The following is a 144179-nucleotide window of genomic DNA, read 5'->3' on the forward strand; positions in this document are numbered from 1 at the left end:
TTTTGAATGATTTAAATTTATTAGACAAAAGACCCCACTCACTAGACAATTCTATCTAACCTTAAATGTTTGTCTTATACCCCCTAGGTAGCGAATGACATCAGACCTTCAACTTGCTATCTTGATTGCCAAACATGCCTCCTCAATCGCATCATTTTAGTAGTGCCCACTATTATCTCGCATTAGGTATAAAAGCTAGGTGAAAACAGTTTAAGTGTTGTTAAGTTTCATATTGTTCTCTAAAGAGAAACTTTGTATTAAACACCACATATATTCACTTATTTCAATATCAATGAAGTTGTCTCCATTCACACCTATTCGCATTCCGTGTTTAAATTTTATTATTGGTACTTATTTTTGCTTACTAGATGTTCAACATTTACCTCATGGGAGTTGCGCGTTGAGGGTCTAGGTGGCATACCTCTCTTTAGTCACAAAAAGTGGCTTAGGACGATCACTACGCGAGATAATTGGCTAAAGGACAAGAGTGGTAGTTGGAGCTGCTATGGTAAAACACAGCTATTTTCGACACTTTGCAGAGGATATGGTCAGTGTGCAAGAGAGAATTAAATTCTTGCCGCCTAAAATATGCCTATAAATACCTCCAACTTCACCATGAAAAGAATATACATAGGAGGTCATCCCTTAAAGAGGTTGGTAAAGGATGGGTTTTACAGTCCTTCACTATTTATAGTAGCAGTTCTTACTCCATCCATTCTCTGGTCAGCATTTGAGTGAGAATTTAGAGAGAGATTAGAGAGAGAGAAGTCTCTCACCATTTCCCCTAATTTGTTGATGTGTTTTATCTAGTTTAAGTTCATATTATGCACTTGATAAGGATTCTTTTGTTAAAGTCTCAGTTTAACTGAGCTGAACTTAATCGCTTAGCCAGCGTTAGTCACTAATTGCTCAAGAGAGTAAGTAGCAAGGACATAGCTAAACATGCGTAGAAGGGAGTTTGGCAAACTCTATTGTAGCGTTTAGACTCCAATCATTGGTGTCCCAAAAAGAGAACAAGTCTAGTGTTTAGGCGCTGAAAGGTTGCTTGCCTTAAATAAAGAGTCAAATATGATGCTTATGGATAATGAAGTCTAGATGTATACCCGTTGGTTTATCTTTACCATTTGTGTCTCAAAAGGAGAACAAGTGTGGTGTTCAAGCATCCAAAGGTTACTCATCTTAAATATAAGATGGTCAAGTGATCTATATCGCATCAAGGACATGCCACATAGCTTAGATCGCCTAGAATACGAAGACTTTCCTTCATCCCTCTTAACACAAGTTACTTTGCATGCCATCATCATCCCATTCCATTCCCCCATAGAATCCTCTATGTAAATAAGTAGATTAGTATAGATACTTTATAATGTAGAATTTAAACCGCTTGGTTGAGAAGTAAACGTTATAACTAAGCTTTGATAGAAAATCCTTGTGTTCGACCTGGCTTGTCCAGGAAACCTTTCACTTCCCTTACACTTGTGCAAGCGTGAGGAAAACTTGTACTAAATATTAATCATGCATAAAGCAATTCATAGGTAGGAAATGCATCTATTATTATATACTCCTACTTTAGACGCTTGTATTAGTTGTATAATTAAAGCATAACATGATAAATTTACGATTAGGTTTTGTATAAAACGAAACCATAATCAACAAGCATTTATCTTCCGTGAAGACCATCTTCTGTTACATGAGATGTTCGAACAACCAAAAGGTTCAATGTGTCGTATTCTTGTTCAGGGAGAGAGGTGTTATTTGGTGGGTAGTCAGCAGAAAGGATGCTCGGTGGAAATGTTAACTAGATTACATGGGACCAGTTCAAGGAAAGCTTTTACACTAAGTTCTTCTCTGCTAGTCTCAAGGATGCCAATCGTCAAGAGTTCCTATAACTGAAGCAAGGTCAATGACAGCTGAGGACTATGACCAGAAGTTTGATGTACTCGCTTTGCCCTTGACATGGTTGGGATCGAGCTTGCCAAAGCTGAGAGGTTTGTTAAGGGTTTGAGAAAGGATCTTTGAGTTTTATTCGAGCCTTTAAGTCAGCCCCAAAGTTGAAGCACTATGCCTGTCAGTGGACATGAGTGTCTAGGAAGATGATGACCTTCCGAAGGCGTCAGGGAACGGACCATCCTCAAGTCAGAAGAGAAAGGCTGAGCAAAAGTCTATGATGTTTAACAAAGAAATTTAAAATTAGGTAGGGCATTTCGTTGTTACTAGTAGGAGTTTGCTGAGGTAGGTGGAACTTTGAGAGATAAATCTTATAGTAATACTTGTGGAAAGTACCATTCAGATAGTTGTTTGTCTAGAACCAAGGCTTGCTTCAAGTGCAAACGAGACGGGAACACAACTGATAGTGCCTTAACATGTCCATCAGAACTGCTCAGAACTAGGGAAGTACATCCCAAGAGAGTTTTTGCCATCATCAGTGAGAGGTCGAGAAAGCTGGCACAGTGGTGACAGGTACGCTCTCAATCTAGAGACACTATGTATTGGTTCTATTCGACTCTGGGTCTTTTCATTTATTTATATCATCAGTGTTTGTAAAGCATGTTGTTTAGAAATAGAGCCTCTGAGTTATGTTTTATCAGTGTCTGATCGTCTTGAGAAATTATGCTATTAAATGAAAAGATAAAAGCATATTAGATAGAGATAGCAAACCATGTATTAGACGTAACCTTATTAGTTTTGTTCGTGCAAGACTTTGATGTAATATTAGACATGGATTGGCTAGTTGGTAATCATGCTAGTATAGATTGTTCCCACAAGAAGGTAGTTTTTAATACTCATACAAAGGTTAACATCAATTACAAAAGGATCGGGACTGTGGTCTTGCCCAAAGTGATCTCGACATGAAAGCCAACAAGCTGCTTGACCAGGGTACTTGGAGTATCTTGACTAGTGTAGTAGACACCAGGGAAGCTGAGATTTCTTTGACATCAAAACTTGTGGTATGAGAGATATTTTTCTAGAGGAACTTCCAGGTTTGCCGCCTCATAGGAAGATTCATTTCGTAATTGTATTGGAGCTAGACATTGTTCCCACACTAAAAGCTTCATACATAATGGCCCTAGTCGAATTGAAAGAGCTTAAGGTACAATTGCAAAAATTACTTAATGAAGGCTTTATTCAGTAGAGTGTGTCGACTTGGAGTGCACTCATGTTGTTTATCAAGAAGAAGGATAGGTCGATGTGTAATACCCGATATCTTCTACCCCATTTGCTTGTTAAGCTGAGGAAGGCTAAGAGTTTGTCCAAAGAGTCTTAAGCCAAGTCAAGAATCTCAAAACAACATCCCGAAGTTTATCAAAGTAAAACAAGTACCCGAAAGTGGAACCTTAGGAAAGAGATGCTGACACTGGATTCTGTTTGACCGAGAGAATAGACAAAAAGCTTTAAAGTAAGGAATCTCGGACAACATTGATAATCTCAGGTGAGATGAAATACAAAGAGTAAATCCCAGAGCCAAGGCATGAGCCTCTCACACTAGAAGAAATCTAGCCTTTAATGTCGGGTGGAAAAAATGAAAAATGAGCTTTAATGTGAGTTTTCAAAAGGCGGATGTTTAATGTCGGTTTTAAACCGACATTAAAGCTAATCCTTTTTATTTTATTTTTTAATTGAGTAAAAAATTCAAGCTTTTTTTCTCTTTACTCTTTTCTCAAACCCACGATTTTCCTTTCTAAAATTTCTTTAATCTTCTCAATCTATCACTTTCTTCCCTCTCATTTCCAACAGTTGCCGCCACCACCATAGCTGCCTTGTAAGTTTCTTCCATCCTCGTCGTCGTTCGATATTTTCTCCAGATTCGATGTTGATATAGGCTATATTTTATTTCATCTACATTTAACTCTTGGTCATAATATTTTCATGTTGTCGAGGCTGCATTGAAGGTGTAGGGTTTTGTTTTGTTTTGCCTTTTTGTTTTTTTTTCTTTGCTGCATGTAGATTCACACACCAACCAGTTCTTATGAGATGTGGCTTTTGCTTTGTACCTAACCTAAGAGCCTAAAAACATTTATTTTGATTTTTAAATGTCCTTATGCACACTTTAATGTGATGTTGGCTTCTATCAGTATTATTTTGGATGCTCACATTTGATTTCATGCGTCTTGCTGGTGTACTTTTATGGTTTTGTGGTAGTAATTGAGTTAATTTAGGGAGCTTTTACAAAAATAGTTTCTATAGAATATGGGTTACTTATTACATGAACTTAGAAGCTTAGTTATAGTAAATAGTCGAGAGTGGTAATACAAGGTTTTGTTGTTTGCTTTTTGTTTTCTTATTATATCTTTATTTATCTCTTGCTAGAGTTTGGGCTATGAAGTTTACATTTTGGAAGCTAAGCACAAGGACCCTGCAGTAAGTCCTTTTCTCCTCGTACTTGTTGTTATTCACTGGTGTTAGAGAGTGCAAAAGTATTAGAAAACCAAGGTCTAACATGTTTTTGAAAAACTGGAAATAAGAAACAAGAATGCTATGAAATGGGCCCTCAATGTCCTATTTATTTAATTGCTAGTTCTAATCCGAGTAAAAAGTTGAAATTATTTTGTATGACTCTGTGTTCTATGTTACTAGAATTGAGGCTTGTCAATTGAAAACTAAGAACAATTTTCCTTAAGATGTTTAATTCTATGTGGCATTAGGGCTGTGCAGCAAGGAATGTCCATGGGTTCACCCTCGATGATATCCAAAAGATGTTTTTTTTTACTCTATTACTTTTATTTGTAAATTTTTCCTTGTGATGTTGAGATTATGAATTTCAATTGTAGGTTTTAATTCACCAACAACCCTTCCTTTACTCAATTTAGAGCAAGTTGATCACTGTGAGTCAAAGGTATACTTCAATTATATTTATAAGATTAGTTTAAGTTTGAACCTTTTTGAATCACATAAAAGTGATGTTAATTAAAATAGCGACACCCTTTTGGAAATTTTGATCTAGTTGTTATTTGCTTTCATTCTTGTTTCCATATGCACTCCCATGTAGAGTTTGTTCTTTTTGAGTACTAGTCTCTTTTGTTTCATCAATTAAAAGTTTTGTTTCTTGTTTGAGCTATATCTTTGCCTTCTTTGTGAATCTAATTTATGGATTATGGATATGTGTGGAGCAGTGTTTTATTACAAGTAACTACAATCAAGAACAGAAAGAAAGAATAGAAAGCTAATTGTGATTATTTTGGTTCGCTTACTACAAGTCTTTGGTTGTGATTATCTTTGGTTCGCTTATTACGAGTCTTTGGTTTAATTTTCTTGTCTTCTTATTTACTCATGTTATTCTTATTGTCCTTGACTTCTTTGTTTACTCACGTTGTAGAATTCTTTTTTCTTTGCTCTACGCACATGATAATTTGAACTATTGGGCGGTTGTAATTTACTTTAGTTTATTTTTATGATTTGAGAATTAGTTGAGTTCAGTTTTAATTTGATAAGATGTTCTTTCATCATGTTATAAGACAAACTTGTTGATTAGAAGTCTTTATGCAAAGTTTTAGATTTGTATTGTTTATTAAGATTTATGAAAAGGCTAGTTAGGTGGCAACATAGCATATTCCATGTTTTTGGATAAATTTGGAGGGCCTTACATATTATCTACTTCTTCTTTGTTTCATATGCATCTTTGTTTATCAGTTTGTGATTGGAAATGTTGTCCCATGGCTGCAGAAACTGGATGGCATAGAAGATTCACCTATAAAACTGGCTTGTAAGATGTCTTGACTATTAGTTATATGTTTATTGTCGTAATAAAATGCTTTTATTTTCCATCTCCACGAAAAACTAACCTAAAACCACAGCAGCCACGGAAGTGACGAACGATGATGATAGCCATGGAAGCGACGAACGACGACTGCTTGTTCATATTTCATAATTTGAAGTTGAATTTTTGGTATTTTCTTTTTCCTCTACAAATCATTGATTCCATATTATTGTAGTTAGTTTCTAAATTATGAATATTTTTTTAAGCATAATTTTCAAATTTAGATACTGTGGTTCTTTTCTGGCAAAAGAGAGACGCCTGCCAACAAGATTTTGTCTCAAGTACCTTTAAGGTAATCTTTTGTATGAAATCTTATTTCTGATGAGTGGTTGAAAAAAATTAATTTGTGGTTGAATTGTTTTCCTGCTTGGGGGTAGGACGTTGTATAGGAGCTAATGTTCATTTTGGATTTTTGTAATGTTGTTTCATGTTTGCTACCTTCTCATCAAATACAAATATGTGTAGCATGTGCTATAGCACTAAATTTGATTATTTCAAATGTACCAAGTAAAAGTGTACCAACTTTGAGAGATTCTTAATAGGTCAGAAGTTGTTCTTCATTTGATTGGCATCATTAGAGACTTTTTTGGAGCTGCGAATCCAGTTGAATGTATTCGACCTATTTTTTCTCTTTTAAGTACAATACTCTATCGGTGGCCTCTGTCTAGATTTCCAGTTCGAAGTGATGCTAAATTGGCGGAAGTTTACCAGACTTTTCAGTTAGAGCTGAAGTTTTGAAGTTGTATTTGCAATAGGTAATGATTACAGTGGAACTTTCCTACTTTGAGTTTGCAGAATGGTAATTGAGAAAAATTTGTCAATTTCCTTTGCAACTCTATGTGGTATTGGGGCAAAGAAGCTTTTAGAGTGTGAAAAAGGAATTTTGCAGGAAATGGTGAAATGCATGGGCCGCTCATGCCCTTATCATGATAGGATTAAAGCATTTAGACTTGCACAATGTAGGATGTTTATTTGATGTAGTATTGAATGAATATTACGTTGGTGATACCATAAACTGAAAGCATGTTCGAAGACAATCTCTCTCACTATTTAATATTTATGCTAAATTTGCCTTTCTAATGTAGGAAGCTCGGATTTTATCTGCGATGGTTGCCTATTACCTTGGGCCCTATTGTAATTGTAATGATAAGATAGGCTAAGATTTACTTTTATATGAAGCATTTCTAAAAATATGATTGCACTACAACACATAGTATAATGAACTTTGTTCTGCATAGCAATCTTAAAGTATGTGTTTCACTGTTTGAAGATGTTGTAATCGTGTAATGTTTGTACAGATTTTAAGTTTTAAGGCTCATGTCAACTTTTATTGCAGTGTTCCAACATCTTTCTCACTAAGGATAAGGATGTCCATCTTGGTAAGTTGTACAACTTTCTTCAGTCCTAAATTCCTAATTACATTAGTACTTAGAATAAACTTTTGAATTGTCATGGTTACTTGGCTTGCTATTGCATAACCATAATGTAGGGAATTTTGGACTTGCCAAGACATTGAAAGTATACAATTTGGCTTCTTCAGTATAGCCCCTGCACTTGAATTGCATTGTCTTTTGATTCACAATTCTCCAAAATGGGAGGATTTTGTTGTTTGATACTCGTTCTTTCTTTTTTTTTTTTTTTAGCAGTTGGTTGATGTTATCATATAATTTTCTTGTTTCTGTTTGGATTTCTGTTTAAAAATTTGATGCTTATATGTATATTGAAGATTAAGGTTTTGATTTGTTAGATAGGAGTTGAAGTAATAAGGAGATGGTTGAACTATTCTTTTGATGCTTAAAGCAAATATAATTTAGCTTTTAACTTTAATATTTTGGGTTTCATATCAGATCGATACAATGACCTCCTACAATCCACTCGAGTTGAATGAAGTATGCGAATGGAGCTTGCAACAACCATACTGTATCTACCTCAAATCCTTTACTACTCAAAGGACCCATTGGTAATATTCAGGATCTTATGGTGTTATTTATGTTACATTTTTCAATGGTTCAATTTATTGTCTGCTCGTGGTATTCTATGTCTCTGTTAGTAAATGATCCCACCTACTTTATTTTATCATGAGCAAATTAATTAATTAATTGATTAGCAAATTAATTAACTAATTGGTTATGGAGTTGGTAAAAAATATGTTAAGATTTTCTTTTCAAGGATGGTTCCACATGTGGTTAGAATTTATTCCTTATATATTGGTAATATTCTCTTTTCAAGGATTGTCTCACGGGTGGTTAGGATTTATTCCTTATATATTGGTAATATCTTGTATGAGAAGTTATGTGAAAAAAAAGTATAAAAGATTTGTGACGGTGAGTTTCTTCTTCAAGTTCTTCATGAGAAATACTACAAAAGATCGATAGAAGAATCATCAAGTCGTTCTGGGCTTGAGTTGAATACATCATCTATAGATCTGAGATTAAGGGGAAGATATTATATCCTTCTTATGAGTTATGGCTATTATGTTCTTACATATTTAGTTCTGTTGCAACAGTTCTAGAACAGCACGGTGATAAATGTGCAGAGTGTTGTACGTCCAGTCATAACTATGTATTCAACAATTATTACATGCACAATATATAAAATCTTCTATCCTGGACAAACAGCCCCCTAGATGTAGATGCGTATTCATCGAGCTGGGTTAACAAATGTTGATGTGTTGCTTGTTCTTTTTCCATGTTACTTCAGCTTAGTACCCTTTCTACAACTGTGGTTATAATTATTACATATCACTAGAACCGTTCATACTACAGTCTCAATATCCCAAGTCTGTAATGTAGGGCTAGATCACCTTTACACTCCCTTAGGGGGGGGGGGACTGCAGGTCGTGATCTGTAATTGTAGTGTTGTAGCCTTTTAATCTCAGAAGTTTGTAATCTTTCAAGCCAAAGAGACATAACTGTATTCAATTCTATCTATTGTTGGTTCTGCACAATTGTATATATTTCAAATTTATCTGCTATTTTGCTCTCTCCTCTCTAATTACCATGATCTCTAGTTCTCTCCTCTCTAATCGTAGTTACCTTTACACTCTCTTGTTTTGTTGAATGTATGAGTAACTCTTTGCTAAGGGAGGGAGATACTTCTGTGGGTCAGTTTATTCTTTGTCAAAAAAAAAAAAATATACATATTTGTTTCTGTAATACTTTTGTAAATGAGAACAATTCCTTAAAAAGTGTTTGGTGTGAAATGCATATTTGTTTATGCAATTCTAAAGATTAAATGTTGCTTCAAATGGATTGTTGGTTGTTGATTGTGTATTTTGTATTGATAATTTTGTTATGAAATGCAATGATAGGAAAGGGGAAGGCCTTTAATAACACTAGAGTCAAGCGGTAGATTAAGGTGCTCGCGATTAGTAACAAGCTAGCAGATATGATGATTATTCATGGAGGAAACATAGTCAAAAGCCAATCAAGGGTTCTCCACACCCAAGGTATACAAATATGATTGTTTTACTTTTTAGCTTATTGTGTTGATGTTGCTTATTTCTTTATAGATTAATATTGGTTTTCATAATGTTATGCAAAAAATGTTGATTATTCATTTGGCTGGCAATACAATGAGTTAATCAATTACAAGAATTCATAGGTTGCCACATAAAATGTTTTTTTTTTTAATTTGGGAAAAGGATTGTATATGATTGCATCTTTGGAATATTTTTAATATTAGACTAAGGAGATTTAGGAAAGCCTGATGGATGGGGTAAACTAAAGAGAGTTATGTGGATTGGCATGAATATAAAATCTTGAGAACTTTTCATCCTTCTCTGCAGTTTTAGTGCTTCAAACAACTTTGTTATTCTAAATAAATGGTTTATTTGGATATTGTTTGTAGATAATCGAAGTCATATCGGGTTGAAAGCTAAGCGATTATGCAGATGGCCAGACAACCATTGAAAACTGAAGACTGAGAAGGCGTTTAGGATTTTTAATTATTTAATTCTTGTATTAGGATATTTTTTCATGTACTTTTGTAGAATGTATATATAAACACAATATTAAGATTTTATTTTGTGTATTCAAATGTAAAAGACAAATATTATAGTTTCTAAAATAATATGAATTTCATTGATTTGTTGGTGTGTGAAAAAAATATTAATCTACATGGACCCAATGTCGGTCTATAAAAAATGGACGATAATGCAACAATTAAATAAAAATAAATTTTTAAAAATGAACCCAAAAACTAAGATTTAATGTCGGTTTTAAACTAACATCAGAGTTCAACCAACATTAAGGGCTTCAATAACACTATCAAAGATATCGGTTGAAAACTGACATTAAAGGCCTTTAATGTTATTTTTAAACCAACATTAAAGCCCAACCGACATTAAATGACTTCAATAACACTATCAAAGATGTCGGTTGAAAACTGACATTAAAGAGGCCTTTAATGTCGTTTTTAAACCGACATTAAAGGCCTTTAATAACGCTCGCAAAGATGTCGGTTGCCAAGTGACATTAAAGCCCTTTAATGTCGATTTTAAACCGACCTTAAAGGTTAGATTTATTCTAGTACAGTGCTTGTTTGCTAAGATGAACGACAGAATTAAAGGTTTAGAGAGGTGTTCTCAGGCCATTTTGGGGCAGTTTTCTGTCGATAATGTAAGTTGAAAAGGAAAAATTAAGGGGTTCTCTAACAGATTTCAAGCTTATCTAGCTGAGAAAAGTGTAGATCGTAGAGGTTCTTGAGCCATTCTTGGTCAAGATCATTAAAGGATGCGTAATAGACAAAGTTTTCAGAAATTTCTATCGTATGAGGGTTAGCGTTGTTTAGATGCAAGGTATTTAAGTCCATTAGATCTTTATTTCTCTCGTTTTACACCATTCCACTTCAAAATCAAAGTAGAGAGAAGAGTTTAAGAGAAGTTGAGACTTCAGGAAAGTTGGAGCCAAAGTAAGAAGATTGCTCGGTCGAGCTCCAACATAGGGTTTCCTGTTAAGAAGCATCTGAAAAAGGGTTTTAGCAAGTTGAGCTACAAAGGAAAAGTTTGAACTTGAGGGTTGAATACAAGTACGTTTGACCTTCCTCTTCTTTATTTAAGAATCTTTAGGGAAAGTTTGTTAGATTTGGATGTTGATTTATACTCTAATCTTTCGAGAGCTCGTTGTGAGCTAGGAAAAGCTTGATAAAATAGTTTTGAGCAAGCTAAGGTTACCTAGACTCCAAAGAGATCAAGGTTAGTAGAAATGGGTTCTCTTAAGTAGAAAGAAGGAAGGAGAAAAAATTATATTTGTGCAAGCACCATAAATGTCCTAGGTTTTCTAGGTTAAAATTCTTGAGATAGCTATACTTATGCATAATTTCTCTTATTTTTTTTATAGAAATTAATGATCTAGAGAAGCCAAGGAATCCAATGAAATGAAAAAGACTTAATTCTAAGCAAAATCGAGCGAGAATGGATCAAATGAAGAATGAGTGACAAAATCATAAATAAAGGGACACTAGGGTCACGTCGCCGAGTCACGATACTGAAGACCTAAAAGCTTCCCAAGTATTGCAATGTTGGCTCAACATCGTGGCTCTATAAACATCAAGTACATTTTCGTCAAGCGTGCACCTTTTGCCCCTTATCCAACCTATTTGGCTATTAAAGTCATATTTTCCCTTGTATTTTGATATCAATTCATTAATCACTTCTCCATAATTCATTTTTTACACTTTAGTTAGGGCATACACTCTTGTAATTCTATCTCAAGATCATCAATAAAAAGTTTCTCTTGCAATCCAATAAGAATGTCTCTTTTGTTCCAAATTGTTCTTGAAGTTACTCCAAGATCCATGTAGAACTAAAGGTATTTTCTTTGAGAATGAATTTTGATATAAAACCCTTAAGCATCATATCCAACTATGTTGAAAAATAAGACTGAAATAACTCAAACCCCAAAACTAATTTTATATCAACCCCTCAGGTAGGCTAGATAGCAGACTACTTAGATGGTCTAATAAACCAATGATTAGACAAAAAATTGAAACTCCCATCAAGCCTTGATCTTCAAAGCACTCCACAAGCAAGAAACAGCAACATTCACTTTAATGCTCCAAATATTCATGCATTCTATTACAAAAACACACAAGAAACAAATCTTAAAAGTTTTTAAGATTTAAAGACCAAGATTATGCATTTCAATCTTTCTTTCTCCTTTTTGAAATGTGAGTAATACAACACTATATATACTAAATGAAAAGGCACTATGAAAGGACACACCATTTCACCTAATTGTCTAAATTCATCTAGCACTCTTTTAATTACTCTTATAAGTGTAAATACATGAAATTAAATAAATACATAATTTATAAATAATGTGAATGAATAAGGAATTGTATCTTTTAGATGAAACGGTAGCTCTTAAGTTGCAAGTCTTCACTTTGACTTGAAGACTTAATTTGAAAGTAGTCACTTAATGCCTTTAAGAAGACTTCTAGCTTTATTTCATCATCCGTCATTGTTGCAAAATGATTGATTTGACTTTTAAGCGGGCTTTCATTGAATTAATTCAACCTAGCTTCATTTAAGTTGATTTCATCTTGTAGATCTTCAATGCAATTCTTTCTTGAGAATCATGTCCAAATTTATTTCTAATTTCAATGCAATTCGTTGTATGAGTTCTTGTTTGATTGAATTGATCACACATAAAAGCATCGAATTTGTTTAATCTTTAACGACTCTAAGCATGAATAATTTTGAAGCAAGATTGACTGGAAATTGTTGATTTGATCTCAAGTATGTCTTTCCTTTTGATCTCTTTTTGAATTTCCAAATATTAGACTGCAATTTATTAATCATTTGTAAGATAGAGGCTTTCCAGGATGCTTTTGAATGTCACAACATTAAAACCTAGAATCTTGATGTAAATTTAAAGAATGCATGGAAACTGCTAAGATGAAAGTGTGTTCAATAATTTAAGTATGAATCTTGATGTATTTCTTGTTCATTAGTCAAAGTTAATTAGTTTCTTAAACTAATTAGTTGTGGATTGAAATTAATTGAAGTGTATTTGTTTGTTCTATGATGGAAAGATTGTTAGAAACAAGCATTCACACTTTATTTGATTGAGAGAAAATTTCCTTTATTTTATGCACTAAAAATCTTACCCAAAATATCTACTTACCTTCTTTTAGTTTTTTACACTGATCTCACTGCAAAACCTCCTTCTATATGTTAGAGTTCTTGATTCTCGATAAGAGATTTGTGTTACCTGAACAAGATTCTCTTGGGTTCGAATGCGAACTTACTCTTTGCTACGTTCTTATTAGTATCTTGAATACTTAAGTTTGGATTGTAAATTTATTTTGTTGGTTATGATTGGGGGGATAATTGACCCTATTAATTTCTTTTTTTCTAAGACACTCTTGATTGTCGACCATGAGGAACAAGAAAAAGTTAGAAACTAAAATTGAGAAGCTAGAAAGAGAAGCTAGAGTGAAAAAAATCAATAAAAAGATTATAGTGGTATCTCATGAGAAACAAGAAGAAAGAGAAGCTATAAGCTAGAATGATAAACTACAAAGAGAAAATAAGAATTTGTTTTAGCTCCAAGGCCCTCGTGCCCAATTCTAGAACAAGATGGTATTTTCATGCGTGATTGACGTAGGCAAAATGCAATTATTTGATCAAATTTTAATATTAGACTAAATTTCATTTGGATCCCTACAAAGGAGTCATTTGTACAAAACTTTTAAGTAATTTTGCTATAATTAAAAAGAATACTACTTTATTTAACCTTATGACATGAAGGTCTTGTTTTCTTACCAAGATAATATAAAATATTCTCTCAACTACTTTTTGTATGGATACGCAATTAGTTTGGTAAAATCTAACGGTAAAGTTCTGGTAGATTAATTGAATATTCTTTGAAGATAAAAGATGCAAAAAAGATGTATAAAACTTTCCCTTCTTTATGAGAAAAAAAAAAAAAAAAAAAAAAAAAGAGAGTATAAAGCTTGAAGTACATGAAATTATGTAAATGGGCCTATGTCTGTGGTCATGCTTGAGTCCACTTTTATTATTTAATAAAGGTGACATCAAAATCTTATCTTCTACTATTTTTAATACCTAAAATATAAAAAATAATTAGCATCCTTAGTTAACCATTTGATTATTTTGGCTCATAATTGTTGGAAGGATTACAATAATTCATACCCATATGGTATGATTGTTTTTTTTTTTTTTTTTGTATAATAATTTAATAGGGGCATTGTATGCAATGGATATCAAGATATGTAATAGTGGCAATGTAATAAAATTATTTCAATTTCTTTCTAGTTATTAGAATGTTTTCTTAATATTTATTTTTTTTATAAAAAAACAAAGAAAAAAATGATTACATGTACAAGAGAAAAGAATATTGGAAAAAATGAAAAGGAGAAAAGGGAAAGCAGAAAAAAAAAATGATTAAAAGGAAAAAAGAAAAAAGGACAAAAAATTCTAAGTATATAATAAATTTAAAACACGGAAAATTCTTTATATATACACATAAATTGAACTACAAATTTATTTTTTTAAAGAAGCATTATGTTTATTCTGTTTTGAAATTTAGAACAAAAGTGTACTTACTTTTTATGCATATATCATTGAATATTGGAGGAAGTTGGATATTTTTTAGGGTTAATTTTCATAAATATAACAAACCACTCAAGTATTTATGGTTCGATTCGTGTAACAAAGCTTATGAAGTTAGTCACTTTTTAAATATTTCAAGTTTCGTCACTTTTTAAATATTTCAGGTTTCGTCTTCCGTTTTTATTCTCCTATTCACTTGCGATTTCTTTCTATCGTCTTTTTTCTTCTTTTTTTCGCTGCGATTTCTTTCTATCGTCTTTATTCTTTTCCTCTTCTTTTTTTTTCTGCTTCAATTTTTTTCCATCGTTTTTCTTCTTTTCCTCTTCTTTTTTTTCTACTGTGCGATTTTTTTCCATCATCTTTCTTCTTGTCCTCTTCTTTTTTTACATCGTTTAAATTTAGGTAACAAAATCTTAATGATTGTGTACAAAAATAGCAAAATCTAAAAGATCGTATATAAATAATCTTGAAAAAAATCGCTTAGATTAGAGTAGCCAAATATAAACGATTGTTTAAAAAAAGTAAACAATCATGTAAAAAAAAAAACAATCAATCATGTAAACAAATATAAATGATCGTGTACCAAAAGAATTAAAAAAAATTGTTTAGTCAAGTCTAAACGATCGTGTACCAAATTTTGAAAAAAAAAATCGTTTAGATTTGGGTAGTCAAATCTAAACAATCGTGTAACTAAATTTAAATTATCGTGTAACCAAATTAAACGCTTGTGTAACCAAATTAAACGATAGAATTGAAAAAAAAATAAATCGTTTATATTTAGATAGCCAAATCTAAACGATCGTGTACCAAATAATGCACGTTGTTGATGACGTGGTTGACGGGCATTTTGGGTACTTTCCATTGTGGGTCTGTGGGCTTTTTCCATTTTCAAAATTGTTCTATTCAGTGTAAATATTTTACCGCTTTGTTCTATTTTTGAAAAGGCCCCTACTTTTAAATGTTTAATTTTAGTTTTTTTATATTTTTTTTAACAAAATTTGAATATATCTTCTATTATAATTTAGATGTTTTTTCAAAAATAGAATAAAACGCAAAAATATTTACACCGTATAGAAGAATTTTAGAAAAGAAAAAAGCCCACAAACCCACTACGTGAAATAACAAAAATACCCCCACAATTAATTAGTCACACACGAGTGATAAAATAATTTTGTACCCAGTTTAAGTGATCTCGTACCCAATCTAAATGATCTATTAGCAATGATCTCTTAGCAATGATCTCTTAGCAACGATCCCTTAGCAATGATCTCTTAGCAAAAATCTCTTAGCAACGATCTCGTAGCAAGTATAAACGATCTCGTAGCAAATCGAAACGATCATGTACCCTTGTACCAAATCTAAACGATCTTGTATCCTTCTACTTGATCTAAACGATCTCGTAGCAAGTCTAAACGATCTCGTAGTAAATCTAAACGATCTCGTAGCAAGTCTAAACGATCTTGTGTCCTTGTACCTAGTTTAAAAGATCTGATCTTGTACCAAGAAGAAAAAGAAAAGAAGATGAGAAATGATGAAGAAGAAAGAAATTTTGGAAGAGGGAATGGAGAAATTGGTAAATATTTACATGAATAACCATAATATTGTAAAATGAAGAAAAAGTAATAGTGCGAAGATAGTAATAATATGAAGAGGAGGCGAATAAATCATAAAGAAGAAGAAGAAAAAAAAAAAGAAGTGAAAAAATAATCAGCACTATTCAAGGGCAAACCTGAAATTTTTGAAAATATCATGGGCTTTTTGATTTTGTTGCACGGGCCTTAAATATTTTGGTGTTTTGTTATATTTATGAAAATTAACCGATAATTTATTGTTTTTTTATGATCTATTAGCAGACTATTACTATAAGTTTTAATAAGAGGCATTTTAAAAAATATAACAAAGCGACAAAACATTTACACTGTATAAAACAATTCTGAAAACGGTAAAAGCCCACAGGCCCCAATAGAAAATACCAAAAATGTCCCGTCAACAACGCGTGTAATATATTTGATACAGGATTGTTTAATTCAATCGTTTAATTTGGTTACACGATCGTTTAGATTTGGTTACCCAAATATAAACGTTTTTTTTTTTCGAAATTTGGTATACGATTGTTTAAATTTGGCTAAATAAATTTTTTCAAGATTCTTTTGGTATACGATCGTTTAGATTTGTTTACATGGTTGTTTATTTTTTCAAGATTCTTTGGTACACGATTGTTTAGATTTGGCTAAACAGTTTTTTTTTAATTCTTTTGGTACACGATCGTTTAGATTTGTCTACACGATTGTTTATTTCTTTTACGCGATCATTTAGATTTGACTACTCCAATCTAAACGATTTTTTTCAAGATTATTTATACACGATCTTTTAGATTTGGTTACAACGTAAAAAAAGAAGAGGAAAAAAAGAAAGACGATGGAAAGAAATCGTTGTGAAAAAAAAAGAGAAAAAGAACAAAGACGACAGAAAGAAATCAGATTTGGTTACCCAAATTTAAACGACGTAAAAAAGAAAAGGAAAAGAAGAAAGAAGATGAAAAGAAATTACAGTGAAAAAAAAAAAAGAAAAGGAAAGGAAGTAAGACGATAGAAAGAAATCATCGAGGAGGTAAAGAAAGAAAGAATGTCAAATCTGAAATATTTAAAAAATGGCTAACTTCATGCGTAAATATTTTAGTAGTTTGTTATGTATATTTATGGAAATTAACATTTTAATAACATAATTAAATATTTTCTTCCAAGAAAATTATTACTATTATTTAATGGTTTATTTTAAAAGACTATATTTAAGGTGGATTGTAAATTATATTCAAGAATGTTTGTGATGCATTGTTTTTATAGCTTTCAATTTTATATCTAAACATCCATTGAGTATGACTAATAAAACCTTTACTAAAAAAATAAATACATATAAATTGTAATTGAACTATATATACTCATAGAGTGTTTTTATGGCCTTGTCGATGATTCATAAATAAAATGAAAATCGATACTAAGATTTTATAGATATTTTGTATAAATACCAATAAAACATTTATTAAAATCATCAAATAAATAAGATCTTTAACCATTTTAGGAAGCGAACAAAGATTATTTATTAACTTAAATGATTTTTATAAATTACTCGATTTACATGAAATATTTGTCGATTCTATCATCTCTGATCCTTAAATTTTAAAAATGTTCAACTTTTTATCATTTCAAACACTCTTACTCCAAATATTGTTTGAAAAAAACAATACTTAGTTATTAAAGTACTGGTGGTTGTACTATTAGTTAATAACAATAAGATAACTACGGAGACATGCAAAACAACAAATAACACATCAGACTTTGATAATCGTGTTCGATGACTCAACATCTACCTTTTGGGGGTCTTAGACCCATGGTAGAAGATTATATATATTGATAATGCAGTAATTGATGAATACAATGTTATGACTGAAGATACAACACTCTACACATTTAATCAACGTGCTGCTCAAGAACTGACTCATCAGAATTCAAAGTGAATTAACACAATAATCATAACGAATAGAAGACTGTCTTCCCCTTAATCAAAGACTACTTGCAATATATTCAACACAAGTCCCTGAGGACCTATTTCTTCTTCTATATTTGTTGTAGAATATTGACTGACTTTTTCTTCACCAAATCAGAAAAACTTACTGTCAACTATATATGACTTCTTCACTTTCCTTTCTCGGTAAACACCCTCAATACAGAGAATCTTCATAACTTGCTAAAAGAGAGTGATTTTAATCTCAACAACATGAGATTACAATCTTGAAACCGAAAGCAAAACAAATCCTAAATGATTCTAAAAATCTTCATAACAACTAGAAATATTTAAATTATGTACTTCTTAATTGAAAATATTAAATAGCCAAAGTAAAGGAAGATGGACCATTTTCTAACATTGTTAAAAGAGTGCACTCTTATGCATCTAATGAATTATAAAATATACAATATAGCGTGGATAAGTTTGATTAAAAAATCATAGAAAAGCATCACCAAAATTTCCTAATCGTGTATTTGGATACTTTTGCTATGATAAACTTTGTATAATGCTATATTCATCTTTTGGAATAAAGTTCTTAATAATTGCTATGTGTTTGGAATAAGTGTGGTGGAAAAGTCAAGCTAAATTCTAAAGTCGTATTGTAGGAAGCAAGATACGCTATGCTAAGGACAGGAAGAGGACAAATTACTAGATTGTGGACAACTACTGAATCTACTATGAACCTAGAAGCTCACTCAATCAATCAGGATGCAAGGAGAAAAAGGGAAGAGGTGATGCATGAAAGAGTTACACAAACGTTAAGTAGATCAGGGAATCAATTTAGTATTGAAAGATTGAAGGCGTTAGAAGCTACGACCTTCAAAAGAACCACGAATCCAGCTGAGACAGAGAGGTGGTTGAGTTTGATATTTTTTTGGAGTAATGAAGTGTCCCGAAGAAAGAAAAGTAAAGTTAGCAACATTCTTGTTACAAAGAAGTGTCGAGGATTGGTGGATCTTGTATGTAACAAGAGCAAGAGGAGTAGATTTTGTTACTTGGAAAGGATTTTAGGAAATTTTTTACCCTCGTTCATTTGTTGATGCGAAGAGGAAAGAATTTTTGAACTTAGTACAAGGTGATATGACTATTGTAGAGTATGATGAAAAGAAGTTCATTGATCTCGCGAAGTAAGCGATATCCTTTATAATGGATGAAGAAGATAAGTGCAAGCGTTTTAAGGAAGGATCTGAGGATAACAATTCGAGTTCCAATAACAGCGAGTGCGAATTGGTCAAACTCCTCTAAGTTGGTGGCGGCAACTATGCATGTTGAGAATACGTTGGCTAGAGAAGGAAAGAGTTCGAAAGAAAATAGATCAAGTGCGGAGATAAGTGAAGGTAAGGAAATTGTTGAAAGATTTAGCAAGCAAACTAAATTTGGTTTTAGTAAAGGATCACATTGGGATAGCGATCGAGATCCTAAATGTTTAAAGTGTGGTAAGTGACACTCTGGAGTTTGCAGGTATAGAAAAGTTTGTTTTAAGTGCGGACGAGCAAAACATTATCAAAAGGATTGTCCAGATGTGACCAAAGTTGGTGAGAAACCGATGCAAACATGAGTGGCATCTCATTCTATTCATCAAGTTTCGTGAGGAGGTCTTGTGTTGGATAAGAAAAGAAAGCTATGGAGTAGAATTTTGAGGACGAAATTCTAAAAAGGAAGGAAGAGTTGTAAGACCCAAATCCAGAAAAGGGAGCTCTATTGAAGAAGAGTCTTATTCAAAAAAGGATTATTTGGCTAAGTATGGATGAAGGGCATTCTGTGAAGAAGGGCGTGATTGGGGAAAAGGTAATGCAAAAAAGAACACTTGTATCTAAGTACAATTGTGTTGGAGTTGGGCAATGCGATGAGATTGGCAGGTGGGGAAGAGGTACGTGTTGGCACAAAAGAACTAAGCACCTTATAGAGTAACGCGAGGAGAGGTGTTGCGCCTGAGTTTTATTGCGATGGAAAATGCGTTTTGGTTAGATGATCGTGTGAATGACTAAACGACCGTCTAAGGGATAGTAAATGTTATGTTGTTCCCAATGAGAAAGTCAGGTGATAAAGAGTTGAGCATTCCAAGAAGATAAGGTTAAGGAAAATTTCTAATCACAAGTGACAGCTGGCAACGTGTTGAACTTGGATTGGTTGCATGGTCTAATAACTTGTAGCTTAACACGTGTAAGGCATGGAGATGACTCACCGATATGAAAGATCACTATAAATAAAGTTGAAAAGGCCAGAAGAAAAGGGGGATGAGATGTTGAACATTCTAATAAATAGTTGAGAGCAAGTACTGAGTGTTGAAAGCTAGTTGAGGGAATCATTAGGAGAAGAGGAAGCTGAAGTCAAAAGGGGAAAGGAAGTTGAGGTTAAGTATTTCTATGAGTGATCCTTATAAATAAATGAATGTTTGTGAATGATCTCTTATGAATGAAGAAATGTTTTATGATCGTATTAAAAGTATTTCTTAGTAGTCTTGTGTTTGATGCTTATCCCATGAGATTGTTACTAATGTGATGTTGTGTATTGAAAGTAAATCTTTTGAGCTAACACTACTTATTTGATGATTGTGATGATTGTATGATGTGTGGTGTTATATAATTTATTGCAAGACACTGGTGGAATTCCCAGGTTTAATTCGAGACGCTAGTGAATGTAAATACCAGGTCTAGGTAGGTAAATGCTGGTGAAAATGAATCCCAAGTATGTGTAAGGAATGATTCAGGTTCTTGATGGAGAGACGCTGGTGAATGTGAATCCCAGGTTTAGGTAGGTAAATGCTAGTGAAAATGAATCCTAAGTCTGTGCAAGGAATGATTCAGGTTCTTGATGGCTAGATGGTGGTGAATGTGAATCCCAGGTCTAAGCAATTAGACATTGTGAAATGATCAGGTCTGAGTAAAGAATGATTTATTGCGAGACGCTGGTAGAAATCCCAAGTCTATCATGAGACTCTAGTAAAGTGAATCCTAGGTCCATATGATTAGATATGGATGGGAGAATCCTAGGTCCTGGCGATGAGTGGTGAACATCTTGATGAAACAAAATGAGACGTGTTGAATTTATTGTGATTGTGTGGTTCAATTAATGCAATGAGATTTTGTGTTTATGAAATTAAGATTGATATTATTAAAAATGTTGATTACCCCAAAAAGGTATTTTCAACTCATCACTCACTAAGTCTTTGACTAAGTTTCTCCTTCCCTAGGGAATTAGGTGTTGAAGCCAAGTAAAGAAAGGTTTTCAGGTATGGAAGTCAAGTAAAGGAGGGTAAGATGGGTTGTTCTTCTATTGTCTGTTTAAGGAGTTTGTCGGAATTTCTTATACTGCTAAACACCTTGACCGATGAGGGCTGCAACTCAATTTCGAAAAGATGCTGAGGACAACATCACAATTTTGTGAAGCCCAAGTTAGGCGATGAGTTGAAGGACTGAGCCAGGCATGAAGAGCCTAAAGTTATCATTTTAAGTCTTGTTGTAATTGTAAATTAAGTTGAATCTCATTTGTACTTTGTATAAAGTGTTGAGTTAATAAAGAGAAGAAGTTATATTTATTTCATTGTTTTATTATTTGTGCTTATTGTTTGGTAGTCAAATAATCAATTTGAGTTAAGTGTTGAAAACTAGGTGATGGAGCTAAGTCTAAAACGTTAAGTCTTTTCGCTGCGATGAATTGTGAAGGTCTTTGAAGTCCAAAGCTGAAGCTTAAAAGTTGTTCCGCTTACTAGTCATTCAGTGTGTCATATCACGATGAGATACGTGTTGAGTGTCTAGGCGACACGCCTCCATCTGATTGCATGAAGTGACATTTGGGACGAGACATGATAAAGCATATTATCCCAGATCACACAACAAGGAAAAGACATCCCACGCTAAAACACACAGCAGGTATAAGAAATCTCATCGCATATGGTGCAAGGATCATCTCATTTCATTATTTCATTCCACATCAAAACTTATACATTTATAAATCACATGCCTTTGAAAAATGTAATGGAAATCATGTTCCTCAAGGTTTCAATATAGAACATATTGAATGATCTGATCACGTTAGAAATCCCTTTTGATTTTTGAAAACATTTTAAAGAAGAACCACTCATAAATAAGTTGGTTTCTTTTGCCTAGTCATTAGCTCTTAACCCTCTAGCTTGCACTTCATTACATTGCTCATCGGATTCAAGTTTCTAAAAATCTCTGAAATTCGTAGAAATTTTCTCAACTCTTTTTTAGATGATCATAAGGTAAAATCAACTTCAAAATGGTTGGATTTCACCTATTTATAAACTTTTTTTGTGGCATTTTCTATATAGAAATGATGACTTCTGTCAGGCGGTGAGAGTTGATCGACCAATGCTAAAATGCCACATTTTATTGTCGTCTCCTTATCATGAATTCAACTATGCAGCAAGGTCAAGTCAGTTCACTAACCTTCTTATGTAAGGATGTCGTCACTACTTTATGGTGAAGCAATCTTATATATATCACGGCAAGGATCCTCGCGTAATCTCTTCTCATTGCATAGTAGTTCTTATCGCATAGATGGTCTTCGTCGCATGGGCTCCTATTGCATAAGGCCAGATCGCGCAATTAGGGTCTCACACATATATAACATATGGAGTTGATCATTTGTGCACAACGACTTTAGTTTATTGAAATTAATAATTAGTTCATGTAAATTTTGATATATTATTCTTTTGTGAAAATGAGTTAGGTAGTAAGTAAAAATTGAACTAAATACCTAATAGTATGAACTTCCTCTCAAAATCAGTTGTCAATAAGAGGAGTTCAACATGAATTTCAAAATGGTATCTTTTTGGATTCACTAATCTTGGTTAGATCTCCATTTCATTTTATTGGACCAAACACCCATTTGGACTTCACGAGCTTGGACGCTATATCTAATAGTGTGGGGTCCCATTTTAGAAGTAATCGGAAATGAGAAAGAGTGTGAGTCTTATTGGTTTTTTCGATGTGGGATTCTCAGTATTTCAATGTGCCCCTATCTTAAATCACCAGTTAACTTAAAAACTTAAACTAGTTGGTGAAATTTAATAAAATATCTAACACTAAAAGTTAAAAAATTGCAAACCCATATATCGAAGGTTACTTAGACGTGGAAAATAACCTTGACACCATTGAAATTACATGTAATTAGAAACAAATATCAATTGAAGAGTAAGTAATTTTGAATATGCACTTCGTATATTAACTTGAACATTATAGTGGTAGGCTCAACATAAAATTAATGTAAGGATTGAGTAAACAAAAAGAAAGAAAGGAAGTTTATGACATCAACGGATAGAAGTTAAAGAATGTAGGTTGAAAATGGATTGGGTTGCAATTAGAATGAATGGGTATGGTCGGTCAGGAATGTTGATGCATAGTTCATAGAAGTGCCTCGTTGGAATGGGAAGGTGTTTGCTTTGTTTGGGTGTTGATGTTTTTGGGAGTCACCGACAAGAACCAAAGAGAGAGAAATGTTTTGGATCACATGCTCCACACAAATATATTTATTTTATTCCCTTCTTCAACAATTAAACTCTCTATTCTATATTATATTATATTTTATATATATATATATATATATATATATATATTTATTGAAAGAGTATAAAAAATTAAACAATTAATATGCATCGTAATCATATTAGGTGACCTTTAGGTGCCGCCACCTATGCTTATGCATGTATGTATCCCTTCTTTTTCATCATAACCATATTCTCCAACATTACATTTTATTTCCTATATTCATTTCAAATTTTGTCAATTCATTCACAGTTAAGTTATCTTTTTTTCAACCACTTTTCAAATATATGATAGAATGTATACGGTCCAATTCCGGTACGAAAGACACAACGACCACCCTAAATTTATTTCATGAAATATATATATATATATATATATATATATATATATTCTTTTGAGGTACCCCTCAAATTTTGGTGATTACATGTATTCCCTCCCTAAAATATAAAAAACTATGCTTTCTTTTTTTAAACTCAAATGTATCCTTCTAGTTCTTAAATTTTTAAAAATAGATTTAGAAATAACTTTATACTATTATGATATTTTAAAATAGAAAAATAATTTTTAAAAATCATATTCACCTTAAAACTATTATTTTTAGAGATAGGTTGGGGTAGTGATTAAGTTAATTAGCCAGTACATGGACAACATATATGAGCGAGGCATTTTGGTAAGAAGCACTTTGATGTTGGGTTTAGGTCCAGCATTTTAAATTTAGACAAAGCTCCAAAGTTGGATTTCCTCTACATCATTTTATTATTCAATCTAAGACGTTATCATTATTAGTTGGGATGTTGGTATTTTCTTCATCATCTCACTTTTGTTCTTCTTTAATTACTAAAAAAAATATTAACGTCTCTTGCACGTGTAAAGATTATATTGTTGAATTTTTATATTTAAATATTACTAAACAAAACAATATGTCACTAATAGTACCTTTTTTTAGTATAATTGAGTAGGGAGATTCGAACTACAAACTTAATAGGTATTAATACACTTTGATGACAAATGAGCTATATTCTTTCTTTTACCAGTGAGAGTAATTTAAAATAAAATTAAACAAATTACTGTCGTTTTAATTTAGAAGTAAATATTAATATATAAAGAGTGATATATATATATATATATATATATATATATATATATATATATATATATATATATATATATATATATATACTAGTTGGTAACACGTGTTATGCACGCATTAATTTTTTATTTTATTTGATTAAATAAAAAGAGAGTAATTAATTACACAAACAGTATGAAACTATATTTATTTACCCATGATTTTTGGAAATACATTTTTTAGCTTCATTTCTTGAGATATCTCTTGATCAAGATTTGTTATATGTGTGTGTATAAATTGAATGAGCTAAATTATATAAAAAATTTGATAGTATGACTATGAAACAATCCATTCAATCAAATTTTAAATCGATAAGTAGTTTTTTTTATATGTATCAATTACATATCAAATGTTTAAATGGATTAGAATTTTAGACATCGACATCGACTTGATTATTATTTGCACATTTGTGCTAATTCTATGTATTTTATGTATTTCTATCCTATTCAAGAAGTATAATTATTTAACAAATTTTCCAAGAATTATATTTAATTATTGTTTTGAAATAATTAAATTTAAATGAAAATATATTATTCAAATAATACAAATAGAGAAGATAATTTTTTTTTCCTTCGATCCCTCAATTATAAGATCGATAGTATATTATTGTGGTAATTAAGCACATTCTACATCTTTACATCAAAAGTATACTTAATTACAAAACAATAATTAAAATTTGAAAAACCTAGTTCTTTGGCATTCTCATGCCACTTTGTTATTCTTTTTAAATGACGCTACTTATCGTTCTCTCTTTAGTCTCCCACTTTTACATTCTTCATCCTTGAATCCTCATCAATTTCTTTGCATCTTTTTTATTGGACCGATTGCTTGCTTCTGTACATTGCAAAAATCTGATGAAGGTTCATGGGTTTTGGTGGCCTTGGCTCATAAATCTTCATTTAAACTTGTTAGAAGATTAATTTCTTTACATCCTTAACTTTTTGTTGCGAGTTGTGAACATGAATAGAAAAGAAAAATAATTTGATATTTATACTCAAAGATTTGAAAAGGAAAAAGAATTTGAAATGTTAAAATAGATACAAAATAGTTAATAAGGGAGAGTCGACTGTGAATAGGTATGAGATAGAAGAATGTGAATGGTTTTAGAGAAATTTTAGTGATGTAATTAATTAGAGAGAAAAATTTAAATCATTAATTTGTTAATAATTAATTTTAAATTAAAAAAATAAATAAAAAGAAAATTACAGTAAAACCAAAATAAAAAAACAGATAAATCTGCTAAAAGGAGGGCAAAATTGAAAATGGAAAGTGTTTACTCATCTATACTTTTATATATGCTACAATTTACATTCACTTTAGTTTAATTTTATTCTCAAAAATTAAAATTAAATTGTATAGAAAACAACCATGCAAAGAGGGGGTGGGAATATATAATAGTTCACCTTTCCATTTCAATGCATGCGGTGGGGTATATGATATACACACGTTTAGGTTACATTTTAAATTTTTGATATTTTATTATATTTGTATTTTCTTTTTTTCATTTTATTATATATAAAAACAACCCCTAATTAATTTTAATTGAATTTTAGAGAAGAATAATTTTTAGTTGGATGGTTTTGAGTCTAATTTAAATGAAATAATCAAGTGAAACTACAATTTTAAATTACTAACTAACACTATTAAAGGTTTGGATTTGAACGATATAGTTATACAAAGTTCTAGAGATGATTTAAAATACAGGTTTTAAATAATATATAGATTCTCATACTCTTTTTTATCTAATAAATTTCTAGTATGACTTGTGTAATTTAATTTTGCATCACAAAAATGTTTGATTTTCTAAAAAATTGACTGAGTATAAGCTTTAAATTGTTAAATTGGTGAGGTAATGTCAGAGAATTACAATTAATTAGCATACAAGAGTAGTGAACATTCAGTGACTCATTACACATTTTTAAACTATATTTAATTTGATATATGAAGCTTTATGTAACGCCCTGAATTTTCGAGGTAAAACTTTTATCATTTTATGTAATCTTTCGGAAATTTAAAATTTTTGTAAAATGATAAAATAATAATATAATATTAATTATATTATTATTGTTAGGTATTATTATCAGTATAAAATAATATTAATACTTTTATCATTATTTAATATTATTATTATTATTATTTAATATTATTATAATCTTTTAATATTAATATTTTATTATAAATTATTATTGTTTTATTTAATATATATATATATATATAATATTTTTTAAAAAAAAAAGAAAAAAGAAAACCCTAAACGTGTCGCGCGCGCCCCTCCCTTCTCTTTCGAATTCCATCTTCCTCTTCTCCGTCCCCAGCCTTCACGCCGCCGCCCATCTCCAACATTCTCTTCTCCATCCGACAGCGCCACCACCATTCTCCTCAATCTTCTCCTTCTTTTCCGACAGCGCCAGCACCGCCTCCTTCGTCTTCGTCGTCGTTGCCTCGCAATGTGGTCCGCGCACGGCTAGCTGTCGACGGGTCCTCCCAGATCGGTCTGACGCTCTCTCTCCCTTCATCTCCGTCATCTCCGATGCTCTCTCTCTCTCTCTCTTCATCTCGTGCACTCGAACAAGCTGTCCTTCCATTTTCGTCGTGCTTTCCCCTTCCGACGGTCGTCGAGTGAAAACAGAGGGAGAACAGCCGTCGCGTGTGCGCCGACTGCAAACGATAGAGCCGAGCCGATCGAGCCGATGCGTGCAATAGCTGAACCGAACCGAGCCGAGAGCCACAAGCCGTGAGCCGAGCCGCGAGCCACAAGCCGAGCCGTAAGCCGAGTTGAGTCGAGCCGGGAGCCACAAGCCGAGCCGTAAGCCGAGTTGAGCCGAGCCGTAAGCCGAGTTGAGCCGAGCCGAGCCGAGCCGAGCCGAGGACCGATCCAAGCCGAGCCGAGCCGCAAGCTGGCCAACCCAAGCCACGAGCTGAGCCGAGCCGAGCCGGACACCTCCAAGCCAAGCCGAGCTCCCTGTTCACCGAGCCACCTAAGCCTTCCTTCCTCCACTCCGAGTCACGGTGAGTTTTCGGTAAGGATTGTTTTGATGATTTTCCATAAGGTTGCTATATCCGATTCGAGTTGAATATTGGAATAAGCTTTGGTCCTATCTTCCATCCCTTGAAGGTATTAAGGAGTTGACGTTTAAGTTCTCGGATTCTGCGGCAGGCTTGTTTGGAGATAGTCTCCTTTCTTTGGGTAAGTCAACGGATGTTGCTTAGGACCATTTAAATTGACTTCTACTAGTATCATCGATTAAAACCTTTGTGTTTTCGTTTAGGTGGATCCGTTGAGCGTGGACTCGATCGAGGGGCATAACCGAATTTCAGGTAAGGGTTTTCCTACTACCGGACCTCGGAGCGAGGCTGGAAACGTAGTGGTCCACAGGGGATTACACGTTAGTAACTGTACCGAATAAATATATGTGTGTTTGACTTTAAGCATTGTTATTATACTCTTGTCTGATGCAAAGGTAACGCGACCGCTAGTTGTAGCTGGTGTGCTATCGGGTATAAGGAGTTACTTGCTAGTAGACTCCGATGCTGGATGTTCGGTATAGTGTGGTTAGGTTAATGGGCTACGTTGTAGATTGGAGTTGTATGTCGATGGACCTTGAAGTTACGGTTAGGTACGTGGTAGTCATTGGTCTGGACATTGATCATGGAGAGTGGACGGGGAAGGACAGTGAGTCCGATTTTTGATTGATTAGTTGATTGGGTTTAGGGGTTACCATAATGGTGTGCAAATTGAAAACGCGTATAGCAACTGAGGGTGTAGTTGTTTAAACCTATACTATCTGACTGACAAAGCCTATGGCGAAATTGTATTATGAGTGTTGATGGGGTATGATTGTGGTAGACGGTTTAGTATGGAATGAGGGGTAACGGTTAGCTTCATCTATGGGGTAGTGTACCTTACGGATATGTGCATCCTTCGGGATCACTAGACTGATAGGTGTATCCTTCGGGATCACGAGACTAATATGTGCGTTCTACGGAACCACTAGACTGTTACGTAGGGTACCCCTGAATAGGAAGTTAACTGTTGTTCCCTAACGGGCCCGGTAGTGGGTCCCTTACTGGGTATGTTTATACTCACCCTTTTCTCTTCTTAAACTTTTCAGGTAAGGGCACAGCGAGGGGCAGACCGACGAGGGGCAGGAAGGATGCGTGAAAGCCATATGGACGCGTCTGATTTTCTTATTGCTTCCGCTGATGTATTTTGTTAGAATATTTACCTTTGTGATTTTGAGTTGATGACCTGAGTTTTTATTTGAAACTTTTGTGACTGTGATTTAAAATAGGGCCCGATACTGTTTTTGTAATACTTCTAACGTTTTTAAGAAATCGTAACCGGTCCGTTATAAATTTTGTTTTGTGTGGTCGAGTTTTAGTACTGAGTAGTGACCTTAGCTTAGTCCGGAAAGTTGGGTCGTTACACTTTAGAAGTTAAAAAAGTGTATTATAAGATGTATATTTCTACTAGGGGTATTAATCTATAACAAGTAATTTTCTTAAGTAAAAGTAAAGTTGTACTCTTCCTTTTAAAAAGGTTATATTCAATGAGCATTATCGCACGTCATAACAAAGCAAGATACATCGTCATTTTAATTTCAGGTGATGTACACGTTAAGAACACAAATTCTTTTTTATATATTGATCTTATAAAGTAATCGATAGGACACTATAAAAGATGATATATATATATATATATATATATATATATATATATATAACAAATCGTGTTCCATCTAATATAAATATAATTGAGAAAAACATAATTAGTTAGAAGAAACTTTGTTGAAATTAATTAATTGCAATAGCACCACCATTAATATTACTTTCAAGAAAATAGGTAGGCTAAATGGCCCAAGTAGACTCTAGAATTTTTGCCTAAGTCTAAACATAAAAAGAGCAAATTAATTAAAGTCTAACATGAAGGTGGCAGGAAGGAGACAATGAGTTTACAAAACATTAATTTTGGAATCTCATTTGTATATATTCCTTATATGTGTATTATATTGGATATTGATTAGTTTTAAATTCAAACCCTATATTTATTTATTTCCAAATTCCATATATGCCCTATATACTCATCTCAAAACTTATTCTTTCATCCTTACACATTAAAATAAATGTTGTTTTGAAGTTCAAAATTCTATAAAATTAAAATTGTTTTAGTCAAGAAAAATCATTTAATCTTCTCATTCAATTTCAACATCAATCTCTATTACCATCCCATCTATTTCAAAATTTAATATATCGAATCTAAAACACACAAACCAATTCCTACGCCTATAACTTTGTGTGTAATTTATCTTTATAACAAAAAAGAATAGTGGAAAACCTCACACGGAGACATAAATATGAATTTGGGTCTTAGATTGAAAATATTATATTTGAACTAGAAGAGACGGTATATGGATCTATATTATTTTTTTTAACAAAAATTATTAGCGACAACAAAATAGTATCTTTTCATATTTCATCCAACATCTTTTAGTTCTTATTGTTGTTCGTTTTAACAACAAAATAGTATGTCTTGTTTGTGTCTAGGTGGGGTGGAGAAATAATTTCTCAAAAAAAAAAAAAAAAATAAAGCATCCTTATTATATAAACTAGTAAATAAAAAAAGGAAATTGCATTAAATTGACAACAAAATTTAGAAAAAAAAAGAAGTTCATAGCACTCTTTTTTACGTATTGCATATATGAAAATTATGATAAGTAATTAGATATATCATAGGACTATACGCTTTTGAATTTGTTATTTTTATAATTTAGAAAATAGAATGGCATGAGTTGTATTATCATAAATTTTTTTACTATTTTTCTAAATGTCGGATAAAAAAAAGGTGAAAAACATTGGAAAGAGGAACAAAAATCAAAAGAAAGATAAAAAATTGGAGAAAAAAAGTGATTTTAATATTTTTTAAAAAAGAAAAAGGCATGTGGGGGTGACAAAAGAAGACAAGGTTGTTGGCGGTTGGAAAAATATTGAGTGGTCACCAACTTCATATGCCTTTTTTTCTTTTTTTTTTTTGCAGTTTTTCTGCTGTATATATAAACTATCAATTTATTTATTTTATTTTCTCGTTTGAATATTCACTATTACTGTTTTGTTCTTTCATCATCATCATAATAATAATAATAATAAAACTATAAAGCAAAAGTGTGCTCCGCCAAAGGACATAATAAGCTTCTCTCTCTCCCCTCTTTTTTCTTTAATTTTTGCACTCATTTGGAATCTCACTTCCTTTGGATTTTGGTCCATTGGTGGGTTAAAAGTAAAAGTCTATCATCATTGCTTATTAACTTGTTCCACTAATAAAAGTTTGTTCAAGTATCCAAAAAAAGATAAATCATCTTAGTCATTTTTAAGCTTTAGTTTTGTTGAAGCTAAAAGTTCCAACCAAAGTTCACTTAACTTGTTAACTTTATGGTCAGTATCTTTTGGTAAAATGAAAGGATTGATCAACTTAAAAGTAAGGTATTTTTGTTACATAATTTCTAGTCTTTTATAGTTACATTTATTTAGTCAAACACACCTTTATACTTATGAACTAGTGACAAGTTTTTAATATAAGAGATGCTTGTATGTATCGTTAACTTAAAATTTGAGTCTCAAACGTATTTTGTTCCATTTAGATCAAAGAGTGAGGTAGCAATGTGTGTGTAAATAGTTCATTTTGATTATTATACACTAATATGACTTAAGTAAAAGGTCAATAAACTTAAGTTTTAAAAAGCAAGGTAAAATTCATTTAAGACCCAAATTTTGAACTATGTATAAAATAAAAGGTTAATTTTCATAAATGTAACAAAATACAAAAATAGTTACGACTCATGTAATATAAGCGAAAAACCCATAAAGTTGATAAAATATTTTCATAAATTCCAAATTTGCTCTTGATATTGCGAATGGTTCGTTACTTCTCTTTCTTCTCTTCTTTGTGATTTATTCCTCTTTTCTTCCAAATTTTCTTTCTTCTATTTTTATTCATTTTCTTTCTTTCTTTCTTCCACGCTTTCTTTCTTCCAGCTCCTCTTCCAAAATATTAATATTGTATAAAATATTACTTTATATTGTTGATGAAATTATTTTTGAAGATGTCATTATTACAAAATATTCATCCAAATGTGATTTTGTAGAGGAGAGAAGATGAGCAAATAAATTGCGTAATGCCACCCTAGGTGAAATGGCTTGGCAATTAGATTCACTAATCTCCACACGCAATATGCCATCTTAAGCGAGATGACTACAAAATTTGCTATATTCTTCACGCACATACCACCATCCTAGGCAAGATGTTTAGGCGATATGATGTAATAATGATAATATATTTGTATCTTTAATATAATAACTTTGACCATTTCGAATTATAAAAAAATCAAATGTTTTAAGAATCAAATGTTTTGTTACCGTTTTACATTTAATTTCCAAAGTTATATTTCCTTAACTACAAACATTTCAACAATTAATTTTCCAATTAATAACCAACGACTATTTTGGTCTCCTCATTGTATAAACCATATTTCATATTTCATTTTGAAAGTGTGAAAAATAAGAAAAACTCTCTGTGTAAGATTTTCGAGGAAACAAAAAGTGTCTATTATTTGAGTGTTGAGATTCCGATTAGTTTAATTGAAGAACACGACTCTTTTATCTTGGGGATGATGAGGCAATCAAATCTGTTTGCACAAAGGAGCAGAATCGCAAAACGTCTTAAAGAAAACGAGATCCACGATACAACCATTTTCTAACTTCTTTCTGTTTTGCAGTACGCGTTTTGCCTAGGCGATTTGATTAGGCATTTTCATCATAAGGCGTTCTAACCAGGCGATAGACGAGGTGATCACTAGGCGTTTTGACCAGACAAGACACCAACACATTACACGTTCTGTCTAGGCGTCAAAGCTTCTCAACACATCACTCCTTCTAGGCGACTTGCAACAACAATTTTAAGATGATTCCACTATGTTGCAATGACCAGACCTTTCCAAAATGATTTGATGTCCTCTGACCTCAACCGTCCTTTTCGCTTTAATGGAGCATACTTTAAGAGATGGAAGCAAAAGATGTTCTTCCTCACTTTGAAGAAAGTTGCCACCGCATGTTCCACTGAAAAACCAAAGGTTTTAGAAACCAACCCAACGGAGGAGCAAATCAACATTCTTGATGTGTGGATAGAGACAAACTTCATCTGTAAGAATTTAATTATTAATGGTCTTACTGATGAGTTGTATAATTATTACATTATCATGTCTACCACGAAAGAAGTATGAGACGTGTTACAGAAAAAACATGACACTGAGGAAGCGAGATCCAAGAAGTATGCAGTAAACCGATACTTGCAATATCCAATGACTGATGATAGATCTGTGGAGGCTCAATCACATGAAATTCAAAAGATAGCGCGTGAAATTATTAGTGAAGGCATGCTATTTGATGATCAATTTCAAGTTGCGGTTATTATTGACAAGTTGCCTCCATTGTGGAAGGATTTCAAAAATACTCTAAGACACAAAATAAAGGAGTTCTCGCTAGAAAGCCTCATCACACGTTTAAGGATAGAGGAGGAGGCGAAAAGACATGATAAAAAAGAGGAGGTGGATGCGATTCCCAGAAAATAATCTACCACAGTTCTAAAATCGAATTTGAAGCTGAAAGGGAAAATAATGAAAAGAGGTTCAAACAAACAGAAGAATACTCAGAATCCCCAGTCTAGATGTACGATACAAATTGTTTGATATATATGTAATAAGCCTGGACATTTAGCTAGAAATTGTAGAAACGAGAATTGTCCTGCTGCACAGGTAAACCTGGTAGAAGAAGAATTAGTAGCTATAATCATAGAAGTTAATGTTTTTGGGGAGTTTGAAGGTGTGATGGCTAGACATTGATGCATCTCGCCACGTATAATGGAAGAGCAAAATTGTCTTCAATCACAAAATAAATAATTGAGCAAGTAGAAACTTTAATTGCAAAGCTGCAAACCATCGATAAGAAAAACATAACCCTAAATTAAAATATAGAGAAAATAGAAAATCTGGACAAAATTAAAATCAAAACCACAAATCAAGAGAAATTATAAATTGAGAATCAATCGAAATATGTAACTCGATTTTAGGTTAGTGGTAGAAAGTTGAACGTCGAAAGAAAATGGAAAATGCGGGAAGGAGAGAATATTTACAAGATTGTTGTTTCAGAATGAAAAAAATAAGATCGCTAGAAAACATGCGATTTCAACTATTTGAATATCTTTTTGCCATATTTAAAAAATGATGACATAGATGCTGAGGTATAATTTAAATTACCTGATGCAATTTCTCTAATAATTATCAGTGTCTTACTGATAAAATGGGTTATGGTGGAGTGAAGTAACCAACGCCAAATTAGTTGAATTGTGCATAACTTACTAAAATGATGAAATTAAGCAAAATTTGTTTGGAGATCCAACAAGCTTTGTGTTATAATTGGTTAGTTTTCGTATTAGTTATTCGTGTTAAATTAATCTTTCATTACTCAATTATGTCACTTTCAATATCTCTCTCTCTCTAAAAAACAAAGCATGAGCCAAAGAAACGAAACGAAGCGCCCTCTCTGATAATTATTATATATATATATTTAATGATAATTCCATTTTGAAAGGTAAAACAAGCGAGCTACCCCATTCATCATCCATGTCTGCATTACAAAATTTTCAAGGGAACCTTAACAATGGCTTTTCATCTTCTTCCCCCACCTGCCACCAATCTATTCTTCTATTTCTTTACTTAAATTCCATTATTCTTCTAAGTGCTTGTCTAGTTCACATCCTTCTCCCACATATTCTCCCCCCACCATTGAAGCAAAGCTAAAGCAGACTTCAATTCTTCTCTTCCCACTTTCTTTTTTCTTCCCTCTCTCTTTTTGCACTTTTTTCTTCCTGGGTATCTGTGCTTTGTGTTCTTTTTTGTTTTTTTTTTTTGGGTTTATAGATTTTTGTGCTTTTCTTTGAGATCTGCTTCAAAATGGGTTTCTCCCTTGGTACTTGTTCTATCCAAAGGGAGACCCCTCTTGAGTTAGATCACCACCATTGTCACTATAATGAGCTTAAGATTAAAACCCTTTTGAGAAAAATGATTTGGGAACTTGGGTTCGCGTGTGTTCTTCCTCCTGCTCGTTTTCGCCGCAAGAATCAGGGTATTCAAGATGAAGAACACCCAAATGTGGAGGGGCAAAACAAGAATCTAGAGCATAATAAAGCTTGGTTGCTTGCGGAGTCCGGTGCTGGTGGTGGGGAATTATTAAATGCAGATCCACAATCGGTTCATTCGTCTTTCCGGTTCAGTTTTTGCTCTCAGGTTGAACTTGAAACCATGAACATCGGCTCTTCAACCACTGCGGCGACTGTTTTGATGGTGAATTTGGATAATGGTATGATGGCTGAAGCTCTCACCAAAGAATTGAAATGGCGGAGGATTGAGTCGCTAGAAAAGAGCATTTCCCCTGTGGCTCATACTTTGATTAGATTCAGATATCGCGAAATTCTTTCAGCAACCCGTAATTTCTCAAAAGGTTATTCTCAAAGTCAAAGACCCTACTCGTTTTTTTTTTTAAAACCAAATTTCTGATATGTAATCTTGAACTGTTTTTCATTTTCTCCAAATGTGATTAGGCAGAGTTTTGGGAAGAGGGGCCTTAAGCTGTGTCTTCAGAGGAAGGGTTGGGTTTTTGAGAACCGCTGTGGCAATCAAACGTTTGGACAAGGAAGATAAAGAATCTGCAAAGGCATTCTGTAGAGAATTAATGATTGCTAGCTCTCTTCACAACCCAAATATAGTTCCTCTTGTTGGGTTTTGCATAGATCCAGAAGAGGGTCTGTTTTTGGTCTATAAATATGTTTCTGGTGGAAGTTTAGAAAGGCATTTGCACGGTATGACATGCTTTCATGATCTTGAGTTCAGAATTTACTTGAACTTTGGTTAATTTTTGAGTTTCTAACATAATAACAATTGCAGAAAAGAAGAGGGGAATGAAGGGTCGTTTGTCTCTTCCCTGGTCAGTAAGATTCAAGATTGCTCTTGGAATTGCTGAGGCTGTGGCTTATCTTCACAATGGGACTGAAAGATGTGTTGTTCATAGAGACATCAAGCCTTCAAATATCCTTCTTACATCCAAGAAAATGCCAAAGGTAAAAAGAATTTTGTCATTTTTGTGGATATTCCTTTGGTTGTTTGATGTGTAGGAAAGGAGAGAGACAGGATAATGAAATAGAGAGAAACCAACAAAGTCATCTAAGGACTAAGATATTCTAAATGATCACTTCAAATTAGTCTAATTAACAAATTCTACAACCTTCTATTGTTCTTATTCATCAATTGTGTTTCTGGTAATGGTTGCTTGCAGTTATGTGATTTCGGGTTAGCAACATGGACTGCTGCGCCATCTGTGCCTTTCCTTTGCAAAACTGTCAAAGGAACATTTGGGTATGAACACTCATTCTCAAGACATTCTAACGTAGGGGAAGGATGATGAGAATGGATCTCGCCTTCCACTTTTCTGTTCCTCTCGAATTTACAATTTTCAAAACTTATTTGTAGTTACCTAGCTCCTGAATATTTCCAACATGGGAAGGTATCAGATAAAACAGATGTCTATGCTCTAGGAGTTGTGTTATTGGAACTCATAACAGGCAGGAAGCCGATCGAAGCAAGGACACATGGAGAGGAGAACTTGATTTTATGGGTAGGTCACTATATCACTCTAATAATTTTGTTTTCTCTTGTTTCAAATTAATGGTTATGTAAAGCTTTAGAATGAAAATCAAATTTTTGCACCGGAGATGCTATAAATGATTATGCTTCTGAACAAAGTAAATATAATGAAATAGAACATGGCGATTCTCATGATTTTTATCCCTTTGTTTAACCCATGTTGATGGAATGTGATTCATACATAGAAATTTGTACTTCAATATATTAACGCGCACACATAATTCTTCTCGAAATAACCTTTGTTTTACAAGCACAAACAACTAGAAGTCCAGAACTTCATCTGATTCTGATGGAGACGATTTAAAGGCCCATTTTTTGTGTGTAGTAATGATTGGCTTCTATTTTGTTTCAACGTATAAACAAAATGTTAATGTCAGAATAGAGTTGTTTTCCTTCGACCATATTTCTTAAGCCGTTTTGCGTTAATTGGTGCAGCCCGTTTATAACAGACGAAAGTAGTTTTTGTTAACTATATAACAAACTCGATAATTTCCTACAGGCAAAGCCACTCTTGCAGAAAGGGAAAGGGGCAATTACGGAGCTGCTTGATCCACAGGTGACATGTACGACAAAGAATTCAAATCAAATAGTTCAAATGATCGAAGCTGCCGCTGCTTGCATTACTGGTGAAGAATCACGCAGGCCCGGGATATTAGAGATCATTGCTATATTGAAAGGTGAAGAAAAGCCTCTGCCCTCCAGATCAAAGAGGTACGGCTTCTTGGGACACGGATGTGTCACTGATTGTTATTCACAGTTTCAAAATACAAACAGCGAGATGACGAGTCATTTAGCGTTGGCCATGTCTGGACTTCCCGAATTTGAAGATGACGATTACCTTTTCTGTCGTTGAATGAAAAAGTTACAATACAAAAAACATGTCATGACCAACTGAAATAAGGAGAGATTTTTTTTTTCTCATTTTGCTTGCTTTTGTAGATCTCTTTAGCTGAATCATTGACGTTAGAGTATGCGAAGGAAAAAAAAAGAGAGTGGTGAAACTGTAAATAGGATCATTTTGTATAGATCTTCGGTGTACTTTTCCCCATATTCCATGGAGGAAATGTAATTAATTTTTCATTTGAAATTTTAGTGTCTTTTCATCTTATGATTTGGGAGACAAAAGGTATGCGTAAAGATTTCATATGTTTGGAACTTACCTTGTTGAAATGATTTTTCGAGTGTTTGAGTTTGGACTCTGAAAGTTAGACTATGTACACGATTTGAAATTGGCCTCGAAAAAAGTGAGCTACTCACGATTTGAATCTCAAATTTATGAATTCAAACATTATCTTAACAATGAATTATTGTTAGGAGGTGGTTGGTGTTGATACAGATTCGTGGAAGTTGCCGCTTAACGACCAAAAAAATGATTTCAATTATGAAAAAAATGTTTTAAAAACATGGAGCCCATTTGATTTGCTTTTTTTTCTCTCTCTCTCTCTCATGCAGATATCAAATCAACCACGACAAGATACATTTAAAAAATGGAAAAGCAAAAAACAGAGAACAAGAAATCAACCTCAAAAAAAAAAAAAAAAAAAAAAAACAATAAAACAAAAAACAAAAAAGAATTAAACCGTATACAAACATTTAGAATATCTTTGCAACATCCTTGACTAATCCACGGTTAGCACGAGCAAAATCTGTGAACTCTTCGTATGAAATGAACCCATCGCCATCGGTGTCGATCTCAGCCATCATCCGCTGTACTTCGTCAGCGGTGACGGAGCCGAGGGTCTTCAAGGCTTCCCCAAGCTCGGACGAAGAGATCTTACCGTCGCCATTGGCATCAAAGCGCTTGAAAATGCGTTCACGTTCAGCTTGGTCTTGAGGATCATCAGCCATTGAGATATTATATTAAAAAGGATTAGTGTGTGTATTGGGGGATTTGGTGATGGAGAGATTGAGAAGAATAGAAGTCTTGAAGAAAATGGTGAGTTTATATAAAAAGCAAAGTTCGTGGAAATTAAGGTTATCCTCCAATGTCGGGTCAGTGACTTTAGATGGCCAAAAGACTGTAAAACTAATTCCAAAGATTTTGCCTAAATTATGGTTTCTCATGAAAGAAATATTCTTTTCTATTGAAAATTTCTCTTTCATCTCTTAGGTTTTTCTAAGATTATTATTATGATTAATAATTAAATAAAAAGTATAATAATTTTTATGGTTGTAGAATGCACGTTGGTTAGTCATTAGTTTCTCTGTCTCGATCAAACACTTTTGTCAATTGTCAATTATGAAGTGATCATTATAATTTATATTCATATCTTCCTCAATGTCAAACAATATTTATTTATTGTGGATAATTTTGGATCAACTAACACAATTGTTCCATGAGACTTTTGTAGTTTGTGGGTACAAAATTAATCCAAGAAAGGAAAGCAATGGCCAAGACGACACAAAAAGACCAAGAGGAGGTTTAGGGAAACAGAACAAGAAAAGGGTTGGATCCCCTCGCAAATTACCTCCAAAATTTAATTTCCATCTGCTGTCCAATATAATGAATCCTAAAAAACTTCCTTAAAATTAGATTTAAAACATGATTCTAACAGGATTAGGACATTAGGTCTTACAAGTTAACTATTGAGATCCTTTGGAAAGGAAGTGAGTTCTTTGACTTGAAGTAAAGTTTATACCCTTCCCATTGATTCATTGACTGACTTTGCACTGGAATGAGCTTGGCATCCGCCACAACAGTATGTAAGCTCCCTCTTTTTATTTCTTTTCTTAGGCATCTTGATATTTCCATAAATAAATTTAGAGTTGGTGTGGAGTCCATATTTCAATTACATCAACAATATAAATCAACTAGTTTGAAGTATACTCTCAAACAAAAGGTTTGAAGCTTAAATTCTCTACCTAGATACATTTAATTAAAAAATGAATAAAAAAAAGTAAGGTAGGAATGCGATTAAAGTCCCACATTTGGTTAAATAAGTGAATAGTTGTGGGTTTATAAGGGAGGACGATTATTTTCACTGGTATGAGACCTTTTAGATAAAAAAAAAAAAAAAAAGAACTATGAGGCTCTTCTTGGGGTAAAGCCCTAAAGAAGCTTGAGCCTTTTAAAGAGCTTGGAAGGTTAGATTTTGAGTGAATATGGAGAAGTTGGGGTTGAAGTTGTGATGGGATGGGATGATGGAAGAAAAGTTAAGTATGCCTTGGCAAGGGAATCTCAGTATAGTTGAAGTTGTGATGGGATGATGAAAGATGTGATGCCTTGATTGTGTGCTACCGATGACATGGGAAAATTCACCGGAGAGACCTATAAATAGAAAAATGATATTGTGACTGTGAGTGATTCTTCTTATAAAAATATTTTTGAAATGAAAAGGATTCTTAAAATGTGTTTGAACCCTTAAATGTATTTCGATTGACGCCGTGAACTATATGATTTCTCTTATAGGATGCCTTCTTATGCTCTATTAACGTTGTGTGATCTTAAATAGGATGCCTCATACTTGCTCTATGATCTGGTATGAGATGCCCTTCTTGTTGTGTGATATGGCATTGGAAGATGCATTATGTGTAATGGAATTTATGAAACTTGCTAAATGCATTGATATTACTTTGTATATGTAAACCCCAAACCCTAAAGAAATTGAAGTTTTCGAAGAGGATAGTTTTGGGTGAAGTTAAGATGAGAAAGTAGACTTGACAAGTGTCATTGTAAGTGTGTCATGGTAGGTAGAAAGAAGGAAAGCTAAGAATGAATAGTTTGCGAGTTAAGGTGGTTAGATTGGAAAGTGAGAAATTTGGCTAAGTCCATGACTTAGGTGTTTTGGACATGATGGATAGCCAAAGTATGAGAAAATAACCTCTAAAGAGGTTGTTTGGGCGAGATGATGGTGAGCAAGGTAGCCAAGCTTGGGTTATGTGTGTGGCCGAGAAAGATGAGAAAGCTAGACATTTTAGACTAGAAGATAAGACATGTCTTTAGAGGTTAGTTGGGACATCTAGGTTTGGCAAGAAAGCTTGCTTGGAGGTTGGTGTGGCGTCAAGAGGTTAGGCATGGAGTCAGGAGGATGTGAGATGAGGTTAGCGGCCATGCCAAGTGAGGTTAGTAAGGTGTTTGGCTTGTGTTTGACACTTTGAAATTTTAGTTAGGTGAGATGATTGAGAGGTGGAGTCGGTGAAGTGCTTTTACAGGTGTCATGTGCATGCTTATGTTAAATTTTGGCAAACAGGAGGTGTCAAGAAATTTTCATGTCAGGCTCAGTATAAATATGTCACTTCAATAAAAAAATTCTCCCAAATTACTCGTGCGTTTTTACTTAAATTAGTGCCAAAAGATCGCAAATTAAGTCTGTTTTCTAATATGAGGCTTTTGATTAAAATTGAAAAGAGGAAGGTTGAGGTTTAGTTAAAAGAAGAGAGAAAGGTCATATTTGGAGAGATTCTGGGTAGTATTCATTTCAAGGAGCCTATAGAATGAAATTTAAGAAGAATGTGGCTGAAATTTTGAGGTAAGAAAGCTAAGACATTTTCTAGCAACTTTATAGAAGGAAATATTTTCATTTGAGTTATGGATTTTAAGATATTAATCTCTAAAGTAGAATTAAGGTTCTGGCCGAAAAGTTGAGTTTTGGACAGTGGAGGTGGTTGGTCAAGTGTCAAGGTTGCTCCACAAGATGAGCGTGGATTTTAAATTTAAAAAGGAGATCGGAAAAGTTTACAGGATGAGGGTTTAAGCTACCATCTGTGAGCGACAAAATGATTTGCAAATAAAGTTTCTGAATAAGTTTTACATGCTATTATTGAAGAATGTTTTGGAATGATTATTGAACTATACTGATTATAATATCTTGATTTGCAAGCATGTTTATAAAAAAGTATTTAAGTATGCTTGTTTAGAAAATGTTTCCAAAGCATGAGTTTAAAAATTGAAATATGAACGGTTTTAGTGATATGCAAAAGAAGTAACCTCAGTTATGTGAAGAGTAGAGAGCGATAGAAACAAGAAAAAAAAAACGCAACACAACAACGTTTGTTAACCCAGTTCGATGAATGTGCATCTACATCTGGGGGACAGTTTGCCCAGGATAGAAGATCGTATTAATCACAAATACAATAACAGTTAAATACATAGTTATGACTGAGGGAACAACACGTTGGCCTTTTTGTTACTGTAATGTTTTAGGACTGTTTGTAATGGGTTAGGACTGTTTGTAATGGGATGAAACTCCCCCTCATGGTGGCACTAGTTGAGTGTGCATTCAACTTCGACTTTGGTTCAATGGTGGAACACTTCTATCCGAATTTCTTCATTTTATTTTTCATAAGCCACTCGAGAAGCTTACCGAAATTCGTTATTTATGCTTGATGAATCCCAGCACGCACAAAACTTCCTCAGGAAGTAACTAATATATAGCAGATAATCTTAACCACTTGAACTCACTTTTTAAGGAAATAAAGATCACAAGGTTTTAACCACTTGAAACCGAAACCATTTTTTAAGGAAAGAATCTTAACCAATTTGTTAAGAAATAAACATGTGGGACCATTTTGCTAACAAACTCCCCTTTGGTACAGGACTTTTATTTCTGCAGTCAAGCACCCATTCTCTTCTAGAGTTTAGCAATCAGACGTCAAAAAGCCTAGATGCAATCAGAACCCATATACTGAACAGAAGGTGAAGCCAAAAATAGAAAAAGAATTTTATTAAAAACCAACTGTCAAGCTGAGCTAAAACACACTGAACTAAAAGCAACTGAAAACTGAAGCTACTGAACAAACAGAATTCAAAAAACAACTTTCTAAAACAGTAACCTACCGAACCTACTGATAGAACAAAAAACTGTTGATCAAAAATTGAATGCTGAATGCAAACTAACTCCCCTTTGCTTGAATGCAAAAATAAAGCCAACACTACTAATCCGACGAAGGAGGAGTAGACCCAGAGGCTACACGCCTGAGATCACGAAGGACGACATCCAATATAGTGCACCGATCAGTTAGGTCACTTATTCGGCGAGTTAGAGAACAAGATTCAGCAATAAATGCTTGCAGCAAGCGATTGGCAAGTGACACAGAGAGAGGCAGGGGATGATCAACAGTAGGATGCCATGAATATGTACCTTTTGATACTCGTCAGCACTCGGATCATTGAAGTCTGAAGGTAAATTCACAATCAGTTCATGCATGAGTCTCAGATAAAATGGTCCAACCTCATAGATGGTACGAATAAGCCCCGCATTGTAGATCAAATCGAGAATGGTAGGATAAGAGTTGTACTGATCAACGATATTAGCCTCATCCACAATTCGCCGCTTTACCACATACTTCCATTTATGTGTACCTTCCTCATAATGAAAGAACACACCATCAATTGGCATATACGTCACATTGGGAGGTATCTTCCGACGTTCAACCTTGGTGGAGACAACTCGCTGACCTTTAACAAGGGGGCGTCGAGGACCAGAGGAGGATGCCACATGCCCTGGTGGAGACATAGGAATCGAGGACTCACCCGACCCTTCAGTTGACCTAGGAATCGAGGACTCACCCAGATCTTCAGTTGATCTATGATCAGATGGGTCCTTGGCATGGGATGTACTATGGTCCTCAGTAGATGTCGAAGTGACTTCAGGCACTGTCTTTTCTTCCGTTCTAGAAACATAATCTTCATCATCAGTGTCATCATCATCTTCCGCAATAGAGGGAAGAGAGGTTTGGGGAGAGGCCTGGAATGAAGGAGCAACGGAGTACTTACTATGGTCATCGATTCGGGGTGGAGTCTCCTTAGGAGAAGAAACTTACCTTGGCTTTGGTTTTGTAGGGGAAGGGGTCTAATTAGTACAAGCTCCTCCCTTTCGATGAAGAAAAGTAGATAAGACGACATTGTCCTCGCTGTCTGAAGAGTCATAATCTAATACCACTGTTTCCATGGAAACCCCAGGTACAGGCATTGAGGACGACTTTGGCACAGAGGAAGATACAGACGGAAAAACACTCTAAGGCGATGAAAACTCGGGGACTTCCTTCTTAATCGTAACTGGAGAAGAGGGATTAGCAGATCGCTTTGCATGGGAGCTGCACTCGGGACTGGGAACAGTACTGTGGTCACCAGTCGAAATTGACCTGCAAACTTTCTTATACTGATGCTTAGTCGGAATTCCTTCGTACCGTTTGCCCTTTGAAGATGTTGTTGATTTTGGAGGAGAGGGAGCCATAGATTCTGAAACACTGAGAGCAGAAGAGTTATTGGAGGAAGACGAAATACCAGATGGATAGTTCTTGAATCGAGTGACAACTATGATGAGCAAACTGTGATTAATTTATGTAGACCGAAGAGAAATCCGTAGAGTCGAATCCCAACTAACCAGAGAGAATCCAGGAATATTAATAGATATATAGCTGACTGCGCGGAACCCCATGCAATTTAAATTCGAAGCTTGAGGGGCAGGTAACCTAATTGGGCTTAATATAACACAAGAGGCCCAAAACATACTCCATGTGCTGTGAGAATAAAAAGGCCTCTGTCTCGCTAATTGTCATACAGTCCGTTGACAGACTCTAATGCTGACCCTTAATCCTTCAAATGTGGCCACATCCAAAGGCGTAGTAAATATATCAGCTAGTTGAAATGCACTCAAAACATGTTCTAAACTGATAATATTGGCTTCGACTAATTCCCGAATAAAATGATGACGGATATCTATGTGCTTTGTTCGACTATGTTGAACTGGGTTTTTGGAGATGCTTATTGCACTCAGATTATCGCAGTAAAGAACCATGGATGATTGAGTCATCCCATACTCTTCAAGCATTTGTTTCATCCACATGGGTTGGGAACAACTACTCCCTACAGCTATGTATTTGGCTTCTGCCGTTGAGAGTGAAACACTATTTTGTTTCTTGCTAAACCAGGCTGCTACATTATTCCCTAAGAAGAAACACCCTCCAGACGTGCTCTTCCGATCATCCGAACACCCTGCCCAGTCTGCATCGCAGTAGCCAACAAGAACACCAGTTGTATCAAAAGTATACCAAAGACCATAATTAAATGTACCTGATACATATTTCAGTATGCGTTTAGCACTATGAAGATGTGATGTTCGAGGGTCAACCTGATATCGAGCACACACGCCTACTGCAAAAGCTATATCTGGTCTGCTGGCTATGAGGTAGAGCAAACTGCCAATGATACTGCGGTACAAATTTGTATCAACTTTTTCTCCATTTATATCCTTGGTCATTTTCAGATGTGTAGCGACGGGTGTTCTTTTTGGTTTGGCCTTGTGCATTCAAAACTTGGAGATGAGGTTCTTTGCGTATTTTTCCTGAGAAAAGAAAATCCCTATTTCTTCTTGCTTAATTTGAAAACCCAGGAAAAAGGATAGTTCACCAACCATGCTCATTTCAAATTCTCCCTTCATCTGATCAACAAACTGTTTAACATATGCTGAGGATGTACCTCCAAATATAATGTCGTCAACATATATCTGCACAATAAAAAATTCAGTACCTTGACGATATATAAACATGGTTTGATCTGCGCTACCCCTTCGATATCTTTGTTGTAATAGATATATGGAGAGTCTCTCATACCAAGCTCTAGGGGCTTGTTTGAGGCCATAGAGCGCCTTTTGTAGCTTGTACACATCATGATGCACAGGGTCAACAAACCCTTTTGGCTGGGCAACATATACTTCTTCAGATAATTACTCATTTAGAAAAGCACTCTTCACATCCATTTGAAAAAGTTTGAACATTCGGAAACACGCATAACTCAGCAGTAGTCGGATTGCTTCTAACCTGGCTAACAGGGAAAAAGTCTCTCTAGAATCCAAACCTTCTATTTGAGAATACCCTTGAGCAACCAATCTAGCTTTATTTCGAATAACTCTCCCTTGTTCATCTGTTTTGTTCTTCAAGATCCATTTGGTTCCAATTATATTTGCATAAGGTGATTTTGGCACAAGATCCCATACTTGATTTCTTTTAAACTGTAATAGTTCTTTCTGCATAGCCAAAATCCAGTGTTCATCTGTAAGAGCTACTGTGACAGTAGTGGGCTCCAAGGTAGATGTGTAGCAGACATTGGCAACCATTTTAGCATAATTTCTCCTCTCCTTCTTTCGAGTTGTGATTCCACTGTGAACATCTCCAATAATAGAGCTAGAGGGATGATTTTTGGCTATATGAGTGGGTGACATTATTTTCTGCTTTGGTGAATCAGGTGAATTAGCAGTCCGCTTTAGAGCCTGCTGACATGTAGTAACTGACGCTCCACTTCCACAAGTTTCAAAAAGATTAACTGATGTTGACGCTGTCGGGATACTCATTTTGTTGTGTCTGGATGAGAAGGTGAGTAATCCGTTTCTTCAGTGAGAGACGTAGGTTCTGACTTTGTAATTTCAATTTTCGGAGAGAAGGAATCTCAGATTTCTCCATCTTCTTCATTAAGACTTCTTTTAGGCGCTTTCCCAAGATCATCAATGATGACATTAATGGATTCTATAACTGTCTTCGTACGCTGATTGTAAACCTGTAGGCTCGACTGTTAGTAGAGTATCCAAGGAATATTCCTCGATCAGACTTTGAGTCCCACTTTCAAAGATGATTCCTATCACTCAAAATAAAACATGTACTACCAAAAATGTGAAAGTACTTCACATTAGGTTTTCTCCCTTTCCAGAGTTCATAAGATGTAGTAGTTGTCCCTGGACGAAGGATGACCCTGTTGTATATATGACAGGCAGTGTTTAGAGCTTTAACCCAGAAATGATGGAATAAGCAGTTGTTTTGTATGGATCATCACTCGGGCCATTTCCTGTAGGGTTCGGTTCCTTCTTTCAACAACTCCATTTTTCTGGGGGCTCAATGGGGCTGAAAACTCATGAAAGATACCTTCATTCTCGCAAAACTCAGTAAAGTACTTATTTTCAAATTCACGACCATGATCACTTCGTATACGACAAATACCAGTATTTGTTTCTCTTTGAAGTTGTATGAATAAGGTTTGACATGCTTTAAAGGTTTTAGATTTATCAAGAATAAATTTTACCCAGGTATAGCAAAAAAAGTCGTCTACGCACACTAATGCATACCTTCTTCCTCCCAGGCTTTCTGCTTGCATTGGCCCCATAAGATCTATATGGAGAAGTTCCAGAGTGTGAGAAGTCGAGGGAAGGCTAACAGACTTATTTGACTTGCTTTCCAGCAGGACACTCTGAGCAGCTTTCCAGTGTGGTAAATGTGAGAGTGGAAAGGCCTATAATGGCATCAACTTTGGTGACTTCGAAAATAGTAGTTCCACTAATGTGTCCCAATCGTTTGTGCCATAGACTAGCTTCTTCCACTTTTGACAGATTGCATAGGTTAACCTCCGCATCCCAGTGATAACAGTTGTCAGACAACCTTGTTCCGCTGAGAAACACTTTGTTTTGACTATCTATGCTTACTGAAGCTGACTTGATATCCTTGATCACATAGTTGACTGATGCTGATTAGATTTACGGACAGCCCCTGCACTAGTCGGACATCAAGCAGAAAAGGTAGACCGTGATGATCAATTGTTCCTTTTCCAATGATTTTACCTTTCCCTCAATCTCCAAACACCACTGATCCAGCTTTACATTCACTGAGTTATGAAAAGAATGCTACATTTCCCGTCATATGCCTGGAACAACCACTATCAAAGTATCAGTCAGCAGAGTTAGGGTAATTGACAAAAGTTACAGCTACCTTGCAGTTTTATGAATTATTTTTTGGGCGCCATTTGGTTCTATGTCTACTTAGGTATCTGCTTTGTCTAGTATCCTGTCGGCAGTGCATAAGTCTTTGGAGTTGAAAATAGTAAGGTCGAATGTGTCCATCCTTTCCACAAAAGTAGCAAATTCTTCGTTTTCGTTTGTTCAGAGGTTTCACAGGTAGGCTAGTATCTTCAATGATTCTCACCTTTTCATTATCTGTAGGCTTGTTCTGAGTGATACCCTATCGAGCAAATACTGTTGTCCTAACGGTTGCGCTCTTTTTTTCCTGCAAAACCTAGACCTCTTTTGTCATCAACCCTCCTTCCTTGGCCAAGCAAGTCATCTAGTTTCAGGGTCCCGTTTGTCAACATCTTTACAGATTTGAAAAGTTCTTCAAGCTGATTTTTGGTTTCTTTTAATTCATCTTTTAGGGTCACTATAGATGATAGAAAACTTTGATTTTCTTCCACTAGGCATTGTATCCGTTCTTGTTGTTGTAAGATAATTTTTTTATCTTCCTTCCACTTCTTTTCCATTAAACCATCGGTTAAACACTTATTAATCATTGGCTCCAGCTGGTCAGATGCTTGAGTGTTTACTTTTGCAGCTTCTTCGTCATTCATGGTGCTGATACTGATCAAGGCCATTCCAAATTCTTCATCATCACTTTCAGAATAGTCTTCTTCATCTAAAAAGGTGGCTACCAGAATTTTCTTCTTACGTTTAAGATAGGTTGCACACTCAGATTGAATGTGACCAAATCCTTCACACTCATGACACCTGATTCCTTTGCCATATTTCTCAGGTCCTGAGAAACCATTTCCCTTTTCTCGTTCGTGATCCTTCTTTTGGTACAGTCCAGATGAAGAGGAGTCTCATATTCTGAGCTAAGTAATTGAAGGACCTTCTCGATTGTTACGTTGACTTCCCATATGTTTGTGAAACTGATTTTTAAGCTTTGCAACCTGCTTTATCAGCAAGACAACAGATTCTGCAAGAACATCATTATTTTTTGGCACTTTGTTTTCTTCTGTGGGCTCTTCCTTTCCTGAGGTTAGCGCAGCCCAGGTTTCCTTCTGTTTGCAGTATGTTCCAGGTGAATTTCAAAGATTCGTAATGATCCAAATAATTCATCCAGCTTCATTTTTGATAGATCATTAGCTTCCTCAATCGCCCTGACTTTCATGTTGAACTTAGATGGTAAAGATCTAAGAACTTTCCGACCAAGTTTAGAGTCAGACATCTTTTCTCCGAGTACATCTGATTCATTGGCAATATCAAGTACACGAACATTGAACTCAACAATAGTCTCATCTTCAGTCATTTGAAGTGCTTCGAACCGAGATGTCAGGATCTGTAACATTGAGATTTTCACATTTGATGTTCCTTCAAAGGCTACTTCCAAGATGTCCCAAGCAGCCTTAGCCGACTTGCAAGTGTTGATTAATTTGAATATGTTTGGATCAACAGCGTTGAACAGTGCATTCAGTGCGCGAGAGTTGCCTACAGCAGCATCTTCTTCTTCTTTTGTCCACTTCAACTCAGATTTTTGTACAGTTTGACCGACTTCATCCTTTTCAGTGAGGTACTCCCATCAAGATATAATAGCTCTCCAACTCCTCATGTCCAGTGACATAAGAAAGGCCTCCATTCGTGACTTCCAGTAGCCATAATTTCCTCCGTCTAAAAGGAGTGGTCTACTAGTTGAGTTTCCTTCACGAATTTCGTCCATCGATGATCGAATAATGAACCTTGCTTTGATACCAATTGAAATATGAACGATTTTAGTGATATGCAACAGAAGTAACCTCAGTTATGTGAAGAGTAGAGAGCGATAGAAACAAGAAAAAAAATATGCAACACAACAACGTTTGTTAATCCAGTTCGATGAATGTGCATCTATATCTGGGGGCAGTTTGCCCAGGATAGAAGATTGTATTAATCACAAATACAATAACAGTTGAATACATAGTTATGACTGAGGGAACAACACGTTGGCCTTTTTGTTACTATACTGTTCTAGGACTGTTTGTAACAGAACTTTAATTATGAAATAACATAATGATCATAACTAAATAACAAATGAGATGAAACTCCCCCTCAATGGTGGCACTAGTTGAGTGTGCATTCAACTTCGACTTTGGTTCAATGGTGGAACACTTCTATCTGAATTTCTTCATTTTATTTTTCATAAGCCACTCGAGAAGCTTACCGAAATTTGTTATTTATACTTGATGAATCCCAGCACGCACAAAACTTCCTCAGGAAGTAACTAATATATAGCAGATAATCTTAACCACGTGAACTCACTTTTTAAGGAAATAAAGATCACAAGGTTTTAACCACTTGAAACCGAAACCATTTTTTAAGGAAAGAATCTTAACCAATTTGTTAAGAAATAAACATGTGGGACCATTTAGCTAACAAAAATGTTTAACAAAACATGTATTTATTGAGAAATTGTTGATGATATTAGTAAACGGTGTTTATGATTACGCTTTAAGTATCGGAAATAGATTTACTTAATGTATTAGAAAGATGTTGCAAAAGCATGAGTTTATTGAGAATGATTTTAAGCAAGAAACCATATTTCTTTTATATACCGAGTTCTCAACGGTCAATGTGCACAAAGTTTATGGGATAAAGGATTATGTTGAACACTTAACATAGGCAGAATAGTATGCTCAACGCTCTGCTATCATCATCTAGTTCAAGCATGACATCATCATGATCGAGTTTTCAGGTATGGTAGGTCAAGCTAGTTACTATTGTGATTGAGTTTTCAAGGTATAGAACTAAGAGAGACAAAGAAACAAAGATTTATTTTAGAAAGCAAAAGAGTTTCTAATTGATAGAAAGGGATATTTCCAAAGGTGGAAAGAGTTCTAAAAGAATCTATTCTTATGATATGTTTAATCAACGATTTAAGAAAAAGAATGAAGTTATTTAAATAAGTATATTTTATTAAAACTGTCATTCACTGGGTTTTTTAGCTCACATTTTCTAAATATTTTTCCACTTTCCAGGTAGAGATTGTGATCCAAGAGCTTGACCGTTGTCTCCTGTCTACTGTGCAATCTTGTTAATAGTTTTGCTACTGTTGGTCAGTACTTAGGTTTATTTTTGTGTTGTACATAAGCTAGGGTTAAGTTCAGTTGTTAGCTTTTGTTTGTTCAAAGAGAATAGGTTGTAATAAATGGAGTTTAGCCTTAACTTATTTTAAAGTAATGTAATGAAGTTTGTTTAATTAATTGTGTTTGTCTTGTTAATTAGTTGTATAAGTTTTAATTTACTCAAGTTGATTGGTAATCTAAAGGGTTCAATAGTTAGGGTCAACTGATGTTGTTTCAGAAGGAAAAGCAACATCAATTAACTTCTCACTGTCTCTCGGATCAAGAGTAGGTGATCCAGGAGGGGGTATGACAGTATAGCTGTAACTTGACAAAAGAGTGTGGTAAATGCTTAAGTTGAGGAAATGGTACAGATATGTAATTAAACATACAGAATGATCCTATGAGATGATTATGTCATAAGCTATATGCAAGCTATGTGATCTGAATTACGATGAAAGAATTAAAAAAAAATGATCTCCATGAATATGATGAAAAATTTTAACAAGGGGATAATTTCAAAATGATTTATGAAAATAATTGATGATATTGAGATATTGTGAATCGCCTAACGAATGAGATTCAGTTTGATTTAAACTGAATGTTTTCTTGATGATAATGTATATCATTCATACCATGTGATTTGATGAAATGGATTTGAAGCGTTAAGGCAAACTTGAATTATTTAAGAGATTGATAAAAGATCTTATTCACTAGACGTTTTCGTCTAACCTTTCAAATGTTTTGTTTTATTCCCCCTCCCCCACCCCCTAGGTAGCGAAGGACATCTAACGTTAGACTTGCAGCCTTGATCGCCTACCGTGCCTCCTTAATTGCATCATTTTGGTAGTTGCCACTGCTAACTCGCATGGCATATAGTTGCTAGACAAGAGAAGTACAACTATTGTTTGGGTCATTATTTGTAGTTTTGTGATGAATGTTGAAAAACGTACTAAATGTACTTGTATTCGAAGTATCACTAAAATTTCCACAATTCATCTATCCGCATTTCGCATTAAATTTTCTTGCGATTGTCTTTTAATTCAGCTTACTAGGCATTCAACACGTAACTTTGTGGAGGTTGTTCGAAAGAGGTTGTTCGAAGATTATACTAAGAGAAGAAGTTGAGAGTTGTACTACTGAGAAGCTCTTAGGCAAGAAGAAACTTTCGGGTTGCAAGGGGAAAGCAAAAAGGGCGAACCTAGTATAGTGAGTGATTTTCAAAAGTTCAAATTGTTTTGAAGCTTCCTTCTAAAGTTCATGTTGTTTGTAATGTTGTTTTACACGTAAATATTGATGAATTTAGTGGTTTCTAAAGAAAGCTTGTAAAGTTTTATGTTTAATGATTGTATATGTCATCTTTTTAAATATTAGTCTTATTTCTACCAATGAGCTAAAATTATGTGCACATAATAAGTAAAGGCAACTATATAAAAAAGGTTTGCATGACAGAGTGAAGTTGGCCAATGCATAAAAGATGTGCATTGTGCTTAATGGCCTGAGCAATGGAAAATGAACCAGGAAATTCTCCAAGGGATATTGTTTATGAAAAGGCCATCATAGTAGTCTATGCGTAAGAATGGTTCATGCTCCTGGTGAAAGGAATAGTGAAAGACTAATGTATGTATTATGATTTACTGAAAAGAGACGATCAAGCCATGTTTATTAAAATGATTTCATATATGTTTGTATGCCTAAAAAGGTTTTCAAAGCTATCACTCACTGAGTCTTTGATTTATGGTTTAAGTGTTCCCTCCCTAGGTTTCACACGTTAAGATCAGATTAAGAGTAGAGTATATTGCGTTGAGGCAAGGTGTTTAAAGTTGGGCAGCTGTTGAAAGCATTTAAGCTTTATTTTATAAGTTCTTGTAATTGAGAAAGTTTTTAATATGTGTTGTTGAAAAGAATGATTTGAAGTTAATAAAAAGCAATGTTTATCGTATTTTCGTTGTGTTGTTGTGTTATGTTATTCTTATCAAAGGGAGGTAAGTTGATTTAGGCGATCAAACTAAGTTCAAGGACTGAAGTTGAGCGTTTTGACACTACGCATTAGATGCACCAGGACTGCTGTAGTTGCATCGCGTGCCACAACACAAGAGAAAGAATGTGATGCAAGGCGCAGCGTGACACAAAGATTATCTAGGACTACTACTATTTCCAGTAAACATGGTAAGGTAATGTAATGAAAATGGATTTTTCTTTATTTCATAACTTTGCAATTTTGTTTTATATGATTTGGGAAAAGTTGTCATTTGGCCTCAACCGCTTTACATGTTAAAATTGTATCTCGATGGTTGATCTCACCTGATATGGATCGAAAGAAACTAGTTTAACAAATTTTTAAAAGACGTGCTAGTTTTGAAAAGTGGAAACTTGACTGTTATTTTCAATAATTTGATTTGTTAAGTTTTCTTCTTCTTCAGAAAACATTTTTCAAATTTTAAAAGCTTGGTTATATTTTCACAAAGATCTTTTATATTAATATTGTTAATTTTAAACACAATTAAGAAAATGCCCTTTGAAACTTATTAATCCAATATTGTTGTTTTACAAGAAAAATGTTTTTCATTTTTCTTTAGTACTCTCTTTGGAATTTGAAGGTGTTGATTGAGTTCAATTCATAACCAATTTTAAATGAATTTTATTGTTTGTTACTTAAGATAGAGAAATTATTTGAATTTCTCTTTTTACTTAAAAACTTTCCTGGCTAAAATGTTTGAACTTCTTAGGATTTCATAAGATTTATAAATAAATTATATAATTGATCTCGTCATTTTCTTCTAATTTTCAATTAACACATGCATAAACAAAAGCTTTTAATAGTAAATTCTTAACTTTTTTCACTTTTCAATCACCATCCAAACATGAAATTTTAGATAAGCTCATTTAAAATCTTACACGTTTGAAATAAAATAATTAATTTAAAATAATTTTTTAGATTTCAAATCATAAGATTTAAAATTATTTATTAAACTTTCTTGAATTCAAACATAGGGTAAAAGACAAGAATCCTTGAAAAATGAATCTTTATCTTAACAGTATTTAAGTAATAAGTTTTTCAAACTACCTAAGTTTCAAAAATAAAAATATTAATGAAACCCTCCTTTTTTTAGTAATTTAAAAACATTATCATGGTTCCATTGCTTTATGATTTCGTTTGTTATTCAGCAATCCCAAAGTTTTTTTTTTTTTAAATTTTCTCTTAAAAATAAATATTTCGTAGTCTTTCATAGCAAAAATATTGTTAACAGTCTTCTGTCGTGAAAACAAAAAAGTTTGTGACGCTAAAAGAGACCTCCACAATAAATCAACTACAATCGAAAAATGTCTTTTATCTCATACTACACTTTCGATACATAACCTAATGGTTCAGGAAAAAAAAAAAAACAAGAAAAGAATTCTCATATCGAATTCATAGTGCCATACTATTATTACTTAATATTTTATATGGCGAAGGCATAGTTTTCTTTGTCTAAAAAAACAAGTCATTGGCGCCAAGCGTGAGGGATTGCTAGACGTTTGGTAATTTCTCCTCCGACTAGAATAAAAGATCTCATTGAAGCAGCTAATCCCATGCATATTGTCTATACACGTGGTTGTACAAATTGCATAGTATCATAAATACCTACTCCAGCTATTACCCCTCCACAAGGAGAGTTTATAAATAAATACAGAATTTTGGTATCATCCTCCATACCGAGATATACCATAAGAACAATAATTTGATTTGAGATCTCACTCTCTCAACTTCTTAGCCTAAAAAATGTAATCTTTCTTGATAAAGTTGGTTTATTAGGATAGAATTGTATCCCTTAAGAACCGTACAGGCACCTTTTGATGCATACAGTCAAAAAAATAGCGAAAAAGAATCATTATTTAGATTTTATCTTTCTTTAAAGGATTCTTTCTAACTCCTAATGAAGGGGCTTTTTCTTACCTTCCATTTTTATTTTCAAAATGGATGAGTTTTGTCCTTTGGCCCACGATCGTTTGTCTATACTATAATTTTTTTTTTTTGAAAAGGTAATATTATTATAGAAGAATAAGGGGACCTTATAGCTTGAGGCCAAGGCAACAAAGCGGAAAATGCTCACAAACACAAGAAGAAATAAAAAACTTAACAAAATCACCAAAAGGAAGAACATCAAAGTCATAAAAAGACACAAAAATAACAAACTCAAAACAATCCCACAAAATAGGGGAAAACAACAACACAAAGAATAAGAAAAACCACAGCCCAGGGACAAGCAAATAAAAACCGAAAATAAAACAAGCTAAGCATGGAGCCTGACTACCATGGAGACGATGATTACGCTCCTTCCACATAAAGTAAATAGTAGTGCACCAGAGAACGCACCACAGCTTCCTCCTCACACCCTTCCCAATACCCTGACGACAAATCCAAGACAACTTAACCCACCTAATAAGAATAAATGATCGCGAGACTCGACACCCCATGGTAAAGAATGCACAATAGCATAACGAACTATCCCACATATGCAACCTATCTCTAGTGCCCAATATATCTTTAATGGCCAACAAGCACAAAAGGAATGCTTGGGGACATTCCCCCCACCCAACAATAAACCTGTCCAACGAACCCAACCATACTGAGGATGAATAGTATCCCACGAACTCGCGATCGAAAAATCACCTTGACGACCAGGAATCCAGACCCATCTATCCCTAACATTAAGACACTAATATACAACCTGAATCCTATCCCATAAATCAATCAACTCTATTAACACTCGCGACCACCGTCACTCCCCACTCAATCCAACAAACTCGGAAAGTCTAGCCTCTCTCCTACTTACCGCATCATAAAGCACCCTCTCCCTAACCTACTAAAGTATGGGACCCCTTGCAACCACGGATCAAGCCACACTCTATATCTCTTGCCATCCTCCACCTCCATCCAAACATGTTTTTTTAGACTATCCTGCTTACGCAAGATTGCCCGAAGACACCAAGACCGACCAACCTCACTATCAGCCGAGAAAACCAAGAAAACCATAAATTATTCGAAGTGATAATATTAATATGGATACCCCCCAAAAATAGATTTAATTGCGCTCCATGCTTTAAATTTTTTATGATTAAATCAATCTGTCTTGGGTGAAGAGAGGATATCTCGATTGGGAGAGAGAACGGAGAGATATCATATGACCTAATATATCTAACAAGTCGCACTATAGGTCAACCACGATGCTTCTTCCTCTTTGAGACTTCAAAAAGGTACTTTTGGAACACCAATAGGAATTAAAGCAAAGAAAAAAGAATTAATTACTATAGCTAACTTTGATGTGGAAGCATAACAACGACTTTATTGTCTTAATAAATAAGAAAGGCCTTTATCATATTTTATCTTTTAGCATATTTTATACATAGATTTAATAAGTTCATAAAAAGGAAAACAAAATTAATAAAGGAAACTTCTTCCCAAATAGGTTTTTGAATGATGAACAAGTATGTATACATTCACTCATAAAAAATAGGATCAATTTCCATCTATCATTGCGTATTGGTACTTATCGAGTATAGAATAGATCTGCTTCTTTTTGTTCCTACGAATATAATCAAATTATTCCATTGTTACTAAATGAATAGACTAAATATTAATCCTTTCTCAAAGATAATCCCCCCAAAGGGGAGGTCCATAGCATAGTTTTTTTTAGTGCAATAAAATTATGTAATGTCTATTTTTCCTTGATAAAGGGGCATTTCCATGGGTTTGCCTTGGTATCGTGTTCATACCGTTGAATTGAATGATCCCGGTTGTTTCCTTTCTATTCATATAGTGAAAAAAACTCTAGTTGTTGGTTGGGCCAGTTCAATGGCCTATACGAATTAGTACTTTTTTTATCCCTCTAATCATGTTCTTGATCCAATGTAGAGACAAGGTATGTTCGTTATACCCTTTATGATTGGTTTAGAAATAACCAATTCATGGGAAGGTTGGAGTATCACAGGAGGGACTATAATGAATTCGGGTATTTGAAGTTACGAAGGTGTGTTTTCTAGATTGTGCTTCTTAGCAGCTATCTGGCTTTGGGTGTATTCGGATCTAGAAATATTTTGTGATGAACCATATAGGTTCTTTGGATTTGGCGAAGATTTTTGGAATTCATTTATTTCTCTAGGGTTGGGTTGCTTTGTTTTTGGTGCATTTCATGTAACTGAATTGTATGGTCCGAGAATATGGTTATTCGGTCCTTATAGATTAACCGAAAAGGTACAAGCCATAAATCCTACGTGAGGTGTTGAAGGGTTTGATCCATTTGTTCTGAGTGGAATAACCTTGCATCATACTGCACTAGGTACATTGGACATATTAGTGGGCCTATTCCATCTTAGTGTTCGTCCACCCTAACGTCTATGTCACATCCTGATCCAAATGCCACTTCCTGCGGCTAGATGGAGGAAGTGCCTCCTAGGCATTCATCGCGTATATCACCGCAAGATGATGCAATGAACGCCTAGTAAACGGAACAACTTACTCCAACTTGTTTGATCGCAAGGCTTTTGCCTTGAACCTTATAGACTTAACTCAACACAATGGAAAAACCCGCAACCTGTTTACTCCATTACTTAGCATTCTTGTCACAATAAGAAAATTCATTACTAAGCGGTAAGTATAAATAATAAGCAGCAAAATAAACAGTTTTTTTTATTAACTTGACACTTTACACAAAGTTTAACTTAACAATTACATTTCTTTTCTCGTTGGCATAAAAATTAACACTGAGTTCTAATCCACTTTTCTTCCTCCACCGCTCAATACTGCTTCTTATGGCTAAGTATTTAGAGGTGTAAAGACCTTATTTTTATCTTTCTCTCCTCCATCGTTCAGCGACCATTTCAGGGACAAACTCTAGAACTTCCTTTCTTTAGCTTAGTTCCTTCACATCCATCGTGTCTTCAGCCTCTCTAACCTTAAAGTGTCGGATGATCTTCTTTCAATCCAAGTGGAAGCTAGCCCCTGTTATTAAGGAGTGAAGTTCTTACCTACTGACTCCTTAAACACAAGCTAGGATGACACGGCTTGGACACTGCACAAGTTTGCATAACAACCTTCCTTTCTCTCCTTTACTTGGCTTCTATACATGATCCTCAATCCTTACTTGGCCTTAATGCCTGACAACCTGGGGAGGGAAAACTTAAAACGTAAGTCGAAGACTTAGTGAATGATGGGTTTAGGAAAACCTTTTTGGGAATACAACAGATTCAACATCAACAAAAACAATAATAATACTAAGCTTCATAAACTCGAGCTTTTTATCGCATCAAACACAACCACGATAATTACAACGATCCCACATGGTTCAACCATCAAAACAATCGCTACTCATCAACGGGACCTTGGATTTTCCCATTGCCTGGACGTTGGCTTCATACTCACTAGCGTCTCACGATTTACCTAGGATTTCCACCAGCATCTTGTAATATTCAATCTCATCTCTAGCCTAAGATTTGCTTTAACCAATGTCTTCACATATCATTTCTCGCTCAGATTTAGGATTCATTTTCATCAACATCTAGTATTTCAAGAACACAACTCATACTCGCTCAGACCTGGGATTCACTTTCACCAACATTTACTCACCTAGATCTAGGATTCATATTCACTAGCGTCTTACGTTAAACCTGGGATCTCCAGTAGCGTCTTGCGATAAATTAGTCACCATTACTCGTCATAACACCAAGATCACATGAGAGGCCTTAGCTCAACATATAACCTTCAACACATAACAGATACATGATACAACAATCATCAACAAAAGGATTACAAAAAAATGTTAACCATGCATAAGATACTTGATGATTTGTCAAGATGTGATAAACAATATCAATTCATTTAGAAGGATATAAAATCATTTACAAAAAACATTCGTTTTATTAGGATCACTCACAAAAACACTTAGCCTCAAATATTTCTTCCTTTAGCTTTCGACTTCCTCTTCTTGCCTCGTGGTTTTCTTCAACTGGCTTCTGAAATCAACTCTTAACAACTCAGTATAACGTTTGGCAAATGTTTTTCCCTTTTTCATCTAATCTTTGGTCCTATTTATAGTGAACTTTCAAATCCAAAGGTCATTTCCATGCTTTACACATGTCACCTTTTCATTTCCCTTCAATCTGCAATCAACCGAAACTTAACACGTACATTAAACATTTAGACACTTTCCTTGAAACGCCAACCTTGTCTCCTTGGAAAGCTAAACTTCTTTAAGCCATCTGACTCTCTGATTGAAAAACATTAGACTTTTTACTATTCCCTAGAGGGTCGTCCAGTCACTTTAACCGAACACAACTTCTTCCTTGCTAGCAGCCTCAACATGTTACTTAATTCCATGTGATGGCTCTTAGACTCGAATACTACTTTTCGTATCACCCTTTCTCTAATCAAATCTTTCTTCGCAGAATGCTTCTCTCTAAACTTGGTCAAAGCAGCATATCTTAACAAAGTTCTTCTTCAATAGGACTTCTTTTTGGAATCAAGGTCTCACAGTCTATACAAAGGATTACATATGGGAAATATTGAAACCGTTCTTTCGAGTAGTATCACTGCTATATTTTTTGCAGCTTTTGTTGTTGCTGAAATTATATAGTATGGTTTAGCAATTACCCTGATTGAATTATTTGGGCCCACTTGTTATCAATGGGATCTGGGATACTTCCAACAAGAAATTTATCGAAGAGTTAATACTGGGTTAACCAAAAATCAAAGTCTATCATAAGCTTGGTCTAAAATTCCCAAAAAAATTAGCTTTTTATGATTATATCAGAAATAATCCCACAAAAGGTGGATTATTTAGAGTGGGTTCCATGGACAACGTGGATGGAATAATTGTTGGTTGGTTAGAACACCCTATTTTTACAGATAAAGAAGGACGCGAACTTTTTGTACGTTGTATGTCGACCTTTTTTGAAACATTTTCGATTATTTTGGTAGATGAAGAAAAAATTGTTAGAGTCGATGTTCCTTTTCGAAGAGTATAATCGAAGTATAGTGTTGAAAAGGTCGGTGTAACTGTTGAGTTCTATGGCGGTGAACTCAATAGAGTTTAGTGATCCTGCTACTGTGAAAACTATGCTAGATGTGTTCAATTGGGTGAAAATTTTGAATTAGATCGTGCTACTTTGAAATCCGATGGGGTTTTTTGTAGTAGTCAAAGGGATTTGATTTACTTTTTGGCATGCTTCCTTTGCATTGCTCTTCTTCTTCGGACACATTTGGCATGGTGCGAGAACCTTGTTCAAAGGTGTCTTTGCTGGTATTGACCTAGATTTGGACGCTCAAGTAGAATTTGGGGCATTCTAAAAACTCAGAGATCCAACTACAAAAAGAATCTAGTATGATACAAGATTTCTCTGTTCTTTCTTCCTTTATTTTTTGATTTGACATAGATAGGGTACCAAATAAATCTTTATTTGGATTGCTGACTTTTCATTTCTTTGACTGTTATCTTAATCTTTTTTTAATCTATAAAAAGATCCCAACTAAACAGGTATGGAAACTATAATTGTAACCTAAAATCAAATCTATGGAAGCATTGGTTTATACATTCCTCTTAGTCTCAACTCTAGGAATAGTTATTTTTGCTATCTTTTTTCAAAACTATAATTGTAAACTGAAATCAAATCTATGGAAGCATTGGTTTATACATTCCTCTTAGTCTTAACTCTAGGAATAATTATTTTTGCTATCTTTTTTCACAAACAGCGTAAATTTCCAATAAAAAGGCGAAATGATTTCTCATTATCTCAATTTCTGAGGCTCGTTACCTCAACTAGTCCTTGTGTTCCTTGAATGGATCTCTTAGTTGTTGAGAGGGTTGCCCAAAAGCAATATATAAGGCATACCCAGTAAGACTTACAAGTAAACCATATATAGAGATGGCAACTAGGGTTGTTATTTCCATTATTATATAGTTTCAATACCACAATAGATCTATAATAAAATCATTTATTTGAATGGTATCAGATCTCACTGAATAAAAAAAATATAGGAATATTTATGGTTACACAAACTATTGACAATAGTTCTAGATCTGGGCCAAGACGAACTGTTGTAATGATTTATTGAAACCATTGTATACAAAATATGGTAAAGTGGTTCATGGGTGGGAAACTACACCTTTAATGGGTGTCACAATGGGTTTATTTACGATGTTCCTATGTATTATTTTGGAGATTTATAATTCTTCCATTTTACTGAACAGAATTTCAAGTAATTAAATTGGATTCACAAGAACACCTAAATAACTTTTCAATAGAAATGAAAGTCTAAAGTATGTAGATTTCTACTTTTTAGCCCACTAAATAACTTTTCAATAAAAAGGAATATGAGTGTGAGACTTGATCCTATGGATACGACATAGAAGAAGTCGGTCATCTTGATCAAGATGATTTTATCTCATTGGATATTCAGTCTAGGCTAGTCTCTAGAGCAGAATATATGAAGTAGATTTCAAAATATTAGAACAAATATTAGAACTATGATTCATACTTATCAGACGTCGTGGCCGACTCCAAAAAAAGAGTTAGGAGTGATAAATAAAAAATAATATTCTTTTGCTTCTACTTATTTTGGTTAAAGGATAAACCTTTCCTTGGCTTTTTTCATTATATTCAATCATTGAATAAGCATCGAATAAGTGATAATCCAAGGGTTCTTACTCAGGGAATTTTTTAACTTTTTCTAGAAGGTTTTTATTGAATCAACGTGGTTCTAGTCTAAATCTAAGGTTTTAATTGATTCCTAGGGTCTTAACAAGATAATTTTTATCAATAATAAAGAAAACAAGAGTAAAGTCGAATTACATACAAATAAAACAAAAAAAATAGGTAAATAGAAGATTCAAGATGCCCTTAATGATCAATATAAATACGAATAAGTCGACATGATATTTGGGCATTATAACTACAAAGAAGACTTTTTCGGATTTTGATTCTTTCGTATCTTGATACACAAAATTGAATCATAACATTAAGAAGTTTGAAACTTTTTAGTACACATATCCATTATGAGCAATATTTTGATGTTTCTGTTTGAGTCGTACGAGATGAAATTCTCATATACGGTTCTTAAAGCGAGGTCCCCTTAGTTTACCAATCTTAATAAAGTGTATGATTGGTTCGAAGAACTTCTTGAAATTTAGGCGATTGCAAATGATATAACTAGTAACTCCGTTCCTCCTTATGTCAACATATTTTATTATCTATGAGGAATTATGCTTACTTGCTTTTTAGTACAAATAGCTACGGGTTTGCTATGACTTACTACCGTCCGACCCTAATAACTTGTAAATTCATAAATATTTGAAAATACACTTTACATAAGCTTTTATGCCTGTTTCACTCTGTTTTTAATGTCGAAATATAAGATTATGAATAAAAGAAGAAGCTGACAAATCGAAGAGGAAGTCACAAGAAGATTTGGTGAGAAGGCTATATCAGTTGGCGAGAAGAGGTTCGCTAGAAGATAAAAATGGTAGATGGAGTTGATGTGACATAACATAAAAGCAGCTTTTGGCGCTGACATGCTTAGAAGACTAGATTTCTTGCCTAATTCTACCTATATAAAGGACTCCATCACCATTAAGAAAAGTGTCTGGTTCGTGCCTACAGGGGCTCGACCCTAGAGATTGGTGGGAAGGAATAACCTTTCCACCATCTGTAAAGTATTTGTTCCTCTTTTTTTGTCAGTCTATGAATGAGAGTTTGTGAGGCTAAGTGAAGAAGGTCTCATTCCCATCTTCCCCCTAACTTGTATCGGCATCCCTACCCTTTCCATTTTTTACATTTCTTTACATTGTATTTACTTATATTGTACAGTAGCTGAAGTCCTATATTCTTTAATACAATGTATATTTATACATCTTCACTTAGCGTCGTAAAAAATTATATTATTATTTAAATGAAATGTTTCCGCGACGTCTTCGTCTTCGTCTCCAAGTGATGAAAATATATCTTTTTATTGTTCACTCATCTTTGTATTATTTGTAGTTTAAGTCTTATGATAAGTTCTTAATAAGAAAGTTAGCTTATATTTCTTATCGTGTGAGTTGAGCTATTTTTATCACTTGGCCAGTGTATATCGCCAACTACTCAAAAAGGTAAGTAGCTAGGAATTTGAAAACAAACTCCACCTTAGCGAGATAACTTCCATCATTTGTATCCCGAAAGGAGACCAAGTGTAGGTATTAGGCGTCAAGAGGTTGCCACCCTTAAACGTGAAGTTCTATAAGTCTTATAAGCGAAACGTTCTAAACGTAACTTGCTTAACGCGACTTGGTCATTTGGATCTTGAAAGGTGACCATGTGTGGCATTTAATGACTCCGAGAGGAGTGCGTCTTAATCACAAGCATGTTAGTTAAGTTATATCGCATCAAAGATCGTTTATTGCTTAATCACCTGGTAATGCATAGATTTCCTTCACACCTTCTTTTATGCAAGTTCGTTCACCATTCAAAAGAGCATAAGCCATCCATGACACCTTTCACAAAAATGTCGCGGAAACATTTCATTTAAATAATAATATAAATTTTTATGATGCCATGCATGTACACATCATCATCCAACAACGCCTGACATGGAAGAGCACGACATCGGAAAAAGTGGAAAATATTAATAAAATTGATATAAATCGCGATGTGTACATGCATGGCTTCGACAGTTGGTCCGTGTACGACGACGTTGCGTTGACTATGTCAGTAAAGGTTAAACCTTTAAATAATTATGACAACCTTTTCACAACGCCAAAGATGAGTATTTCATGATAGGTCAACCTTTTTCCGACGTAGAGGTTGGTAACGTTGCAAGAAATTGTGACGTTTTAACTGATTTTGAAAATGTTTTCACGACGATATAAGTGACTGTATCGGTCTTACATAGAGAAAAAAATGATGCAGTCATTTATGGAATCGCGATTGGGTGGTTCTCATGACGTCTTCGGGATGCGTCAGGAGAACCCCTGTTAATTGAGTTTTGTTTTCATAGAACACAAAACACAAACGAAAGAAAAGAAAAAAGAGAAAGACCAAAAGAGAGACTGTTTGCCACACGTCCACCGTCCACCGTTGCCACCATCCGTCGAGTCCCTGCCTACTGCCGTCGTCGTCCGCCGTACACCATCCTTATATCATCGTTCACTTAGTTCGTCGTCTCTACCAGTAAAAATGTTGTATTTTGTTTTTTTTTTGTTTCTAAAATAATATATATTAATCTATTGTATATTTTAGATTAGGTTATATGTATATCATATATTGTACGTATATTTTGTAGGTTGTAGATTGTATATTGTATGTATATTTATTATTAAATTTGTTGCATGAATAAGAAACTGTTTTTGGAATTAATTAAATTGTATGTATAGATTGTATATTGAAATTGTTAGAGTTTTTGAATTAAAATGTATATGGAATTGTTTAAGAATCAAATTATATGTATGACTGGAATTTTGAAAATTATAATATGTTAAGGTTTAAATTATTGAAATTTTGATAGTGATTGTTATAGAGAGATTTAACTGTATTGAAACTTTTAAATTGATGAAATTGATGAATTTGAGAAATTTTATTGATTTGTTGTGGCTATCTTGCAATTATGGTAACCTGTAGTTTATTATTTGTGAACATAATTTGTTTGTTAGAAGTAAGGTAGCCTTTATTTAGTTAGAATTATGGTTGCTCTTACTGCAAGATAATTTGTTCGCAGTGTTAGGTAGCTTATAACGCTAGTTAGTTGGAAGTGTTAGATAGATTTTTTAGTTTAAACTTAGATATAGTGAAAGTTGGGATATTTGATACTTGTGAGGTGTGGCTTATTCATGGAGTAAAGTTAGCATTTGAGAGAAGGATTATAAGACTAATTACACGTACTTATGTTCTAGGTCTTTAACGATGAACTTGGATGAAACTTACGAATAAGTTATCGATTGAGTATATAGAGGGTGTTTTCTAATTTTTAGAAGATGTGAAGTATCACGTCAATGAGTACGAACGAATAAGGTATCCATGCAAGAGATGTATGAATTCGAATTGGGACTCATTAGCGAGTGTAGAGAGATATTTATTAACGATTGGAATATGCCCCTACTACACATAATAGGTATATCATGGAGAGCTAGTGAACTTGTATAGATGTATAGAAAGATTTGATGAAGGAACTAGTAGTGACCCTTTCCATGAAGAAATTAGCAGTGACCCATTCCAGGAAGGAACCAGTAGTAATCCATTTCTTGAAGACAATGAAATGTTGGGTATGTTGCATGATTTACAAGCTCCGATTGAACAACAAGAAGAAACCACAAAGGAAGTTTTGGAGATTGACATGTCGTTCAATAGTGGTGTAGAAGAGGAGACGGCGAATATATTTCAGGAGTTATTAAACCAAGCACATCGTGAGTTATAGCCCGACTGTTCAGAATTTTCATCCCTGAACTTTTGGTTACATTGATGCATGGTCAAGGTTCTCAACAGTTGGAGTAACAAGTCCTTTGACGTGTTATTAGAACTATTAAAACGTGTGTTTCCAATGTGTAGTACTACTATCCTAGTTCTTTATATGAAGTGAAACAAAAACTGGGTGACTTGGGCTTCGAATATGAGACGATTCATGCGTGTAAGTACGATTGTGTTTGTACTAAAAGGAGTTTGCGAATTTGCAACATTGTCAACTTGTGGTGAGTCTCGGTATAAGGTTCGTCCTAATAGAGGGAAAAAATTCCGCACAAGGTATTGCAGCACTTTCCGTTGTTATTGAGATTACAGAGATTGTTTGTATCACAAGACGGCTCGTCTGAAATGAAATGACATAAGGATAAACTAGTCGAAACAAAGGACGTGCTAAGACATCCAATTGATGTAGAGGGATAGAATCATTTTGATTCTCAATTTCCTGAGTTCGCTTTAGATCCACGGAACACGTTTGGATCTTCTAATAGGTTTAATTCGTTTAGGTATATAAGTATCGCCTACAGTATGTGGCTTGTGGTGTTAATTCCTTACAATTTACCACCGTGAAAATGCCTAAAAGAGTCCAACTTCTTCATGTCATTTCTAATACTCGGTCAAAGATCTCCTAGTAGGAAACTTGATGTTTACCTCGGTCAACCATTAATTGAGGAACTGAAAGAGTTATGAAGTCTTGGTGTTTGTAAGTTTGATTCTCTTACCGATCAGTTTTTCTAGTTGTACGCATCTTTGTTGTGGACGATTAATGACTTTCCAGCGTATGGTGTTGCATGGGAGATAAATCGTCATTCGAGATAAGACGAAAAATAGCTTTCATGGGACACTGATGTTATCTTTCAGATAATCATGTTGCGCATAAAAGTAAGCTACATGATGGAAGTGTACAGCATAGATCTCGTCCAGTTAGATTGAATGGGCATGATATCTTGGAACAACTAGATCCCCTGGAGTTTTCAATGATGAGTAAACATCCATCACTAATAGATAAAAAATAGATAGAGAACTTTGAATTGGACGAAGAGAAGTATTTTTTTTTTTAACTGTCTTACTGGCCAAGTCTACTAATATGTCATAAATTGGATGTAATGCATATTGAAAAAAACGTTTATCACAACTTGGTCGGTACATTATTGAATATTGAAGGAAACATACGCTCGGGGTGGCTAGTTTGTTTCGTCAACATCTGCGTATGCTTATGTAAGTTTTTGTGACACTTTTGTCTTATTTTGCACAACATTTAATTTAAACGTTTTAGTTAGTTAATAAATTTTTTATTGCAGAATCAAATGCTGAAACTTCAGTCCTGACTTACCCTAGAGGGTTCTGAACCACTCTCTGGGGACGAGATATACAAGACAGACTTGGGTAGACCACCGAGCTACTCAAAAGGTCTTTGTTGGACCTTAGGCCAAAGTCCCAACACTCTACTGGTAAGTCTTCGTCACCATCCCACGAGGAAGAGATGCACACCAGGGAGGTTACGTGCTAAAATCTCATCTTCGTGAGTAGAAGAAGAAAGTAACCGAAAGTATGAAGAAAATGCTCGACAAATAGAAGAAATGAAGAAGATGATTGAAGAACTCACTCGGGCATCGAGAGGACATTGATTTCATTGAGATACGTAATTTTCAACTTTTACGTTCTTTAATTTCTTATTGGTGATATATATTTAAACTTAATTTTGTGTCATTGTAGGTTCAAAGAAATGAGGTAACTGCGTCCACACCGCTTGCACTATGTTTTTAGTTTTTTGTTTTTAGTTTTCATTATTCATGTACTTTCTGAACTACAAACGTGTCTTTTTTTGTATATTTGAATTAATTTTAATATAAATATGATTTGATATTTTATTAAATTTACGTTAATTGTTTTTAGAATTTGAATGTATTTAAATCGAATTCAATCCTAATAGCAAAATAAATAAAAATTAAATAATAAAAAAATTATTAAATATTATAAAAAAGTTTTCCCAACGCACCAAATGCGTCGAGAATGGATGCCTCTACTAATGTGCATCGACACAAGGTATGTCGACGCCTCGTCGGTGGTTCAATTAATCCGACATACACGACGACATCAACTATACCATATTGTCGACGCGTTGATCGAACATTGACAATACCCTATTTGCGACTCTCTAACCAGACTTCGGCATTAACCCATTGTTGACGTGTTGGCCATGTCGGCAAATCATGCGTCGACATTACCCCTTTGTCGACATTGTCTCGTTTGTGCGTCGACTTTTCGTATCACGATGTCGCACTCACGACATGCTTCCCAACGTGCGTTTCTATGTCACCATAGCCTTTCCCAGTGCATTTTTAATTTATGACAACGCATATGTGCGTCAACAGAACCTCTACTTCTTGTAGTGTCTTGAAAGTTCTCTTCAATGTTTATTTTTACACACTTCGATTTTTAGAGGGCCTACGTCCATTATGTGGCATAGGGGTTACATCCCGTATGAAACTTGATAGTATACCGCTTCTCCCAATAGCTCTTAATGTTGCATATCTTTCGAGATCGAGGCCCTTTATCATAACTTCAGCTTGTTGCTTCCCTTGATCACTACTGCCCAAATAACATTTTCTGCATTTGAGCGACAGGTGATGCCCTCTTCTTGTACTTTGAATATATCCATACGTACTAGCGGAGGACCAAGAAATTACCCGACTCCACACATTTGTAACAGTCACAATTGTATTATTTAAACTTGCTCGAACATGAATAGTGCCCTTTGACTGCACGTACTTTTACGTGATTTAATACGTCCATTTCTACGTGAACTTATTTCTGGTATGGGTTTTGCCCTACTTTATCATCTCATAAATCTAAGTCAGAAATATATGGATATATCAATTTCATGTTAAAATGGATCATTTAATTTATTTTTATGTGTATTTTGTGGGTGGCCTTTAGGGGTCTTTTTTTTTTTTTTAATAAAAAATTATCCTTGTCTTTGTTTATGTCTCGGATTGGAATAAATTACCATAATTCGTCTCCACCTACGGATCAGGTGACATTTTTCACAATTTTTTTGAATGGAGGCCCTTATTTTCATATATGTCATTCCTTACCTTAATTCCGAATCTACTTATTGGAAGAAAATAAGTTTCTTGAAATTTTCCTTTCGAATTGTATCTCCTTGCAAGAAAAGAATATTGCACGTGAAAAGACTAGTTCACATAATCATTTGAATCTTTGTTTCGTAGTCTATAAATTATATGCCTTCTAGTCCTAATTGAATTGTAACAACTTATTGAAATTTTGACTCTCTGTTACCTAGTATATGGATAAAACTATGTTTGAATCCTTCCTAGAACGTGACCTAGAATTAGATCCTAAATCAGCAAATTTTGCATGAAAAACAACAAACCCACTGCCAGTAGATCTATATTTAGAAGCTCCATGCAAGATTGTTCGACAATAGAAGTGTGCTTTAGTTCCAAGCTGGAATGTGAAAAAAAACAGAAGCTAGTTGCAGCTGCATGATAGCAAAATCACCAAGGGCAGTCCGAAATTCTTTTTCAAGGCCAATTTCCATGACCATTGGCAGTACCAGCAACAAACCTAATTGAAATACACTCTGGGTAGCTAAAGCCTCTTCAAGAGCCTTAGTCTAATGCACGGAAGCGGTATCAAGAATCTCCCTTTCAATACCACTCATAACCATGTATAGACTCCCGTATAGAAATAAATACACCGTAAGCACAGTCACCTGCGAGATGTATAATTCAAAAGCTTAGAATGATCCTTGCTATTATGACAAACACACAAGCAATAGAAAGCACCATTTGTGAATTTTCAAAGAATAATCATTTACTGTAGGCCTCCTCAATTTTGGAAGGAGATTTTGGTCCACCAATTGGTGTTCATTGGTCTTAGAACTCATACTACAATAAAGATTCAGCCACTCACAAAAACTATCCACAAGTTCAAGCCTACCAAGATATCTTAATATAGCTCATCAAGTATCCAAATTAAATCAAGTTAGAAATAGCCAACTAGAAATCATGTTCATAAATTCAAAGCTAACTAAAAATCATGTGAAGTTTTTGGGTAAAAAAAAATATAGCATCTTTGCCGGAAATTTATTAATATGTACCATTCTTGTAATATTTACATAAAGAGCACAGTTAGTAGAAGCAATTACATCTTTCTATATACTACTTAAGAAGAGATATTAGTTAGAAATACAAGCACACAAACAGGTGACTGAGTAAATATTTAACCTATTGGAAATGAAGAGCCCACATGTTAATCTTAAGCGGTTACTCAAGGATAGTGCAAAGCCATATATAAATTATGTCTTAATACTACTAAAAGAAATCTTGCTTATGGAAATAATACCATACTGCTGAAGTAGAATCCAACAGTTGTGAAATATGACAACATCCTATAGAAGTCAGAACGACGTCCAAGCCTATAAACATCACGACCGAGTGTCTGGTCTCCATTTCCATTTGCAACCTTTGCCTCAAAAAGTGATATTTGGTTCATCCCCACATCTCGCCCCTTGCCTACTTGGATGTACTCATGATGTGTTACAAACCCCCCACGAAGCATTGAATTATGTCCTGTTAAAATTAGCACAATTAATTGACAGGTGGAATTTATCTGCGTATCACCTTTGATTGAAATAAGAATTACCAGCAAATATATCCTCGCTTAGGTTAATGACTCTAGAAGCTTTATTGAGGCCACCCCTAGTTATATGGAAGATTCTGTCAAATATATCAGGATGACCATAATGGAAACGTACCCTTTCAAAGTGACATGTGAGCTTATGAACTTGATCCATGATAATAAGGCTCTAATAAATCATATCAATTTAAATTCAAAACAAATAAGAATGGTTTTTCACCCCCAAAATACATATTGTAACCAGTAGCATGAAAAACGTAGGTTTATAACTTCTGGAGAAGTGAGAAATGTTAACTGTACATAGTCAGAAAACACAGGTTGTAATTTATAAACATGGATAAAATTGACTAGGCCCTTTTTTCAATTTTTAGATATTGGTGATCATATCCATGATATAGTTTATTACTTATGCGAATCCATAACCACTTATGTTACATAATAATAATAATTGAATGTGTTAGATGATAATAATGTTAAAATTTTCTTCAGACATTGGCTTAAACTTTAGAGTCAATCCATGATTTAAAATGGTATTAGAGCAGGTGATCAAAGGAGATCTTGTGTAAAATACCTTTTCAATATTATTTCTTTCAATCATACAAGTTTAAGGTATAAATACGTGCAAGGCACTAATAAACAACTAGTACTAAACCAAAGAAAATGGGAAGGAAAGTGATAATGCGGACTAGGCACTACAGAGTAGAAGAATATCAAAAGCTTGCATAAATTACAAAGCAAAAAGATGAAATGATTGGACATGAACCAAGCAAGTATAAAACACGCACTAGGCATTACAAAGCTAATCCGATAGTTACAAAGCTAATCTCCTGATTGGACTTGAACCAAGCAAGAGATGAAACACTGCAAAAGATAAGGGGAGAAACAAGTATAAAACATTGTCAACCACCAGATGTCAAACCAAATGTCTATATTGAAAATTGACCAGTTACTTTCTTGTATAGTAGTTACTAGATTCAACCTAGACCTTCCAGTGAAGATATGCTCCCTCAAACCCAATATGGTGGGTTTTCGATCTGCATGATGGTTTTTCTTGAGCTCTTCTAAAACATTTCTCATTTTGAAAGCTTCTTCAAAATAGTTGTCTGATCATAAGAGAACATAAATTTTTTAAACTAGTAAACTTGCAACTGTCAACTTCCTACAATAATAATCATTCAATGAATTGGAGACAGTAAAGAGGTGTCATGCTGAACTATTTCAACTGAAGATGGAGAGGTAATCACTTGGTTTATCATGTCTATGGTCTGCAGAGCTTGTTCACGAGTGAAAATAATGGCATGATTTTGATTCTCGGGTTTTCATTCCCCAACTACTGTTGGAGGACCTGGAAGCTTGATTCGATAGATTGCCTAAAGACATAACAAGCAATTAGAACAGCAACTTCTAGGGAAAGTCCCGCAAAAAGTTAACTCCTAGCTGCAGCTGCTACTCTTCAGTGAGGAACATAACCAAGGCATCTATATTACCGCATGACTACGGATAAAGGCTGGAGAATGATCGATTATATTTATCAGTTGTTCAAAGAATTAAAGTAGAAGTATACCATACCTCAAATTTTGTAGTAGAAAATTTGTGGTCAAATAAAGCCCAACTCCAAGTATTTATTTATTTTTAATAATTTTCTGGAATAGGCGTAACTTCTTACTCCGAACTATCACTGAATCCTACGTAGGAAACAAAACTTTTAAATATTTGTGGCACACTACATGCAGAATTGGAAGCAACTAGCAAGAGACTGCAACTCCTAATATAACTGCGAGTAAGTGTAAAATTTAGAAGCTACTCTCCTATACCTCATCTAATTTATCACCTCCCTTCACGAGAACTGAGTAATAAAACTTTTGGGGCCTCCCATTTACTGTCTTCTCTCTTTCATCTATGTAAGCAACACGTAGAGATGGATACCTGCACAATATTATTTATCTATTTAATTATACCCATTATAAAAACAATGTACTTTTGTGTGGATTTTGTACAGTGTAAAGGATAGCAACAATATTAACATCCGACTCAATTTAACATCAGATTGAGAATATTACTACAGCATTTTCAGTCACGTTCATCATCATACTTCTTCTGAGCACCATAGACTTGGCATGAGACAACATAAGTGAATTTCAGATCAACTGGAGCTTGAACACGATCAAAGAATGTTTTTTCCCGCTTTTCATTTAAGTTCATGTTTCAATAACTAACCAACTGCCAAGTAAATAAGAACTTATAGATATCAAACTCAGTTTGGGAACAAAATTGGGTTAGATTTTGAATCTCATGATAATAGTAAAATAGATTTAGAAAACATAATGTTCTCCCCAGCACATTCCAGAAAGATTTGAAGCTGAAGCGCATCACGGTAATACATCATACCTCGTATTGATAAATCATCAAGATTTATAGACATTGCAAGTGTTAAGGTTAGGATCCATAAATTCAAACAAAGAAAAAAGGCAGAGAGAGGGAGGGAATTTCTTTCAACCTGTTCTTGATAGTGTAAGTTGCTGTTCATGGCATTAAATGTGGAAAAAGGAAGGAAGATAAAGCTCACCAGGATATATCCTTTAGAGATAGAACAAAATGGATATTCCATCTTCATTCTCCTTCTTAAGCTCCTCATCGGAAGAAAGGACATATTCTTTGTAATAAGGGGTTAAAACACTAATCATGAAACAGCAAGAAAACTGAGTTGTCAAAACAGTAGGTGAAATAGAATAAACAATAATATAACTACATCTCAATAGACAACAATAAGAAAATGCTCAAATGAATAAATTCATGTTTATGATCAAGAACATGAAATAATTGACGCTAGTGATCAAAAGTAGGAGGGAGAGCTCATTAACAAACAAACAAACACTCATGAAGGCAAAAACCACCATTTTGCTCCTGTGGTATTGCGAGCTTTTGAGCCACAACTTAACTTTTCTTTAATAGCAAAGAAAAATTGCACACACGACAAAAAAATCACTTCAGCAAGTTATTAAGTTCTCTCTTTTTACTCATGACCTTATTTTCAAACTAAAAACCAAAGACAAAAACAACAACCACCATACAAAGATTTAGAAAAATAAATAAAACCTCCAAATGAAATGAATTCAATCAATTGCCAATGAACATACTATTAACTTCAAACACAATAGAAAGTATCCCTTTTCTCATAAGACAAACAAACAAAAGAAAGCATGCACTTCTTATCAAAATGAAGATTGAAACATGAAAGACAAATCCAAAATAACGAACCTAAAAGATAGCATGTCCTGGACTTTAGGAGATTTAGGCAAGGTCATAAATAAGGAATTTGCAAAGAATACGTATGCAGACGGGCATCCAAGTTTTGAGGCACATTAATTATTGATTCCTTGACAGTTAAAAGCAAAGAAAGCCTAACGACCTTTAACAAAAGCAATATGGTATAAACCATCGTTTTTAGATGACATACAATGATAGCTAAGAAAACCTTTTCTATCCATGTTTTGGTTTGTGTAAGTTCTATGTTAATATTCTCAAACCTCTACCCCTTCTTGCCATCAGAGTTATCATTTGGGTCTTCATCTGCTCCATGACCTTTTACTGATCAGGTCCGCTTGTCGCATAGTTAGTATGAACACATTCCACACATGAGAGAAGTTGGTGATATTCTTCCTTGCTAGAGATTCATCCTATGATGGAAGAGTACATTTTATACAGCAAAATGAATAACTAGAGTAATGGCTAGAAGTCATTAATTATAAGCTGAAAGGATGGCCTCCTTAGATAGAATTGGAACGCACAAGTTAAACTATTCTTAAAAAGTCATTATGAAATTTTAAATTATTTGACCAATTACTCAACCTCTAAATAACATTATTATCATTAGTTTTTTATAATAAAAAAGACATATAAATGACTTATGAACCAACAGTACCAGGTTCTTTGCCTTGAAAATCCCTATCTGATGATGGAACCAGTCGTTCACTAAAGGCTGAGGGGATGGCCTCAAAACTGGATCGCAACATGCCAAGTGTCCTTATCTAAAACATACTAAGGTTGGAAAATAATACCACAAAGAAAATTTCATTCACCCAGGTCTAAATTCAACGGTCGATAAACTGCAAAAGGAATGTCTAATTTTATAATACTACCCCAAAACAAAAAAAGAATTGTAAGTATTTACTAGATTCTCTTTAATTGTTGGTGATAGTATAACTTTCACTCATTAGAAAGATACTTGGCACTAACCTCACCCAGATGACTGAAGGCTCCATGAATACCTCCAAAGATGGTTGAAAATATTGCATACCAAATTTGTGCATCCATAAAATAAACCCACTCATAACAGTAAGGAAAAGAAACATTAGTACAACATGTCATGTGATGTGCAGAAATAGTAGAACAAGCACCTTAAATGTAGACCAAATTCTAGTTCACTTACCAGGACAATTGAAGCCTATATATATTGCTATAATAACCCCAACATTATATGACACTTATCATTATTCCCAAATAACCATTAGTAATAATAGTAGCAATAGCATCTTGCAACAAAGTTTTATGGAAGTTTAATATCTTTACAATAATAAGACGTTACTGTATGGAAAGAACTCGTGCCATTGATAATTATCAACATGCATCTACATAATCAACTTTGTAGGATCAATAAGGGGATATATCTATTCAAACGCAAATAATAACCATAAGATTCAGAAAGACATATTTTCCCACTAAACATGGTTCGAATATATATAGACAATAAGGAAATTTTGTTATCCATACTTAGTTCCTGCATTTATTGTATCAAATTAAAGTAGTTCAACATCTAGCCCAACAAGACATAAAGGAGGTAAAGACTATTTAATCACAAATTTATCCAAAAGCTTAAGTCGATGATTATCATACATTTAATGATATCAATATTGTACACACTTCTTACTTGTTGGCTTAAAAATTTGTAGAAAGTCCAACATGTGAAAATAAATATTGATTGAGAATCAAAATGATATTACAAGGGTTTGAACAAATTACCTTTTACTTTGATACCATGTTAAATATCAATTAACTCAAAAATTTATGCCGATGGGTTATGATAAATTTAATTATACCAATATTTTAACAAACGAATAGTAGTTCACATTCTTCTTTTATTACTTGGAGAAACATTGTTACAATTCAATCTTAATTGTTCCACTTGGATAATCTATGGTAAACAATCCATTCCCTGAATCTAAACGAGATAGATTTTTCACACTCACATTCAGCCTTAATCGAAAAATAAGAATTAAATAATAGAAAATACCATATTGTATATGAAGAGTAGTTAATTTATTGATACGGATGAATGACAAAACAAGAACATATAACTTTTTCTGAGCTCCATTCCAAATACTTGTAATGAATGCGAAGCAATCAATCTTCAATGTATAACTTATCCGGTCAATTAGGAACCCATCTATTAAAAGGATTTATCCAACATCAATAAAAAATGACTGAGAAAAGTAGGAAGATAAGCCATAAGCTAGAAACAATGTTAATGGCGGTATGTATTTACAAGTCTATATATATGTTGGTTGCCAAAAGAACAAAAAAGATGTTGAATCCTAAGTAGATGGCCTCCAAACGTACCTCAATCTCACAAGAAACTATTTGATTCTATTATATTTGGTGTCCAAAAAACTGATGTAAGAAGACTAAGGGTTTTGGGTAATTAGGTAATATTATAGGTTAATTCACTTTTTACCCCCAATTGTAATAGAACTCTATAAATAGAAGTCTTAAGCAACTTAGCATACATCAACAAAAATTTGCTTTCTTTATTTCCTTTGTATTAAGCACATTATTCATTCTAATAAAAGATTCAGAATCTTGGTTCTTGGAGGATTTCTCCTTGAGGTTACTTAGACTACATCAATTTTTGTATCAGATCAACAACCATTTAGGCCTATGTTGACTGTCGTCGGTGGAAGATCAGAAAACTCTTGTTGACGCCGATCACGAGAGGGGGCTTTGAGTGTTGTGCTTGTTTCCAAACAACGCGTCTAATTAGGGAGAACACTTAAAATTCCAAGAAAGAAAGAAGACATCAAAGATTTATCAAGATTTTGCAAGAATGGACTACTACTATTGATCAAAGAAGATGTCTAAGGAAAAAAACCAATCGTTGGTATAGACAAGAAAATCAATTTTACTTCCATAAACAATGCTAGAGTTCTGATTCAAGTGATTCAGAAGAAGAATTTCAACATTATAATTTCGGCCATTCTGGATTTTCTCAAAGAACCTATCATTATCAAATTGGAAATTTGATTCTAGTGATTCTAGTGACTCCAATGGTGTTTCTAAGGCAGTTTGGACAAAATAAGAAGACAAAAATATCGAAAAATGGCCCATCGATCCAATCAAATCCATTGTTCAAGAAATCAACATGAGGATTGGAAGTTGGATGAATTAAAGAATCATCAAGAATGGATTCTTACCATCCATGAAGAACGTTCAAGACTCAAAATTATTCTTTTGGTTGAAGAACGTTCAAGACTCAAAATTATTCTTTTGGTTATGAAAGACGATAAAAAAAAAAGATTGATTCAAGAAAATCAATGGATGAGTCCTATACCCACTATGAGATTGAAACATATTTAAGAATCCAACAAAATCACTACTTTGATTCCATAGCATTTGAGGAAATAAAGAAAGCAACAAAAGAAATTCAACGTTCATTGGGAGAAATGACTCAACATATCCATCAACTTTCAATTCATTTGCAAGAGTTCAAGAACGGATTGGTTTCAGATACGAAAGAAAAACAAAGCAAAAAAAAAAAAGGACAATATTGATTATGCAAAGATGATTGCTAATATTTGATACACTTCATCTATTGAGCCTACATCAGTGAATGAAGCTCTCAAAGATGAGTTTTGGATAAATGCAATGCAAAAAGAACTATTGCAATTTAAACGAAAGAATGTATGGACCTTGGTTCCTAAACCTGAGGAAGCAAACATTATAGGAACTAAATGGATATTTAAAAATAAAATAGATGAGAAAGAACATGTAACAAGAAACAAAGCCAAATTGGTTGCTCAATGTTACTCTCAGGTGGAAGGAGTGGATTTTGATGAAACCTTTATACCTGTAACTAGACTTGAAGCTATTCGCCTTTTACTCAACATATCATGTGTTCGTAAGTTCAAATTGTATCAGATAGATGTTAAAAGTGTCTTTCTAAATGGGTACTTAAATGAAGAAGTTTATGTAGCTCAACCTAAGGGTTTTATTGATCCAGTGTATCCTCAGCATGTGTATAAACTCAATAAAGCTCTATAATGTCTAAAGCAAGCACCCAGAGCATGGTATGAATGACTCACAATTTATCTTGGTCATAAAGGATACTCTAAAGGAGGTGTTGATAAGACTTTATTTATGAATAAATCTGACAAAGGTTTGATAGTTGCACAAATATATGTAGATGATATACAGCTGATGTAAAATACATCGCTATCTACAGCTGATGCAAAATACATCGCAGCGGGAAGTGGATGTACTCAACTTATTTTGATGATACAAATGCTACAAGAATATGGTATTCAACAAGATATTATGACACTTTATTGTGATAATATGGGTGCAATCAATATTTTTAGAAATTCAGTACAGCACAGTAGGACTAAGTATATTGACATCTGACATCATTTTATCATGGAGCTTATAAAGGGTAAAATAAATACGCTTAAGCATATTCGATCAAACCTTCAGTTGGCAGATATATTTAATAAATCACTACATGCAGGTTATTTTGAACACTTAAGAGTTGGTTTAGGAGTTTATAAAATTTAATTTTATTATTTATTTAGGGAGACGTGAAGAAAAGGCATCATGGTTTTCATTAATTGGCACATTAGTGCCAAAATAGCCTTTATTATAGGGCACTTATTCTTTAAATGGGAAGTACTTTTATTTTAAGTCCCCTTATCTTTAAGAAACTTGTTCATCTTCAAAATTCCAGAGTACATATTCTTGAAGTTTTTCTTTCGGATTCAAAAATGGTGAATACATGTAAAGGAAAATATCAAGCTCTATCGCCCAAAGCTGTCACTAAAGCTCCTAACACTCGAACCAACATGCATGGCATTCAAATGAGGGGCTGTTGATTTAAGAGCACTCCCTCTCGAAGACCTTATTGTCTGCCATCTGAAAAGAGTCAGGTAAATTCTTCTGATATCCCAAATTTGTTTGTGCATGATAAGAACATTGCTAGTAGTGCTACTGAGAATGTCAAAACTAAAATGGTTGTCTCTAAGTCTCATATTTCTGAAATGGATTAGGATGAACGAGATGATGTTTCACTAGCTAAGTTGTTAAAAAATGGTTTATTTTCTAACGTTGAGCCCACCGTAGCCAATGTTCCTAAAACTTCAGTTCACTCTTACAATAGTTCTTTCTCTGAAGATATATTTGTTCCAACACTTGGTCAACCCTCTACCACAAATGAAAACATTGGACAGTCTGGTTATTCTCCACCAGTCAGGTCTCCTGTTCAAACCAGTTCACCAGTTGATGTTCAACAATCTGTTCTTAATCCTAACCCTGTGGGTCAGTGTACTGATAATATGGGTGGAACATTGCAAATAATGTTAAAGAGAATCCTAATGTAAATGTTGATGATCATGTTGAACCAACTGATAATAGTGCATCGAAGGATGTGGCACCAAATGTGAATCCTCCTCAAACTAAATTTGGACAACCTCGAGTTGAACCAAGATCGAAAAGGAAGAAATCACAACCAAGTCGTCACAACATTACTACGAAAACAAGAAGGAAGAAGATTCCACCGAATATTCCATCTATCCCCATTGATGAAATCTCGTTTCATCTCGAAGAAAGTGTGCAAAGGTGGAAATATGTAATGTAGAGGCGTATTGCAGATGAGGTGAATGTGGCTGATAAGCACTATTCCTACTTAAGTGTTATGAACTTGATTGCTAAAGCAGGATTATCCAAAACGATTTCTAATGTTAGGTCATTCTATCCTCAGCTGATAAAAGAGTTATAGTAAATTTTCCTTCAGAATTTAACAATTCGAGCAGTCTCAATTACCACATACTGTATATTTGAGGTTTGAAGTTTAAGATTTCTCCTACTGAAATCAATGGATGCTTGGGAAACACTATGGAACCTAGCTCTACTCCTTCACAGCCATCCAATGATGTTTTAGCTTCTGTACTATCTAGAGGAACTCTGTCTATATGGTATGCGAATGGGATTCCAGCTGTTTCACTAAGTATCAAATATGTTATTCTTCATAAAATTGGCATTGCTAACTGGTTTCCCTCTTTATATGCTTCCAGTGTTTTTGTTGCTTTGAGGACTTTTCTTTATCAAATCTGCAATGATGATACTGTGGATGCTGGCTTCTTTCTATATAATTAGCTTTTGAGATATGTAGGAATATTTGGTGTTAAGATTCCTATACCTCTACCTCAGTTCTTCTCAAGTCTGCTGGTTCATCTGAATGTTGAGATTTTGACTCCAAATGATGCTTCTGGTCCTGACGCAAAGACATTATCATTGAGTTACAAGCTATTTCCTGGAAGTCATGTTCCTGATGTACAACATGATATGAGACCCTATAGGAACCCTATATGTTTGATACTGATGATGTAAAAGAAAATGCCGAAGGATTCTTTTTTCATCGTGACTTAGCCTCTAGGATAATTAATACACTTACAACTGAGTCTCGATCAATTTTTGCATCTATAAATATGCTGACTGATAGGAGATTGGAGGTTGATTTGCTTGTTCGACACCTGAAGACACTTATTCTCTCCTCTAGTACTGGTGCTCCAAATCAGGAGTAGTATTTCTTTTCTGTTTAAAGGGGGAGAAGTTGTGAAGTTAGGGGCTGGAGTGGTTGTAGCAGGAAGATAAGAGGTAGGAGGAGTTGTAGCAGGCTGATATCCTAAAGTTGTTTATGTTTTTGTTTCTATTGAAGCTTTGCAGTGTTAATGTTATTTTGAAGTTTGTTTTTGTTGAAGTGTTGAAGATATTTTGAAGTTGTTTCTTTTTGTTTTCTTTTCGAAGATTGTAAGGAGCTCATACAAGGTTATATAATCGTATAATGTTTATTGTTGACTTTTTGTTGGTGTCTTTTTTGTTATGAATTAAAGAAATGAAATGATGATCTTCAGAAGTTTACGGTTAATTTATTGATGAATGTGTTGATCCGATGTGCTGTTATATGGTTAAATATGGTCATCTGCTGACTGCACTATGAGAAGTCTCTGAGAAGCATTGACTTGAACTTGAAAATAAATCTTTTTTTTCTTATAAAAGGGGCAGTTTGTTGGAATTCCGTCAAAAAGAATTAATGAGATTATCTTTTATTTAGTGAGTTATTTAATTTCAAAAAGACAAAAGATCTTCCTTTGTTTTAGGAATCTTTTATCGATATCCTTTTGAGATTATTCTTAAAGAAATATATATATATATATAATGGAACTTTTGTTATTTGGCACGACTCACGAACGGAGAAAGCTTTTCGTGCTGTTAGTTGAAACTATCGTTGTAGAGCTGTGAGCAGAAGAAGGTAGTACGATTGACCCACTACAAAACTGGGTTTACTTAACACTTTTTACCTGTCAAGTATTTGTTTACTTGACGCTTTTCAATGTGTCAAGTAATCCAATGTCAAGAATAAGGCGGATTTACTTGATAGTTTTTAAGCGTCAAGTCTAATTATACTTGACAGGTAAAAAACGTCAAGTATATAAGATTTCTTGATATTTTTTATGTGTCAAGTAATCCAGTGTCAAGAATAAAGGGAGTTTTTTTTTTGACAATTTTTACATATCAAGTATTTGTATACTCTTGACACACTTTGCATGTCAAGTTCTTTTTTTTCAAATGAAAAATTATATATGTTAAAATATCCATATAATTTATCCTACACCTATTTTGAAGTCCAACAACATTAAAATACACATTAATTGAACAATTGAAATCAACTCAAACTTTCCATCTATGTCAATGAACCATACATATATAAGTTGGTCATTACATACTTAATTACAACATATATATGTGCAGCCTAAACTTCTAACAATAGCCTAAACTTTCCATCTATGTCGATATAAACAAAATATATGTACAAAGATAAATAAAATTACTAACTATAAAACTCTAAAACATTAAATATGTGTTGCTTGACATGTATCCAAAGTGGCAGCACAAGCATAAAAAATTCCTCGAGTGTCTATATCTTTGTAAGATACAGGGACTAATAACTTGAACCAACACAACTTTAGGAGGCAATACCAATCCTTTGTCATCCCCATGAACCATAACCATAACCAATATAATATTAACTTTCTATGGTCTCATAATGTTGATCTATGATGAAATTAATGATGAGTAATATGAAAGAAGAAGTAATGATCAAGAGATCATCCTAAACTCAGGGGAAGTATGAAGCTATCTTAAAAAAAATTCACTCATATGTTCAAGGGGAGCCTAAACTCTTAAGTTGTTAAAGACTTTAAGATAGTCACATACTTGAGTTGATTATCACTTGATGTATTGATGTATATTGATTATTGTGAATCTTAATAATATTATTCATCTGAGTTGTGTGCAGCTTCCCAGATGTAGGTGATATTTGCCAAACTGGATTACCAAAGCTTTCTGTGTTATTTACTTCTACTGTCCCTCTAGCTATTACAATAGTCAGTCAATTAACTAAAGGGTATATTGATTATCTCATATCTTTTTCAGATTTCATTGGCTGGACCAGCATCAGAACGTCGTAAATCAAACCCGTGATGATGTTGTAAATTCTGATGAAAATTAATGTGGTACCTAAATTGACGTTTCTCGATATTGTCAGAGATAAAATAATGGAAATATATATGTCCCCAAATCGCCTATTGTGGGTCATTTAATTTGGCCCATTTTAATCGGAATACCAGATTGGGTTTTAGCTTTTTCATTACTGTTCTCGGTAAACTGCTTATTGACATCAGTTTATCGATTTTTGCTACTGGTTTTCGATGGTTTCGATAGTTGAGTTGAATTTAAATCAAATGAGTTGAATAAGAAATAATATTTCAAATCAAAATTTAACAACCTATGATTAATAAAATATATTGTAATTTGTTATTGAATTTGCAACAGAATTTATGTATATTTGATAATGTTAATGTTGTTGGAATTTATGTCCAACTCGTAGTTTATAATCATATTCTATCCAATAAAGTCGTTATTAAGAAATTGAATACTATAATATTAATTCCAATAAACTAATATCCTAAAGCTATTTTGAGTAACCTTAAACTTTATGTAGTGACATAAACGTGAATATTATAATCTTAATTCCAATAAACTAAGATCCTAAAGCTATTTTAAGTAACCTTAAACTTTATGTAGTGGCATAAACGTGGATTAAGTTTGAGTATATAGTCTAAAACGGTTTATAGTATATGAATAAAGGTTGAGTGTCATATTCTGGGACACTATGGTTGCAACCCACTTTGTAATTAGTACAAACGATGTGACCCTGAAGCGTTCATGTAAAGACATGAAAGAGGAGTATCCTATGAAAAAAGTTTGCATAAGACTGTACCATAAAATAGTCACTTTTATGTTATAACATCGTTTACTATTTAAAACTAACTAGTTCGATTTTTTATGATTGGTAACTTAATCTTAATTCTAAGCTAACTATGACTCATGTTCACACGAGATTATCCTTGCATCTACATAGGTGAGGGAAGCTCTTTAGCGCTAACCCTATAAGCCTCCCATTTCAAGGGTAAGACTGGGTGAATAGTTGGGGACAGAGTGCGAGACGGAATTCACTCTTATCTGGTTTAGGGTTCAGTAGATAGGTTGTTCTCTTAAAGGCTGAATCCAAGTTTTGAACAATGGACCTCACCCTCTCATTGACCAAGAGAGATTTAGTTTATAGGTTGGACCTTAAACTATTTGTTCAATAGTGGATCAGTGGGACTTAAGGAGCAAGATACAGTCTTGGGGGTAAAACAATATTTTGACCTAATCGAGCTTACGAACAATTTGTGAAGGATTAACTTATTAATCATGATTATATCAGATGAACAAAAATATATCTATAGTGAAGGGAGTGTAACTATAGAACTTTAGTAGAATAACCCATTAGTTAACAAATGTTGATTAGCTTGGTTTAAAAGGGTTTAAGAAGTTAATATCAGATCGTTAGAGCACATGATCTATAGGTCCATTAAGTTCCCCTACTAGCTCATATGGAATAAACTTAGAACAGTATGATGGACTTATTCAAATTGTTTGAATTAGGTGAAGAGAGAGAAACTGATAAGTGTATGTGATGAAAATGTTATGAAAAATAACACAGGAAACGAGAAACAAGAAATGGTATTATCAATCAAATTTATGTTTCTCTATTACAATTTTTCAAGAAACGGAAATAGTTATCAAACGTAATTCCGTTTCTTGTTCTAGAAAAAGAAGAAACAAAGAACAGGAAACCGGATAGTTACCAAACGGGCCATAAATATCTTATTCTTAATTTGTTACACATATGAATTTTCTTTTATAATTCATGGATCAAAAAGTCAAACATTTGACTTGGATGTTGATAATACATATACTATATCATTTAACTATGCTCATTTTGACAAACGACTATAATAATACCCCTCGTGAGATCAATAATTAAAAACCTTTTAGAGCCATCTCCTTAAAGAAAAAAAAAACTTTAATATTCATTTAACATGCGAAACAAATACATTTATTTTCTCCTATTTAAAGAAAAAAAAACCTTAATATCCACTCAACTAGAAGTGATGCTCAAATTGAAGTGTTTGTATTGGTTGTCTACTACAAAATTTTCACAAAAAGAAAATAAAAGGCGATAGTGGAGTTTAACTTTTTTTAAGACAAATTTTCATAAATATAACAAACCAGTAAAATATTTACGACCCGCATAGTAAAGTCCATAAGTTAGCCATTTTTTACATATTTCAAGTTTGTCCTTCCGTCTTTCTTCCTCTCTTCGTCTTTCTTCTTTTCCTTTTTTTTCTTCATTTCTTCCCTCTTCGTTTGTTCATCGTATACAAAAAAATAATCAAATATAAATGTTCATTTACAAAAAATAAACGATCGTGTAAACAAATCTAAATGATCGTGTACCAAAAGAATCTTAAAAAAAATCGTTTAGCCAATCTAAACAATCGTATATCAAATCTTGATAAAAAAAATCATTTAGATTTTGTTACCCAAATCTAAACAATCGCGTAACTACATCTAAACAATCATGTAACAGAGAATTTACCAAATAAATCGTTTAGATTTGGCTACCTAAATCTAAATGATCCTGTAACTAAGTCTAAACGATTTTGTAACCAATTTAAACGATCGTGTACGGAGAGTTTAAAAAATAAATCGTTTATATTTGGTTACTCAAATATAAACGACCAAATCTTAACGATCGTGTACCAAACAATAACCAAATATAAACGATCATGTACCAAATATATTATGCGCATTGTTGACGTGATTGAGGGGACACTTTTGGTATTTTGCACGGTGGCCATGTGGACTTTTTCCGTTTTCGGAATTGTTCTATAATGTAAATATTTTACTATTTTATTATATTTTTTAAAGAAAAACTTTTGTAAATGTAACAAAACACCAAACTATTTACAGACCGTATAACAAAGCCCATAAAATTAGCCATTTTTTTAAATATTTCAGGTTTGTCCTTCCATCTTTTTTTCTTCCTTGCGATTCGTTTTCCTCCTGCCATTTCTTTCATCATCTTCCTCCTGCGGTTTCGTCTTTCTTCTTTCCTTTTTTTTTTTCCAATTTCTTTCCATCATCTTTCTTATTTTTTAATTCTTTATTTACGTCGTTTAAACTTTCCATCGTTTTTCATCTTTTCCTCTTCTTTTTTATTCACTTTTCCATCGTCTTTCTACTTTTCCTTTCTTTTTTCGCTGCGATTTCTTTCCTTCGTCTTTCTTCTTTTTCTTTTTTTTTACATCTGTACAAAAAATAGTATAATCTAAAAGATCGTATTTAAAGAATCTTGAAAAAAAAATCATTTGGATTTGAGTAGTCAAATGTAAACTATCATGTAAAAAAAGTAAAAGATCGTGTAAAAAAATAAAATATCATGTATAAAGAATCTTGAAAGAAAATCATTTAGATTAGAGTAGCCAAATGTAAACGATCGTGTAAAAAAAATAACAAATCGTGTATAAAGAATCTTGAAAAAAAAAATCATTTAAATGATAGAATTGAAAAGATAAATTGTAGCTATGTCTAAACGATCGCGTATAAATTGTATCCATATCTAAACGAATCACGCATCAAACAATAACCAAATCTAAATGATCGCAAATATATTACGTGCATTGTTGACGGCGTGGTTGACAGGGCATTTTTGGTATTTTACATAGTAGGCCTCTGGGCTTTTTCCGTTTTTTGAATTATTCTTTAGAATGTAAATATTTTGATGCTGTTTTATATTTTTGAAAAGACCCATTTTTCAAAAGACTCCTTTTATTAAAAGTAAAGTTATCAAAATAAATAATAAAATTTATATAAGGAAAATTCTAACTCGGAAGTAAAAATAATAATTTTTAAATTTAAAATAACATATATACATGTTTAAAATTTGAAATTAATTTTAAAATGTAAATATGAAAAAAAAAAACAAAAAGTAAATGCAGCTAAATAGAAAAAAATTAAAATTAAATATTTAATTGAAGGTTTGAAAAAAAAATGATAAAATAATAATAATAATAATAATAACAAAAAGAGGAGATTCTTCTGTCTCTCAATGGCATGATCAAGACCGAGATCTTGAACCCAATTAATTGTGCCATCTACATATGTTTGAAGGTGTATTGAAAAATGTGGAGTTGCTGTTGGGTCCGACAGCCAGAGTAAGAGCGGAACAATAAAAACATTCTAGTGCTCTACTTAGCTTCACTTCCTTTGTTGTTTATTTGTTCGAACTTCAAAAAACACCAAGAACCAAGGTATCTGAAAGCATTCCCAACACAATATTCATCCAAACACAAAACATAAAACTTAAACTAATTTAACTCAAAATGAATACATTTTTGTAGAGTAAATGGAGCCGGATGTGGACGACGACTTTCAGAACAGGCAGCAGAGTAAAAGTTTTGAGGCGGTAGTGACTGGAGGCTGAACGGACGAACGACAACAACTTGACGGGAAAAGAAGAAGGAACATGGAGCAGCTCGTACGTGAGGTCCAATGGAGGAAGAAGCCTAGGTCCGACGGCGAATTGTTCTTTGGAGAGTACTTAAGGTCGATAGCAATAAAGAAAACTGGGGGAGGGGCGGCGCCTGAAGGCTGAAGGGGAGGAAGAAGCCTAGGTTTCTTCTTTTCTTTCTCTTTCTATTTTCCATGTTTAATGACTTTTTTAAAAAAAAAACTCAAAACAATTAAATATGTCCTTGAAAAAAGAGAATTTTAGTTTTTAAAAATATTTGAGTTTGTCTTTTATCAATCTTTCTTTTCTTCTTCCGCACTTTTTTTTCCATCGTATTTCTTCCTTTTCTTTTCTTTTGGAAAATTTGATTCAAGATCTTATAGCAAAAAATAAAAGACATTTTTTTTTCAAACTATTACTTAATTGTTTAAAATCGAGTAATAAATATAAAATATGTTAAAAAAATGTTGTTTAGATTTAAGTAGCCAAATTTAAACAATTATGTATAAAAATAGACCAATATAAACAATCGTGTACAAAAGTATTTTGAAAACAAACGTTTCAAATCTAAACGATCGTCTATAAATAATTTTGAAAAAAATCATTTAGATTTGGCTACCCAAATCTAAACAATCGTTTAACCAAATTAAACACAATTAATCTTTTAAAAAAATCATTTAGATTTAGTTACCCAAATATAAACAATTAAATCTAAATGATCGTGTACCAAACAATAGCTAAATCTAAACGATCATGTACCGCCTTTATTGGCAGAGATATTTTTTGTATTTTTTATTGTAGGTCTGTAGGTTTTTTTCATTCTCGAAATTGTTTTTGCCGCTTTGTTATATTTTTCAAAAGACCCCTTAAAAAATCCACGAGAATTGGTATGGATAGCATATAAGAAATATTATCTAATAATTCAAAACCCTCTAAATTAGAAAAAAAAAATGGGGTCTTTTAAAGAATATAAAAAACGGCAAAATATTTGCACTCTATACAACAATTCCAAAAACGAAAAAAGCCTAGAGGTTCACCGTGTAAAATACCAAAAATGTCCCATCAACCATGCCGTCAATAAGATATGGCTACAATCTATACGCGATCATTTAGATATGGTTACAATCTATACGCGATCGTTTAGATATGACTACAATTTATTTTTTCAATTCCATCGTTTAACTTTGTTACACGATCGTTTAATTTAGTTGTATTTAAATTTAGTTACACAATCGTTTAGATTTGAGGACTCAAATCTAAATGATTTTTTTTTCTAAATTTGGTACACAAATTTTTTAATTCTTTTGGTATATGATCGTTTAGATTTCTTTACACGATCGTTTACTTGTTTTACATGATCGTTTACATTTTGCTACTCTAATCCAAATAAATTTTTTTCAATATTCTTTATACACGATCTTTTTTTTTTACACGATCATTTACTTTTTTTTACACGATCGTTTACATTTGGCTACTCCAATCTAAATGATTCTTTTTTCAAGATTCTTTATACACAATCTTTTATTTTTTTTACACGATCTTTACATTTGGCTACTCTAATCTAAATGATTTTTTTTCAAGATTTTATATACATGGTCTTTTACTTTTTTTACACGATTGTTTATTTTTTTACACGATAGTTTACATTTGGCTACTCCAATTTAAATGATTTTTTTTCAAGATTCTTTATACACGATCTTTTAGATTATGTTATTTTTTGTACACGACGTAAAAAAAAAGAAAGAAGAAAGACGATGGAAAGAAATCGCAGTGAAAAAAGAAGAGAAAAAGTAGAAAGACGATGGAAAAGCAAAAAAAAAAAGAAAAATGAAGGAAAGATTAAACGACGTAAATAAATAATTGAAAAATAAGAAAGACGATGGAATGAAATTGCAGAAAAAAAATAGGAAAGAATAAAGACGAAATCGCAAGAGTAAAATCAATCGAAAAAGAAAGATGAAAGGGCAAACCTGGAATATTTAAAAATGGCTAACTTTATGGGTTTTGTTATATGAGCCCGTAAATAGTTTGGTGTTTTGTTACATTTATTTAAGTTTCTCAAAAAAAAAAATCGATAATGTTCGAAACTACAACTTTTTTCAAAGACATTTCACACAAATTTTCCAAATATAAACAATAGCTAAATGATCGTGTACCAAACAATAGCTAAATCTAAACGATCATGTACCGCCTTTGTTGACAGGGATATTTTTTGTATTTTTTATTGTGGGTCTGTAGGTTTTTTTCATTTTCGAAATTGTTTTTGCTGCTTTGATATATTTTTTAAAAGACCCCTTCAAAAATCTACGAGAATTGGTATGGATAGCATATAAGAAATATTATCTAATAATTCAAAACCATCTAAATTAGAAAAAAAATGGGGTCTTTTCAAAAATATAAAAAAACGGCAAAATATTTACACTTTCGGGAATGAGCGGCGACAACAAATGACAACGAACGGAATGGAGTAGGCGACGACAATTGCTCTCCTTCTCGACCTCTCTCAACTCTCTCTTGACTTCTCTCAACTCTCTCTCGGCCTTCTCCTTCTCAGTTTTGTGAATTACAAAACGTGAAGTTGGTTTTTTATAAAGGAACTCCCGACGTTTCACTTATGACATCGGCATAGAATCTCCAGCTCGCGACGCAGTCACTTATATGGCGTCGTGAGAATCCTGTCAAAAGCAGTCAAAATGTCACACATCTCGCGATGTTACCTGCCCAATGTTGGCAGAGGTTCGACCTCTCACGCATCCATGTAATCTGGAATTGTGATATGGTTGTTAGAATTTTTTAAATGTTCAACCTTTGCCCACGCGATCAAAGTAACGTCGAAAAAAGATCGACCTTTCGCAACGCCTTGCATGCAACGTGGACATTAATTGGGGCAATGGCGATGTGTACATGCATGAAATCATGAAAGTCTATATTATTAATTAAATTAAACATTTTCGGGACATCGTGGAAGCCTCACCCTTTGTTAACATAATTTGTACAACGTTGCCAGAGATCCATATCGCCGATGTTTTCTTCACGGAGTCGCGAAAAGGTCTTCTTATGACGTCACTTTTTTCCGATGCCTTTTTCGGAGTCGACTGACCTCTGATTTTTTATAGTGCGTTGAGACTTGGGATTCTACCATTCACATCTAATCACCTAGACTTGGGATTCGCTTTCACTAGCATCTCATCACCTAGACCTGGAATTCACTTTCACCAGTATCTCACGATTGAATCAAGATTTCTACCAGCGTTTTGTAACAATCTCATCTCAGACATCAACAAAAGGATTTTGATAGCACTTTTATGGTTCTATCAGATACATTTCTAATGTCATAAGAGAAAAACAGAAAAGCCAAGCTACTAATTTTCTACATATCACGATCAACACAACTTAGGGACCGAATAACATTAGCGAAGTCAAATTCAACTTCCAGCATAAGAATAAAATTGCTAAAATGGTTAGTTAGAGACTACAAACATTCCTTTATAGCTTTCATCTCGAGCACCTTTGTTCTTATTTAAATTTCAATTTTTGGACAAAATTTATATTTTGTAGACCTACCATTCTTAGTAACAGCCACTGTCAGTTGTTGTAAAAAAGTCGGGCTGTTACACTTCATCTTCCATTTGTTTAGGGTCAAGGAGCTGAATATTTTTCATGAGTTCATGACCCTTTTCTTTATCATAATATAATTGGTGGATTACAATATATTACTCCAACTAATCAATATATGTCAATCCATGCATTCTCCAACTCATTAGCAATTTAGGAAAAGTATCTCATGTTACCCAAATTAATTTTATTTATTTTGTTATCTTGTGTTATTGTTTTTGTTCAAAATCTATTCCAACTGAAATGGGATGTTTTGTCTCAACAACACCTATAATTTGGTATGATAACCTTAGTGTTGTTGTTGCTGTTGTTATGAAAATTATCAACACAACAAAACAGGAAAACATATATGTATATAGATCTGAACCCAACAAATTCACGTTTTCTCCTTAAGACAAATTTACTCAGCCTAGTACTTGAGTTTTGAGAGTAATTGTCTCCCAGGATAGAACAGATCACCTTTCTTCTAAGAGTAGTACCCCGTCTAGAAGATCAACGAACAAAACTTTGTGGATCTACCGAATGTGAAGATTGTGGATAATGGAGAGAAAATCTTTTTGGAAGAAGACAAATGATTATTGAAACTAAATAGAAAAGGGCCGTATTTATAGACTTATTTGTGGCCATTCGAAAAGTCATGTCCTTTTTCTATAATACTTTTCATGAAGTGATGCATCCACTCATGATGAATCCATTCCTGAAGAAATAGAAATAGTTATTAGTTTTCATGAAGTGATGCATCCATTCATGAAAAAACACGAACAATAATCATTTATTCCAACATCCCACCCATAAATGGTAAATTGACAAATGGAAGAAACTAAGCGTTCGGTATTTTCTAATGGAGAACCTGCATGAGGATAAGTAGTATAAACTTTGAACTTTCTCTAGTGAACATCAATCGAGTTTTCTTGGTTAATCAGTGGACATGATGCCTTGAACTATCAACCGTTGTAGAGTAAACTAAAACAATAGATATCACACAACTTCTCATTATAACAAAGTTTGTTCTCATGATTATGTTCATTTTGGCCTTGAACACCGCTTGGTCTCATGAGTGTTTTAGAGAATTCGCTTTAAAATTCTAACAGAAGCGGTCCTTTCACACTCACATAGATGATTCCCTGTATAGAACATTGTATATGCTCTTTTTTATTAATAATTATCACTCATAGAAATCATTAAATTAAAGCATGATGCTTACCCTAAAATCATACTAGCACTACTTCATAATTTGTAGAATGGGTGAAAGATTTTAATGCAGTGCTCATTATGTTATCTAGAGATTGGTTTTCCCATTGAACTTAGATCTTGGGATCTCCAATCAACTAGGTTTGGTTGCCTCTCTGGGTAACTTCATATTAGAGGCTTTAATCTCATTCTTTTTTATGAACTTTCAACCAACTCCGTAGTTAGGCCTTTCGTAAGTGGATCTGCAATATTATCTTTTGACCTCACAAAGTCAATTGTGATAATTCCACTAAAGAGTAGTTTCCTGATTGTATTATGTCTCTGTCGTATATGTCGAGACTTACCATTATACATAATATTCTGTGCCCTTCCAATAGCTGTCTGGCTATCACTATGTATACATATTGCAGGCACCGATTTAGACCAGTTGGGAAGATCTTCCAAAAAATTTTGAAGTCACTCTGCTTCTTCTCCAGCCTTATTTAAAGCTATAAATTCATATTTTCATTGTAGATCGTGCTATACATGTTTGTTTGGAAGATTTTCAAGATATAGTCTTACCTCTAAGGATAAAAATGTAACCACTCGTATTGTGAGATTCATTCATTATACCATCAAGAGAATATTTTTTTTGTAACCTTTCTTCACAAGACATTTTGTATGGAAAAGCATTCCCAAAGAATGTTGCATTCCTTGATTCCATGTTTGTATTAACATGTATATTTGAAATATCTGATTTATGAACTAGAAATTGATATGCACAATTATTGCTAGCATAACCAATGAATATGCAATCAACAATTTTTTGTCCTTTTTTTTTTACCATTTTAGGTTTAGGTATTGCAACCTTTGCTAGGCACCCCACGCTTTTAAGAATTCATATGAAGGTTTTCTTCCTTTCCATTTTTCACAAAAAATTTCTTATGTTTTCATATAAGAAATCCTTATACAATATATAACTAACCTTCAAACATGGGGAGACATATCACAAAATGTGTCATATCACAAATTTGGAATCATTCATTTAAAAGATCATAAAATTTCCAACCATAAACTTGATTGTTATGGCATTTTCTTTCGTGTGTGTGTATGTATGTATGTATATAGCGCACTAATGATTCCCATAAATTCTTGTCAAATCCACCACAATAACCATTATATAGTGTGTTATCTAATCCACTCCAAGTGTGATTGTTGCATACGTATGTTGAATATAATTTTTATGCCTCAAATGCAAGCAACTTTGCTTTATTGGCTTCTCCTTCAACATTGCAATAGCATGAATTTTCAATATTAAAGCCAAAGAATAACATTTCTTATGGCCATCAATTGCAATTATTGCCATTAAATTTCTCATATAAACTTCCATAATTTCCACCAATAATACGTGGTACAACATTTTTAAATTGTTGATAACATTTATGTGAAATTAATCACGGAACACTTGTGAAACAAAGTAAATAACTTTACCAAACAGGTTCTTACAAACCAAAATCAAATAAAGCACAACAAATAAAACTGAAGACATTATTCCATTAGGCTTGAAATGTAAAATGTCATGAGAACATTAGGCTTAACACCCAATATGCATACACAATATAGAAAAATAAGCCAATAATGGCATAAATAATACAATACTTATGACTTATTATCAAATACACACACATGTATTAATACAAAACTAGTGTAGAACATCAAAGATAATCAACTGCACATATACCAAATGGCGAACTCATGCCAAAATTATATAAGTGGCAAAAAAAAAATTAAAATCTTGCCAAAGGAAAAATCTCAAAAGTCATTTGCCCAAGAGAGAAGTACATAACAATCCATTAAAATTTAGAATCATTTGAGACTCTTCATGAAAATCTCAATTGAATGAAAACTAATAATAATTTTCATGTTTTGCATAGAGAACATCGTTGTGGAATAGTATACAATGTACGAAATTCTAATAATAATTTCATGATTTGCACACAGAACATCTTTGTAGAATAATATACATGTATATGAAATTCTAAAACAAAATCTCAACATGATCCAACAACAAATCGATATATGAATATTTCCACAATTTCTCAATTTCAGTAATTCGAAGCCTCATAAAAAAAATAATGGGAATTTCAATGTTATCATAAAAGATAAATTTGTCTTAAGATTGTTATGAAAATTATCAACACAACAAAACAGGAAAATATATATGTTTATAGATCTGAGCCCAACGAATTCACGTTGTCTCCTTAAGACAAATTTATTCACCCTAGTGCTTGAGTTTTGAGAATAATAATTGTCTCCAAGGATATAACAGATCACCTTTCTTCTAAGATTAATATCCCGTCTAGAAGATCAGCGAACAAAACTTTGTGGATCTACCGAACGTGAAGATTGTGGATAATGGAGAGAAAAACTTTTTGGAAGAAGGCAATGATTATTGAAACCAAATAGAAAAGAACCATATATATAGACTTATCGAAAAGTCGTGTCCTTTTTCTATAATACTTTTCATGAAGAGATGCATCCACTCATGATACATCCATTCCTGAATAAATACAAATAGCTATTAGTTTTTGAATTAATGCATCCATTTGTGATCATTCATTCATGAAAAAGCACGAACAATAACCATTTATTTCATCAGTTGTTTCATGCATGAATGAAACAAATTTGAATTGATGTCCATTACGTCTAAGACGAGGTTCTTAAGGGCTAATTCCTAAAAGTAGCTTTAGTCATTCCTCAATCAACTACAAGTTTTGGTAGAAAAAGCAAAACATTATAGAACTACTTTTAAGTTTTTTTAATATCATTTTTTAAGATTTTTTTTTTCCTGCTTTATAATTTATTTAAAGAAAATATATGCATTAACATCTTTGAAAATTGAGACCACGGCTTCTCCTAAACTAGGTTAAATTAATTCATCAAAATACAATTTGAAATCAACTTTGTATCGATAAGTACTAGTCATACTTAAACACCAAATTTCAACATGAAAAAATAAAGTAAAAGCGAGATGAGCAATAATTCAACTATCAACCTCTAAGTCATATATTCTATCTCTCTATATATCATTAAAAAAAATAACACCTGATTCACTGGAAAAGAGCAAAAACTTTTTCCAAATAAGGGAGAGGCAAAGTGCAAAGCTATGAACACAAACTTTGTGGGGGAAGGGAAAGAAAAAGGGCAATATATGAAGAAGATTAGTAGTTTGGTTGAAAATTAGAACCCAAAAGTCTTCAATCTGTTGAGCACTTGGAAAGTTGAAAGTGAGAACTTGAACAAAAAAAAAAAAGGTTTTCATTTATTTTATTTTATTTTATTTGATGGGTGTGGACATGGAGGGCCCAATATGTCTCCAAACAAGAAAAAAGGAAGAAGCAAATGGGTAGCTCTCTACTAGTGGAGGGTTGTCAAAATCAATGGAATCACTTGTCAATTTTTTTACTACGTATTTTTTTTTTAAAAGAAAAAAAAAAGACAACTAATCAAAACAATTGCTTTATCTTTTTTTCACATTAAGTACTTAAAAGTGAGAGAGTGAGAGAGAGAGAGAGAGAGCTCACATGCTTTATCACTAACCACTAATCAATCATTGTCATAATCTTTCTTAGGGTATCATAGCTTCTATGCAATGTTTATCATCTCCACCAATCTTATGTTGACTTTGTTTCCCAAAAATAAAATTTCCTACTTTATTAAAATATATAATAGTAACTATCGTAATTTCACTCTACTATTTTTTAATTAAATTATTTCTTAGTCATTAGGTTTTAAAATAACTTAGTTATATAAACATCAAAGGAAACTTTTCTCGACTGAAAATTTTATCCACGTTTGTTTCTCTTTTGTTTTTTAATTATTTTTTAAAAAGGGAGAAAAGAAATCATACTAATCCTTTCATGTATAATTAAAACAAAATAACGTTAACAAATTGAGTACACGTCAGTTAGATACATCTAATCATAATGTAAATGAACATATGTTATATATATATAACAATAATTGAAGTAAATTAGATGGAATAACAAAAGGTTATTATTGCAACTACCACACAAATGAATAAAATCTCAATATCATAAAAAAAAATAGAAAATAGGTAGCAGAGACATGCATGAAAAACATTATCTTGAAAACATCATTATTCGCTTGCACAAATTGCAAATAAAATTAGTTACAATGATTTTCTTTAACATGAACAACAACTAATTTTGATAGACCAACCTCAAGCCTACTTCAATTTAATAGAACTCCTAAATACTGTATTTTCAACTCACTTATCTTAATTCAAGATCATAAAGAAAGAAAAAACGATAGAAAAACTCTTCAAATTAGAAAAAAAGATCGATATACTCTAAATGAAGAAACAAGTTACTATCTATATAGAATAGTAACTAAGTAACTCTCTAAAAAAATAAATGAAACAATAATAATCATTTAAATATATATTAAACATAACTTAATTGAAGTGTTAACTTGATAAATATAATTCAATAACATGGAATTAACTACAAATTTAACTTTCATATGTTAAAGTTTTACAGGAAACCTCATCCATTTTGATAAATTAAGGTAAAGTCTGGAATTAGGGTTGGACCCAAACCCAAGAGAAAATTGAAGGAGTGTGTAACGAATTTGTTATCTTAAAATAAAAAGTCAAACAACCTTCTGGCATTCTTTAACCAACTAGTCAAGCTTATGGAGTTTCGCCAAAAGAAAAATAACCTCAAGGAGGTGGCTTTATTTCAACAACCTCAAAGACAAGGACAAGCAACTCCAAGTGATAAACTTCAACTCTCCTATAGTAGGTAGGTTAAATTAATGTGTATTTGATTATACACTATACTAATACTAGCGTAAATACTCTCACACACAAAGTGAGCAACAACCTATTGCATTTAGAGGAGATGTGAGTGAGCCTAGTGGCGGATTCGAAACTTCATGTATAAGCAAAAAGTAGCATTCGATCAATTTTGATAAAGTAATTTTATAAGGATAAAAAGTATAATATAGCATGCATTAGAAATATGAAATATCTTCAAGATTAAAATTTGAAGGAAAAGTGCATTTGTACTGAAAAAAAAAAGTGCATCATTCAAGACTAAGTCAACCTGCCACCTACATGTGTCCCTTCCTCAAACTACTGACCCAATGTCAATTTTAACATCATATTTTTTTTAAATCATTACAATTTAAAATACTAGCTACATTATATTTTATCTTTAATGAAAATATAAGACAGTTTTTCACTCGATATAAATGAGAATTGCTGGAACATGATATCACTATATATATATGTGTGTGTGTTTGTATATATTATTTTTGTTAGATAATACCAAATTTTTATCATAAAAAATTGCACCTAACCCTCATCTGACATCAATATTTAAATTTTAAATTTAAAAATATTCAAATTAAGATTAAGATATGAGTTTTCTGATCATAAATAAGATAAGTTGTTTCTCAAGCAATAACTCAATGTGTGTCAAATGATAAAGGTTGGCCTCACCTTCATCCTAGCTCATTCTTAGTCGAGGAAGTTGGTTTGGGCTTTCGACCTAAACCATCATTATATCTTTCACAACTCAACTAGATCACTATATGCTCCAATTAAATAGAGAAGGTCGGCTTCGACCTCAGTCGTGGGTTGTCTTCCTCTGTAATATATCTTGGGTTTAAAGTATTACTTTGGGTCGAGACATGCACAATATATAGTCCCACTTCAACCATTAATTAATTGTCAATTTCCATTCCATACCATACTTCTTCTTGATTTTTATTAGTTGTAGATGTGAACTAATCAAACCAAAATCACCTATAAAATATATAAAAACTAAAAAGAGATTTTTCAAAATAATACTATCGTTCCTCGTTATTTTGACCAATATTGAGAATATACAGTATATGAAAAATACTAAAATATCAGAGGGTAATAACTAGTACTCACTAATAAATCTTTCCTGAAAGGGCAGAAAAGAATGCCCAAAATTCTGGTGTACAAGTTTCTTATGCCGACCATAACATATTTAACATGAACTAAAGGCGAAAAAGCCAAACACCTTTCACTATTTAGTGTAAACAACATGAAAAAGAAAACTAAGTGCTCAATTATATGTCAAACAATAATGCTTAAAGGAAAAGAAAAAATCAGCTTTTAAATGCTTAAGGGTGAAGGAGAGAGAACAAAAAAAAAAAAAGATAAATTTGTGAATATTTTATCTATATATATATATGTATGATGATGTCAAGTTATATAATATGAATACAATAACTATATGTACGTAAAAAGTATAAATGAGTATACTTTTTTTAGAATGATAGCTAAGTAAATAGATAAATTAGAGTAGGTCATGAAAGTGTGTACGAAAAAAATTTGTTCATTAATAAATTGAATTCTACTATCTCAAGTTTGCACCCCCATTAATTAATTTGTACCATAAACTCTAATATTCTTCCAACCTTTTGTTATTATATACATTTTTTTTTCTTAACCTTTTATATGTGAACTTTAATTTTGAACCATACATTAAAACCCAGTCTAATTAACATTTTTTTTTTTTTAGTACGGTGCATGCATCTAAAATACCTTTTGTAAGAAATAAAAACAGCTCACATTACATATATATATATATCTGATATTAATGGCCAACTAAAAGATATATATTTATTGCACTTTGTTTCTTCTACAAGAGTTAATTACTTTAAATAGTTTTCTTTTTCTTTTTCTATTTATGATTTGGTTGTTAATGATAAATATGTGTATGTAAGAGAATAACAAATTCGGTTAAATTCTAACGTGTATGCATTAACTTTGAAAAAAATATCTGTTGTTGTTGCAGTGCGGATTTAGGGGCTGACGACCATTGTATTTCTCTTTCTTTTTGGAATTAATATGCCTCTCCTCTCTACTCCTTTTATAAAATCTACATTCTGTTATATTTACCAGCTTAAATTTCACAAACTACATGAACATCCTTCCATCTCTATCAAAAAAAAAAAAAAAAGTCATATCAATTACCATTAATTATACTCATAATTATTGTTTTTCTCGGTTAGAAATAATAATATTGTAGAATGTTTGTTATGAAATATCTTTTTAGGTTTAAATCTTTGTTAGATTTTTTTTTTCTTATACATACATATATGTATATACAAAGTCAATTATTTTATAAAAACTAATATATAAAACTTCCTATTTACATTTTTTTTTCTAAAAAGAGAAACTTTGATAAACATAATTATTAAAAGGAGTTTTTAAAAAAAAAATATATAACAAATTGATAAGATATTTATGGAACAATTTTGAAAACGAAAAAAGTCCACATTTATAGTGGAAAATACCAAAAATATCCCAGTCAACACATGATTATCAGTCACACGCGTGTGCAAGTAATATTCTTCTAAACAATCGTGTACCATAATCTAAATGAATGATCTACGATCATTTAGATCATGATACACAATCGTCTAGTTTTTTTTAACGATGGGAAAAAAGACTTCAAATTTAAACAATATATCAACCATGTTAAAAGATCGTGTTAACAATGACAAACTATCATGTCGACCATGGCAAACGATCGTGTCGATTATGAAAAACGATCTTATTGATTATGATAAGTGATCGTGTAGTCCAATGTAAATGATCATTAAAAACTTCAAATCTAATGATCATGTTAATCATGCGAAACAATCGTGTTGACTATGGTAAACGATCGTTTAAATCATGTTAACACGATCGTGTAGTTCATTTAAAACGATGGAAAAAATGATTCAAATTTAAACGCCATGGTAAATGATCATGTTGATAATGATAAACGATCGTGTTGAATATGAGGAAGATGAAGAAGAATATTCAAATAATTATTAAATAGCTTCAAAGTATCTAGTTGAAAATGATGAAGAAGGAATAGGAGATTTAAATAAAAAGAATAAATTATTTAAAAATAGAAGAAAGAAAATATGGAAAAGGAGATTAAAAAATCTAGAAGAGAAGAAGTATCATAGAAGCGATGAATCGTCCACAATATTCAAGAGCAAATCTAGAAATTATGAAAAATATTTTACCGACTTTCTAAGCTTTTGTTTTTTTTTTTTTTACAAGGGTCGTAAATATTTTTAGGTTTTGATGCATTTATACAAATTATTCTTACTATAAAGTCTTAAAATAGAATTACATATCGGTTGTTATGGGTTTGTTTGGATTGACTTAAGTAAAAAATGTTTTTGAAAAAACTCATTTTTGTTTAAACTATTTTTCCTAAAAATTGTTTAAAATGCACTCAAAAATCTATTTTGAGTGGCTTCCAAACACTTCTAGTTTTTTTCAAAATAACTTATTTTATAAATTAAATACTTAAAAATATAATTCAAACACATCACAATAGATGAGTTGATTATTATTCTCGATCTCATGAGCACTCTTCAAATAATAATAACAACAACAACCATGACTAAAAGTGAATTTTAGAAGTGTTTCTTGAATTAATTATTTTAGATTATGAAATGGGTTTTTCTGAAACATTTGTTAATAAATTAAAATGGTTTTAAAAGTGAACTTTTTCTTTTTTTTATTAATTGAAAGACTTTTTGAGTGATTAACCAAAAAATTTCTAGGTATGTAGTTAAAAGAAAAATGTAAATTCATAATAAATTTGAAATCCAAATTATATTTTAAAGAATATATAATAGAAAGGAAAGCATACGTTTAATCACTGGATATATAATCACTTAAGGGATCGTTTGGGGAAGAGTTAGATTATGAAGAATTAGTGTAATGATGAACTTAGTTTTATCATATCAAATGTTTAGAGAAAGAGTTTAGAAAAGTTTATGATAAAATGTGTTTGGAAAAAAGATTTAAAAAAAGTTTTACGAGGGAGTTGAAAAGATAGGATTATAGGAAGTTGAAAAAAAGTTAGAAGAGAGAAAAAAAAGAGGGGAAATATAACCCTGGTTATGATAATACTTTAACCAAATAAGGGTCGGATTATGATAATAAGAAAGATGATTTCCATGAGTAGAAAGTAATATATATTTGAGTGAGGTGTATTTGGTTGATAAAAAATAAAAGAAAAAGAAAGATAATGGATTCTGACAAAGTAATAATTAAAAAAGAAGAAAAGTTTGAAAGAAAACATGTAATGTATGAGTCTATTCCTACTTTTTACACACAAATATACCCTGATTTCTTATTTTTGTTTTAAAAACACTTTTGTAGCTCAATTAATAAAGTTTGTGTAACAATGGATAATCCCATCACTTCAAAAAAAAAAAAAAAACAACAACAACAACTCAACTACCCAAAACAATAAAACCACACTAAAAACTATTATTATTAATGGGATATTATTATTATTATTATTATTATTATTATTATATATACATGTCTTTTCAAAACACCTAAGCACTCCCTACCCTACTCTCCCCCCCCCCCCCCCTCATTTATATCTTTCTTTCCTCCCACCTTTTCCTTTCTTAGGTTTTCCAATTTTTCATTTTCTTTTTACTTTCCTATCACTCTCTTTCTTTTAAATCTAATTAACAATGTTTTAATCTATTTCATTAACCATTTTATGTATCTCTTTGGTTACACTTCATTTTCTATCCTTCATTATATTCAATTTAGTTAATATTTAAATCATTACCAAGAGTAGAAATCAGTCGGTTTATTTGGTCAATTTTATTCTTCAACTCTTTCTTTGAATTTGATGATTTGAAATTTTTCTCAAAAGAGATTTCGATCGACTTCGATTTGGTTTGGTCGGCTCGATTTTTTTTATCTATTATATTCATCCCTAGTGAACACTTATCAAATCGATATAATTTAGTATGTATAAAGCACAAAATTTTATAAGTATCGATGGTTTAATATTTCTTAGTTTTTATATTTGTTTTTCGTGCTATTTAATATGTAAAAAGTTTATATCTTTGTGTAAGATAATATGACTTAATTTATATTATGAGTGTGTGCAAGAAACTTAGCTCATTTTTATGAGGTAGCATGCGACAACAAATCTACACCATTTTTTATTATTTAGATATATATATTGAACAATGAAGCTTCATTTCCCTTTTAACTTATCATATTAATGAATGAATGATAGAGATATTTAGTGGAGAATAAGCCTTTCAAGACAAGGAAAATAAATAAATAAAGAAATAAAGCAAAAGAAAGGGTCTTTCATTCGTAAATTAGAAAAAAAAAAAAAGAATATTTATAGTTTAGTTTCCTCAAATAATAGTTTAGATATAATTATTGGTATATGATTTGGTTGTAATTCTTTTTGAGTTGTTGTCTTAATGAATAAGAGAATAAAACCTAACTTTATAATTTATTATTTAAGACACTCAACAAATACTCAGTACACCCATCTAGTCATTTGGTTTATATTACATATTGAACAAAGAAGTTATGTATTATTTGATGCATTTTACATCCATCAGTTACAAATATCTTATTAAAGTTTGAACACATATTATAGTAGCATAACAATCGAAAACATTTTCCATTTACCCATATGTTATAGTTTTAAAAAATATTTAGTTTATATAACTCCTGTGAGGGTAATGTATGTTTAATTATTAAATTACTCAAAAAAAAAAAAAAAGAAAAAAAAAGAAATAGAATCTTTCTATGTTATCTATCTAAACTTAAGTTGCTATTGGAAACCATGAATCAAAGTTGTTCTAATCATTTCAGTACCAACCTTCTTCATAATTACATAAATATTAGAGATAAACTTGAGATGCTTTATAGAAAGAGATTAACTTAAAGATATGAAAAAGGTTAGACAAAGCAATAAATGATTTGAAAGGATGCCTAATTTTTGACATCTATACTTATTATTACTTTATCTTCAAGATATTGTTGTGAGGTTAATTTTTGCAAGAGATTGGCACAACCAATTCAGTCAAAAATAAATAAATAAATAGATAAAAGTTTCCTACATCCTCCTTCAATTTTCCCATTTGTTCATGAAGTTATACATCAAAAGGAAGAAGGATTTACTGCAATTCTCCCTTATTAATTTGACATACTTCACACACAATTTAAATACTACTTTTACTCTCATAGTATACTAGAAATTTTCCATCTCAAAGTTATTAAGAAGAGATTAAGTTGGTTAATATGAATAGTGTTGAAGTTAGATATAAATGTAATCTTAGATGTTAGCTAGGTGTGACTATTGAGAAAGCAAAATTAAGAGTACAACGAATAAAATATTATAATATGATAGATAAAATATCAAATTTGTAGGTAAAATTTAAGATATGGATGATAATTTAAATGTCTCTAGATATTAAAGAAAGTTTGATGGAGATATGGTTGTGAATAGATATTTTTCATGAAATTAAAAGAAAAAATTAGTATAATTATGTTGGTTTTGCTTTGTATGTTTAATGAATATTTGTTTTACAAAGGTTGCTGTAATTAAAATATGGAAACACCCTTATGATGACATAAAAGTATAAAAAAATATTAGTAAAATATGTTGGACATATTGAGAGTTAATTAAGTAATAAATTAAGAGGAATTGAAATTTGTTTTGGGTGTCTCGTACATTTGTTAAGGTGCATCGAAATTGGAATATCAAGTGCTCATATATTGTGGTTGGTGGGATTTTTATGTTATTTCTTAATCTTGGTTTACCATTTTGTGCTAGTTGTAATTATGATCTTGTCATTCTGTCCGAGATTATTGGTAGGATATGATGTTTCTTTTCGTATTTAAAACAACAAAAACAAAAGAGATATAACTAAAACACTAATTATATGTCACTATAAAAGACAAACCTCAATACACATGAATTTACACTATTATAAAGCACTCGGATCAAGGTAATTTAATTACTATTATCTTTTTTTTTTTTTTAAAAAAAATAATAATAATAATAAAATTTGAGTTGCGAGCCTAATTTAATTATAACAATAATCAAAATCACAAATACTTTTTACAAAAAGAGAATCCATCTCACAACTGTGTAATAATAATAATTGTTCCAACATCAACATTCATATAAAGTTGTACTACACCAAATTTAAAATAACAGTAAACTTGCTTCCTCATATACTCATCAGATTTGTTTCTTCTTTTTTATTTTATTTTTATGAAACTTTTTTAATATATATATATATATATATATATATATATATATATATATATATATATATATATATATATATATATATATATATATATATATATATAAAAGTTGAGTTGGTTTCAAACACTATTTTTTAGATAAATACAAGATTCTCATTTACCCTAATCACTATCATTTTAGCATTCTTTAGCTTTGATAGAAACCATAGTTCATCCCTTTTCTTTGCCCACCTCATTGTAGTTTACACTAATCTCACATTCTTCAAAATCTGAATAATATAATATTATAAGCTTGGAAGGAACCAATAATGCCTCAAAATCTGTTTAAAATAATTCTAGCTACAATACAACATATATACATATATATTATTTCTTTTGAAATTAAAATCTTTAATAATGTAGTTAATAATACATATGAACAAATATTTTAAAGAATAAGTTTATTATCTAGTGTATATGTGTTAATTATCATATTTAAATGTTCTATAATCACAATTCTAAAATTTCTAAAAATTCCAAGTTCTATTTAATTTGAGTGATGTTGCACAACTTAGGCTATTTATTGGATAAATATTTTTGGTTTGATTTTTGAGAAATCAATAAAGGAATAAGAAATAGAAACTAAAAAAAACTAATTATTAATTAAGGTGATGCACATGGTTTAGGAGAGACAGGCCATTTAATAATTTTATCTTCTTCTACCTATTTGTCACACCATGCCATGCAAATCAACCCTAAATGTAAGCCAATACAAATACAAGAGAAAATGATTTAAATTGCAAAAAAATAATAATTGAAAATATGAGTTTATAACAAATTGCAGTCCACAAATAAGATACAAAAAAAAAAAAAAATATATATATATATATATAAAGGAAGGCAGACAGAGGAGATACTTTCATAATATTTTTCCACATTTTAAGAATTAATACCCACCATATTTATTATTTGTAAAAAGGTAAGCTACAAAAGAAAAAAGAAAGAAAGAAAGAAAGAAAGAAAATGCATATCGTCATTAATCCACCCTTTGAATACAAAGGCAGAAAAAAAAAAAAAGAAAGAAGAGATATTTAAGGGAAAAAAAGGAGGAGGTCCACAAACTCACAAGCAGTCACACACACACACACACACATACTCGCTCACAGAGTCCACTCACTTCGACTCATCAGGAGCGAGTTGCCATGCTGACGTGGCGATCAACGGTCGAGTGTGCCAGCCAAGCATTAAACACCCATTATTCTCTTCCACCCTGTACCCTTCTCCTCCCGCAAAGAGGGCCAAAAGCATACTTGCTTGTTTAAACGCGTTTGAACCGAGATGGACCGGGTCAAACCCCGCCGATTCCATCCGAGTTCGCCACTGAGTCAGTGATTCATGCCTCTCCACTCGGTTCGTTCCTTCACAAGCCACCACGTTGCATATCTGCTTCCCTAAATAAACCTCCGACAACAACACGTCCTCACTTCCCGGTTCGAACCCGCTCGAAGACCCTTCCAACGAGTCAAACAGATTCGAGTAATAATGCAACGCCTCAGTAAACCGGTCCAGGAAAACCGGCCCGTTGTGATTCGCTTCTTGTTCCACAATCGTTACTATCTTCGGCTTCGTCGTCTTTATCGATCCCAAAACCTTCTCGATCGCTCCAGGCCGAGCCAACAACCGGTGCAGATCGAACACCGAGTTCACCGCTACCGCCTCCACTGCCGCCGGTCGAATCTCAAGAGCTGCCGAATCCAGATCCGCTAGATTACTACACACGATGTGATTGAACTCGAAATCAACACCAATGGCCTCTGCCATCTGCGCTAACTTCCAACCGACTTGCTGCAACGAACCCGCTGCATTTTCCGGCTGCGGCGGGCCGATTCCAGTCAATCGAAACGCCGGTGGACCTCCAGGCCGCAACGCGAGTGCCTGCATAAGCGCAGGCCATTGCATACCTTGATTAAGACTGAAATCGATGACATGAACTCTCGCCGCCGTCGCGAACGCTTCAAGAATGGCTTGATTGGCAGTGAAATGCGCGAATTTCAGATACGGACAGGTTTCGTAAAAGTGCATCTGAAGAGGATCGGAGTAGGAGGAGTATAGTCCATCTTGAGGAGAATAGATTCTGTAAATCCGACGAGCTAGGGCTTGAGCGAAATACGTGGCGACTTTCCTCATAGCGCCAGCTTGAGACGTTGCAAGAAATCCGATGTGCTTAACCAACGCATCGGCGAGCTTCATATTCTCTTGCTGTACAGCTTCAGCGCAAGCCATTAGAGCGTGAACAAGTTGAATCCCGGTCTCTTGTGACTCCTCTTCCACAACCATCACCGGCCGCGAAGATTCAGAGGCAATCCCGGGCGTAGAAGCGAACGGCGGCGAAGAGGAGGACGGCGACGGTAGCAAATTAACCGAACTACTCTGTGTTTCAATCTTCAATCGCTTACGAGAATTAGTTTGGGTTTCATCTTTAGGAGGTAAAACCGCAACGCCAGGAATGGCACTAAGATCGTACTCAGAATCATCGTCGTAGAAACAAGATTTCGTAGATTGAATGGGGTGGTGACAATTGGAATAGGGAGAAGATTGAGGGGGAGGATTAAAATGGTTAGTGGAATTATTGAATTCAGAGAGCATATTTTGAACCCAAGAAGAGAGATCAGAAGGATTATAATGAACAGTATCGGAAGCAAGATGAGAAATCCCATGTTCATGAGCAGTTCCCATGACCATCTCAAGCTGCTCCAACTTCAAAGCGACATCCGCCATATCTGAGGAACGAACTTTGTAACCCAAAACAGCAAGTAGCTCATCCATTCCACCGGCGGCGCCGTCTTTGGCATCCTCCCCGGCCTCCTCCTCCTGGAGGTGCCACATCTTGAGTTTTCCAGACGACATTGAAGAACAATCTCCTTTCACGATCCTCCGGGAATCCCCAGGTGTAGTAGATCTATCATCTTCAAGCTCCCTCTTCATGTGAACTAAAGAGAAAGAAGGGAAGAAAGTGGAAAGAAGAAGAGAAAAAAGAATCAAAAGGAAACCATGTAAGTGAAAATGGTAAATGGGGAATGAGGGTTTGAGGAATCAATCAGGCAGTGTGTTTGGGGGGATTTCAGGGAGAAGGAGAACATGATAGGAAAGGGGAAAACAGTAGGGGATAAGGAACAACAGAGGCCATAATAATAGAAGGGTTTTCTTTTCTTTTCTTTTCTTTTTTTCTTTTTCTTTTTTTTTTTTTTTTTTTTGGTTGAGGGGGTTGTGGATGGAAGAATAATTTTGAGTGTGGGAGAATGTGAAAATGAAAAATAGCAAAAAAATGTAGGAAAGAAAGAGATACGTATATATATATATAAAAGAAAAGGGGGGAAGCCGTGGTAGCACCGCAATTCCCAATACTTAATACATTCTCAATCTCTCATCATATAGATTATATATTGCTTACACCACTACACTACTATACCCCCCAAGTTTCCTACCTCTAAAAAATAAAATAAATAACTATTTTTCATTTTTTCATTTTACTTCTTTACCATTTGAAATATGTATCTATTTCATCGACTACATATATCATACTTTTTAGTAATTTTTTTTTTTTTCTTCTTCTGAGTATTATTAATTTAGTTTGGCTACTATTATGATATATAGAATTTGGATATAAGTAAAATGGAAAAAAGAAGAAAGAAAATGTGGGGTCCAGATGGGAAATGCTGTTTCTCATAGCACCTTCACCTTTCATTCGCACCCCCACTCCTTCACTTCTCTTCGTTCTTTCACGCGCTTTACTCTACACTAGACCAACTACATTTTCATTACCCTATCTACTCTACATAAATATAATATACCCTTTTTTTTAAGATACAAATTTCGGGAAATAAAATTTGATCATATAACTTTTATTCCCTCTTTAAATTTGTTCATATGCATAATAGCTCCAATTACACTTTTGGGCTTTTGACAATAACTAGTTGCTAACACCTGATTTTTCATTTTACTTAACTAAATACAAAAAAAAAAAAAAAAAAAAGAGTAATTAATTATACAAATAATATAAAGCTATATTTATTTAATACATTTTTCAGTTTCATTTTTCAAATATCTTACTCAAGACTTGTTGGACACGTGTGTATAATTCAAATGACCTAAAATATTTAAAGAATTTGATAATGAAACAATCCACTCAATCAAACCTTATATTGAGAAGTGGTTTATATATATATATATATATATATATATATATATATATATATATATATATATATGTATGTATGTATCAATTACATATCCGATCTTTAAATAGATTGAAATTTTGGACATCGACATTGACTTTATTATTTGGACATTTGTACTTATTCTATATACTTTATGTATTTCTACCAACTATAACTATTTAACAAATTTTCCAATAATTATAATTAGTTAATGTTTTGAAATGGATAATTAAGTTTAAATGAAAATATATTATTGAAATAATACAAATAGATAAGACAATTTTTTTCCTTCTGTCCCTCCATTATAAGATCTATAATATACTATATTGGTAAGCACATCCTACATCTTTACATAAAAAACATACTTAATTTCAAAGCAATAATAAAAAAAATAGAAAAACCTAGTTCTTTGGCATCCTCGTCACTTTGTTATTTGTTGAAAAATTGAAAATGACGCTTCTGACCTTCTCTCTTTAGTCTCCCACTTTTACATTTTTCATCTTTGAATCCTCATCAATCTCTTTGCATCTTTTTTAGTAGGTCAATTGCTTGCTCCTAGACATTGCTTAGACTAGGTACAATATTGTTTAGACTAAGTACAAGATCATTTAGACTGCATATAAGGGTAAAAGATCGTTTAGATTGGGTTCAAGATTGTTTTTAATTGTTTTTCACGAGTGTGTTATCGAGGGATGTTTTTGTTATTTCACGTTGTGAGCTTGTGGACTTTTTCCTTTTTCAAAATTATTCCATAGGGTGTAAATATTTTCGTGCTTTGTTATATTTTTTTAAAAAACCCCACAAAATATAGTAAAATTTCAAATATACCAATGATAGACACTAATTAACTATAGACACGAGTAGAAGTTTATCAATGTCTATTATTAATTTAATCTGAAATTTTGTAAATATTTTTAATAATTTTGTTATTTACCATAATTTTCCTAAAATTTAATAGTAAAAATGTGATATTTTGAAATTTTTACACAAAATTAAACTCAAAATTTAAGTGTTGAAATGCAACGTTGTAAAATCATGGAACAAATAAAAAAAAAACCCAAATAAATTATGTTTTCCTTTAATACATTTCTATTTTTGATTACCTAAAATTTTAAACTTGGTTAATAATCATCATTTATGCCTTATTATTTGATAAATTTTTTATTTTTATTTTTTTAAAAACGTGGTTATACTCTTATTTACTTTTATAGCATGGTGTTTATTTTTTTTAATTAAATAGTTGAATTTTAGTAAAATAAAATATATATATATATATATATATATATATATATATATATATATATATATATATATATATACTTTTCAATTTTTGGCTTATTTGTAAGATGGAGGTATAACAAAATATGGATATCGAGAAAATATAATATTAAAAGGGACACTTTTAAATATAGTAAAATAAACTAAAATATTCATGACATATAGTAAAATTTTGTATTCTATCAATAATAAACGCTAGTAGATTTACAAATCCATCATATGCCACATTTATAGGCAATTTGACAAGGATGCATGAGGTGGATTAATGACTATATTAAGAGTGAGTATCTTCGAAACATTTGACATAGAAGTTGGATGAGAAGAAGAGTGACACATGACTATATGGATAGTAAGTATAATGAATAATAAGTATCTATTTTACTAATATTTATAATATGTTTTTTTTTAAAAGAAACAATTCTAGGTAACAAAACAAAGGCTATTGAACTCAATCCTTCAAATATACTTTTTCTTCTACATATTTATTGATGTAATTTTACGAATGCAAAGTCCACTATTCATATGAGTAATAAGGTTTATAATAAATACTATGTTAATAATATCATTTTAATCTCTATGTTTTAAATTGCTAATAAGTGATTAACCTAATTGGTATATGTATTTACTAAAGATTTAAGAGCAGAGGAGTCGTGTTTATATCATTCCACCAACGATTTTAGGCAATTTATTGTTGATTTTTCCAAAACAAATGTAATTTCTATTATTTTTTAGACTTTCACTACGACAAATTTGGGTTTTAACGACATAAGTTTTGCGTCATAAAGACTTTTAACGACATAATTTTTGCGTCATTGAAGCCACTGTCAAGAAAGACTATTTAACGACATTTTGGAAAACGTGTCTTTAAATATGCTTAGATGACACCAAAATTGTGTCATTAATACCTTTACCTCGACGCAATAAATATGTCACCGTTATCTATAACTGGACACCAATATATTGTCATCAATACCCTTATATTGATGCAAATAATGTGTCACCATTATCTATACCTTGATACTAATACTCTTAGATTGACGCTTTAAATGTGTCACCGTTATCTATTACTCGACACGAATTTATTGTCATTAATAACCTTATATTGACGCTTTAAATGTGTAATCGTTATCTATACCTTGACACAAATATATTGTCATTAATAGTCTTACATTGACATTTTAAATGTATCACCGTAATCTATCACTCGACACCAATATATTGTCATTAATACTGTTACATTGACAATTTAAATGTGTCACCATTATCTATCACTTGATACAAATATATTGTCATTAATACTCTTATAACGACACTTTAAGTATGTCATCTTTCAATATAACTCGACACCTAATATATTGTCATTGTAAATTCAATATAACTCGACACCAATATATTGTCATTGTAAATGTTTCGTTACACAATTGTTGTCAAGAAATGTGCTTTAACGACACTGTTTCTATTTAATAAAGGCTTACATGTCGACACAGGTTTGATGTCGTTATTCTTCATTTTCGCAACACATATTTTTTTGTCATATATTTCTTCTTTCAAAAAAATTAAATACTAAATTTCAACATTACCCACATATGTTTGGAAAGATATTTATATTGATAATAAAAAATATAAATTACATCGTCGGTAAAGGTTTTACAATAATCCAAAAGATAAATTAACTGTAATGTTACATGTATGTGTGATCTAATCTAATCAAATTGACGCATAAATGAACTTGATTGATACCATAGTCCATAGATTCTTCAACTACCTGCAAATTTGAAGAAAATGAACCTTAGCCAAAATTCATTATAGAAAATGCATAAGCATAAACATAAACATTAAGTACATGTCAAACAGAAATCACCTTCTTAATAAGCAGACTAATAAACTTTTTAAAATAAGTGCCCAAAGTTCATACAACCAAGATTTTAATAAAAGACCCATAAGGAACGCAAAAGATAAAAAAAAAAAAACGACTATATAAGCATAAGCATAGTATATAAATGTTGCAAATGTAAGTTTCAATTCAATCTTTAGATTCCAAGCAATGTTTTAGTTTGCATCAAGTTGAAACATAGCATAAATTTACCCTTGGCCCCATCCTCCAAAGCCATTACAAAACAACATGATTCCTATAACATATGTCTAAGCGGATTGAACAAAATAACTTTTCAATGACTACCATAACTGCAGGATAGTCAATGTAACAAAGTATCAAGTTCCTAAGTACATGTCAACACGATTCTTAAAACATATGTCTAAGTGGATTGCACAAAATAGCTTTTCAATGGTTACCACTGTAGGATAATCAAAGCAACATTCCTAAGTACATGTCAACATGATTCCTAAAACAAAATAGTTAAGTTACGGTTGCAACACATAAAGCACACATACATATTTTCTTCTACTAAATCCCCACCCCTCATATGTTTTTCCCACAATATCGCCTTGCTTCGAACATTATCCATCAGAAAAAAGAAAAAACAAAATAGTTAAGTTGCAGTTACAAAACATCACTTACCTCTTTCTTTTACTAAATCCCCACGCCTATATTTTGATTACCCTCTACAGAGGCTTCTACTTTCTTGCAAGTTCGGAAGTCCTAATAGTGAATAGCAAACTACGTAAGTTATACAATTATTGTTTCATATGCAACATATTAACTTATTATTTTATCCCTAACAGAGTTCGTGATAAATTAAGTTAATATCATTATCAAAATTATTCCAAGAACTAAAGTTGCAACCAATGTTATGGGAAAAAAACAAACAATGTAACAAATAACAAACACTCTAAAAATTTACATCAGAAGGCGACTCCAAAAATCCAAATAATATATAAAATGCAGTTGCAAAATAAGTAAGTGTCAAAACTTTCTTACCATGAGAATTGGGAAGTGTTGTTATCAAGATCTCTTGTAGTTCCTCTTCTATCAAATTCAACCCAAAAAATCGAGTAGACAATACATTAATCCAAATAATCCTTGTTTTTCCCTGGGAACCATAGCATAAGAAAACATCATCATTGACATACAACATATAAGAAAATCTTTAATGGTTTAAATTGAGAAGTCATAGGGAAAAGATATGTATTTATAGAAAAGAAATCAAAATAACTGTCAGACAGGTTCGAAACCATGATCCAGCTTGCTAGCATGAAATTGAAGAAAAAACTTGCATATTTATTTTCAACGAAACAATTTACCTCATCCAACCTCTTTTATTTTTTATTTTTAACGACACAATGTCTTGTTTAGTAGTGTCACTAAAACCCTTTTTTCTAGTAGTGTTTGGAAATATAATCATATAAAGTCCTTTCTTGAAGAGGTCTTTTCAAAAATATAAAAAAAGCGGCAAAGTATTTATACTGTATAGAACAATTCCAAAAATGGAAAAAGTTCAGAGGCTCACCATGTAAAATACTAAAAATGTCTCGTCAACGATGTGCGTAATATATTTGGTAACGCGATTTGGTACACGATCGTTTAGATTTGTTTTTTCAATTCTATTGTTTAATTTAGTTACACGATCGTTTAATTAATTGGGTTACACAATCGTTTAGATTTGGTTACATGATTGTTTAAATTTGGCTACCCCAAATCTAAACCATTTTTTTTTAAAATTTGGTATAAACGATTTTTTTCAATATTCTTTATACACAATCTTTTAGTTTTAGTTATCCTAATTTAAATGCCTAACCAGTTTTTTCAAGTTTCTTTATACACTATCCTTTAGATTTGGTTACCTAATCTAAACGTAAAAAAGAAAAGAAGAAAGATGATACGATGCATTTAATGAATGAAAAAAAAAAAGAAAAAGAAAAAAGAAGAAGAAAGATATGCACACAATTAAAAAAGAGAGAAAAAGAAGAAAGACGATAGAAAAAAAAATAGATTTGGGTAACCAAATCTAAAAACAAAAACAAAAAAAAAAAATGGAAGAAATCGCAGCTAAAAAAGAAGAGGATAGAGGAATGAAAAAAATCATAGAGGAGAAAAATATGAAAGAGCAAACTTGAAATATTTAAAAAATAACTAACTTTATGGGTTTTGTTCCATGAGCTGTAAATATTTCAGTTTGTTATATTTAGGAAAATTTCCCTTCCTTTAACGATAATAATTATTATGAAATAAATATAAACAATTTGAACCAAATTAATTTTAAACTATTACATTTGAAATTTATTAAAAATAAATAAACTAAAAATGGGTTAATATTATAAATATTAAATAGATATATAGACACCCATCAAGCCAAGTGTCTTAGTTTTATAGTACACATTTAGCATCAAAATAAAACCACTTCCTTCATCCATGTGTCAAGTATTCATATACTTTTAGTGGATTTGTAAAAACATACCAAGAGCGGAGAGAAATCCAAATAAGTGTGAGAAACTGGAGAAATTTAAGAATTTTAAATTCATAATTATTTTCTTAATTTTCTAATTTATTTATTTATATATTATATTATATTATTTCAATATTGTATTTTCTCGATATCCCTTGTGCCATGTTTTTACGATAATTAAAATATATAATGAAACTTGAAAAAAATGATATTTAATGCATATATTTTATAGTTTTTTATCGTAATATTTTGGGATTCTTTTAAAAATAAAAAAATTGATAAACTAATTACACTCGATATGAAAAAGGCCACTAAAAACAAAATTTGTTAGGTTTGATTTTTCTGTGAAAGATAATTACATTTTGACGGGAGCAAAAGGAAAAACTGAATTTTGAAAAAACGGGCGCGTGAACTACACACGCTTCTCTAAACTTTTCCAATTCGGCATTCGTGCGATCTGTGGCCGAAGGTGCGCGGGGAAGGTTTGCCGACGAAATCCATCGATTCAATCACTGGGTTTTGAAGGGTTATCATTGTTTGCATCAGATTTATCAATTTGTTGGATTGAATTAGAGTTTTCGTGAAGATTTGGGGAGTTTTCATTCGATTTTCTTGGTCACCGGAACGACAGTGGACTGGGTTCGAAGGGGAAATATACCCACGGTTTCCTCAGAGATTTACGTCTGTTTTGACTACGTTGTGTGATTAAAAATATTTCCTATCAGATTTGAATGTTTTAGTGTCGATTAAGTAGTTTATTGTGTGCGGATTCTGAGTTTTAAGCGATTAATTTCAATTGTTGACGGAATGAAGACGTTTGGATCTCTGCATTTTTGGCTTCTATGATTAATCGGTTTTGAACCTCGGCAAAGCACTAAAATACGATGATTGAGTCTGGAGATGTGACGGTCAGCGATGCTTCGAAGACACGAAAGCGAGCGTTGGCCGGATTACAGAAAATCCACGAGGCGGCAGCATGCGAGAGGAAGACGATTGACCTAGATGCGGTTCGCTTACCTCTGAACCGACCGACCCAAAAAAACCGTTCAGCCGGGTTTACGTCTGTTGAGTCTGCGGTAAGTGGAATGAGTAGTATTGAGCCTAAGCTAAGTGGGCGTCAAATTGAAGGTGGAGATGTTAGCGGATCAGATTTTGGTGGGTTGAAGGCTGAATCGTTCAAGGGGCCGCGAATTGAGAATATGGTGAAATTGAATACTGCCGAAATTGGACCGCCACTTACGTCAAAAAATCAAAAGGAAATTGGGCCTAAGCTAAGTGGGCTTCAAATTGGAGGTGGAGTGTAACGCCCCAACAAACTCGTTTTTGTTCATCTTACTATTAATATTTATGTATGGTCTTGGAAAATACAAATTTATTGGGAGAACCTTATCATTTTGAAGTTTCCGGTTTATTAAAGTCGGGATTTTTCCACTTTTTTTTTATTATTAAGTATTTTCTATTATTTTACCTGTTTTAGTATTTAGAATTTATTTAGTGAGTTATTGCTAATTGAAAGGAGGTTGGTTGATTTTGGTGAGATTTGGAGAGAGAGAGGAGATGGTTGGTTTGGGTTATTTAAAAGGAAAAGAAAAGAGTTATTGTATTATAAAAAGCCTTGGGACTCGTGCGTAAAGAGGAAGAGAAAAAAATCAAAGAAAGAAAGAGGGGAAAAGAAAAGAGAAAAAGGGAGAAAAAAAAATTATTATTAATCAAACCCTAGCCGCCGCACGCCGCCGCCGCCGCGAACCCGAGCCGCCAAGCCTTCCCCTCTCTGTTCAGCAGCGCAGCCGAGTCTGCAGTCAAAACCGAGCCGTCGCCGAGCTTCCAGCCGCGTCGGAAGAATCGTCCAAGCTGATCCGCGCACACCGAGCGTCCGTCGGAGCAGCCGTCTCTCGTAGCCGTCGCCCGAAGCCGAGCCGCGTCACCTTTCGCGATCCACAGTCGATCCGTCAGCCAGCCGCGTCGCGCCGCTTCGATCCGACGCAGCGCAGCCGAGCGTCCGTCTGCAGTCGTCGCCGAGCGAAGCCGTGGTGTAGCCGGACCACCCGCAGTTGTCGCGCCACCCGGATCCGAAAACCAGCGCCTCGTCGCGTGAGGACCCGACCCGGTCGAAGCCCGCTCCGTAACCCGAGGCCCGGCCCGCGCCGCGTGCCTCCGACCCGGAACCCGAGCCGCGTGCACCCGCGAGCCGAGCAGCGCCCGCGTGCGAGCCGCACGTGCGTAGCCGCTGTACCAAGCCGAGCCGCGTCTGTCTGCACCACGAGCCGCGCCTGTCTGCGCCGCGAGCCGAGCCGATCTTCAACCTCCAAGCCGAGCTGGTCCCTGCCCTTTTTCCAGCCGAGCCGCCAAGCCTAATTTGGCTCCTCCCATCCAATTTTGGTAATTAAATTAATTATTTTGGCATTACCCAGTAAGATTCAATGGTTTTGGGCACTAAATAATTTAATTTGGAATTAAATTAGATTATTTTCCTTAAGGGACGTCTTGGACCAAGTAACCGCTGCAGCGTGGGATTTCTTCAGTAGGGGCTCAACCATTGCAACCTCTTTCTAGGGTAAGTCATTTCGCCTGAGTTTTGAACCGTTAGTCGTTGGTGACCTAATTACGAATTTTGGCATATTAAACAGTTAGGACCTCGTCGCTTGGAAAGCACATTTGCCTCGCGGTTAGGACTCGCCAAGTAAATCTCCAGGTAAGAGATTCTACTACTAGCTCCATGTTTAGAATTATGAGGTCACGTATACCTTCAAATGTGCATGTTGAGGACTAGACTGTACGATGCATGAAATCAATGATAGTATGATGCAAATGATGATATGGTTATATTATAGCATGTTGTTGTGATGACGAGAACTGTTATGGCTGTACGACGGGTGTCGAGATGGAGAGTGTAATGATGATTTATCTGTTATGTTATATGATGACGCCATGTGTATGTATACTCCGATTAGGGTACCTGTTAGCTTAACCTGTTAGAGTCGTACCTGCATGGGTGTCCTTCGGGATCACCACCTATTTAGGACTGTGCGGTCCGACGAGACACCAGTCTAGCATGGATATAAATATGACTCGAGTGACTCGACGGGGTCCTCGCATCCCGATTGTCCTAGGTGTCCCCCGGGGCACTGAAGACCAGAGTTATGTTCCTACGGGAGCGCATGTTGCACGTGTTCGGGAACGTGCCAGAGATTTGGGTACCAGTTACAGGACTCTGACAGGAAGTTAACAGGCGCCTAGTGGGACTAGTAGTGGGTCCCTTACTGAGTATTTTATACTCACTCTCTTCATGTCATGTTTTCAGGTAGAGGACGAGGCAAGGGCAAAGGCAAGCTGGCGAGCGACCCGAAGTGATCGTGGCGAGCCATAGGGACTCCTGCTTCCGCTTATTCTTGTTTTGACTTTAGTACCTGAGTTTGAGTATTCTTCATTATTTACCATCTTTTATGTAGATAGGGCCCGAGTAGGACTTTAGAATGCATTTCATTTTTGCATAACTACCTTGTTTGGATTTTCATAAATAAAATTTCTCAAACCTCATGCGTTTTACTAAATTTTATGACTTAAACCACTTGTTCTATATTTAGTAATGACTTCGATTCAGTATAAGGAGTTGGGTCGTTACATGGAGAGGTTGACGGATCAGAATTTGGTGGGCTGAATGTGAATTTGAATTCTGCCGAATTTGGACCGCCATTTGCTTCGGAAAATCAAACGGAAATTGGGCCTGGTGTTGCGTCAATTAATCTCCGTGGGTCTGGGCGGAAGAATGATGGATGTCCTAATGGGCCACAAATTGATGCTGCCAATTTGGTAGCTCATGATGATATTCAGCCGAACACAGATCCTGCTGGTGTTTTGAAAAATCCAACGACAAACGTCAATAATTTTGCTGCGAATGTTCCTAAATCCACTTGGGCTTCGCTTTTTGGGACAGCTACTGAAGGATCCCTTCCCTATACTCTTCCCAAAGCTATTGGGGATAAAATTGTTGTCATCCCAACAGAAGAGGTTATCGATCAAGGAATAAGAGTGTGGGAAAATTCCTTGGTAGGTCAACTGATTGATGCCAAGCTTCCTTATTCCGTTATTCAGCGTCTGGTTGAGAAAATTTGTGGGAAAATTGAGATGCCCATTATCACTATTTTGGAAAACGATCTTATATGCTTCCAATTTAGACGATCAAAATCAGTGGAGTGGATTCTATCGCGTGGACCATGGCATCTCGGTGGCAAGCCTATGCTCTTCAGAAAGTGGACTCCAGGTATTGTTCCTGAATCCTTTGTGTTTAATTCAGTTCCAGTTTGGATTACATTGGGGAAATTACCCATGGAGTTATGGACAGAAGCTGGGTTGGCTGTTGTAGCGGGTGCTGTGGGCAAACCTATATCTTTAGACTTGGCCACTAAGGAGCGTCGTAGGCTTTCATATGCTCGTGTTTGTGTTGAATTAGAGGGAGGGTCAAATATGCCAAGTGAAATTACTGTTAATCTCAGGGGAGTGGAGTTTAATGTTTCGGTTAATTATGAGTGGAAACCACGGAAGTGTAATTTGTGTGGTGCCTTTGGGCATTCTAGTAGTAAGTGTTCTAGAAGTGAGGAGAGTAAAACCATTCAGGAGGAGGTAGTTCACAAGGGGGATGATGTATACAGTGAACCTTGTGGGGAAGTTGTTCTTGAAGCGTTCAAACAGTTAGAGGAAGGTGAATAAAGAACTCTCCTAATAGACATAATAGAAAAGTGGAGAAGGGGGTGGGTAAAAGTGATGAATTTACCCTTGTAACTCGCAAGAAGAGTGAGTTAGTATCTGTTAGAGATCGTGGAAAGAATATGAAGGTGATTATGCCAAACTCTTTTGGTAGTCTTCTGGAGGTGGGTGATGCTGACAAGTGGGCACTATCTATAATAGAGGGTTCACCGCCACCCTTACAGGTTGATGAAGGGACTGATATTCTAAGTGGTGTTAGTTCTTCTATTGGTCCTAAAGGATTACCTACGCTTAATAATTCTCATGATTAGTTGGTGCACTTGGAATGTACGTGGTTTAAACCACCAGATGAAGAGTAAGGCAGTCGTTGATTTTCTGGGGTCTTCCTCAGTGGGGTTTTGTTGCCTCTTGGAGACTAGAGTTCGAGAAGGTAATTTTGATTCTGTTTCTAGAAAATTTGGTAATTCTTGGGATTACTCATGTAGTTACAGTAATAGTGGTGTTGGTCGGATTTGGGTGATGTGGAAGAAGAATCGTTTTTCTTTTTCTACTAATGTGATGGATGAGCAGTTTGTTACAGGTACGTTAACAGATCTTTTATTCGGTGTTTGTGTGGAGGTGTTCTGTGTTTATGCCTCTAATAGTAATATTGAGAGACGTTTATTATGGCGTCGGTTAGTTGAGATTACTTCTGCGTGGTCGAGACCAGGGGTTGTCATGGGTGACTTTAATGCTATTAGAGTTCATTCTGAAGCATTTGGGGGATCTCCTATTCAGGGCGAGATGGAGGACTTTGATTTGGCTATTAGCGATGCTGACTTAGTAGAGCCTTCGGTGTAGGGAAATTGGTTTACTTGGACTAGTAAAGTTCAGGGGTCTGGGATGTTGCGTCGTCTGGATCGTGTTTTGGTGAATGAAGATTGGTTTTCTGCATGGCCTACCATGTTGGTAAATGTGCTTCCATGGGGTATTTCTGATCATTCTCCTATTTTATTTTATCCTAGCTTTCAGATAAATAGCAAAGTGGTGTCTTTTTGGTTCTTCAATCATTGGGTGGAGGATCCTTCCTTTATTGAGGTGGTTGCTAGGATGTGGAATCGTCATGAGGGTGTCTCTCCGATAGTGAGCCTCATGAGAAATCTTCATCATCTCAAACCTATCATGCGAAGACGGTTTGGTAGACACATAAAGAGTCTTAGTGAGGAGGTACGCAATGCTAAGGCAGCCATGGATTTAGCCCAGAGAGAGGTAGAACGTAATCCTATGTCGGATGTTTTGAGTCACCAAGCAGGTCTTTCTACGGAGACTTTCTGGACAGCAGTTAGATTGGAGGAAGCCTCGCTTCGGCAAAAATCCAGAATTCGATGGTTAAAGTTGGGTGATCAGAATACGGCTTTTTTCCATCGATCAGTTCGCTCTCGTATGAGTCGTAACACGTTACGTTCTCTAGTTGATTCTGATGGAACCAGGGTGTCTTCACATGATGGGGTGGCTTAGATGGCGGTTAATTATTTTAGTAACAGTTTGGGATCCCAGGAGATTGGCTATAGAGAATTATCCCCAGTCATTGATGATATTGTTCAGTTTCAGTGGTCTGAGAAGTGTTGTCAGGCATTACAGTTACCTATTAGTAGAGAGGAAGTTAGGAGAGTCTTATTCTCTATGGATAGTGGAAAGGCCCCCGGTCCTGATGGATTCTCTGCAGGTTTCTTTAAAGGTGCCTGGTCTGTGGTTGGGGAAGATTTTTGTGATGCGGTTCTTCATTTCTTGAGACATGTTACCTTCCAGTAGGAGTTAATGCTACTGCTATCACCCTCATTCCTAATGGGGCGGAGCGTCTGGAGAACTTTCGTCCTATTTCTTGTTGTAATGCGTTATATAAATGCATTTCTAAAATTCTGGCTGATAGACTTCGTGCGTGGCTTCCTTCTTTTATCAGTAGTAATCAGTCTGCTTTTATTCCTGGGAGGAGTATTATCGAGAACATTCTGCTTTGTTAGGAACTGGTGGGTGGATATCATCTTAACTCTGGTAAGCCTCGTTGTACTTTGAAAGTTGATCTTCAAAAAGCATATGACTCTGTTAATTGGGATTTTCTGTTTGGTTTGCTGATTGCTATTGGTACTCCGTTGAAGTTTGTTAGTTGGATTAGGGCCTGTGTTACATCCCCTATGTTCTCTATTATGATTAATGGCTCGCTGGAGGGGTTTTTTCATGGCAGGAAGGGTGTAAGACAAGGTGATCCTTTATCTACCTTTCTCTTTGTTATGGTGATGGAAGTTCTTTCTCGTATGTTGAATAAGATCCCTCAGAGTTTTCATTTTCACCATTGTTGTGAGAAGGTTAAGTTAACCCATCTAACCTTCGCTGATGACCTTATGATTTTTTGTGCTGCTAATGAGCCCTCTATCAGATTTATCCGAGAATGTCTTGAGAAGTTTGGTGAGCTTTCAGGTTTGTTCGCAAATCCTAGGAAAAGCTCTATTTTTGTTGCAGGAGTTAATAATGAGAATGCTTCTCATCTGGCTACTTGTATGGGTTTTGTCCGTGGTAATCTCTCTGTTCGTTATCTTGGCCTTCCTCTTTTGGCGGGTCGATTACGTTCTAATGATTATGCTTCTCTGATTCAGCGTATCACTAGCAGGATTCGTTCTTGGACCGCTCGAGTTCTTTCGTTTGCAGGTAGACTGCAGCTTGTTCATTCTGTGCTTCGTAGTTTTCAAGTGTACTGGGCTAGTGTGTTTGTTCTTCCTGCGTATGTGCACAATGAGGTGGACAAGATTCTCAGATCTTATCTTTGGAGGGGTAAGGAGGAAGGTAGAGGAGGTATTAAGGTGGCTTGGGTGGATGTGTGTCTTCCCTTTGAGGAGGGCGGTCTTGGTATTCGAGATGGCCCTTCTTGGAATATTGCGAGTACTTTGAAGATCTTGTGGCTTATGTTAACAAATTCGGGGTCTCTTTGGGTGGCTTGGGTGGAAGCTTATATACTGAAAGGGAGGTCATTGTGGGATGTGGATAGTAGAGTGGGTAAATCTTGGTGTCTTCGGGCGATCTTACGTAAGCGAGAGAAGCTGAAGCATCTTGTAAGGATGAAGGTGGGAAATGGTAATAGTTTTAGAGTTTGGCTTGATCCGTGGTTGCCGGAGGGTGCCATTTTGGAGCAGGTTGGGGAGAGAGTGATGTATGATGCAGCTAGTCGGAGGAAGGCTAGACTCTCTGACTTTATTGACCCAGATGGAGAATGGCTTTGGCCTCGAGTTTCTTTGGAATTAATTGACCTATGGGAGAGGGTTCAGGAGGTCAGTCCGTGTCTTAGTGTTAGTGATAGTTGGGTATGGGTTCCTGGTCGTCGGGGTGGTTTCTCTATTGCAAGTGCATGGGAAGCTGTTCGTCCTAGGGGTGGTCGGGTTCTATGGGATGGTTTATTGTGGGGTGGGGGAAATATCCAAAAACATTTCTTCTGTGCGTGGTTGGCTATTAAAGATAGGTTGGGTACTATAGATAGATTGCATAGGTGGGATAGTTCAGTTCCGATGTTGTGCATTCTATGTCGGGGGGTGTGGAGTCTCGCGATCACTTATTCTTTTCGTGTTCGTTTGGGGGGGGGGATGTTTGGTCTAGGGTTCTTCGGATCATGGGTTCCTCTCATAGGATTGGGCATTGGAGGGTTGAGTTGTCTTGGATTTGTCATTAAGGTATTGGGAAGGGTGTGAGGAGGAAGCTGTGACGTGTTCTTTGGTGCGCAACTATCTATTTTATTTGGAACGAGAGAAATCATCGGTTACATGGTGGTCAGGCTCGTGATCCTATTGTCCTTTTCCATCTCATTTGTTCGTGGATTCGTGCTCGTGCTGGATCGTGGAGAAAGGATGCTCATCTACCTTTTTAACTTGTTATTTTATTTGGTTTCCTGTTTGTTCCCAGGCTGTGGGGTTTTATTCTTTTTTGTCATGTTGTATTTCCCCAGTCGTTGGGACTTGGTTGAGTTTGTGGTCTTTGTCCTTTTGTTTTTTTGTTGTCTTTTTGGTTAAATCGCTTGTTATGTTTAGAGACTTTCTTTGTTTTGTTAGCATTTTATGCATTGTTGCATTGACCTCAAGCTGTGAGGTCCCCTTGTTGTTGTATAATAAAATTACCTTTAAAAAAAAAAAAATTACATTTTGACAATCTTTTTATTATTAATTTATTATTTTTGTTAATTTTAGTGGTATGTTACAGCATATTTAAATTAATTAATCTATATTAAGTTCATAAGTATGTGTGCAACTTTGGAGAAATATGGTTAGTAACTTTGAGTGCATAACCAAAACCTCGAAAATAGTTAATCTTGTAATTTGAATTAAGTTAGTTTTAATTTTAGAGACATATACTTCAATTTATAATCCTATGCTACAAATAATATTATATAAAGTCCCTCTCTATATAGATTTTATAAGCCAACTAGTAATTATCAATTACATTGTTATATTTTATGGTTCGTCTTATATTTTTGTTATCTTTAACATTAATATATAACTTTCATTTTCAGTTTTTAAGAGATTCCAATTAGTAGTTTAATTAATATATATTTCTTCCTAGGTACTCGTTTGCAATTTAATAATCAAACTCCATTTGTGTAGGTCTCCCATTTTATATTTGTGATGTAAAATTGCGGAAGGTTCATTTTCCTTCTGAATTTATATATATTATTATTATTGTCACGTCTATTTTTAACATTAATTTTAATTCAAAACTTTAAATGTTTGTCATCCAAGTAGAAAAGTTATCGTAGACACCCATAATTTTTAGAATATAAAACTTTGAAAATTTTTGTAAATATTTTTATTCATTATGTTATATTTGAAAATGTCTATTAAAAATATGATATTACTGTTAGAATATTTATGGGATCTTTTAAAAAATATAAAAAAACGACAAACTATTTACGCTACATAGAGCAATTTCGAAAATGAAAAAAGCACAGAGGTCCACCATATAAAACACCAAAATACCCCGTCAACAATACACATAATATATTTAGTAATGCGATTTGGTATACGATCGTTTAGATTTGGCTACCTCAAATCTAAACGATTTTTTTTCAAAATTTGGTATAGACTATTTTTTCAATATTCTTTATACACAATTTTTTAGTTTTGGTTACCCTAATTTAAATGTCTAACCAATTTTTTCAGATTGTTATACACCATTAGATTTGGTTACCTAATCTAGACATGCACACACCTAAAAAAAGAGAAAAAAAATAAGAAAGACAATAGAAAGAAATAGATTTAGTTATCGAAGTCTAAAAAAAAAAATGAAGAAATCGAAGCTAAAAAAGAGGAGTACAAAGAAAGACGGTAAAAAAATCGAAGAAAAAGATGAAAGGACAAACTTAGAATATTTAAAAAATGGCTAACGACTTTGTTACTCGGGTCGTAAATATTTTAGTAGATTATTATATTTAGGAAAATTTTCCAATATCTATACTTAAATATAAAATGAACCTAGTTTAACTAATATAAAATATGTGTTATAGAATATTTTGAGGTAGAAATTTGAATCTCTCCATTAAATTGGAACAACATAAATTATAGAAACTAAAAATAAAAAATGATTTATGAATTATAAATTTTTTAAAAAGACATCCAGTTGCAAAAATAGAAAAAAGTAAAAACCATATGTGTCGCATCAGTTTAATAAAAAGCAGGTGTTTATATATATATATATATATATATATATATATATATGTAAAAGAAAAAAAATATGGCATGTATGATCTTACATCTCGACGTTGACGACAAGTTGAATGTAACTCAATTGATTTATTCGATTGAAAACAGAAGAGTAAGAATAATGATATTTAGTGGATATTTTAAAGTTAAGAATTAAATTGCATTATTTTATATATGATAGGTTGGTTTGGAGTTGTTTAGTTTCCCAATTATAGATACGTACTAGTAGGTATTAGTATAGTAATATATATTTTGTTTCGATGGTTAAGGAAAAAGAAAAGTAGAATATACTATAGAAGAAAAAAAGAAAAAAGTGTTCGAAAGGAAAGAGAACTGGAAGAGAGCGTGGGTGCGGAGGGTAGACGTGGAAATGGAAAGAAAAGAAGAAGCACATGTGGGAGGGGAAGGAGAGAGAATAGTAAAGGTAGTCAACTTCCCATATTCACTTCTACTCATTTACCAAAACCCATTCATACTTTACCTTAATTTGCACGCCCCCTCATCTTAAAACCCTTCCGGTGCAACCATCTAAAACTTCTTCTTTTATTATTATTTTTTTGACCCCACGATTAAATAAAAAATGGAAAATTATAAAATAATATTAAGATAAAATTAAAAAAAACAGAAAAAAGGAAAAAGTAGATTCAGAGGTCAACATCGGCTTCAGGACCATCACTCGCCCAGGACCCATCCGCCTCGAACCTCAACTTTACGCCCTTTGCTACTCACCCAATTTTTCTTTTTTTTTTTGGAAAATTCAGGTGGGTAAGCCTCTTCCGAATACAAAAACTATATTAATACACTACTTTAAAAAATTATTTATCAAAACAGTATACATCATAAACTTTATCAAAATAGGGACGTTTTTCTTCTCTCTTATTGTCAAGGGTGTTAAAAAAATTAGTAACTCGACCAACCCGAATAATCCAATCCAAACTGGAAGGGTTGGGTTGAGCCAAATTTCCTACGAGAGTCCTCGAGTTGAAAACATAAGCATTTAGGTTAATTGTTCCGGGCCATTGTGGCCTTGAGATGCATAGAGCTGAAAAACATCAGAAATTATGGCATTGATCTGGGGCCAAAGTTGCCCTGAGATGGCCCCGAGCTAAAGAACAAAAGCATTATGTAATAAGATCTCGGGCTATGTCCCTGAGTTTAAAAACAGAAGCTAAAATAGAAACTAAAAACTAAGACCTAGACACTTTTTAGTCATTTTTAGGAAAATATCTTAGCTATAAATTAAAGAAGATGATCAACCCGCCAAACCAAATTTTATGAAGAAAAATTAAAAATTTAAAAAACAATATGAAGAAAAGAAAGCCCAACCCTCCAACCCAACCTAGCCCAACCCGAATTTTTTGGGTTGACTCTTACATTTGAACCGATAGGTTCATTTTTTACCAACCCGATTACTTTGGGTTGGTCCATATTTTTTCCAACCCGGCTTATGTACACCCCTGCTCATTCTTCATTTAAATTTTAATTTTTTTACTCTATTTGAATGTTATTTTTCTTTTTTTTTTTCTTTTTACTTCAATTATAGATAAAATTCAAATTCTTATTTTTTTTAATTTAATACGAATTTATTTCTCTCTAACAAAAAAAACCTACAATTATTCACGTTTTTATGGAAAATTGGTTCAATTTTATTGTCATTTAAGCTTTTTAAAAAATGTGTGTTATTTGTCTTTTCAAATTGATGAAATTTTTTTCATCTTTTTTTTTTACATTTACTTTTCAGTTTATTTTTACATTTTATTACTTGACATGATACATTTGTAATGATCAACCATTAATCAAAATTTCATTACTTAGTGTGCAATTTTATGTTAGTAATTCGTTCAATTTATATTAATGTCATTCCCTATGGATATTTTACCGTTATAATCCATTCGTTTTGTATTAATTGAAGGCCGTAAATTTTTTAGTAATTTTTTGTGATTGGAAACTATTAGTCTAGTGGTCTCGTCGAATCCATATATTAGTCTAGTAATCCCGTCAGATCGACATATCAATCTAGTGCTCCCGAAGGATACACATATCAGTCTAGTGCTCTCGGAGAACACACAACATGGGGTGATCCCATAGGACACCGTGCCTGCACAGTACGCTACCCTATAGGTAAGGCTAACAGTTATTCCCTAAATTCGATCTCAATAGTCTACAGCAGTCACATCACAATATAGCTCAATTATCTATCCTGACTTTAAGCATAATCGGTCAAAGAGTCAGGTCAGTCAACAACATTCTCTGTCAGCCTACATACATTCAAATCACACCAAACATCATTCTACCCAAATCCAATCGACAAAATAAAATGTCACTATGCAATTTACACCTAAAAATCTCATCTTCTCTGCCCCAAACAACAACATGAACTACAAGTGATCTAAACCATACATAAAGTCTATATTCAGTCTGCAGCACCGTTTATCAATAAATATACAACCTACACATGACGATCCCAAATCCATACAACTTGACAGCATGCATGAGTTACGCAGAACCTCCAGGTAACACTAATCCAATGACAACACAAACCATTAATAACCTAAGTTATGAATAACAATCAATTCCTCATCATCTGTAATAAGCCAATAGCTTGACCCATCAATGTAAATCAAAACTACATTTATCAATTGTGTCATCCAAAACCAGTCAAGAATAAATTATTACTACTTTTATGTGAGCACGTAAACATCAATTTAGCGCAACCTCTAACATATACTTTCGCAACATGCACTACGTTCAAATCTCAAATTTGAGTCTAGTAGTAGGAACCCTTACCTCGAGGTTTAGCTACGTTCCTTAATCAACTAGGATCCAACAAACCAACCTAAACATAACATAAGGAATTTAAATACTAAAACGAGCAAGTTGTCCAAACAAACTTCCCAATTTACAAACTCCACAACTTACCGAAGCAAATTGGGTAATCAAGCTCTACAAATGTCGTCGTAGATTTCAAGAAATCGACTTCCAAACCTTGAAGAAGATCCAAGGTAATGAACCCACTTAATCCAACAACTTATTTCGACAATAATAATGAAGTCGGCCAAGGAAAACAACTACAAAATTAACAATTTCTCCCTTACCAATCACTAGCTCAGGTGGTTGCAAGGAAGAGTGGCTCGTGATGCCTTGGCTTAGGAGGCGGCTTGGCGCACGCCACTAAAGAAGACAGAAAATTGGCTCAGGTCGGCTCATGTTAGGTGTGCGGCTCGAAGAAGAGCGGCGGCGTGGCTGGGTTCTGTCGGATGACACGCAGGAAAGGACGACGACGCAACCGATGGGCTTCAATGATGGAGACAAGCCCGACAGAGATGAAAACAGAGCTGCAACAGGCGACACGATCCAGATCTTAAAGGCGTTGAAACGAGCTTCATGCGGATGGAAACGAAACAGCGGCGACTAGGTTCGAGGGATGGGCGGTGCTGGCGGCTAATGGTCGGACGAAGAAGAAGAAAAAGATTAGAGGCGATCGGCGGGTGCACATGGTGAAGAAGAAGAAAGATGAGAGTGGAAAGGGGGGCTGCACGAAGAAGGAAGGGATTGATTTTAGGGTTTTTTTTATAAAAAATATAGTAATAATAATAATATAATTTATATTATATTATATTATCTTATTATAAAACTTATATCCTCCTTTTTCTTTCTTTTACCTTTCCAAACCTGAGTAACTTAACACCCAACAAATTAAAATCAAGAAGAAATTTAGGGTAAAAGTGTCAAGAAATTACCTCAAAATTTCGGGGCGTTACATTCTCCTCTCCTTAAGGAACTTTTATCCTCGAAAGTTCTATTTCTCGAACAACTCTGGGTAACGAGCTCTCATGTCGTCTTCTCTCTCCCATGTAACCTCCTCAACGTTGTGATTCCGCCATCAAAACTTTGACTAATGGAATCCCTCTATTTCTCAGCATCTTTACTTCTTTAGCCATAATCTCGACTGATTGTTCTGCATAGCTCAAATTTTCATCAATCACTAATGGCTCGTAATCCACTACATGAGATGGATCTGTTACGTACTTTCTCAACATCGAAACATGGAACATGTCATGAACTACACAGAGTGATGGCTGCAACGCCAAACGATACGCCACAGGACCAATTCGCTCCAAAATCTCAAACGGTTTAACAAAACAAGTACTCAACTTTCCCTTCTTTTCAAATCGTAAGACACCTTTCATAGGTGCCACTTTCAAGAACACTTTATCTCCCACATCAAACTCAAGATCTTTTCGTCTCACATTAGCATAACTTTTCTGCCTACTCTAAGCTGCTTGCATATGTGCTCTAATTTTTTTGTATTGCTTTATTAATAGACTGAATTAACTCAGGACCCATTAACCTCTGATCACCAACCTTATCCCAACAAATAGGGGGTCTGTAACATTTACCATACAAAGTTTCAAACGGTGCCATGACAATGGTAGGCTGAAAACTGTTGTTATAAGAAAACTCCATCAAATGCAAGTGACAATCCCAGCTACCTGGACACTCTAATGCACAAGCTCGCAACATGTCCTCTAAAACTTGGTTCAAACGCTCAGTTTGACCATCAGTCTGAGGGTGAAAGGCTGTACTAAAATCTAATCTCGTGTTCATGGCAGTCTCAAGTCTCTTCAAGAACTTGGAAGTGAAACGGACATCTCTGTCAGAGACAATCGATACTGGCACCCTATGCAATCTCATAATCTCAGACAAGTACAACTATGCCCACTTACTAGCAGTATAAGTGGATTTCCCTAGGATGAAGTGTGCCGATTTTGTTAGTTTGTCAACAACAACCTAAATCACTGTAAAGCCCTTCAGAGTTCTTGGCAAACCTGTAATGAAATCCATAGACACATTCTCACACTTCCATTCTAGCACGTTCAAAGGTTGTAATACACTTGCTGGTTTCTGTCGTGGTGCTTTAACCTGCTGACACACCAAACATTTACTGACAAACTCTGCCACCTCTCTCTTCATATTACGCCACCAATAAACTCATTCAGATCCTGCTACATCTTTGTACTACCTGGGTGCATAGAAAATAGGGAACTATGAGCTTCGGTCAATAATTCTGTCTTAACTGCATTATCTACTGGCACACAAAGACGCCTCTCAAATAAAAGTCCATCATCAGAGGATATGGAAAACCCATCAGCTTGCCCTGTTCTTGCTAGATGACGCTTTTCAATCAAATAAGGATCATTACGTTGAGCAGCAATAATCTTTTGTCTCAATGTGGGCTGTTCTGACAACTGAGCCAATTGCGAGGTGACTACACCTACTGACACTGCAATCTTAGCTCTCTCCTGGTCTCGATGCAAAGGGGCCTGTCTGGTGATGAGCGCTGCTGAATGTGATACCTTCCTACTAAGAGCATTAGCTACCACATTCGCGTTACCTGGATGATACAATATCTCACAATCATAATCTTTTAATAATTCAAGCCATCTTCACTGTCTCATATTCAACTCTTTCTGAGTGAAGAAATATTTCAAGCTTTTATGGTCCGACAAGATCTATATATTTTCACCATACAAGTAATGTCTCTATATCTTCAGTGCAAAGACTACTGCTGCCAACTCTAAATCATGGGTAGGATAATTTTGCTCATGACTCTTCAACTGACGAGAAGCAAAAGTGACTACATTACCTTGTTGCATCAGAACACAACCCAAACCTTTCTTAGAAGCATCACTGTCAATCACAAAACTCCCTGAACTATCAAGTACAATAACAACCGGTGTAGTAACGAGCTTCTGTTTAAGGTTCTGAAAACTATTCTCACATGCCTTGCTACAAACAAATGGAGCTCCTTTCATGGTCAACTGAGTAAGAGGAGTAGTTATACGAGAGAAGTCCTCCACAAACCGTCGGTAATAGCTTGCTAAACCCAAAAAGCTACGAACTTCACTAACTGTGGAAGGTCGGGCCAACTGATAACGGCTTCTATCTTAGCTGGATCCACAGAAACACCATCTTTAGAAACTACATGACCTAAAAAAGATACTTGCTTCAACCAAAACTCAAGTTTTGAAAACTTTGCATAAAGTTTATTGGTTCAAAGAGTCTCTAGAACCATACACAAATGCTCTTCATGCTCTGCCTCTGTCTTGGAATACACCAAGATATTATGAATGAATACAATCACAAAAGTGTCTAAGAAATCCTTAAACACTCTGTTCATTAAATCCATAAACACTGCTGGAGCATTCGTCAATCCAAAGGACATCACAATGAACTTGTAATGCCCACATCTCGAACGGAAAGCTGTTTTTGGTATATCCTTAATCCTCAACTGATGGTATCTTGATCGAAGGTCGATCTTAGAGAACACTATAACTCCTTGCAATTGGTCAAACAGATCATCAATCCTGGGCAAAGAATACTTGTTTTTAACAGTGACCTTATTTAACTCCTTGTAGTCAATACACAAGCACATCGATCCATCCTTCTTTTTAACAAACAAGACTGGTGCACCCCAAGGTGACACTCTTGGTCAAATGAAGCCTTTGTCAAGCAACTCCTGCAACTGTACTTTTAGCTCTTTCAACTCTACTAGGGCCATTCTGTATGGAGCTTTAGATATAGAAACAATACTAGGTTCCAACTAGATAGAAAAATTAATCTCCCTGTGAGGGGGTAATCCTGGAAGTTCTTTAGGAAAACATGTGGATAATCCCTCACCACAGGTTCCGATGACAAGGAAACATCAGCCTCTCTAGTATCCACCACACTGGCCAAGATACTCTGAGTACCCTGGTTACGTAGTTTACTGACTTTCGTAGCTGAGAACACTTTAGGTAATACTACTGTTTCTACCCCTTTAAACTTAAAATTGGTCCTGTAGAAGGATTAAACACCACTTCTCTACGGGAACAATCTATACTAGCATGATTAGCAGCTAGCCAATCCATACCTAGAATTACATCAAAATCATGCATATCCAGGACTAACAACGTTACATCTATCGCATGACTCGCTATTTCAATCTGGCATGCTTTTATCTTTTCTTTCGACAACATACTCTCCCTAGATGGAGTGGACACTGATAAAACATGATCTAGGGGTTCTACTTCTAAGCATGCATGTGATACAAATACAGAAGAGATAAAGGAATGTGATGAACCAGAATCAAACAGAACTAAGGCATAATGCCCCAACACTGGAAGCGTACCTGTCACAATAGTGCTTGCTTTCTCAACCTCAGACTTATTCGTAACAAAGACCTTACCCTGCTATGGTGCACCCGCTCCCTGGTTTTGTGCAACCTCAGTAAGCCTCATAGGACATCTATCAGCTATATGCCCCTTTTGCCTACACTTGAAGCAAGTCCTGGTCCAAAACAAACAATGACCCAGATGGTGCTTTCCACAAGTGGTACATAAAGGCTTCTCTTTGGCAACTTCCATTGCCTTAAAAGGTTTCTGCTAAAAACGACGAAGATCGCCACCTGATTTTAAATTCCTATGCGGCACTGTAATAGGCTATTGTTCGGCCTTCCTCTTTTGTCCTGAGGTCGACCATTTCCTTGCTAACTTGGACAAATTAACTCTCTCCTGTAAATTGATATCCACTGCTAGGCGCAGTGCATCATCGTGGGTGGCCGGTCGGAAGGCTCAGACGAGACCCTAGATATCTAGCATGAGGCCTCTGACAAACTTTTCAGTCCTGACAGCCTCATCTCTTATCACATTAGGGACAAAACGAGATAGCATATCAAACTCTGCATCGTACTACTCTACCGTCATATCACCTGCTCCAGGTTCAGAAACTCTTGTTGTTTGACATACTTCACACTGACAGAGAAGAATTTCACATCGAAACTCTCCTTGAACTGCTTCCAGGTGATCCGATTCACGTCACCCCCTAACATCCTCTCTGCCATCTCCCACCAGGAGGTACCTCTGTCGGTCAACATAAATACGACGCACTGCACCTTTGACTGTCAGAACACTTCATATACCGAAATATGGTCTCCACAGAAGACAACTGCATTTGAGCCTTGATGGGGTCCTCTAAAGACCCGTAGAACGATTTAGGATTGTATTTTCTAAAATCCCACAAATGTTTAGCCTCTGCCGACAGCTGGTTTTGCACGCAATGAGGTTTGACTGGAGCTTGAGCAAGAGCTGGAGGGGCAGGCTGCTGCGGTGCCGCATCTGTATAATCAAGTCCCTGAACCTTTACTCCATAGCAGGAAGGTCTGCATGAGTGACTAGTGTAGCAGACATTGATAGCTTGAGCTACATCTGTACTTTGGGTTGAACACGTTCTGCTCCACTTCCTCATCCTCTATGGTCTCTTCTACGAGCACTTCTTCTTGGCAGCATTTTCCTAATAACCATCAGTGACTCCTTTCGTCTCAGACAATAATCCACTTCATAGTTTAACTTAGGCAAGGTCATACATATAAAGTTATACATGTAATTCATGAAAGCGAACCTGACGAGCGGCAAATGATCATTCTAGCCATAGGGACACAAAACATAGATTTACATCATAAGTCAGTCTACAGAATCTAAAACTTAGGCTCTGATACCAACTGTAACGACCTAACTTTTCAATCTAAGCTAAGGTCATTACTTACTGCTAAAACTTGACATCTAACGTAAAAACTCAATAAAGACCTTGTTCAAAATTTCACTTAAAACTTCAAGATATAATAAAATCGTCTTCGGGCCCTATTTTAAATAAATTTCAAAACTTCAAAACATAGTCTCTAAATATTCAAACAAAATAAATGAATAAATGTTCTAACTAAAACTTAAATTCAAAATCCTTAAAATGAAAATAACAAAGACATTTAGTGGAAGCAATAAAACTCGACATTCCCGTATGGACTTCACGTTTTCTTCTTGCCCCTTGCAGGTTTGCTTCGTACGATACCCTTACCTGAAAATGTTAAACAAAAAGGGTGACTATAAAAATATACCCAGTAAGGGACCTACTACTTGTCCCACTAAGGAAAACAACGATTAGTTTCCTTTTAAGGGGTACGCTACAACATAACAGTCTCCTGATCCCGTAGGATCCATATATCAGTCTAGTGATCCCGTCGGATCCATATATCAGTCTAGTGATCCCGTCGGATCGACATATCAATCTAGTGCTCCCGAAGGATACACATATCAGTCTAGTGCTCTCGGAGAACACACAACATGGGGTGATCCCATAGGACACCGTGCCTGCACAGTATGCTACCCTATAGGTAAGGCTAACAGTTATTCTCTAAATTCGATCTTAATAGTCTACAACAGTCACATCACAATATAGCTCAATTATCTGTCCTGACTCTAAGCAATAATCGGTCAAACAGTCAGGTCAGTCAATAGTATTCTCTGTCAGCCTACATACATTCAAATCACACCACACAATCATTCTACCCAAATCCAATCGACAAAATAAAATGTCACTATGCAATTTACACCTAACAATCCCATCTTTTGTGCCCCAAACAACAACATGAACTACAAGTGATCTAAACTATACATAAAGTCTATATTCAGTCTGCAGCACCGTTTATCAATAAATATACAACCTACACATGACGATCCCAAATCCATACAACTTGACAGCATGCATGAGTTACGCAGAACATCCAGGTAACACTAATCCAATGACAACACAAACCAACAATAACCCAAGTTATGAATAACAAAAAATTCCTCATCAACAAAAATCGACAATAACCCAAGTTGTATGTTACGCAGAACATACAACTTGACAAGCATGCATGAGTTACGCAGAACATCCAGGTAACACTAATCCAATGACAACACAAACTAATAATAACCCAAGTTATGAATAACAAACAATTCCTCATCAACAGAAACCGACAATAACCCAAGTTAAATGTTACGCTGAACATACAACTTGACAGCATGCATGAGTTACGCAAAACATCCAGGTATAACTAATCCAATGACAACACAAACCAACAACAATGCGATCCATCAATGTAAATCAAAACTACACTTATCAATTGTATCGTCCAAAACCAGTCAAGAATAAATTATTACTTCTTTTATGTGAGCACGTAAACATCAATTTAACCAACCGCTAACATATACTTTCGGAACATGCACTACGTTCAAATCTCAAATTTGAGTCTAGTAGTAGGAACCCTTACCTTGAGGTTTAGCTACGTTCCTTAATCAACTATGGTCCAACAAATCAACCTAAACATAACATAAAGAATTTAAATACTAAACAAGTTGCCCAAACAAACTTTCCAATTTACAAACTCCACAACTTACCGAAGCAAATTGGGGAATCAAGCTCTACACAATGTCGCTGTAGATTCTAAGAAATCGACTTCCAAACCTTGAAGAAAATCCAAGGTAATGAGCCCACTTTATCCAATAACTTATTTCGACAATAATAATGAAATCGACCAAGGAAAACAACTACAAAATTCACAAATTTTCCCCAGGTGGCTATAAGGAAGAGTGGCTTGGCTTTGCGCACGCGGTTGAAGAAGACAGAAAATTGACTCGAGTCGGCTCAGGTTAGGTGGGTGATCGAAGAAGACTGGCAGCGTTGTTGGGTTCCGTTGGACGGCATGCGGGAAAGGCCAACGATGCAACCGATGGGCTTCAACGACAAAGACAAACGCGACAGAGATGAAAATAGAGCTGCAGCAGGCGACACGATCTGAGTCTCAAAGGCGGTGAAATGAGTTTTACGCGGACGGGAACGAAACAGCGGCGACTGGGTTTGAAGGATGGGTGGTGCTGGTGGCTAATGGTTGGACGAAGAAGAAGAAAAAGATTGGAGGCGATTGGTAGGTGCACACGGTGAAGAAGAAAAAAGATGAGAGTGGAAGGGAGGTTGCACGAAGAAGGAGGGGATTGATTTTATGGTTTTTTTTAAAAATAGTAATAATAATAATATAATTTATATTATATTATATTATATTATCTTATTATAAAACTTATATCATTCTTTTTCTTTGTTTTTCCTTTCCAAACCTAAGTAACTTTACACCCAATAAATTAAAATAAAAAAGAAATTTAGGGTAAAAGTGTCAAGAAATTGCCTCAAAATTTCTGGGCGTTACATTTATTTAACAATTTTCATTCAATGAAAAATAAAAAAAAATCAACGTGTTCCACAACTTGGACGTTGTCGATTACTAGTTGGCTGTTGCCGTCGACTTTGCATTCTTTGTTACTTCAGTCCCTCTCGATTTTCTTGTTGATATAGTTGTTCGAGAACGCTGCAGGCGCTTCATAATACAAATATTCATTATGTTTTTCACGACAGTGCCTGTGTCCATGCATGCATGTATGAAGATGATGGATTGATCCCTAAAGCATAGTATCCTTGCCCAAAGTTTGACGATGATGGATCTGCCTCTGAATTGTAATATCTTGTTCCAAAGTTTGACGATTGACCGACTCCTGAATCATAATATCCCATTTCAAACATCAACATCATTATCATTGGAATAATGTAACCAGTTTTGCTATGTGTTTGTGTCACATGAGGCACTTCTTAGACAAGATTTAAATATGTATTCTTGAGTTACATCCATATCAAATTGCTCAATCAGAGGTTCCATAGCAATAAATGTTCTACGATTAAGTCATCGCATCACCACATGGGCAACTCTATCAAACCAATATGTAGTTCTTATGTCAACGTTGTACAAAATTGGTTCAATATTACAGTTGAGTAGAACATTTTGTTTAAAACCAAACTATCTGAGTGTGTTTTGTTAGGATGATGCCACTCAATCTCGAACCTTTAATTTTTCAGCAGATAGGGTCATACCTAGTAACACTTGACAAAGAAACAACCAACAATCATGACTCTGATCGGTAATGGGGTTGCCATCAATATGTAATGCCATTAAAACTTCCACATTCTGTAATGTGACTGTGCACTCTCCAATTGACATGTGAAATGTATGCGTCTTTGTTCTCTATCTCTCAACAAATGCAACGATGAGGTATCCATCTAACTGGATGACCCTAATTTGGTAATCTCCTAAAATTCCAAATCACGAAGCAGTTGAAGCATGCTGTGGTGAGTGAGATAGTACGATAAACAACCGCCTCAAGTCGTCTATAGTTCATCTCGAGTGTAGTTTGATCATCCCATACAATTTTTGATCCGTGAATGTTCCGATCATATAAAATGTTGGGATCGATTTGTCCTGGGTTTAATGTCATTACCTACATAAAATAATTTATTTATTTATTAATTAAATATTGAGGACACATGTAGCATTAAGAACAAAAGAAGAAAAAAGAAAATAAAAGTTCATTTTAATTAAATTTAAATTATTTACAATTTACACTAACAAACATTCTAAAATGTTTCTTTTTTCTAAGGATCAAAGTATACTAAATATTTAAATATTTGCAACTTAAATCTACCCGTCATTTTCTATTAAAAAAAAAAGAAAGCAAACAATATACATAATTAATCATTATAAAAAACACTAGAATAAAATGTAACGCCCAACAATTCGATATCTCTTTTGGGTTTTGTCCATTGTCATTGATGTTAAGTGTGGTTATGGAAATTTTAGATTTATTGGAAGAACCTTACCATTTTGATTCCTTGAGTAATTAAGGTTGGGAATCCTCATTTGTTTAGGATAATAAGTATCATTTTCCATTTATCTATTTATCTTATTATTTTTATTTTTATTTTGTTGGAAATAATTAGGGAAGCCCATATTAAACTAAAGTTGGTTGTTTTGGTGAGATTTGGAGAGAGAGAGGAGGGGTTGTTTGGGTTTTTTAAAAGGAAAAGAAAAGAGTCAATTTTCTTATAAAAAGGCCTTGGGACTCGTGCGTAAAGAGGAAGAGGAAAAAAATTCAAAGAAAGAAAGAGGGGAAAAGAAAAAGGAAAAAAAAAAAAAAAGAAAAGGGAAAATTTTTATTATTGAAACCCTAGCCGCCGCACGCCGCCGCCGCCGCCGCCGCGGACCCGAGCCGCCAAGCACCCCCTCTCTGTTCAGCAGCGCAGCCGAGCCGCAGTCGAAACCGAGCCGTCGCCGAGCTTCCAGCCGCGTCGGAAGAATCGTCCAAGCCGATCTGCGCAGCCGAGCGTCCGTCGGAGTAGCCGTCTCTCGCACGCCGAAGCCGAGTCGAAGCCACCTTCGCGCGTCCGCAGCCAACCCGTCAGCCAGCCGAGTCGCGCCGCTTCGATCCGACGCAAGCGCAGCCGAAACGCAAGTCTGTAGCCGTCGCCGAGCGAAGCCGCGGTAGCCGGACCACCAGCAGCCGCCGCGCCACCCGAAATCCGGAAGCCGACGCCTCGCGAGCGAAGATCCGGCCGAAAACCCGCCCCGCGACCCGAACCGACGCGCGCCACCTTCCAGAACCCGACCCGCGCCCGCGTGCATCCGCGCGTGAGCCGCGTCCGCGTGTGAAGCCGCGCCGCGCGCTTCTGCGTAGCCGAGCCGCGTCTCCCTCCTGTTGCAAGCCGAGCCGCACGCGTAATCCCTGTGCCGAGCCGAGCCGCGCCTGCGCCAAGCCGAGCCGGTCCCTGTCCTCTTCCAGCCGAGCCGCCAAGACTAATTTGGCTCCATCCACCTAAATTTTGGTAATTTAATTAATTATTGCGGCATTTCCCAGTAAGACTTCATGCCTCCGACGTTAATTAAATTAATTTGGGACTTAATTAAATTATTTTCCTTAAGGGACGTCTTGGACCAAGTAATTGCTGCAGCGCGGGATTTCTTCAGTAGGGGCTCGAGCACTGTAACCTCCTTGTAGGGTAAGTCATTTCAAATGAGTCTTGAACCGTTAGTCTTTGGTGACCTAATTACGAATCTTGGCATATTAAACAGTTAGGACCTCGTCGCTTGGAAAGCGTACTGCCTCACGGTTAGGACTCGACAAGTAAATCTCCAGGTAAGAGATTCTACTACTAGCTTCATGTTTAGAAGTATGAGACTATGTATGCCCCGACTTTTCATGTTAAGGATTAGACAGTACGTTGCCTGAGATAAATGTTAGTATGATACAAATGACGATATAGTTATACTATAGCCTGTTATGTATGGCAAGAGCTGTCATGGCTACGACGAATGTCGGGACGGAGAGTGTAGAGATGATTTATGTGACATGTTATATGTGGATGCCATGTGTATGTATACTGCAATTAGGGTACCTGTTAGCTTAGTCTGTTAGAGTCGTACCTGCATGGGTGTCCTTCGGGATCACCACCTATTGAGGACTGTGTGGTCCGACGGGACACCAGTCTAGCATGGATATAGATATGACTCGAGTGGCTCGACGGGGTCCTCGCATCCCGACTGTCCTAGGTGTCCCCCGGGGAACCGAAGACCAGAGTTACGTTCCTACGGGAGCGCATGATTGCACGTGTTCGGGAACGTGCCAGAGATTGGGTACCAGTTATCAGGACTCTAACAGGAAGTTAACAGGCACCTAGTGGGACTAGTAGTGGGTCCCTTACTGAGTATTTTTATACTCACTCTCTTCATTTTATGTTTTCAGGTAGAGGACGAGGCAAGGGCAAGGGCAAACTGGCGAGTGACCCGAAGTGAGACCGTGAAGGGCCATAGGGACTACTGCTTCCGCTTATTTTTATTTCAGATTTTCGCATTTGAGTTTGAGTACTTTTCATTATTTACCATCTTTTATGTAGATAGGGCCCGAGTAGGACTTCAGAACGCTTTTACATTTTTTTGCATGACCACCTTGTTTAAATTTTTATCAATGAAATTCCTTAAACCGTATGCGTTTTAATAACTTTTATGACTTAAACCACTTGCTCTATATTTAGTAATGACTTCGATTCAGTATAAGGAGTTGGGTCGTTACAGTTGGTATCAGAGCACAGTGTTTTAGGTTCTGTAGACTGACCTACGATGTAAAGTCATTTTTGTTTTGGTTTTGCTTCACCCTATGGCTATACGGTCCTTCGGCACTCGCCAGGTATGTCTAAAGCCTTGCTAATGTTAAGATTACAATTTTGCCTGAATAGTCTAAGACCTAGATATAGGGTGTTAAGTTCTTGTGGTGAAAAGTTTGTTGGTGAATTTTAGGGAGAATGTCGCCACGTAGGGGTGCACGCCGAGGAGGTGGTAGGGGAGGCAGAGGAGCCGGTCGTGGCCAGCCGGAGGCGCCACCTGTTGCACCGGCAGTCGACCCAAACGCACCGGTCACCCAGGCGGATCTCGCCGCGATGGAGCAGCGTTATCAGGACATGCTGCAAGCTGCTTTGGCGCCTTTCCTTGCCGCCCAGCAGAACCAGGCCGCCCCTGTTCAGGCCCAGGCCGTCGCTCCTCCAGCCCCTGAGGAAGCTCAACCAGTACCAGTTCAACTGTCGGCCGAGGCGAAACACTTACGGGATTTCAGGAAGTATAATCCCAAGACCTTTGACGGATCCATGGACAACCCCACAAAGGCCCAAATGTGGTTGACGTCCATAGAGACTATTTTCCGGTACATGAAGTGCCCAGAAGACCAGAAGGTGCAGTGTGCAGTCTTCTTCTTGGAGGACAGGGGCACCGCCTGGTGGGAGACCGCTGAGAGAATGCTGGGGGGCGATGTCAGCAAAATAACTTGGGAGCAGTTCAAGGAGAACTTCTATGCTAAGTTCTTCTCTGCCAATGTGAAGCACGCCAAGCTGCAAGAGTTCCTAAACTTGGAGCAAGGCGACATGACGGTGGAGCAGTACGACGCCGAGTTCGATATGCTGTCCCGCTTTGCTCCCGACATGGTAAGGGATGAGGCGGCCAGGACGGAGAAATTCGTTAGAGGACTCAGGCTAGACCTTCAGGGCATTGTCAGAGCCCTCCGTCCAGCCACGCATGCTGATGCACTACGTATAGCACTGGATTTGAGCCTGCCTGAGAGAGCCGATTCGTCTAAGGTTGCCGACAGAGGGTCTGCCTTGGGACAGAAGAGGAAGGTTGAGACGCAGCCTGACGTAGCACCGCAGCGAACACTGAGGTCAGGAGGTGTCTTCCAGAGACACCGACGGGAGCTTGCAGCAGCCGGGAGGACTCTGAGAGAGCTACCCGCTTGTACTACCTGCGGGAGAGTCCACGGAGGTCGTTGCTTAGCTGGAAGTGGAGTCTGCTTCAGATGTAGACAGCCGGGGCACACTGCTGATGTGTGTCCTCGGAAACCCTTTGAGACGACACCGCCCCAGCCTTCTGCGTCCCAGCAGGGGAGAGTTTTCGCCACCACCCGGCAGGAGGCCGAGCGAGCTGGCACAGTGGTGACAGGTACGCTCCCAATTTTGGGGCATTATGCTTTTGTGCTATTTGACTCTGGGTCATCCCACTCGTTTATATCCTCCGTTTTCGTTCAGCATGTGGGTTTGGAGGTAGAGCCTTTGGGTAGTGTTTTGTCGGTTTCTACTCCATCTGGGGAGGTCCTGTTGTCCAAAGAACAAATAAAGGCATGTCGGGTAGAGATAGCGAATCGTAAGTTAGACGTGACCTTGCTAGTGTTAGACATGCAGGATTTTGACGTGATACTAGGCATGGATTGGCTGTTAGCCAACCATGCAAATATAGACTGTTTTGGCAAGGAAGTTGTCTTTAACCCTCCCTCCGAGGCTAGCTTCAAATTCAGGGGGGCAGGCATGGTATGTATACCCAAGGTCATCTCAGCCATGAAGGCTAGTAAACTACTTAGCCAGGGAACTTGGGGCATCTTGGCAAGCGTAGTGGATATTAGAGAGCCAGAAGTTTCCCTATCGTCTGAACCAGTGGTGAGGGAGTACCCCGACGTTTTCCCAGACGAACTCCCAGGACTTCCGCCTCCCAGAGAAGTAGACTTCGCCATCGAGTTAGAGCCGGGCACTGCCCCAATCTCGAGGGCCCCTTACAGAATGGCTCCAGCCGAGCTAAAGGAGTTGAAGGTCCAGTTACAGGAGTTTCTGGACAAGGGCTTCATCCGGCCCAGTGTGTCGCCTTGGGGAGCCCCAGTATTGTTCGTGAAGAAGAAGGATGGGTCGATGCGCCTTTGTATTGACTACCGAGAGCTGAACAAGGTGACAGTCAAAAACCGCTACCCCTTGCCCAGGATTGATGACCTGTTCGATCAGTTGCAGGGAGCCACTGTCTTTTCCAAGATCGACCTGCGATCAGGCTATCACCAGTTGAGGATTAGGGACGGTGACATTCCCAAGACGGCCTTTCGATCGAGGTACGGACATTACGAATTCGTTGTGATGTCTTTCGGCTTGACTAACGCTCCTGCAGTGTCCATGGATTTGATGAACAGGGTGTTTAAGGACTTTCTAGACTCGTTCGTCATAGTCTTCATTGACGACATCCTCATTTACTCAAAAACTGAGGCTGAGCACGAGGAGCACTTACACCAGGTTTTGGAGACCCTTCGAGCCAACAAGTTGTATGCCAAGTTCTCCAAGTGTGAATTCTGGTTAAGGAAGGTGACGTTTCTTGGCCACGTGGTTTCCAGTGAGGGAGTTTCAGTAGATCCTGCAAAGATTGAAGCGGTGACCAACTGGCCTCGACCGTCCACGGTTAGTGAAATTCGAAGTTTTCTGGGCTTGGCAGGTTACTACAGGAGGTTCGTGGAAGACTTCTCACGTATAGCCAGCCCGTTGACCCAGTTGACCAGAAAGGGAACCCCTTTTGTCTGGAGCCCAGCATGCGAGCGTAGCTTTCAGGAGCTCAAACAGAAGCTAGTGACTGCACCAGTCCTGACAGTGCCCGATGGTTCGGGAAACTTTGTGATCTATAGTGATGCCTCCAAGAAGGGACTGGGCTGTGTCCTGATGCAGCAAGGTAAGGTAGTTGCTTATGCCTCCCGCCAGTTGAAGATTCATGAGCAGAACTACCCTACCCACGACTTGGAGTTGGCAGCTGTAGTCTTTGCACTGAAGATAGGGAGGCAGTATCTGTACGGTGAGAAGATTCAGATTTACACCGACCATAAGAGCCTGAAGTACTTCTTCACTCAGAAGGAGTTGAACATGAGGCAGAGGAGGTGGCTCGAGTTGGTGAAAGACTACGACTGCGAGATCCTATACCATCCAGGTAAAGCAAATGTAGTGGCTGACGCGCTGAGTAGGAAGGTTGCACATTCAGCAGCGCTAATCACCAAGCAGACCCCCTTACTCAGGGATTTTGAGAGAGCCGAGATTGCAGTCTCAGTAGGTGAGGTTACCGCACAATTGGCTCAGTTGTCAGTTCAACCAACCTTGAGGCAAAAGATCATCGCTGCTCAGCTGAATGATCCTTACTTGGCAGAGAAGCGTCGTATGGTAGAGACAGAGCAAGGTGAAGACTTCTCCATATCCTCTGACGATGGCCTTATGTTTGAGGGACGCCTGTGTGTGCCGGAAGACAGCGCAGTTAAGACGGAGCTTTTGACTGAGGCTCACAGTTCCCCGTTTACCATGCACCCTGGGAGTACGAAGATGTACCAGGACTTAAGGAGTGTCTATTGGTGGAGGGGCATGAAGAGGGAAGTGGCAGACTTTGTCAGTAGGTGCTTGGTGTGCCAGCAGGTGAAGGCACCTAGGCAGCATCCAGCAGGGTTGTTGCAACCCTTGAGTGTGCCAGGGTGGAAGTGGGAGAGTGTGTCGATGGATTTTATTACGGGACTGCCCAAGACCCTAAAGGGCTACACGGTGATCTGGGTTGTGGTCGACAGACTCACGAAGTCGGCCCATTTCGTGCCAGGGAAGTCCACTTACACTGCCAGTAAGTGGGGGCAGTTATATATGACGGAGATTGTAAGACTACATGGAGTACCCGTATCCATCATTTCAGACAGAGACGCTCGTTTCACATCGAAGTTCTGGAAGGGACTTCAACTTGCATTAGGTACGAGGCTGGACTTCAGCACGGCATTCCACCCTCAGACTGACGGTCAGACAGAGAGATTGAACCAGATTTTGGAAGATATGCTGCGAGCCTGCGTGCTAGAGTTTTCAGGAAGTTGGGACTCCCATCTGCATCTGATGGAGTTTGCCTATAACAACAGCTACCAGGCTACTATCGGTATGGCACCGTTCGAGGCTCTGTATGGCAAGTGTTGTAGATCCCCTGTCTGCTGGGGCGAGGTTGGAGAGCAGAGGATGCTAGGCCCCGAGTTAGTGCAGACTACCAACGCAGCCATACAGAAGATCCGAGCTCGTATGCTGACAGCACAGAGCAGACAGAAGAGTTATGCTGATGTACGACGTAAGGACCTCGAGTTTGAAGTGGGAGATATGGTCTTTCTGAAGGTTGCACCCATGAAGGGTGTTCTGAGGTTCGCGAAGAAGGGGAAGCTGAGTCCACGCTTCGTAGGGCCGTTCGAGATACTGGAGCGGATTGGCCCCGTGGCTTATCGCTTGGCGCTACCCCCATCTTTTGCTGCAGTGCACGACGTATTCCATATCTCCATGCTGAGGAAATATGTCGCAGACCCTACACATGTGGTGGACTTCGAGCCACTGCAGATTAGCGAGAACTTGAGCTACGAGGAGCAGCCTGTCGAGGTCTTGGCAAGGGAGGTCAAGAAGCTTCGCAGTCGAGAAATTCCACTGGTCAAAATCCTTTGGCAGAACCATGGAGTGGAAGAGGCCACGTGGGAGAAAGAAGAGGATATGAGAGCCCAGTACCCCGAGCTGTTCGAGGATTAGAACTTTCGAGGACGAAAGTTTTTTTAGGAGGGAAGATTGTAACGCCCAACAATTCGATATCTCTTTTGGGTTTTGTCCATTGTCATTGATGTTAAGTGTGGTTATGGAAATTTTAGATTTATTGGAAGAACCTTACCATTTTGATTCCTTGAGTAATTAAGATTGGGAATCCTCATTTGTTTAGGATAATAAGTATCATTTTCCATTTATCTATTTATCTTATTATTTTTATTTTTATTTTGTTGGAAATAATTAGGGAAGCCCATATTAAACTAAAGTTGGTTGTTTTGGTGAGATTTGGAGAGAGAGAGGAGGGGTTGTTTGGGTTTTTTAAAAGGAAAAGAAAAGAGTCAATTTTCTTATAAAAAGGCCTTGGGACTCGTGCGTAAAGAGGAAGAGGAAAAAAATTCAAAGAAAGAAAGAGGGGAAAAGAAAAAGGAAAAAAAAAAAAAAGAAAAGGGAAAATTTTTATTATTGAAACCCTAACCGCCGCACGCCGCCGCCGCGGACCCGAGCCGCCAAGCACCCCCTCTCTGTTCAGCAGCGCAGCCGAGCCGCAGTCGAAACCGAGCCGTCGCCGAGCTTCCAGCCGCGTCGGAAGAATCGTCCAAGCCGATCTGCGCAGCCGAGCGTCCGTCGGAGTAGCCGTCTCTCGCACGCCGAAGCCGAGTCGAAGCCACCTTCGCGCGTCCGCAGCTAACCCGTCAGCCAGCCGAGTCGCGCCGCTTCGATCCGACGCAAGCGCAGCCGAAACGCAAGTCTGTAGCCGTCAACGAGCGAAGCCGCGGTAGCCGGACAACCAGCAGCCGCCGCGCCACCCGAAATCCGGAAGCCGACGCCTCGCGCGCGAAGATCCGGCCGAAAACCCGCCCCGCGACCCGAACCGACGCGCGCCACCTTCCGGAACCCGACCCGCGCCCGCGTGCATCCGCGCGTGAGCCGCGTCCGCGTGTGAAGCCGCGCCGCGCGCTTCTGCGTAGCCGAGCCGCGTCTCCCTCCTGTTGCAAGCCGAGCTGCACGCGTAATCCCTGTGCCGAGCCGAGCCGCGCCTGCGCCAAGCCGAGCCGGTCCCTGTCCTCTTCCAGCCGAGCCGCCAAGACTAATTTGGCTCCATCCACCTAAATTTTGGTAATTTAATTAATTATTGAGGCATTTCCCAGTAAGACTTCATGCCTCGGACGTTAATTAAATTAATTTGGGACTTAATTAAATTATTTTCCTTAAGGGACGTCTTGGACCAAGTAATTGCTGCAGCGCGGGATTTCTTCAGTAGGGGCTCGAGCACTGTAACCTCCTTGTAGGGTAAGTCATTTCAAATGAGTCTTGAACCGTTAGTCTTTGGTGACCTAATTACGAATCTTGGCATATTAAACAGTTAGGACCTCGTCGCTTGGAAAGCGTACTGCCTCACGGTTAGGACTCGACAAGTAAATCTCCAGGTAAGAGATTCTACTACTAGCTTCATGTTTAGAAGTATGAGACTATGTATGCCCCGACTTTTCATGTTAAGGATTAGACAGTACGTTGCCTGAGATAAATGTTAGTATGATGCAAATGACGATATAGTTATACTATAGCCTGTTATGTATGGCAAGAGCTGTCATGGCTATGACGAATGTCGGGACGGAGAGTGTAGAGATGATTTATGTGACATGTTATATGTGGATGCCATGTGTATGTATACTGCAATTAGGGTACCTGTTAGCTTAGTCTGTTAGACTCGTACCTGCATGGGTGTCCTTCGGGATCACCACCTATTGAGGACTGTGTGGTCCGACGGGACACCAGTCTAGCATGGATATAGATATGACTCGAGTGGCTCGACGGGGTCCTCGCATCCCGACTGTCCTAGGTGTCCCCCGGGGCACCGAAGACCAGAGTTACGTTCCTACGGGAGTGCATGATTGCACGTGTTCGGGAACGTGCCAGAGATTGGGTACCAGTTATCAGGACTCTAACAGGAAGTTAACAGGCACCTAGTGGGACTAGTAGTGGGTCCCTT

The 144179-nt window shown here is 35.0% G+C and overlaps 5 protein-coding genes, 1 long non-coding RNA gene and 2 pseudogenes across 6 annotated transcripts; 4 read left to right on the forward strand and 4 right to left on the reverse strand.

The window, feature by feature from the left end:
• Positions 1-34084: 34084 nt before the first annotated feature.
• Positions 34085-37370, forward strand: LOC103499321 (protein kinase STUNTED-like). The gene is made up of 6 exons (XM_008462299.3): positions 34085-35084; positions 35185-35442; positions 35528-35700; positions 35916-35995; positions 36110-36254; positions 36783-37370. The coding sequence occupies exons 1-6, from the start codon at positions 34538-34540 to the stop codon at positions 37134-37136; spliced, it is 1557 nt and encodes a 518-aa protein (XP_008460521.1). The 5' UTR covers positions 34085-34537; the 3' UTR covers positions 37137-37370.
• LOC103499320 (polcalcin Ole e 3) lies at positions 37214-38184 on the reverse strand. Its single transcript, XM_017047066.2, has one exon. The coding sequence runs from the start codon at positions 38129-38131 to the stop codon at positions 37877-37879; it is 255 nt and encodes an 84-aa protein (XP_016902555.1). The 5' UTR covers positions 38132-38184; the 3' UTR covers positions 37214-37876.
• A 17858-nt stretch (positions 38185-56042) lies between these two features.
• On the forward strand, positions 56043-59451 carry LOC127150856 (photosystem II CP47 reaction center protein-like; annotated as a pseudogene).
• An 8405-nt stretch (positions 59452-67856) lies between these two features.
• Positions 67857-72272, reverse strand: LOC103499340 (callose synthase 7-like; annotated as a pseudogene).
• A 12703-nt stretch (positions 72273-84975) lies between these two features.
• Positions 84976-85740, forward strand: LOC127150961 (uncharacterized). Its single transcript, XR_007823614.1, has 2 exons — positions 84976-85243; positions 85334-85740. It is a non-coding gene; the product is annotated as an uncharacterized LOC127150961 (long non-coding RNA).
• Positions 85741-103339: 17599 nt separating this feature from the next.
• On the reverse strand, positions 103340-105734 carry LOC103499322 (DELLA protein GAI-like). The gene has a single exon (XM_008462300.3). It carries the CDS (start codon positions 105311-105313, stop codon positions 103502-103504), a length of 1812 nt encoding a protein of 603 aa, XP_008460522.1. The 5' UTR covers positions 105314-105734; the 3' UTR covers positions 103340-103501.
• Positions 105735-118367: 12633 nt separating this feature from the next.
• On the forward strand, positions 118368-120583 carry LOC127150857 (uncharacterized). The gene is made up of 2 exons (XM_051089547.1): positions 118368-118625; positions 118871-120583. The coding sequence occupies exons 1-2, from the start codon at positions 118368-118370 to the stop codon at positions 120581-120583; spliced, it is 1971 nt and encodes a 656-aa protein (XP_050945504.1).
• Positions 120584-126447: 5864 nt separating this feature from the next.
• On the reverse strand, positions 126448-126774 carry LOC127150858 (uncharacterized). Its single transcript, XM_051089548.1, has one exon. It carries the CDS (start codon positions 126772-126774, stop codon positions 126448-126450), a length of 327 nt encoding a protein of 108 aa, XP_050945505.1.
• Between the last annotated feature and the right edge of the window lie 17405 nt (positions 126775-144179).

This window comes from Cucumis melo, chromosome 9 (genome assembly GCF_025177605.1).
Source record: "Cucumis melo cultivar AY chromosome 9, USDA_Cmelo_AY_1.0, whole genome shotgun sequence".
In the NCBI taxonomy this organism is placed as follows: domain Eukaryota; kingdom Viridiplantae; phylum Streptophyta; class Magnoliopsida; order Cucurbitales; family Cucurbitaceae; genus Cucumis; species Cucumis melo.

Excerpts from the sequence above, each read along its gene's own strand:
- LOC103499320 (XM_017047066.2), bottom strand. The coding sequence starts at position 38,131 with ATGGCTGATGATCCTCAAGACCAAGCTGAACGTGAACGCATTTTCAAG.
- LOC127150857 (XM_051089547.1), top strand. The coding sequence starts at position 118,368 with ATGGCGGTTAATTATTTTAGTAACAGTTTGGGATCCCAGGAGATTGGC. Across the intron at positions 118,626-118,870 it reads GGGAAGATTTTTGTGATGCG|GAACTGGTGGGTGGATATCA; the intron begins GTTCTTCATTTC and ends CTGCTTTGTTAG.
- LOC103499321 (XM_008462299.3), top strand. The coding sequence starts at position 34,538 with ATGGGTTTCTCCCTTGGTACTTGTTCTATCCAAAGGGAGACCCCTCTT. Across the intron at positions 35,996-36,109 it reads ACTGTCAAAGGAACATTTGG|TTACCTAGCTCCTGAATATT; the intron begins GTATGAACACTC and ends ACTTATTTGTAG. Across the intron at positions 36,255-36,782 it reads AGGAGAACTTGATTTTATGG|GCAAAGCCACTCTTGCAGAA; the intron begins GTAGGTCACTAT and ends AATTTCCTACAG.
- LOC103499322 (XM_008462300.3), bottom strand. The coding sequence starts at position 105,313 with ATGAAGAGGGAGCTTGAAGATGATAGATCTACTACACCTGGGGATTCC.
- LOC127150858 (XM_051089548.1), bottom strand. The coding sequence starts at position 126,774 with ATGAAAGGTGTCTTACGATTTGAAAAGAAGGGAAAGTTGAGTACTTGT.